Raw genomic sequence first — 121,350 nt, forward strand, 5'->3', positions numbered from 1 at the left:
TCTGCTTTCTGTCCCCAGAGTCAAAACTGGAGAAGCAGCGTTCGGTTTTTATGCACCATATATCTGGAACAAACTCCCAGAAAACTGCAGGTCTGCTGCAACTCTCAGTTCTTTTAAATCAAGGCTGAAGACTTTCCTGTTTGCCGCTGCCTTTTAATAAATCAAATAATGATTGATTTCTTACACTGCACTGTAACGTTTACTGTCCTGTTTTATCTTGTTTTCATTTTCTATTTACCTCTTTTCAGGTGTATTTAAATGTCTTTTTACATTTCCCTATGTTTTATGTAAAGCACTTTGAATTGCCTTGTTGTTGAAATGTGCTCTACAAATAAACTTGCCTTACCTTGCCAACTCCTTTGGCCTCATTGAAAAATGCAGAATCTATGAATATGCAAATTTGCTGGACACACAATGCTGGACACAAGATGTCTCCTACTTCACAGAAAAGTCCATTCTCAGTGTATGTGCCCTGGAGGTTTAAATTAGTTTCTACATTACACTTCGACACAAAATCATCTCCTACATACACGTGTTAAACTCAGATTTAAGGTCAGCACAGAGAAATGTTCCCTCTTCAGCACATGAATATGAAAACAGACTTCTAGTGTTATATTCTGTACATACATGATTCTGCACAGTGAACCTCAAACATCCAAGTGAAGGACACCTGATCTCCCCTTTAAGAATAAATAATACATGTGAGCAAGATTTAATTTAGTTCTTTGTGAGGAAATGTGTTGAGCAGCAGAGCTCTGCTGGCTAAATGTATGCGTATATGTCTCTGTTTAATGCTCCTCATGTGGCCAGCAGGGATCCTAATGGGCTGTTCAATCACTCTGCATGACTGCAAGGGAGGGAGGTGAGGAAAGAGAAGGACAGGGGTTTAACAGATAAGAAGGTTGGGGAGTGTGCAGAGAATAATAAACATGAGAATACAAAGAGATTTCATTTTCCATTTCAACCTGTGGATGAGAGAAACAGAGTGGGGAGGTACCGAGAGATAACGAGTTTTCAGTCCGCCTCTTCCTTTTTCTTCTGTGTACAGATTGAAGTATCCTTTCAGATGAATGGTGGGTTGAGCGCGAGAGAGGAATGTCATTTGATAGAGCACAACATTATGATCACAACATGCTAACTCATTGTAATCCACTGTGAACAGGAGCATCGGTTGAATGTTTAAAATGTCCAGAGCTTAGAAGCAGCTGTAGAAGAACAGCACAAGTTGTTTAGTTTCTCTTATGTACCACAATGAAGGCAGCAGACTGTATAACATCTTAATATACTGTCAATGAAATCAAAGGTGTCCTTCAAAAAACATGCATGTTCATATCCACACTACAAAAAGAAATGGCCCTACTGCTAAACTGTATTGCCATAGAGCGACGTAGCTCTATGGCAGTCGGTCAGTCGGTCTACCACTTTGGTCCTGACTGAAATTTCTATTTCTATATTTCTATTTGGTTTGTACAGCTTCAGCAATTCGATATTTATTGTTTTGCCAACAACCTCCTCTGTTCTTTCTACCTGCCTTTTGATTAAAAAATAATAACCACCAGGATTCATCTGAGTCTCCACATTTGAGTTCTTCTCCTCAAAGACTGACAGTAGCAAGCTATTTTGACAAGCTCCTTTGTTTGTCATTCTGGTTGGCAGGTAAATTAAAATCAATGGCTAAAAACTTCAGTGTGGACACAATAACATGAACACTGTTACAGTCCAATGCAAGCCAGTGTAACAGCCAGCCTGCAACAAATCATATCTTTGGGAATTTTTCACACTGGTTGAGATTTGTGGAGTTTTAACATTTGCACATAAAATATTACGGTAATGTTTGCGGTCATAGTAAGCACTGAATTGGATTTTTTTTTAGCCACACGATTGGCGTGGCTCTAGGGATGTCAGTGTCGATCTGTCCATCACTTCAGTGCAGACTGAAATATCTCAGCAACTATTGGATGGATTGCTATGAATTCCTGTACAGCTATCCATGGTGTCCAGAGGATAAATCCTAATAACTTTGGTGATCCTCTGGCTTTTCATCTAGCGCAATCATCAGGTCCAAAATTTGGATTTGTCCAATACTTTGGTCTATGACCAAATACCTGCAAAACATTTCCATCAGTCTCAGCTGTACTTTGTGTTTAGTGCCAATTTGCAAACAGCATGCTAACACGCTAACGAGATGGCAAACATGGTAAACATTCTACCGGCTAAACATCAGCCCGTTATCATTGTCAATGTGAGCATGTTAGCATGATGATGTTAGCATTTAGCTAAGCAAAGCGACATGAGTAGCTTCACAGAGATGCTAGCATGGATGTAGACTATTAGCCTTGTTCTAAACCTGTTTAGCTTTAGTTCTGCTTTTTGGAATTGTAGTTTGGTTATAGAGTAAGGTTGAATTATTTTGGTTACGTTAGCAGGAATTATTAAGGCACGGTATAAATGAAAGGGTTCAGCCACTGTACTGCTGTGTGGTTTCCTACATTTTGGCAGCGCTCAGAGCTCAATATCCACAGGTATTTCCTGGTGAGAGCACTTGGGATGCAGGACGTTGTAGTTGGGCTCTGCTGTCATCAGTATACAGACTACAGGGATGTTAGAGACTTGCTTATGATGGATTATGATGCTCAACATCCAGAACTGTCCAGTTCAAAGTCTCTTATTTTTTTATTTTTTAAGGAAATATTTGTTACCTTGATCTGTGTTGCACTGACCAAACTCTTTGGAGGCCACAGGTTGGGATGTAGCGATGTAGTAGGTGGTGGAAGTTTTGCGTGTGTCCATTATCTCTTGGACTAATTGTTTGCTCAGTAAACAGATGTCTTTTACTGGCTATCATCACTCATGCACTGCTATAAAGCTCTATGTGTGTGTGTGTGTGTGTGTGTGTGTGTGTGGGAGGTTTCTCCTTCATAAAGGTTGCTGTTGTAATGGTTCTGTTACCATGGCGACCCATGCCTTGTTGACCAGATTCAATGCATTATGATTAAAGGTGCACTGAGTCGCTATGGTAACGCTCTGCGTAGGAGTTGCATAAGCAGAGCGAGGGGACCCCAGTTACTGTGTGTGTGTGTGTGTGTGTGTGTATTGCAGATTGGCGCTCTTGACCTGAAACTAAAGGAGGTCATTTCTTTCTACTTTTTCTACCTTGAGAAACACTTGATAACTTGCTCTTTTAGCCTTTATTCATCTGGGGAAATTTAACAGAGCGAGTGTTCATTTCCGACAGTGCCCTGCTTCACATTCGGACAGTTACTCACACCTGGGAGCCGCCCAGTTTAACCACAGTCTGCTGCTGTCGGCTTTGAGCTGCTCACACGGAGCAGCTTTGTGTCTTGTTCAAGGAACATAAACCTTAAACAGCTTCACCTTCAAAGTTCGTTCTTGACCTTGGAAACGGCAGTTATCAAAACAGTCTCATCACAGGTCTGTTTAGAAGCTGTTCTGGAGCTTTCTATCATATTATGCAATCTTCTTCAGGAGAGACAGTTGTCATAGATTTCTCAGATTTCTGAGCACTTACAGGAAAGGACGTCCATGTTGGCTTCAGAAATTAGCTTTAAGTTCATTTTTGACCTTGGAAACAACAGTTGACAAAACTGTCACACCTCAAGGGCCGTTGTAAAGCTTGTTTTCTTTCTGGACTCCCAAGGCTACTTCTGTAACCGCAAGGACACCCCACTGTTAGGTGAACATATGAATGTCTTAATTAAAAAAAGAAATGCTATAGACTTTGTTTTTATATGAAAAATTAACCCATCCTCTAATTTTACATTATACATTACAAAGTGCTTTTGCAGCAGAGCCTCCTGTGTCATGTTATTGAGAAGCAAGCAGAAAGAGCATTCATTTTGCACATATCTACAAAATGTTCAGTGCCAGCATTTTACAGTTGGATGTACCTGCGTTTGCAAACTACAGCGTGGCTTAGGTCTGGTTAATGTTAGACAGCAAAACCATCTTTTGGAATAACCGTGATCATGGTTATACTATATAAAGTTCGATACTGACTTCTAGTATCAGGTGGGATATTTATTTAGGTAAACAGAATAAATTTGTTTGCTAAAAACCATCTTGTGTTGCTTTGCCCTGGGTCCTGTCTGTACAATGAAGCAGTTGAGTACACAGTATGTTATCAATAGCCAGGAGGAATGGTGACCCAAACTACTAAAATATGACTGGGATAGTGTTTATAAAAAAACATGAAATGATAATATATTATGCATTAAACTGTGTTATAAAGATGTTTGTGTAAACTTGTGCCCTGTCAAGCCACAGGCTTTGCTATCGTCCTTGTGTAAAAATGCTGTTTCATGTGCAGGCCTCAGGATTTAAATTATTAATTACTTGAATAGCTCATTACTCAGTTTTGTTTTTAAGTCACTCCTTCCACTTACAAGTTGAAGATATTTCCTCCAGAAATAACCTCTATCTCTCTGCAGCAGAGTTCATGTCTGTGCTCTGCAGAGTGTTCATGTCGAATGTGTGTACTCCCTCAGACAAAACTTAGTGTTACAGATAAGTCGAGTTTATGAGAGGGCTTGAAATTCGGGTCAGGCCAGGCCTGGCTGTGGTTATGTAATAACAACTGTAGCCTGACATTTCCCTGTGTTTGGAAATATCTTCTCCTCTGTTGTCAGCAGGGATTTGCCCCTGTTCTGCCTGCTGTAATAGATTTACTACCACAGCATCTCTACTGATGTAAAACAGAGACACACAAATTCACCAGTACCCACCGACAGGCCCATTTAATGATGTTTGTTTATTCATTACGCACAACTTTGTTGTTCTGTCGGTGATTAAATCCTGTTTTGATGCTGCATCATGCATAGAAAGGCTTTGCCATTACATAACAGAACTGATGTGGAAGTGAGAGACGATAAAGAGAGGACACAGTAGCCTACTGTAAGTTATTTAACTTTGCCTTTAGGTACAGTATACTGTACAAAGAATAAGTAGTTCTATATAGAACCTTTTCTATAGCTTGTTACGTATTTGGCACCCTCAAAAGGTTATATAGTTTATATAGAACCATTTCAGAGGGTCCATTTAGGTTCAATCGATATCCCAAACCTTTTATTGCCTTGGTTGGCCACATTTTTTAAATAATTCTGCAGAATTACCATGATACTACTAATTTAAATAAAATAACCAATCGCCTATAATATTTAAAACTTTAAAACAATAACATACAGTAAGCCCTTTGCCACTACCACCCTTTTTGTTGTATTTCATTATTATCTTGGCTACAGGCTACAGTCTTTCTACAATACTTGCCATACTTGCTACGTTTCTGCAGCTTGAGATGCACCGTGATATAAAGAAACATTAAACGTAAAAAGAACAAGATATGCAGATCAGTGTGTCAGGAACATGTCGGCATAACTCTCTGTAACCAGATGCGTTCAATCTTCTTGAAGCACAAGAAAATATAAGATATTTGTATTATATCTTAACATGATATGCACTAAATATAGGAGCCTAAACACTCTTAGAGGAGAATTTGACCTCTTTTTATCTCTTACCCTACATTAAGAACTGCCTTGGATAGACTAGTAAGACTTGGACTAGATGGACACTGTTGGATTTGTGGACACTTGTTCAAGTTTTCTATTTGTGAAAACAGAGAAGGGCTAATCAGAGGCTGTGAAGCAGAAGCCAACACATTTTTTCAGTGAAAATTAATATATATAGTTGTTTCTGTGCTAATATTACAAAATCCACACGAATCAGAAATGTAATTTCTATATAATTTTTAGATTATTTTTTTTTACTGTCTTTGTTGGGTAATTTGAATTTAATTGGGAGAGCCATGGGTGTGCGCTGTGGTGACGTAAGCAACAGGTTGGTTGGAGCCCCTCGCGGACGCCTCGTGCCTGCAGTCCTCTCCTCACCCAGCCGGGGCGCGTGCTGGCACTGTACGTCCCCGTGTCCTCGCACAGGCAGCAGCACAAGGAGCTCGAGAGGCTGCACTGCTGCACGAGACTACTGCAGCATACGGCTCGTGCTTCACAACGCATTTTATAAATTATCGGCCAAAAAATAACTAAAGATTTAAAAAAAAAAGACGGAGTAAACGGACAGTCGAGCAGCAAACAAACGTCTTTTAGGTAAGAAAATGTTAATTTCTTTCTTACATGATGATTCTTCAGTGTGTATGGTCAGTAGGCTACTTGAACGACCTTTATATGGCATATTTTAAGAACTGTAAGTATCAGTTAGTGTTGAATGGGCTGGATAAAATGTTGTCAGGGAAATTCAGTCATTGTAAGACAGTACGTCTCAGTATCATGGAGCTACTTCAGGTTATAGCCAGCTGAACGATATTGCGCTGATTAAGGACAATAACAGACTTTGTTTAATTCTTCATCCCGTAAACCCTTTTTAGTTTCCTTTTAAGACATTTCTTGTTCATTTGGCCTTTTAATTGAAATATTGTCAGCATCAGGTGTTATCAATGCCTCTTTAAACCTACGACCTGTGATTTTTATACTGGTGTTTATGTTTTACGTCTTTATTTAAGTTGCTGGCAGCTGACGTGTTTTTCCTCAAAGAACTGGGAAATGAGTTTGATATTACAAATTAGAGTGAAACGTTAAGTCATTTGAGCAAGAATAGCTTGTGGCTATGAGTTTCACGGTAATTAGTCTTCCTTGTTCGTTTATTTGCATTGTCTGCATTATTTGCCAGATTATAGTTACTGTCAATATTATTGCACTTTCTATTTCATGAGGACTGCAGTCACACAACATGTATTTCTTTATTAGGTTTTCAAGCATTTTTAGGTTTTTTTTTAATGACTGCTGGTCACTGAGTGCATGTTTAGTCTTTCTCTTCCTATGACAGAGGCTGCAGTAGTGTCTCAGCAGCTTATGTAGTCACATATTATTATTATTATTATTATTATTAGTTCTGCCAGTGTTGAGCTCAAATGTAATTTCTTCTGCAGATGGTTGATTTAGTGACATTGCTGTGATTGATTTTGTTTGCTGCTGTAACCTTTGACTGAAAGGTGAATCACGTTTCTGTCGGGCTGCCTTATTGTTATCCCATAGGTCAATACAAATCAATACACCACACACTGACAGAATCTCTAGGTTCAAGATTGCCAGTTATTCAATAAGGATGGTTAGTAGGCTGAGTCATGTGGCTGAACCAAATACACATTTATGCATTTATCACCCAGCCAAGGTCAGTTCATAGAGCTACAGCTGTGTGAGGAATAATGGATGAAAAAGGGGTATGCTCTTGTTTTCATCATCACCATGGGGAGCAGAGATCAAGGGAAACTTAGAAATCTCTGAAAGTCGCAGCATGACCTCAGGACAGATGCTCACAGTAATGCTGTATGTGACGTCCGTGCATGACAGTTTGTTTACCCCCAGTATAAGAGCCATTTAATCACACTGACAAACTGATAATACATCATCAGTTTCTTAGCTTGTCCTCTAAAATCCAGGATTTGCAAACAGACATTTCTCTTGCCCTGATGTTTGGTGAATTGACACCTCACTACAAAACTGACAAGTGTTAAAGTGGAAGTGAATATTAAAGCAGTGATAGCTGATCAGAAAGGTACTATGTTGAAAGCATTCGAGGCAGAAATGTGGAGAGGCTCAGACAACAATCTGTGGGCTTTATGTTGTATTTACTCAGGACACAAAAATACAAGGAGAAGTAAGGAAAGTGTCCACCTTACAGAGTCCTCTCCTATTCTCATGGACATGTAGTTGTATTGCTATACCGAACTATGACTGTCAAGTCATCTCAACTCTGGTTTAAGTATGAGCCTGGATGAGCCCTTGGATCTGCCTAGACTGATGGCAATATCAAAAAGTGGCTTGTGGTATATGCCACTCATTTGTCAAATTTTTTTTAGTGGTATGTCACTGTTGTCTACTGGTATACCGCTGCTGGCTTATGGCACCTAAAAACATGATGTCACTTATGTTTCACTGTCATTTACCACTCCCCCACCAGTATGTACCGGTTCTTACTGACATATGCCGCTGTAAGATAACATAACTGCTGTTTCAGTGACATATACTTTGCCTCTTCTTCCATGAAGAAAGTGACATTTTGACATTATAGCCTTGGCATATAGCTAGCGTTAATAGTCAAACTCGTCCATGGCCACGATCGCTATGCTAGTTGTGCAGGCCTAATGTGTAGCTATGGCTAGTATAACATTATGGCATAAGCTACCAGTTTTATAAGTTACCTGCCAGTGAAATTCACACCTGTCAGTGACATACTGTTATGTGTGATATGCCAGTTGAACAGCAACAACATACCACGCGTCAAAATGGCATACCACTCTCCATAAGACAAACACAAGATTGGCACAACATCGATATGCCGGTGGAGAGTAATATCTGCCAGTGGAAAATGAGTGGCATGCTGTTTATAAGTGGCACAGAGCAGTGACATACCATAATCATCAGTGGCATATGTCAGTTACAGTCTTCATATGTATGGGGTTTTGTCTGCCTAAGCAATCATTTATTACAAAATGAAATGACAGATGAGAAAAAAAAGATTTGGTAAACAAACGAGTCAAACCTAACATAGCTAGCCTGATTGTGAGGTTTATAAGCTCACAAGAGGCACGGAGATGATACTTAAACCACTACCAGGTAAAATCACAGGATTGAGGTGTCTGAAATTATTCGTCTTGGATTTGCTAGCTAGTCTGGCTCATGATCTTGTGAATATTTCCCCCCACCCGTTTTGTGTCAAGTCCCACCCAACTGTGCTGTGATTGGCTAGCTCGTTACTTTGATGCATCCTTGTGATTGGATGCTAGCTGTGCCCCTGGGATGATAGAGATCCTATAGGTGCTCCCTCGCCTGTGACTTATTGCATTCATTTTCTAGTTGGTCTTTATTACGAAATAGGAAAGATCTAATTTACCACACTGACACTAATACTTCTGAGGGGCATACGTTAAGATAATAAGCATAGCTTTTTCCCAAGATAAATAAATAATTTTGCCTATTTTATCTTATGCAGTTCTTAATCCTTTTTTTCTCAATGAGATTTTGTTTTGTAGTTCCCCTTATGCTACTCAAAGAAAAATAATATACAGTAGATCGGTGAATAAATAATAAGTCATAGAAATGAAAACTATTTCACATGGTGGAGTGCTGAGGATGAATCAAGGAGTCTCACAGCCCCAGGGAAGAAGCTGCTCTGTAGTCTGCTGGTACGACAGCCGATACTTCTGTATCTCTTGCCAGACGGCAGCAGGGCGAACAGGCTGTGGCTGCGGTGGGTGCTGTCCTTTAGTATGCTTCTGTGTACAATGATGCAGTGGGACAAAAAGGCAGATATGACTGACAGCATGGGGTTTGAATCGGGGGGGCTCCTCGGCTGATTATTCAAATCATCAAACATAGTCGAAAAAGAGAAAGATTAGCGTCAGTTGGGTTTCTGTCTCTTACGTGTGCTGCACAGCAGCTTGAGCTGAGTCTACCCTGTAGGCACCACATACTTCCCAGCATTTCTGGGGAATCAAATCGACCGCCTTCCAGGCCCAATCAACTCTCTGACCTTTCAGCTTCTGACATGTCTAAGTTTTAGTAGTATGTGTTGTTTTATGTGACTGTTGTTTTTCCCAGAAGACAGTAAGTAAAGCAGATTTTGAGTCATACAGTTGGAATCAAAAGTTCTCAGATTCAGAATTCCCATGCGCATTGTTTTTATAAGGTGCTTACTAAAACTTTTAATTTTAATTTTCTGTAGACTACAAGTTAATTAAATTGGTTTTATTTCTGTGAATGAATATTCCCACAGGCAGAGATCCCAGTCTAGCAGTAAAAAGCAATTAAATCATCCTCTGATATGGGTTATTTCCTTTGCACTGAGGCTGTGATGATGACAACATGTAACGAGCAGTTTAATGAATAAATCAATATGTTGGTTGGCTTTTCATTAATCTGCCATGACTCATGAACAGCATTGCTGATACATGCTTCATCATAATGTGTGTGTGCGTACAGGGAAAAACAGATGCCCAAAGAGGACAAGCTGTTCATTACTGAGAAGTTCTGACTGGACTGTGAAAAGAACAATATTATGAGAAATCTGTGTCAGTTCTGTTTTTAGTTGGGTTTCAAAGGCAAATATTGCCTCTGTTTCTTAGAGAGTAAATCAGTGCTATATCAAAATAGCATATGACAGGCTGTCATTAATGCTGTTTGGGTGTATGTATAGAGGCTAAGCAGCAGCCACCATGGCTCTGTGGTGAAGTCAGTGGGCAAGTTACTTAACCTGTAGTTCCTCTAATAACTGCTAGATACAATAAGAGAACTCAAGTGTTAATGTCTATGCAGACGGAAAGATCAATGCTCACGTTGCATTAATTATTCCTACTAATGTAGCACGAAATCATGGCAACTTACAGTGTGATTAATCATGGTTAGGTTGACATATGTGCTTTTTACTACTGCTTTCTAGTTAAAATAGAGTTTTCATATTGTCTTAAGAGTAATTAGCACCATTTTGTACACAAAGAATGACTGTAGTACAAAACCTTCACATCAGCACATGCCTGGCAGTTGTTGGTGGTGTTGACGTGTTGTTGTTGTCAGCTATGGTGTGATGTGTTTGGACAGTGAGTTAACAGCAAAGAGCTGATTGGTCCGGATACAGAGGGCTGCATTGTTTTATGCGTACTGTCTCCCCTGCTCTCTATCCCTCTCTCTCTATCCATCTCTCTCTCTATCTATATATCCATCTATCTATATGTCTATATATTCATCTATCAATCTATATCTCTGACAGATGAGCACTGACACACTGAAACACACTTGCACTGTACAGGTAGCCTCAAGTAGTGTGTATTCAGTATTCTGCTCTGTGATTACTTTTTTCGTCACCCCCGGCCCTCTCCTAGTTTCATCCAGGTACTCTGGGACACATTCAGCTCCAGGACCTGCTGCTGGGTATCTCTGGCAAAAAGAGCAGCATGTTGGGACCACACAGTAACTCATTGTTTTATTTACTTCTAGCTTGTGTCATTTCGCATGCAAAGCAATAAGCTGATGAACTGTCTCGTGTTTATTTATCCACTGCAAGATGCCAGAATTTCCCTGTTTATCTTTTATTAAACAACATGTTTTTGACATTCACTTATTTCTTTCTCAGCACTGACCTGCTTCACATTCATATATCAAATACTCTATTTCCCCAAGGGGATCATTAAAGTTTAATCCAATCTTCTGCATAATCACATCGTGAATCCACAGTCGTGCAGCTCCACAGGAGCAGCAGGGATTAAGTGCCTGGTTTAGAGGCCACTCCACAAAATCTCTGGGGTTTCAAACCTGTGTCCCTGCAGTTACAAGCTGCTGCTGTCACTGTTGGAAGAAAACCTGGTTTGCAGACCAAACAGAAGTTGTAAAAGTGTCAGTTAGCTGACGAACCATGTCGTGTTCTTTACATCAGACGTTTTTCTGTCCGTCTGCTGCCAAGTTAATCTTGTTTGCTCGATTTACCTTTTGTTGTTTCCAGATTGTTATTTTCCCTCCTTGTCCTGAGATGACTGCAGTGAGAGTTAGACTGAGATAAACACATTAGATATGGTTATTGTCATAACATTACTCGCATACAAACACACAGGCACATAAACACACATCTCACAAACACTCATCACTGAAGACACGTGCATTGTCAGTCAGTTGCTGGAATTTATTCCACATGGGCCAATTAAATTAAATACACAACTCGCTTTCTATTACACACATACACTCACTCATTGCACCTCAGCTGGTGTGTATTTGAATCTGGTAATTCACATTGTTCAAGTTATTTGCGCACATATAAATGTGTGTGCAGGTTTCTCATACTTATACAAATGTGTGCATCTTTACTGCAGATTGTAGTCTTGTTTTATGAGCCTGCATTGTATTGTAGGTGTTCATTTTGTGTCTATAATACCTGGATACTTCAGGGAATAATGGAGTCCTTATTTGATGAGCATCCAAATTGGTCTCCCAGAAATATATACACTCAGTGGCCACTGTCTTAGGTATACCCGTACAATATATTGCTATTCAATACAACAGCTCTGCCATAAATTCTACTTTTACGAGCTTTATAATGACATTGTCGAAAATGTGTAAATTCAATTATATGTTTAGCATTGAGGTCATAGTTGAAAGTGGTGTTATACTGGACTGCATTATATTGAGAGGTGTTTCTAATTTCTTTGTCCTCCCTATTTACACACACGAGGGGTGCAGAATATTAAACACCTCAATATAATGCAGTTCAGTATAACTCTATCACTAACCTTGACCTCAATGCTAAAACATATAATTTAATTAACTCCCATCTATGACAGTGTCAAAAGAAAAATACTGAACATTATAGGCATCATAAAAGTAGACTTTATGGCAGAACAGTTGTATTGGATTGAATTCAATTGTACAGGTTTACCTAATCATTTTTTTAGCTTATTATTTCTTTACATTTTGGCAAATCTGCACCAGGAACTGTCATGCTGAATTACCTGCTAACTGTTTGCACTATAACTGTGGATGTACGACTACAATCTCTGGATTACGTTTAATACTGAAGAAAACATCTAAACACGATGATTATGAGGCTAGTTTTAAAGTTATAAGGAGTGTCTTTTTTTCTATGATTTCTAAGCAGTGAAATATCTCTTCTCTTACTGGTTTCAACAGAAGAAGAACATGTCAGAGGCTCCCTGGATGCTGTAAAATAACGGTTCATGTGAATAGGTGCCATATTTCCAGTTGTACTCAGTCCTGTCGGGGTATAATTTAATGCTTGGCTTGGACACGAGGCAGTCTGTGATTCTATCAGATGTAATGGAGCCAAGCAGGCAAGTGAAACATGACAGATTGCTAACCTGTTCTCTACCCAGCTGCCTCAGTTCCCCACATCAGCCAGAGATGATGATGTAAGACTGCTCAGCTACAGCTCCTGTGACATTTTCATGGCACATCTATGGTGTTCAGACCCACAGTGCAGTGTTGTTTTAATGCGGCAGGGTTGCTACAGGTACCTTTCAGAAGATTAAATATGAACCAGGAAGCTCAGGTGGCAAGTTGAATGTTTGTTTGTTTTTTTTACTTTTTTGATAAAATCTAAAAAAACTGACTTATGGGTTTGTGGTAGTCCATTTGGTTAGTCTGCTCTTGGTGCATTGCAGTTTTTGAACTGCTGAGTTGGCTGTCTGAAGCCAGAAAGCTGCTTCAAATGTTAAAATATAAGTTGGCACTCAGGATCAAATTTCAACATTCAAAACAGACACTGATGGAAATTCCTTCCAGACTGACTTAAAGTAGTGATAAATCAGACCTCTTGAAAGGCTGAATGGTTCCTTACTTCATGATGAATTCTCCTTAACTGCTGCAGTCAAACGGTTTGTTAAGCTACTGTGTGTGTGTGTCATTAGATAATGAACCAGGAGTCTCAGACATCAGTGCTCTGTTTAACCTGAAGGAACCTTTTTAAGGGTGCTTTCACAGCTAACCTGTTTGATTCAGTTAAAACGGACCCTGGTGCGTTTGCCCAGTTAGTGTGGTTCATTTGGGCTGGTGTGAAAGTTGTCAGTCGAGCTCTGGTGCGGACCAAACAACTGGACCAAGAATACTTGAAAAGGGGGGTCTCGGTCCGCTTCGCTTCCAAGCAGACTCTTGTGCGGTTCGCTTGTGATGTGAAAGCAAACAAACCAACAACAGGATTTTATGATAGCAGATATGTGACTTGGCATTATTTCAAAAGCTAAACTACTAATAAATCCATCTGCTGATTGTGGAATGTGTTCAGGAAGTGATCTTATAATTGATTTGTATAAGCCATGTAGGCCTATATATTTATGCAAATCATTTGGTAACCACGTATGCATGTCAGCGCAGGTATTTTCCCTGATTAATAGGTTAAAAATGCTGTGTTTGCATCCTACTCCGTTTACTTTGTCAGTTCATTAAATCCATTAAAAAGTGTATGACAGTGATTCCACAGTAAAAAGAATCATTAAGCTAATGTACAAGCCGCCTCCTTTTTGTCCCGTCTCTAGGTCATTATTCATAACATGCAGTCGATTTGCAGTCTAATAATACTAATAATGCTTATAATGAGTTATTTCTTCATGAGCTCTTTGTGACACCAAAGAGCATAAATATACACATCAGAAGCATTAATGTGAAAACTTCTGTCAGTCACCAGAATTTGAGCAGCACATTTGATGGCTTCAATGGCCATTTCACACCTGGAGAGAAACTCTATTCTCCATACTGACTCCAGATATCACCAAGTACAGGTTTGAGTGTAGGATTCCTCAATGATGAATTCCTTTTTTGTATTTGACCTAAATGTTGTCAAGTCCTTGGTCTCAGCAGAGGAGAAAGGCAGACTTTGTTCACTGAAGACTTTCTCAACAATCAGTCCTTTTGGAAAAGTAGAACAAGGCTTGTGGAAACTGGAGCAGTCATAAAAAAACACCCTTTTCTTGTTTTCTTGGGTCAGTAGCAGAAAATTTAGACCTTCGTCGCACCCTGTAACTAAAATATGCAAACGTTATCAACCACTGATTATTTTGCATTCTGTCCATTGTTGTGGACGATGACATACTGTTGCTTCTGCTGGCCTTGCACACTGAGTCTTTCTCAGGAAGATAGTTTTGTCTTGTATTCATTTTCTTTTCTCCATAATTATTCTGTATAAAATTAAGGATAGAGTGTGGATAGATTCTACAGTGAGTAGATGGTAGTTCAATGGTATTCAAGCTTCTACCATAAAACCAGAAAAACACTTTAATGTTGTCCTTTCAGGGATGAAATAAAATGTCATGATTGAAAAAACTGTGTTGTTAATTAATTGGATTACCTAAATCATAGGTTAGTTTGGTTCAAGTTTAATTGGTTAATTCTGAAAGTGGATGTTTTTTAGGCCTGCTGAAATAATTTTCTCGATCAACTGGTTAATTCTTTGGTCTATAAAATGTCAATGGTGGAAAATGGCCTTCACAATTTCCTTCTCAAATGGGCTGTTTCAATCAATTGTTGCTGATTGATTTTCTGTTAACTGAGTAATTGATTCAGCTGTAAAATGTTTCAACAGTATTAAATAAATGAGGGTCTGCGCTTAATGCTTATTGTTTAAATTTACTTTGAATTGACTGGTGGTGTATGACAAAGACACATGTAGAGTAAAGCTTAAAGTGTTTGTATTGTGAAATAGTGTTTGGTCTGTTTGTGGGAGGGGATGCACAGTACAGGTGGTGGTCTGAATATCGACACTGATCCTTTAATCCCTCCACATTACAGATGAGATAAAGCCTGACAGCCACTGGAGATGTTGTCAAAGGCATCATGATAACAACTATATTTGTTGTTTGTGCATAACTGTGCCAATGATTTTCAGGTGTGTGTGTGTACCTGTGTTTGCGTATGTACATTAGGTTATTAAGTTCATGTACTTGGATGTGTGTACACTCTTGTTTAGAGAGATGACAGGGTCCCTCAGAAAAAGGCACATATGGCAGGGTTCCCACCTCTCCTCCTGTCTGTTTCCCTGTCGGTGTGATGTACCAGGCGACATCCCACGCTGGGATCAGAGCAGAGCTGTCTGTCTGAATCTGTGTCAAACAATGACTCTGACCTGCGTCATGTCTCCCCTGTGGTGCTGCAGTGGTTCAGGGGTTTTCTCCCACCGCTCAAACTGTAGTCATATGTAGGTGTGAATGTAATTGTCAGTCTGTCTGTCTATCTGTTTATTATTTTATGCAGGGTTTCCCACAGCATTTTATAGCAGAGGCAGGTCACCTCGTCTGAAATAAAGGCCACCACAAATTTGAAAACAGATGATTACACTTTTATGATATACCTTCAAAGCGATTTAAACAGTGAGGTGTCATCTAGTTACTAAAACGACCACAAGATGAGATGCGTCAGGATCTGTTAGACAGACAGATTACAGTGAATAATCGATCACATTGTAGGTTTAATTCACTGTTCGTCAGAGCAGCATGTTGCAATATTGAGGGGGAAAAAGAGAGAGTTTTTAGAAGTTCGGAGAAGCAGAAGCGAATGGCTCAGTCAGTCACAACCCTGTCATGATCTTTCCAGCACAGTGTTTGCGAGCTGGCATATAGTTTGCACTCTGTGCTCCTGTGAGAAAATTAAACTCTGCAGAGGCCTATTAGTTCAGAGGTAATGACATGTTAATGGTTACTACAACAGAACATGAATACTGCTCTGCTGCCTCATTATACCATGTAACACTGTCCTTCTGCAGACATGAACATTGTGGCCACATAGTCAGAAACCATACGTTTTCTATGGCACCTGTAATGGATGGTGATGTGTTGTTTTTTCGCAGTCTAGTCTGTGCATAATGGGTTAGGTTGCTGCTCCAATCAGTGTGACAAAGAAAATGTTGATAAAAATGAATGGTGCTTTGTTAATGCCTGTCAACAGGTATTAATAATTGTTGCCCTTTCCGTGGAGGTCAGAGGTCACAGTGTCGAGCAGCATTGTAGGAGCTGGTAGGGACTCACTGTCGTGATCAAGGGCATTTCAGCAGGCGGGAAGTTTGTCAAAATGAGGACTGAAATGTGGTTCCTCTAGTGTTTTCATTTCATCACAGTATGAAAATCAAACCTGATCAAATCTGAACCTTGAATCTAGGTTAGGTAATACATCACCATGTATGTCATTTTTAGAAGATTTGAATCAGCAGTTATATTAACCTAGGAACATTAACTACTGCAAGATATGTAGCAAATTCAGTAGGCTGCAAATGTTTTTTTCTTTCTTTTAAATGTAAATAATATTATATAAAATATATACATGTGTATGGATGGATGGATGTAAATCACTTGATACTTATTAACTACATAACATTTATTCAGGTGATTAATTACTGAATAGGTCATCAATAGGTATTTTCAGATTTGCTGACCAGTTGCAGACTTGTGTTTGACTTCTGGTATAAATTAATTATTTTAGCTGACCATGCAACATTTTCATGAACATTTCTGTAGTGTCATTGTTGCTTATTGTTCAGTGTCTTCTCTAAATACACACATATATAAATAGAAAAGTGTGTGGACAGCCGAACTTAGTTGAATTGCTCTCTTTGTAAGAGCTGGCTGAATAAAGTGCTGTCCAGTCATGTAGTTTGATGTCAAGCTGCCAAATTACTGGCCAGTGTCCAAAGTCTATTCAGATGGAAAGTAACTCTGACAGATGGACAAGGAGGAGAGAGGATGGAAGAAAAACTGAGGTTAACACAATTAGTTGTGAGAGACAATGTGAAATAGTGAAGTCTAGGGAAAATAGACAGATGGAGAGAGAGAATGAAGGGATGCAACGGTTGACAAAAAGACTGAGGGAAAAAAGATAGAAGAACTTCTGTAGCATCATAACACATTTTAAACTTCGGCATCCTGTCCACCTCTTTTTTTTTGCCGGTCTTCTCCTCTATTTCTCCTTTCCTGCCTTCCCTCCTTCCTCTCTGTGCTATCTTTGTCTGTGTCCTCCCGTCATGGACAGCAGGGGTTTTGAAACTTTCCCCTTTTACCTCAGGAGCTCAGAGAGTCCTTAAAGTGTGCCACTGCTCTCTTGATGTCACCACCTGTCATACATCTGACCCACTTAGGGCCCAGACCCATAGTTTATCAAGCAGAGAAAGTAAAAAGGTACACTAGTATTGACAGGAAAAAAACAAATGCTCTCATCAGCTGTCAGAAGTGGTCTGGCAGGTGGTTGAGAGATACTTGAGTCTGAAACGCATACTGGGTCTGTTGTATAAGCCGTTAGAAAGAAACTGAATGCATGGTGAAGGGAGACATTTACAATAGCTTCCACATAGCCTGGCATCGCCAGACTAATTTGCAAATTTGTATTAGTCTAGAACCTCTCAGTTAATTTTCGCTTTCCAAGGGCCATTATCAACGGGCGCAGACCAAACTGCCTCTGGACACAGTTGGATAGACGTACAAACAATCAGAGCAACGAAACGTGTGACATAACTCTGAGTGACACATGCAAGTTGGGGTGGTCCTTGGTCCGTTTTCAAGCAGGAAAAAATGGCAGCCTAGTCACAAACTTCCTCAAATAACAGCTAAACAGTACACTAAAATGTGTTTCTGAAAACTTTTGAGGTGGGAAACAGGCAATGCAGTAACAGAATCTTGACTCATATTTGTTCAGCGCTGCCTAGTTTGACAGTTTAATCTGAGTTTTGTGAGCCTGGTACGTTTTGCTCGACAGACCTGCAGACTCAGACAATCAGAGCAGCGAAACGCGCGACATGTGACTTTTCAAATCTGGACGGTAACGCTCCTCTGTCAGTCATCGCATTAAACCCGCCCTGTATTAGATAAACGGTTGTGACTGGCCCGACTGAATCCAGGATGGGTGGAAATCTGTCTGAATGAGAGGGGGGCCAGAGCAAATGAAACATGAGCTTGGCAGATTTGTCTGGTTCCCAGGCTAGCTACCACCATTATCACCATACAAAATGGAGACAAAGAACTTGGCTTATATCACTTTCAGAGCTGAAATACTTCAATCCATAATTCAGAAGCTCCTTTTGTCCAGTTGTCCATCAACCTGCTTGTCTTTTATAACATTAAATACAGTAAAAATTCAAAACAAACATGTAATTACTGCTTGGAATTTTGTAACTTGTCAATATAAAAAATGTCAATTTGAGCATCAATGAGGAAGTAAGCATTAAAACATGCCGGAAAACAGTAATTAGTGTCTCTGCTGTGATTTGAGTAACAGCCTGAGCTGAGCTCCAATGACCTTGTCTATATACCTTATGACACATGCACCTGCTCAGTGACCAAACAGCTGTCAAGGTAAACAACTTTTGCTAAGGTCACTTTTAATGTCGCATCATGATACGCTCTGCTTATTAAATGGTCAGAAGGAGCAGGTAGGAGATGTGAACTGTAAATAGACTTTGATGGAAGTTGGTACTGTGTTTTAACATACAAGTAAATAAAATGAAGACGGTCATTCCAAAATGATTTATCCATCATTTTTAATGGGTACCACCTTATTTTGCAAAATATTATTGATTAATAGTTTCACTAATTTTTCAAGCGAAAATGCCAAAGACTGTTTCCAGCTGTTTTTTTTAAATCTGAGGTCTTGATGCCTGTCTTTGTCATTCATCATAATAAATTGAATATCTTTTGGTTTTGGACTGTTGGTTGAATAATACTTTTTTTTTTTTTTTTTTTTTTACTATTTTCTGACCTTTTTTTGTGACAAAACAATTAATTAAGAAAATAATTGGTAGATTAATCAATGATCAAAAATAATAGCCCTAAAAAAAATTACATGTCATAAATAAGTTCAAAAGGTGATATTTTAAAAGGACAGTAGGAAATGTTAGACCATTATTACCACTTTTACAGATAACATATTATCTTTTTGAAATATCAGATTATTCAGTTAAGTCTCTATTTACTGTTTATAGCTTCTTTCATACAATACAATGAAGGAAGCTCATATTTCTTTGCATTTAAAACACAAACAATTACAGATGGAAACAAAAGTGAGAAACAGTTGACATTAAAGAGCAGCTTAACACCCCCTGTGTTGCAGTACTGGTGTATCAGCCCACTGACTTTGACTTTAATGTGATTCCTGTGCAGCATGACCTTTTTATAAATGAAAATAGCAAGCAGAGACATTTGGATGGACAGCGGTCAGACATCGGCGTCTGATTAATGGTCAACCAATCACTTCCTGTCAGGTCACAGTCACTTGTTTGGAGGTCATGAGTGAATAATGCGATGATCTAAATTGCACTGTCTTTACCTCCTTCAATTTGTTTCTTATTTTAGTTTCTTTTATCTCTCATTGTACCTGAAATTTTTACTTTATTACATAACCCTTCCACACCTCTTTCATATGTCTCTTAATCTGCTTTTATCAACATCTTACTCTCACCTGCTGTCTTTTCCTCTAGTCATTCCTCCCATTTTCATAAGTCCCATTCACAATCATAGGTTCAACCCGTCTGCAGGCTGACATTGTTTTTTCATCTCAAGAGACTTCAGCTAACTCGCTTTTAACTTGAATGTTGTTCACACTCTGCTGATCTCACTCAGCCCATATAATTTTCTTTTCTCTGTTTTTGTGTATTTCTCTCTTTCTGTATTTTATGTGTCTTCTCATATTACTTTATGCTGCTGTATGCTCACTCTAAGATGCATTTTTCACTGAGTGTGTGCGTGTGTGTGTGTGTGTGTGTGTGTGTGTGGGACAGTGTAAAGAGAGTACTGTGTCTTACCCTGCAGAATATGTGTGGTTTTGTGTCTAGTGCATAAAAGCGGTCGTTTCTTCAATCTCCCCCTTTTATTACTCCATCTGGTTCTTTCTTGTTTACCCCACCTCCCCTCCATCCTTTTCACAGCAGTAATAATAACAGATCTGATGTCACAGTTGCCATGGCAGCCGTGTGATGACTTGGCTGGTTGAACTGGCCTGGTCGTCTAGTGGCTGACTTCAGTCACAGAGACAAAAAATGAACTAAAACTGAACAAAAATTTATTGTACAGGATATGTTAAAATAAAATAGAATACAGCCAATATGAATTACATATACATTGTTGTTGATTTTCTCTGGATTAATCAGCTAATTGTTTCAGCTCTAGTGTGGACTCAGGATTTGGTTGCTGGTTGGATAACGGCTGGTTTGCTGGCTGATTTGCTTTGCGGTGTGTGAAGTTGCCTTACTGACTGGTCTAATTATAGTATTACTGGAGTCAGTCAAAGTCAGACAGCTGCAGATATGGAATGATAGATTAGTATAAACAAACAAACCATATAGGACAGGTGTGTGTGTGTGTGTGTGCACGCGCAGTCATAAATTACCTGAGTAGACACGCGTAGAATCATACAACTTGTGTACACAATATAGGTCAGTGTGTATTTCTGTGAGAGTATCTGTATCCTCTGGGTTAGTTTAAGGAGGCCACAGAAATAAAACCAGGACTTCACTGCCGCACGCACGCACGCACACTGAGTCTAGTTTTCCCATAAATACATTTTAAATTGATTGAAACTCTCTTCTCTCCCTCTAGGTGAAAGTAGTGTGGTGGCCAACAGTCCTGCCTTTTTTTCCTCCATCCTCTCTCTCTCCTGTCCCTTCTTCATCCTCCTCTCACTCACTCACTCACTCACTCTGTATCTCACTCACTCACTCTGTATCTCACTCACTCACTCTGTATCTCACTCTCGCTCTCACTCTCTCTGTCTCTGTGATGCCGGGCTGTGGGTGAGTGTATGCCCGTGACCAGACTGAAACTGGGGAAGCTAAAGGTGGTGCGGCGGCAGCTGCTGCAAAGGTACAGAACAACACACATCACCACCACCTCAATGTAAAGAAAAGTTTATTTTTTAACATAGTCTGATTTCTCTATAATACCTTTTAAAGGCATTCTGATAACTATCATAATGAATGACTTTGCTTGCATTGTTGGTTATTGTGGAAACTGTTGCTGTAACTATGGAGATATGTAGTCATCAGTTTTTGTATGCATTCACATTGCTTTGAAGACAGCATTTATGTTAGTGACTGTTGTTTAAAATGTTCTGCAATTTGTAGTAATGTGTGGAGTGACCATCCCTCACAAAATAAAACAAAAAGCATTTTATACTCCCTTCTAGTGGTGTCCAGCCTTGCAGATAGTTTTCATTTGGGTTGGTGAGGTTTAGACATCTTCTGCCACCACCCTAATACAATATAGCTGAATAAAATTCCATTTGTTTTAAAGCAGCAATATCTCTTTCCAAACAGTGTCCTGGTTATTCAGGATGATCCACAAACTTTGCTGTGTACTCTTTTCATGGAGAACTGTTGTGAAGTACGACAGCCTGTCTGTGCCTGCACAGAAGGATGAGTCGCAGTGCCTCTTTCTGTACAGAGATAGCCTGAAACCCTTTCGGATCCCTTGTCAAATCAACTTTAATTCACTCATTTGTGACTGAAGTTAAAAATGTCTAAAACTCAAAGATTCAGTTGAGATATGTATATGCATTTTGTTTACTGAGAAGACAGAAGCACAGTTTTGAGGGGCAGCCTAATTAATGTTGACAGCCTGTAGATGCTGCTGGTGTTGCTTCAAATACTGGAGGTCCTGATTCAGAACTATTAGTTTATAAGCTTTAATTATTGGCATGATAAGAAATATTAACTGGAAGATTCCAACTCCTGAAACTGACATGAGGCAGCCCAATTGGTTCACTAGAGAAGCATCTCCACTCTGTTGGCCTTGTCGAATGACAAAGCACATTTCAGATCAAACACAACCACCTCCATCAGTGATGTCTGACAGTCAGGACCTGCTAAAACTTAGAAGCTGCTACCTGAATGATAAAAGGTTTGATATGAGGTTTGTTAGCCTCAGAGCTTAGAGAATGTGGGTATTTTATCAACCGGCAACCAGATCAAACAGAAAATGTACACCGGGTTGCTCAATGTCATCACAATTTATTTAGTTTTCAGTGCTCCTCACCCAGCTCTAATAAAACAGGCTTCTCCAGAATAAGTCTAGACATTCGTTGTTTATGGAATACTATATTTTTAAAATGTCTAAAAATGTTCAGTTTTTAAAAGTAATGATTTTGTTAATCAGGTAATATGCTGCTCAATGGCTTTTAAAATATTCGAAATTTTATTATTTTTCTGTGTTTTCAATAATGCTGTTGGCATATGTTTCAATTTATTCAGTTGCTAAGTTGTCTAAATGCTCTACTCAGGGAACTGATGTTTACTTCATTGGTTAATTCCTAATTGACTGTACCAGGTATGAACACCAGCCATTTGTCTCCTGCCTGGCCGGCCTCTATGGTTGCCAATGGAGACGATATCAAAGAGCCCGGGCACAGCCAGGAGAGTGCTGCTGCAGCAAGGTAAAGACACACACACACACACACACACACACACACACACACACACACACACACACACACACAGAGCACCATCTATAAGCAGTGAGTTGAGTTTGGTTAGTTTGCTGATCGTGCAGAGAGTATTGATTCCCCAGCCAGTTTCCCTGCGTCCGGCTTGCTGACTCCAACAGTCAGTTATTGCTTTTCTATGAAAAAATATCAGCACATATATATACTCTGTCAGCTTGTATCAAAATATACTGCTTCGCTAATATGATTAACTTCCTCTGTATCTGCCAGATTGTGTAGCATCAGTTTTGCCTCCAATTATGACTACAAATCCTGTTAACAAAAGAAAATGTTATTTTAGCCCCAAAACATTAAAGGGTTAAAAACTAAAACATCTGATCGAAGTGCACTTGAAAGATTTAGTTGTTAACCATTCAAATAAGTGAGTTTGAATGACTCTCTTTTGGTTGAAGTGGGTAGTTTAAGACAAAAAATGACGTGTGTGTGTGTTACAGGTGGAGTGTGGCAGCTTCGGCCTCCTGATCCTCACCTTCTTCCTGAGTTTTTTATTCCTCTATTTCTGGAGTGAAGCTCAGAACGACTACATAGACTTTGACTGGTGGGTCACACACAGCACATACTGTACGTACATGTTTGCATGTGCACACACACTCATGTTGGGTGTGTTTTTTGATTTATAGGGCATTGTAGAGTTAGGGTTAGTTGTTTTGTATAAACAAATAACACAAAGCAGTGAGTGAATTGATCATCCTAATAATGAATAAATGAATGTATGAAGGGACCAACCCATCATTCAAACTTGATTTAAACATGAAGCACACTGTATGTCATAGCTGTTTATGGTTTTTCTTGTGCCTCTTCAGGTTTAACTTTGGGACTCTGGGTTTCTGGTTTCCCTGGTCTCTGGTCCTGCTGGTCGTTGCTGCTGCTCTCTTCACATACATTGCCCTACTACTGGTACACACACTGCTATGACTTCAACCTGTCTAGTTTAAAAGCACTTGCACAGAGATTAAATATAATATAGAATCAACAAAACAAAAAACATATCTCTAGCACTCAGAGATCAGATTATACACTCTTGCATCTTGGTTACAGAGATATGCAGTGTCGTTTTTAGATCGAAGGTTGCCAGTTCAAATCCCTGGATGTGCTAAGAAAACTTTTGTGTGGATGAAAAACACTTTGCCGTTCTTGAGCAAGGCACTTGACTTCACTGATTATGTTCTAACCACAGATTACCAGTAGTAGAACTTTCTCAGCCAGAACCTGTGTTACTTTATTTTATTTTTCTCACTAAACTACAGTGTTTCATTAGGCGCAAGTGCACATTAGCCCCTCGGCCCCTCAATATTTAGGAGCTTGTCTGCTTGCCTGAGGTGTCAAATATTATGTAAGGCTATTATATGATATAGAAATATGGACACATGAAGTGAAGGAGAAATCTGCATCCACAGCATTTACTTTCTCCTTGGAGAGAAAAGTCTGAGGAATATAACAACTCTTGTTTGACAATATAATTATTGACTAAACATTGTTCAGGTGCTGGCGGTGTGTCTGCTTTCTGAGGGTCAGAGGCTGTACCTTCACTGGAGCCACAAGGTATTACACACACTGAGAATAAATGACAGACAGTTCTTTGTATTTTTGTGGTTATAAGTTGTCATACGTTGCATTTTCTCGTCCTCCTGTGTTTTCTGTCAGACTGGCATCATGGTGTCATTGGCGTTCTCCGTCACAGCCACCGCCATCCTGTCTGACCTCTGGAGCAAAGAATGGAAGACTCTCCTTCTCTCCCTGCAGGTTAGTTAATCCTGACACACCAGCCAATCAGAGGAGAGAATTTCAGGATTTTTATTTGAATTGTAAACATTTTATTAATAACAGTTAAAACTATTGCTATTTATATTGTGTTTGTACAAACTGTAATTTGTGCTATATGTTTTTCATGAAATGTTTGAGACTGTGCTGACACTTTGGGCAATCCCTTGTCTTTCTCTGTCTTTCTCTGTCTTTCTCTTCCTCTTTTTCATCTTTAGGTGACAGCACCTTTCCTCCATGTGGCTGCAGTCTCACTAATGGCGATTCTCTCCTGGCCAATAGCGTTGCACTTCTTCCGCATGAACAAGAAAGGTAAGCAAGCTGATGAGTGTTTATCTTTAGTCAGCTTTGAAGCTAACATTGGACGTGAGGTGGGACTTTGGCTCTTTGTAAGAATGCAGCAGTATTAGATGTATGTTGTAGATGTATGCTTGTCTGTATTAGCACATACTGTTTAGAGAAAAACTAGGTGAGAAATGCACTCACCTTCCTCAAACGGTTTTTGCTGTGGTGTCCTTTAGCAAGCTGAATAATTGTTGTACTGGGCAGCAACTGTAAATATGTAGTTCTGTATGGAAACGAAACAGGACAACATGTAAGCAGTTGGTATGTGCTTAGTCTGTTGCTGGAAAGTTAATCAAAAAGAAAAAACTACTTACAGTATTTGTATCCTATTTTACATTTTTAGAGTAATTATTGTAACATAAAGTATATAATACAAAGTATTATTTAAAATCTGTTCTGTGCTGAATATTTTTAACTGATCGATTTAATTTCATCTTGGGAATGTCATAGAGATAGAGAGACAGAAGAATAGAAATCTAGAGACGAGCTCAACTAACCTCTCGTAACTGATGTAGTAGTAGTGAGCTGCCCCGCCCGCCGAGAATAAAGCTTTTCTGAAATCAAACATACCCCTCAGCAACGTGACGCACTTGTCTGGCAGGGATTATACAGCTGTAGACCTCCCTGCCATCCTTCGTTCTCTCTCTCTACTTCCTCTTAACAGAAAATCAATGTCTCATTTTCCAACTCAAATGCTCTCTTCTCCTTGTCTCTCTGATGATTTCTGTCTTCTTTCATTGACTCTGGGTTGTTGTTTTATTTTGGTCTCTTGATCATTCTGACCTCCTTTCTTACTTGCTCTGCTTTGTCAGTTTCTTTTTACTTCTCTTTGGGTCACTCTGTCTGTCTTGCATTGTGTCTGACTGCCTTTTCCTCTCCACTGAATGGCTTTGACCTCTATGTCTCTCTTTGGTCTCCATGGGTACTGTCTCTGGTTGCCATGGTGATCCAGCGGGTAGAGTGATGCTGAGTCATGTCGGGGGTCTCTCCTGGCAGGATATAAGGGAGAGAGAAACTTGCCAAAGCACAGGATGTAATATAGCTCTCCCCTGTTCTACTGTATTGAGATGAACACCCACCCAATCCTGGACGTGAAAGGGAGGAGTTGATGGGTTAGTTTTGTAGTTTTATTGAATTCAAGCACAAATGGGACTTTAGATGTGAGAAGAGAGGTCTCTTTAAGATTATTAAAACCTAAAAAAACTAGACATACCACATGTAATGACTTATTTCCACCAAGACAGATTTATTTATTTTCTAGTCCTGACAGTAGAAGGAAATGAAAACACACTGAATGACGGTGAGACATAAATACAGGCGTAAAAATGGACGGACTCACGAAGCAGGGCTTCTCTCTCTTTATTTTAATGCTCTGGTGACTTACAGTAGGGCGGGGAAGGTAATCAATATAACTATACAGTATGTTGATTAAAGAGTATTAATAGTTTTCACACACATTGATTTATTCTATTGCAGTAACTGTCTCAAACAATCAGCCATGAGCCCTTCTTATTCTCTCACCCTGTGTATTAGTGATATAAGCAGATAACCGTGTTAGCTATACAATTTAGCTAAATGGAACAGACCTTCTTACCTCAGTCAAAGTCCAGATTTAAAGACTTATTTATTTATATAATTCAAATATAATATATTTATTATGGATGAACTTTATGTTTCCAGTTGTATGTTTGAACAATTATCTAGATAATACCAATAATTTTGTTCAAGATACTTCTATAAAAGACCTAGTTTGGTCTGCGTTACCTGGCGGATTTGTTTCCTAACCAGACGGCCGTCATTGTGCCTGTTACCCATATGGCTGCTGTTCAGCACAAGACCACCATGTTGATCCTATCGGGAAAGATTTACTGTGTATAATCCTGATTAAATTCCAATTTCTACACCAGCACACTCCATATTTAGAAGCTCGAAGGTGTGTCTGTTGGGTTTTTGATTTGTTTGTGTGCGTATGGCACAGTGTACTGCAGATGAACTTGTCCGTGTGTTTGTTTTTGTGCAGAGTTAATTATCAACCGTGATGTAATGCACAGATTTCATATGAAGCCTTTGTGTAGCTATTGCAGTAAAATAAACCTATACACCCACCTATAAATAGACTCTCACTAATGTTGGCTGAAAACTGCGGGTCAGGACCTAAAATGCGTTGTTACCCTACTTCTAGAGCAGTGGTTCCCAAAGCGTCTTAGACCACAGCACCCCTTCAATGTAATTTCTAATTGCTAATCTGTTTAACAATTCTAGATTTAATATTATATTGTGGGCGCCCACTTTTTTGTGACACACACCGTCTCTTCCTGGTGCCTTCCTGATCTTCTGTCTCTGAAAGAGCCGACACACATCCTCTTCGCAGATCCTGTGCAGATGGGGGGTCAGTGGGGAGGGGGGAGGGGGTGGCATGGGGTGTAGGTGGTTGTTTGATGTCGGAGCGGGTAAGGGGTGTGAAGGTGGGCATGTCAAACCTACAGTAAAACACATTCAGGTCGTCAGCCAGTTGGTGATTCTCCACAGTGTGGGGGGGTGGTTTCCTGTAGCTGGTTATTTCCTTCAGGCCTCTCCACACTGACGCAGGGTTGTTGGATCAAAACCTATTTTCCAACTTCTCAGTGTAACTCCTCTTGGCTACCCTGATCTCCTTCATCAGCGTGTTTCTGGCCTGGTTGTACAGGATTCTGTCCCCACTTCTGTAGGCCTCCTCCTTGGCCTGACAAAGCTGCCTGAGTTTTGCTGTAAACCAGGGTTTATTGTGGTTGTATGTGCAGAAGGTTTTAGTCAGCGCACACACATGTCTTCACAAAAACTGATGTAAGATGTCACAGTGTCAGAGTTCATCCAGGTCTGTGGCTGCAGCCTCAAAAACACTCCGATCACTGCAGTCAAAGCAGGCCTGTAATTCCAGCTTGGCCTCGTTGGTCCATCTCCCCACAGGCTTAGCAGATTTTAGTCGCTGCCTGTATGTCGGAAGAAGATGAACTAGACAGTGATCAGAGAGTACCAAAGCTGCACGGGGGACAGAGCAATAGGTGTCCTTAACACAGTAAAACTATGGTCCAGAGTGTTAGTTTCCCTGGTGGGACACTTAATGTGATGTCTGTATTTTGGATGTTCATGGCTGAGGTTCCCCCAGAAACGATGAGCAGGGAGTCAGGATGTTTTTTTCCCCATGTTAGTTATCTGGCCAGCCAGTGTTGTAACGCCCCACTAACACAGGCCTGAGGTGGGATGTAAACACCAACCAGAATAAACGAGGAGGTGGTCAATAAAAGGGTTTACAGTTTATGAAAATAGTCTCTAAATGTAAAAGCAGCCGGAATGCCTCCCCTCGTTTTCCCCGATGGCTCCACTATGCGGTCTGCTTGGAGGAGTTGGAATCCCGGCAGATGTAGTGAAGTGTCCGGGATGTGCCAGGTTTCAGTAAAGCGCCGGGCGGCAGATCTGTAAAAGTCAAGAGTTTGCTCTGTTGAGGAGCAGCAGTTCGTCCATCTTGTTGTCAAAAATCAATGTACATCCCAGTGTCTTTATGTTGTTGTGTGTTCTGCAGTGCGTCAGGTGGCTGTCCTGGGTCTCTACCTGTCCATGCTCTTCTCTCTGTACCTGGTCCCGTTGGGAATGTACTCACCCTGCATTAAAGACGTAGGAACGCTGGGACCCGCCCCAACACTCATTGGACACAGAGGAGCTCCAATGGTGAGACTGAAGTGAACCGTGACAGCTGGATCTGTCTTAATTCTGTTTAAAGTCTGTATTTTACTGACTAATTTTGACCATCATTTCCATTGGTTATGATATTTATTTCTCAATGGGAATTCTTTGTCTCATTGTGTGTGTGTGTGTGTGTGTGTGTGTGTGTGTGTGTGTGTGTGTGTGTAGCTTGCTCCAGAGAATACTGTGATGTCGTTTGAGAAGGCAGTGGAAGCTGGAGGCGAAGGACTGGAGACCGACGTCACCATAAGGTATTAACTGCTCTCACCTGTGTGTATGTCTGTAGAACATTTATTCTTGTAATACTAAATAGTAATAAATAATAGTAAATAGATATATATTGTAGTGTTGTCAAAAATATCGATATTTTGATAAATTTGATAAACACGTTTGCGTTTAAATCTGTTCATCAAATAACGTTAATGTATTAACCAGCTTTTATGACCGATGAGCAATGCATTTGTTACAGTATATTTTAATCTTTGATAACAGTAGGTATTAGGTAATAAAAATATAACGGATCATGTTAGCTCTGGTCCAATGAAAAAATATTAACAAATAGAACTTTGGATTTTAATTAGTACATGTATTAGTGAATAAAGAGGTGAGTAAAGAAGTGGTTTGTCATCCATTTAAGTAAAAAGTACATCACTGAGTGGATCATCCCGCTTATACTGTACCATAGCCACGTGCCGTATGTCATGACACTGATAGCATCACGCTTTCATTTACTTTAATTATTTTTAATAATAACTTTTAATATCACTTTTTTGTTCTTTTTTTTTCTCTCATGAAATATATTTACTGTCCTTATTAAACAACATGTATCTTAAAAGCCAAACAGCTAAATAACAGGAAAAGGTTTTTTGGTATAGCCAAACTCAGATTTCATGTCCCTTGATTAGAGATTGCCTGATTATTTGAAGAAAAATTGTTAAAATGTACATTCACAATTGTTTCAAAGACCCAATTATCTTTTTCAGTGAAGTTATTAAATGATTAACACTGTTTAGAGATCACATGTTTTCTTGCTGCTAAACTTATCAGCGCAGTAGTCAGGCAACAGTGAACTGATGCTGAGTCTGTGCCTTCATACTAATTGTACAGATCAGATGCTAGCGTGCTACCCTCAGCGCTAAGGTGATTACTGCCATGCTAATCCAGTTAGCCGTTAGCCCTCCCATTAGCCCAAGGCTGGTGGGTTACACACTATTTTACAGCCTGAAAACAGGGAGATTAGCAACACTGCATGACTCAGCATTAGCGGGTTAGCTTAATCCCATGCTGCTGGTGACCCCGGTGAGTCTGGTAGTTCCTGGCAGTTACATTTCTGATATCACTCGTGTGATTAATTGAGATGATGAATTAATTTGATTACTGGTGATTTGAGCAGTGAACAGAGTTCATGAGATTAAAATGCTTATTTCTCTTCCTTTCACTCCTCCTGCCTGCTCACCTCTACTTTCATTCATATTCCTTTGTCACCACTTACCTCTAATTTTTGTGTCCTTTACTTTCCCTCGTGTACATCCTGATTCCTCATTTTGTCACTCTTTTAATATTTCTATCAATCTCTGTAGTTATGATGGTGTTCCCTTCCTGATGCATGACTCCACTCTGAGGAGAACCACTAACGTCGCTGAGGTTTTCCCAAATCGAACACACCTCGATGCCTCCATGTTTACCTGGGCTGAGCTACAGCAGCTGAATGCTGGCGACTGGTTCTTATCGGTAAGACTAACACACACACAAAATTTGTAGTTCAAATGCAATAATGTTTTTTCACTGAACTGTGAAATTCACGCATTGTTGCTGGATAAAAACACATCTCCAAATTTCATCTTCATGTAAAAACATGAACATTGACAAAATTGGAGTCCAGATTTATATAAAAATGGCAATGTAAATAGCATGGATGCTTTGTGCTGTTAAGATAATGTTAAAAAGTTCAGCGTGCAAAGAATGAATTTAGAAGTAGAGCACACCCTTTCTGGCACTGTAAATTAGGCTTATTCTTGGCATTTTTTTAAATTACTGATTTTTACTGGAAAATAGACATATTTTTATATGATAACAGATTGTCTTAACTGATTTTCACACAAATTTGAGGTCCCCCATGCACTCAAATGTTGTATTTCCTGCTGCAAGAGGTCACTGACCAGGTCCTAGTTTACTGGTTAACTAACTGGTCTACTCTTACAGCTCAACACTAAAATTATATCAGGTAATAGGTAGTTAAGAGACAAATGGGGTCCCTCCAAGTAAAAAAAAAAAACAGTTGAACCACAACACTGGCTACCACTGTACATCAACCCGATTTTTATATTACAGATATTTTTCTATGAATGATTTTCTTGATGATGATCTTTTCTCTGCTACACACACACTCTTACAGAGGGATCCCTTTGGTACTGTGTCGTCCCTGTCTGAGGCAGACTGCTCCCAGGCCCAGAACCAGTCTGTTCCCTCACTGGCCCAGTTCCTGGAGCTAGCGGCCCGTAGCAGCAGACTAGTGCTGTTGGACCTGCGCAGGCCACCGCACGGACATCCCTACAGTCAGTCATACATCAACACCACTCTGCAGGTGGTGCAGGCCCACATCAACTCCTCACAGGTAACTGTGTGGATGTATATAAAAAGTTTTTTAAATTCCACATTCAGTTGAAATCTGAAAAAGATTGGATTATACAATATATTTGTGGGTTTGTTCGTTGTATGACTTTGATATTCCGTGAAAAACTACCGTTGCTCTACAAACATATCCATAGCATGTATTTTAATTGGAGATGTCCTGATGAAGGTTTTTTTGTATTGGGTGTCGATACCGCGGCTGATGTGATACTTATATGTACATAACAGCAGAATATGAAATTTTGATTAAATATGCATCTGGTGCACTGAATTGACAGGTGTAATCTACTAAATTTGGCAACCCTCATTTTTCACAAGCTTCTTAATCCAAATACCGAAGGTCTTGGTTCGGAACTATTACGTTGATCATCTTAAATTATTGATATGATGTGAATGAAATTTTAATTTGGAGGTTCCGACTCCTGAAATTGACGTGACGCAATCCGCTTAAGAGAAGACGTCTCACTGTTGGAGTTGTTGGAACAACCAACTCTGATTGTACAGTGGTGTTAAAGAGTGGAGGTTCTTCCCTCACAAAGGATCTTTGGCTGAGTACAGACAAACCTGACTGTTTCATTCATTTTGGCCTGTCATCAAGTTACATGACGCTTCATGACCTGCCGCCGGAAGCGTGTGACGTTTTTAACCGGTGAAAGCAACTGTCAGCACTAGCTAAAAATAAGAAGATGCTATCTGAATCTGTCATTTGCACCGGTGCTCCCAAATAATTTTTCACATTCACACATTCTAATTATCACTCGTATAAACGAGCGAAATGTAGGCGAAATGTAGGCTGTTGCAGTGCTGCAACACTAGCAGGCTGAGGTGGACAATCACAGTAGAGTACATAAGGAGCAAATTTTGTTCAACTTTATTTTAGCCAATGCCGATCCAATAAAATATGCCCCGATTAGCCCCAATACCGGTCCTTAGGATTGTCTCAGGACGTTTCTGATTTTAATATCTTCAAGAGTAGTTTTTCCTCTTTCATTTACTGATTGTTGCAAGTGATGACAACATATTTTGTGCATTTGTGGATGTGTGTTTGTGTATGTTTATGTACATGTGTTCACTGTGCGTGCGTCTGTGTGTGTTTGTGTTTGTGTGTGTGTGTGTAGGTGCTGTGGCTGCCATCTGAGGACAGGGAGCTGGTCCAGGCTGTGGACCCAGAGCTGCAGCAGACCTCTGGAGAAAAGGCTTCTATTCAGGAACTGACAGACAGCCACATCACCAGACTGAACCTGCACTACAGCACCATGTCACAACAACAGATCAGGTACACACACACACATTTATTAATGGAGTAATAAATAACATGACATAAATAACATTTTAGGCAATTTTAAACAAAAGATTTGTGATTGCTGCATTCGTGTAACAATGATTGACAGAATGATGACAGATTTTAACCTACAAATACCCAGATTGGTTTGAAATGATTCCATGACCTCACACAAAAGTGACAATATGTTTTCCTGCTGCAAGAAAACACTGATCAGTACAGTGTACAGGAAAAGTCTTTTTGCAATGAACACCACTCAGAAACACTTCCACTAACACAAATTAAAAAAGACAATTAGGAGGTGTGCTCCTAATTATGCACCAGAGAAAAACAATATCAATTAAAATAAATAAAAACTACATTTATATAGCATGTTTGTACTACAAAAGGTATTTTCTACAATCAAATGTAAACGTGTATGTAGTAAGAGAAACGAGTGGGAGGTACATAACCAGAAGCTGTGGGAGAACAATCTGGAAAGAAAGAGGCTATAGAGATGGTTGAGTGACTCACACATCAATGTTTTTTACTGAAATAGTTTTCCCTTGTTGCTGTTGATTCATCTTCACTGTAATATCTCGTTTAAGGTGCCTGGTTGGATGAATCATGTTGTTACATTGCGTGGTAACAGTTGTCTCAGAGTTGTGCTCATAAGACATTGTAAGTCACACTGCATGTGTGATTATTATAATCAGAGTATTATGTTAACAGGATGCGGCCACATGGTGATTCTTTTATAGACTCAGAATCAGAAATACTTTATTGATCCCCGTAGGGAAACTCTTTGTTACAGTAGCTCGCCTTTACGTCAGTTCACACAGGAGAAAGTACTAGCAAACAATATGATACACTATAAAACACTATAAAAACAGGTCAGAAAATAAATTAGGTATCAGGTCGGTATAAGTATAAGATAAACTAAGTGTCGAGTACCAAGTGGGTTTACCGGTTGATGATGATAATACAGTATAATAATACAATGTAACCAAATAAGTAATAAGTGGAGGTGCATGTACTGTCGAGAGTAATAAGGTATATAATATCAATAACAATAAATAAGAAAAACTAACATGGGAAAACTAATATTGCACGGGAGTAGTACACAGAATATTGCACAATTATTCAATTATGGCGGAGATGTATGATCAATGTCCAGTTTAGTGACCTAGGGTCATACAGACTAACCCTTAGAGGGAGGAGTTAAATAGTTTGATGGCCACAGGCAGGAATGACTTCCTGTGGCGCTCTGTGGTGCTTTTTGGTGGGATAAGTCTTCCGCTGAAGGTGCTCCTTTGCTTGACCAGCACGTCATGGAGTGGGTGGGAGACACTGTCCACCCACTTATAGTGCAAATATACAGTGATTTACTGATGATTAGACGGGAAGAAAAGTTCTTCATCTCTACTGGACAAACTGTAGTATATCACTGCCAAGGTTGGGTATCATTCAAGGCATTTTCTAAGTATAAGTATCAATACTTTCACTTAGATACCAGTTCATCAACAATACTTAATCTTTTTGGTGTCTTTGTAATTCAGAATTCCTTATGTAATTCAAACCACTCTTAATTAAAATGAAATGTTTAAATTGAAATTATAGATGCACTGTCAATCTATATTAATCACGGTTTCTTTGTCATTATCATGATAAAAGTCAATGTTTCCACTATCAGTTATCAGGTGCCAACTCAGTTTTTAGTGCCACAGTAGGCCCAGGCCTCATATTATCTTACATAAAAAAAGATAAGTGAGGCATAGACTGTAGATTTTAAATATGGAAAAAATAAAGCACTGGTATTGAAGAGGTACTTGGTACCTGAGTTGAAGTATTAGTATCATAGAGAAAAAGTTGGATTGTTGCATCTGTAATTTAAATATTTGTTTTGGTTTTTTTTTGTTTAAAAAAAATCCAATTTTACAAACAGAAAAATAGATTACATTACAGTATATACAGTATTCACAATTTTCAACTCCCTCATGATGTTTCCCCCCATTGTGGAGTTGGCGCCCTAATTAAGACTAATTCTACTATTTTTGAAACTGCATTAAATGCAGAGAGACACCATATTTTTAAGGTTTCATTTGTATACTCTGCCGTACATTGTACCTGGATTATTTTTACGACAGGGCGCTTTTGAAAGTGACCACAATGACTGAAAAGAGCCTAATCTATTGATACATACTGTATGTTACAACAGACTAGCAGTCTGTGAAAGTGGATGGTAAAAGATTTAAGAAGTTCTACTTCAGTTTTTTCAGCATCATTAATTAAGAACAAAGTGGTCATTGATTTCAGTGCAAAACAGAGTTTGTTTGTTTCTGTTGCTCACTGCTGGGTGTGTAAAATAAGAGTTGTTTAGATTTGCTGTCAGAGAGGTTATTTAAGTCCTGATAAAGCATGAAGCTGGTACTCCACACTGTTTCAACAACTTTTTAATAAGATGAAATTGCACTATTTGAACAAACTGTTTTGACCTTCATTGTGATGTCACAACCAGAAATAATAACGAGATTATGCAACTCCTGGAGATTATATAAATCCAGGTTGTATAACCTGGAAACCTGGCAAAGAATAATTTCCTTTCAGCTCTGATCTTCCTCTTAATAGAAACTTAATATCTCTCTCTCTCACACACTAACAGTCAGGGATACAGAGAGATACCTTTTTGTGTGTGAGAGAGGTGAATTTAATACTGCCGTTGTGATAAATTAGACCACTCTCTTCCTCCTTCCCCCTATCCATATTTCATTTCTTCCTACTCCAAACTCTCCCTCCCTCTCTGTCTGTATTTCTTTCCCTCCTCTCATTAAACTCCCTTTGTTCTTTTCCCTCCATCTTGTAACCACCAACTCCATTTTTTATGTCTTCCTTCCTCCTCTCCTCTTACCTTACCTTCCCTTCACTTTCTACTTCTCTCTTCCTATATATTCATCCTTCCTGTGCTGCCTGTTTCCAAGGTCAGGCTGTGATCGCTGAGTCTGTACATCGTCAATGTTTTCTTCAGCTTTTTATCAGCTGTAGTGGTGAGATATGAGACTATTGTATTGATGCATTTTAGTTAGAGTTTTAGGTTCAGTTGTTTTGGTAATTTCCAGTCCAAGAGGTAAGGTGTTTTTTTTATTGTTTAGAATATGATTGGGTTGGATACTTTGTGCCAATATGATGTGTTGTTTTTGTAATTGTACAGGGTGTTGAGTCACTGAGTCAGGACCAGGTGACTAAGGAGATTCTTTAATTTGTTCCTCCCGGATTTTTAAAACAAGGTAGTGACGTAATTTTTATCTCCCTTCCCCGTCTCTGTACAGTAAGTACCAGTCCGTGAACATCAGTACTAACCTGTATGTGATCAGTCAGCCGTGGCTCTACACTCTAGCCTGGTGTGCTGGAGCTCACTCAGTAACCACCAACTCCGTCCACATCCTGTCCAACATCAACAAGCCGCTTTTCCTCATGGTGAGCAGATTCAACTCTTCAACTCTATTATCAGATGTTATGATCCCTGCTGTCCTGAATACTGTTCATGTCATATTTCTTAAAGGTTAGTTTAGTTTGGCTGCATGGAGCTCTATCTGTTATCTTAGCATTCAGTACATTACTGCATTGTTGCACCATTGTTTTGTTTTTCCTTAGACATGTCTGCTGTCCTAGCTGCCTGTGCAGTTATTGGATTATATATGTATAACAGGATTTTTAGCACAAGGTTTGTGCTGGTAACTCTTTGACTGAATTATGGAGTAATATATGGAGTGCTGAGGTCACTAGTGGGTCTTTATATACAGTCTTTGGTCTAGGCTGCTTGGTAAGAAAAACGCAAGCGAAGTAAAAGGCAAATAATAATTTAAAGGGGGTACTCCAGTGATTCAGTATTGCCCTTCCATGAAGTTTGGGGGCCCACAAGAGACAGATTAAAAAAGAATGGTCAAAATTGGAGCAGCAGAGGCTCAGATATCTTAACTATTAATGCCTAGTATGGGTCAAGTGCCAAAAACACTGGATCCTATATTTCCCATAATGCAACTCAATAATATCTTTCATAACCCTGACATCACCAGAGCCACAGAAGACATTATAACTAAGTAAACACTGCTACAGAGAGCTGAAGTCTCACTCCACTTGAGCGTTATTTTCTGTTGTACTTGCTGCCTGTACTCATTGCCCATAGTTTTCACAACACTTCTGTGGCTAAGACTCACAAGATACATTGTTGTTTAATGCTAACAAAGTTACAGTTTTATCTTTTTATTTCATAATATGAGAATATTAAAATTACTGAAACCACAGTATCATGTTGCAGCTTTTTAAAGGTGCTATTGATAACATTGATAACTTCCAGCCACTAGATGGTGCACTCCCCCTCCCCCCTTCCATTACATTCCAGTGGTTGCCAGTTTGCCACAACCTGCATATTTCATGGTCAAGTGGAGTGAGACTCAGACTTGACAAATTTAAAATGTCAAATGTTTTTTGGCCCGAGGTGGTTAAGTGATTTATAAACCAGCAGCAACACTTTCAAATCTATTGCTCTGCCTCTAACTTCTCTCAGACTTAAGTTAGGATTGACACGCCTCTTATTTTTAGGAGTTTCTCCTAACTCGGCCACTTAGGAGCTACTTTTAGCCTTAGGATGTTTTGTGAATACAGCTCCAGACTTGTACATTTATAATTTAGACATGTGGAATTTGCTCTTATGCACAGTGAATTTCAATGAGTGGGCAGGCAGGAGGTTCTGTATCAGTTTGAAAATCTCTTCAGTAGGTATCGTGGGTGTTTGATGATTCAGCCTGTGACGTTTTGGTTACATAAACCTTTTCTCTCACCACTTACATGTCTGTGTAGATTTGAATTAGTTTGATTATGTTTTTAGCATGTGTGTTCAAGTCCAAGTCCAATACTTTATGGTCAGGAAATGAAATAATGATATTCATGTTCACACTCCCAACAAATCTAAGGAGCATTTGTTTCAGCAAATGTAATCGACCCGTTCTCTCTCTGTCCCTCTCCAGACTCCAGAGGAATATACTTTAATGTGGATTCTGACTGATGCTGTGTCTGCCTTCCTCATCATTGCAGTTTTCATATTCCATTGGTGCGTAGACACACACACACACACACACACACACACACACACACTGCTCTCATAATCTCCCCTGCTAATTGTAATGTGGTGAAGCTATGCAGGGGTGAGTCATCCTGGCCGCTGATGAGGTTTATTATTAATATGTAATCTGAGATGTCACTGTGGCCATATGATGTGAAGAGAGTGAAGACAAATGTGTTTTTGATCAATGTAATGATACGAAGAATGTGTGTGTGAAAGATGACTACAGAGATGACGCAGAGAGACAACACAAAAATGCTATCTGGGACTGATTTATTTTTCAACCTGGTACTTATTTATGTAGTATTGGCCAATATTTATATCAGTTATATATTGCTTGTCTTGCTAGCTTAATTGCAGAGATACTGTGGCACCACTAGACAGCTTTGGGTTGGAGTCCATCACAACACAAGTGTTCACACCCACCCTGCCCATTATATCATTCAGATTAAAGTTTTTCTGCTGTTGGTTCACCCCACCTTCAAGAGTTCAAAACAACAATAAATATTTTTGCCTTCTGACGTGGTCAGATGAATCGTTGTATAAACTAGCACTACTAACTAACCCTAACCCGGCCCTCAGACTGAGAATATGAGAAGAGTGTGTGTGAATGTCAGTGGGATTCATCCCTTCCTGTCAGTCAGATGAGGCTATTCACTACAGAGGGCTGGATTTTTTTCCTGTGGTTTTATTTTCACTTTATTTGTTGTTTTCACATCATCTTTTCATCATCAGTCCCTCTCTTCTCCCTTTTATACCTGGGCTTTAGTCAACACTCACCTGGACCCCCTTACACACACACACACACACACACGTCCTCATGCATGCTCAGTGTACACATCAAAGCAGTTACAGTGGTACATTAGGCAGTCTCAAAGCACTTTGGTAAACACAAACACAGAAACACACCTGGTTATTCTCTGCTGCTCTGATCTCTCTCTTTGGTGTGTGTGTGTCACAGGTGGAGAGAGAGAGGCCTGCCCTTCTGGTCCGGCAGCCGTCAGACTCACGAGAATGGACCGTATAGCAAGTTCAGGACAGGTATGAGAACATTTTCCTTCTCTTCACTCTTTGTTGAGGCTTGTGTTTCAGCACTGTCATTGTGGATAAGGTTTTACAAATGAATTCCATTTCCGTTTTATCTAATGTTGTGTCTCCATCCTGCCTGATGATTCGGGGTCTTTACTGATGAGGCAGCGGATATCTCGTCTCATTGTTTGAATTAGAGAACAGCAAAAGGCATATAAACTATTAGAGAAAAAGCTGTTGTCACTAATTAGACAACCTACCAAAATGTTGAGGCCCTTTATCACAATCAAAAGATATCTTTTTTCACCAACATGAAGGAAAAAATTTAAATCTTAAAAGTGAATATTGATCTAAATGTATCTGTGAATTTGAAACATTTTGTTTAGAATCAACAACTGTACATTTTATTTATGGGTCTTGACCAGGTTGTTGTAGGAATACTCTGACATTTAGGGAAATACTCATTTGCTGTTTTCCTGGGAGTTAGATGAGAGCATCAGTATCAATTGTATCCCTGTTGATCAGTACAGAGTTAGGCTAACAGCTTCAATTGAGCAGCTAGTCTTCATTAAAAGAGGAAAAACACTTTTCAACAGGTTTAAAGTCTTGATTACATGTTCTATGTATCTCGTTATGTAGCAGGTTAACCACCAACACATCTAAGAATCACCAGTTTTATTCAGAGTCGCAAAAGTGTGCGAAGCTGGAAACTTCAATGTGAGGACGGTACTTCTTAAAATGCTGCCAGCGTTGATGGCCTAATACAAACACGTCCCCTAGCTAACCCTAACCCTCTGTACTGAACACACAGAGATATAGTTGATATTGATCTTAGCAAACAGTCATATTTTCCAAAATGTATTAATTTTAAATGTAGCTTGGCTCAAGCTGTTGCTCGACCAGAAGAGACGAGATATTCATTTATGATTACCGTCTTTGCATGCAGTGATCTCCTGCTGTGTGTGTCTGTGTGTTGTGTGTGTCAGACTCTTCAGAGGTCATCTGTGTTCGCTGGAGCCCCCTCCACTCTGACCCCCCTACTGGAACCCTCGTCTCCCTCCCCTTGGTCTTCAACCCATGACCCCCTGCATGTCAGCACTGCATGTCAGCCCTTCAGGAACCTTGTATGAAACCAGAACCCTGTTTGAACAGTACACACTTCTATGTTTCCTGTAGAAAAATAGCATGAACCCTCTATGAAGCCCACAGAAAGCATAGAAATTTCTCTAGGCAAGCAACAGCAAAACATGTCATGTACTCATGCATGACACATGCATCGTGGAGTCAGTGTGGATTAATACATTTGTACAAATGAATGCATAAGTCTTGAGGTGGACGAGGGATGGACGTCTCAAACGCTCCAGAAACACCTGAAAAAATGCTGTTGGTGTGGATTGCCCTTTACCTCAACACTGTAGCCATAATCAGGGAAAATAAGGCCTTCTCAGTTGTAGTTGACATAGTAACACCTTATCTGAGTGTGTTTCTGAGTGTACATAAAGAGCTGCAAGTGGTGTCATAAACTCCATAAAAACTCCATATACTGTATATGTATATACTCCATATACTTTGACAACCACAAATGACCTCCACTAGAGAAGTACAATATATGAAGCCTGAAATTAAGTCCTTACTACAGTATGTGTGTCCTTGCATCATGCACCAAACTCCAAGCTGTTTGCACGTTGCTTCTTTTTTTCTCATCTTTGCATTTATAGATGCATGGCTGTCTTACACCTGGTTATATTAATGTATACTTTCAATGCTCACATTACCTTTGCTTGGCTACATGTCTGTACGTACCCACCCCCACCCCCTCATATATGTTTCTCGTGCACCCTTTCCTCGAGCCCTCTCTCCTCCAGTATGGCCTCTGTATTACCCACAATGCTTCTTGACATGTGAAGGTATAAACTCTAAACTTTGCCCCCCTTTGCAGAGCTGAGTGACGTGTGGTCCATCTCCAGCATCAACGTCCGGCCTGACCTACGGAGCATGCCCAGTTCACCCAGTACCCCTCACCTGCCCACCATCACAGAGGAGTGACTGGGGGAGAGACAGAGAATGAGAGAGAGAGCCCCTGAAATCTTGGTTTCAAATTTTAAAAAGTATTTGTCAATAACGTTCAAATTTTAACAATCAAATTTGGATTAAAAAATATTCTTAATTATTGTTTATTAAAGAATTTAATAATCAAAAACTAGATGTGTAAACATATTTCGATTCAAATTTTTCTAAATTTGTGACGACACCTTTTTCCAACTAAGCCCTGCCCCACTTCAAACCAGTGAGAAAAACACACTGCAGAAATCATTCCTGTGAAACAACAAAAACGTATTTGTCTTTGGCAGGAAATTGTGTGTTCAAGTAGGACCTCATCACTCATAATAAGAAGCTGATTGAGAAAATGTGTTTTCAGGGCCTTTTAAATAAAAGAGAAAAGATAATGGAGAGAGACAGCAAACTCTCTTGTCTTTCTGCACTTCCTCTCTCATCCTCTCAGTCTGTGGGCTGACTGCCTGCAGGAACTGAACTGCTGAACCAAACCTCATTCACTGACCTGCCATCAGGGATGGAGCAGAGAGACTCTGGACACGAGCCCAGGAGCACCAGTGTTCATTTCCATACTGTAATCTCATAGATGCCATCCAAATGCCTGGGCAGTGAGGACAGTTAAACACTAGCCCAGAGGCTGACATGCTTGAGAACAGTTTCATCTCTGGTCATTCAACATCACCAGCTGATACCAACAACGCAAGACTTTAAAGAAACTAAACCTCACAAAAGAAAGAAGAAAACAATGAATATATACTGCTGTAGTAATACATGAGTCACTTTCACTCTTTCCACCTCGTGTTTCTAGAAAAACCAAATGTTTGTCAAAGGAAAAGCAGCAGAGCGGAGGTGAAGCTCTGAGTGAGTGAAAGCTGATGATGATGAAAATTGAAACTTCGGAGCAGGAGACATCTGGACGATGATAAAACGGAGTATCTTCTGTAGAAGCTTTGCTTTTTCATTTTCAGCTGTACAGATATCAGGTGCATTAGACCAAACCTTAAATCATGTCTTAAAATTGAATCTCTGTGTCTGAGTTGTTGGATGCAGTGTATGAACTGTACACTGTTGGACTGACAGAATGAATGTAAACCCGAAGATTGAGAAGGTATTGTTAGCTACTATTTATATTTTGTGCTAAAGTGAATGTATTATGAAGCAGGGCCATGTTTCTCAAAAACATATGAGGAATGTTTTGGCTGGGAGTCATTTCAGTTTGGCTACAGATTTGTGCCAAATGTGGTATCAGCTGCTCTAAATAACGATAAAGATGCTTTTGAGAAACCAGACCTTGTACTCTTTTTGCGAGGCAGTGAATACAGCATCTGCTTTTTCCTCAAATATACAAATATACGCACACAGTACCGTATGACTATATAGTCCGTCTTTGCTATGTTGTCATAACTCAAACTGAGATCTGAAATCTAGAGTGTCTTGTCTCAACTTTTCAGGTGTGAAATCCATGAGGTTAGGGGCCTTGAATTTACGGAGGGGTGTTGGAGATGAAGCAGGTCCTGCAGTAAGTGCCATTTTATAAAAAAGGCTAAGGCTTTGTTTTCAATGTTTAAAACAGAATCACTTTATTCATTCAGCACAGTAAATACGCAGGAATTTATTTAAATATTATATATTGAATAGTTTCTGACAAATCTCTTTGAATGCACATCCTTGCAGGTATCTATTGCAAGGAATCAGTGTAACACAGTTCAGTCTGAATCCATGTGCACATGATTTTATCCAACTAGCCTTTCATTTAGCATTTAATCTCCCATTCTTAGACTTTGATAAATATTGGACTTGGATTTGTTTGGATTATGGCCGTTGGTGTCAAGTAGACTTGAGGTTGCCATGTCTCTGTCTTTGTGTGTCCTGTACCACCCTTCAGTCTCAGGCCTGGTTGTGGTCTGTCTGACTGAAGTTTCTGGACTATTTATTTAGTCTTAAAGAACTTTAAGGCAACACGAGACCTCTGAATGAGTTTGTGGTCAATGCATTCCTCAGTCCTGAAGTCAGAAAAAAATTAAACTCTGCTAATACGACCTAGAACTAAAGTTAAGTCATTACAGTGCAGAATCACATGGCTGTCTAAGACTGCAAATGCAACCAAGCAACGTAATGTACTGTACTGTATTGTAATATGAATAAGTGGTCACACTTATGTTTAACTGTATTTGTGTTCCCGTTGAGAATGTAGTAGCTGATCTGTTGGGTAGGCTAAGCATTTTAGCTACAGTTATCAATCACGGCACAGCCATATTTATTCTATTGAATATGATGTTTCCCACCATAAGACCGTTCGTTTTAAGTGAGCGAGTCTGGTGAAAATGCAGCACTGCACTGGCTCTGCTTTGGAGAAGCATTGCATGTGTTGGATTTATCCAACTTTTGTTTTATAGATGCTTTCTTAATGTGATACTGCACCCAAAATGTATCTTGTTAGTAGCACAGCTCAGCTCATGTAGACTTAAATGGTGTCTGTAAAGAGATGTCTAATGGTGATTCAAGTGGTTTTCAGTTGCAAACAATATCCGTAGAAACTTCTGTATTTCCCAAAACACAGTCAGATAAAAGGGTAGCTCTCCAGAGGTCAAAAACTGCAGGCTCTGATGAAAGCTTCATAGCAGATGTGTCAGCATAATAATTGTAAATAAAATCCACCCAAATGATCAACACATAAGGTGTTTCTTTTGCTGTTTTTGACCTCTGTCGTGCTGCCTTTTTTCCTGACTTCAATTTGGGGAAATACAGACAATGCTGTTTTTTAAGGCAGAGCACCCAACTGAAGTTCAGTGTAGGAAAAGTGCACCTGCTTCCTCCTATGAATTCATAGAAATTTCTCAGCCCACTGCAGTATAATCCACTTCTCCACTATATTTAAGACAAACATCCAGTTCAGTTATGGCTGTATTACATTATTTTCACATGCAGGTGACCCTTGCATGCTGCTCTGCACGTTATTTCAGTAAAGATAATACAAGCAAACTGAAATTAGTGCGATCAAACCACAAAGAAGATCTAGAAGAAAAAAACACAAGGACAATTGGTGATACTCAGAGGAAACAGATGCTAAGGACACCAGATACATTGTCAGGCCCACAGGCTGTTATATAAACTCTGGAGGCAAACAGCTTTTCATTGTTTAATCTCAGCCACCTTCACTCCAGACTGGTGAACAAAATGACTTGAAACTATTTTCTTGGTTGCAAAGGCTTTGATGATCTCTTTCTCATTTTCTGACCCAGTCATCTGTACAATATACCTGCTTTGCTGTCTTGATGTCTGCAGGAGTCCGGTGTAGATCAAAATGTATGTTCAAGGTCAGTATCATGTAATGGATTTATTACACGGAGCTATGAATTTCGCTCCACTAGTAGAAGTTCTCCATATCAAAGCTTTGTTTTAGATTTGGCTCCATCAGTGGTGTGATTTAGAATCCATCTGTTTGATACTGGAAGGGGGACTTGCCCTGACTGGAACCTTTTCAACACTTACGTTTCATGTGATTGGCTTATACACTGAGACATATTGTCACACTTTGTCCTTAAATGTGACTTGCATTATGATCCTGATTATGGATAAACAAAAAAAGTGTGAAGAGATGCCCAATGTAAGAGACATTTTCAGGCAGTGTGGACATAAAACATTGGATCTCTTAAAATCAGATCTTCTGAATTAGAAAATCACTGAAAAGATGAGTGCGAGCATCAACTGTCAACATCTCTAAAAGTGTATAAACGCTCAACATTGTCTTTGAATAATGAACTGCAGTACTTGGTGCTGAGGAAAAGTAACCTAAGGTATAGAATAACATTATAATATGGGTATAATAGTCCAGATGCCATTCCTTCAAATGGTTAAATCTACGTAGCATTTTACATCTCGTACTGTACTGAACAGCAATTTTTATTTTATAGAAGCGTTCCCAATTTTTGGTTTCTTTTTTTTTTTTTTTTTACTGTAACTTTTCTGATTGTAAATGCTACTGTCATCTGGTATTAAAACATTAGGAAAAAGATTTGGTTGTTGGTAGCACTGTCTGTGGTGGTTCTCCATCAAATTTAAAGTTTTTTTTTTGTGTACAGACATTCTGAAAGCTTATAGTGTGTTCTTTAAAAAAAAAAAACCCACATGATTTTAATTTTTAAGTTAGTTTTGTGAAATCTATCTCTACTAGCAATTTTAAAATGTGAAATTAACAATAATAAAAAATATTTTCAGAACATGAAAATAGGGATTAATAAATAGGGATGAAAAAACAGGAAATTGAGTGAAATTAAAAAACCAAACAGGACTTAGTACCACGCTGACATCTGCAGACAGTAAATACCTCTGTAAAGTGATTGCAAACAAAATATAAAATATAAACTTTATTCTTGTTTGCACCCCTAATAAATGCAAAGAAAGCAAGCGTGATGTAATAACCTATACAGAAACTCAAAATCATGAATTTGTAGGTTAATAGGTGTTTATGTATGTTGTCTTCCCATCAGCTCTTAGAAATGTCAAAAATGACTGTAAATTGCTTATGTTGTTTCTTTATCTGTAATTATCTTTATATCCTGGTTCAGACGCTGGGGTTTTAAGCCCGTTTAGCTTTGTTTGGTAACAGAGAGAGAAACAGGTCCAGATGGGAAACCCTGCTCCACCTGGGCATCTCCTCTGATGTGTGATTGAGTCATTAGTCTAATTAGTGTTGACAGGACCTCTACAAGACTTCTGTGAAGTGTTGTACAGTTCAGGACTATTACAGGTGGAACATGTACCATAAAACTTCCACAGTGTTTAAAACAAGTGAAAAAGAAAAAGGAGATTTGTGTGCAGCGCACATTAACGTTTGTTGTGACGCATCCCTCTTTCTATCTAGTGCACTATGGAGCCTGTTTTGCCATTTTTGGGGTTGTTGAGTGGATCAGTGTATTGATATTTGGGTTATTGATACTCTATCAGTGTTCAGCACAAACAAACTTTTCATTTGGTTTCATGTTGTGTTGAACTCGGTGAAGCTGCTGTGTAGTGTTGTTAGTTCTGGTTGTCCCAGTCTAATATACAGTTTACGGCTTTGAGATTCCTCCGATACCTCTTACACTGTGTGCCATGTTTGTGTGTTGCCATAGCAACCTACAACACAAGGCGTTGTTGTTTCCGCTATCGCCATTGATTTTATTTACATCTAATTGAAGTGCCCATACTGACCTGGAAAATTCCTAAAAATCACTGGTGATGTTTACTTATTTGATGTTTTCTGAAACTTGAAATGCTTTGCACCATAAATAACATGTATTACTACATATAGATATTATTCTTAGGTTTGCAAATAGGAATAAAAGTGAAACAGCCCAAAAGTTCACTACCAGCAGAGTTTGGTAAAAAGGGCCCCTTAGGGCCGAGCAGTCGCACCACCAAAGACAATGTTAGATGTGTTATCAGTCAAGTCAGGTGATGATGTATCAGGATAACCATGCTACTACCCAATATTATATTACTGTAAATAGCATAACACAGACAAAGCTAACAAGTCAGCATGTAAATATACTAGTAGGCCTATACTAGCGAACAAACATGTAGCAGTATCCTAATAAACATGATACCAGCGTCAGCCTCCATAATACAAATAACACAAAAGCCATTAAAATACATTGTGAACAACACGAGTTATTCATTTATCAGTCAAGTCAAAACATTTAATATTTTATGCAAAAATGAGAGAACACATTACACAGACCATGAAAAGATGATTGAGTTAACAGTCATAGACAAAACAAACTTCCATCTAAAAAGCAACACAACAGGAAAAAACAAGTTTGCATTAGTTCACAAAGAAAAACAAACTGAACAACAAAGGTATCAAATGGAATGATTGGCACTGTTAAAATACCAGTGTATTTGTTCATCATACAAATAAAAGAAAACCAGTGCAGGTTAATGGATAAAGGGTTTGTCACATCGACAAATAGATGTACAAGTGACACATTTTTTAAAAACCTTCTAAACACAAACAAGGCAGATTTCAGAGTGACAGGCTGAGTTTCACCAAAACAATGAGGGAAACAAAATAAGACAGAATTACTTAAGATTTTTGATGTGAATGAATCAACACGTTATTTCGTTATTTCTGTCTTTTTTTAAAAACATGCAAAGTTCTGGGTCTTTGTTCTAGATTCTTAACACCGTATTTGAAGAATGACATCAAAAATTAATAATCTTTTTACTACTAAACTTACGAGTTTACGAACAAAATGTTATACTTTGATGATTCAATAGTCATGTTTTGATCGGTAAAATTCTTGCTAATCTGTGCTACAAAGGGTTAAAGTGAAGAACTAAACCCACAGATGACCACCTTCTTCCACAAGTCAAAGCTACTGGCTTAGGAAAAATCAGATCTGTGCCACTATGGAACAAAACAGCTTTAGAAGAGGGGTGAGGGTGTGTTTCAAATATTCAAAATGTTTATCTGGTTTTACATATATTACATATACTTCTGGGAAAAACAATGTACTTGCCCATGTGTCTTACTTGTTCTATTTAACTAAAGGTTAGTTATTTTGTGTGAAATCTCAGAAACTTTCAACAAAATTACAGACCAGGGCCGTGTGTATAGAAGCTGTCAGAAATGGTCTTAGGAATGAGCCTGAACTTTGACTTATGAGTAAAAACTAGGACGTGGAGGGTTTGTATAAAGAAGCTAAAAGTAACTTAACTTTTTTTTAGCAAAAGTGTGGCGACTCCAAAGTGTTAAATGTAAAATAAGGACTACAATCATGTCTACCCAAAAGCCGCTCCCTCAAGCACTGAATCAGCCAATGGCAGGCCTCCAAAGGTGAAGTGTCAGAAGTTTGCATGAAGCTGTGATGATTCATTGTAATAGTAAAATTAAGTCATGCTAAGAATTCTGACTCACTTAAAGCAAACATTTTACTCTGAGCAGCTTTTCACACACCGGCCCAGGAGCCCAACCAGGATTTCTTAACATTCCTCATGAATTACTGCACTTTTTGATTTGAATGTCATGCTTGTTCATCATTGTGTGTATTTTGATGCAGGTCCAGATTCAGATGAAAAATGTCTTTACATTTTATATCACAGCTCAGCCTTGGTGTGGAGGTATGTGCTCGCTTTGTATTTACATACTTTTAAAGTTATTTAGAGGTTTTTTTTAATGCACTAGAATGCCAGTCTGTGAAGTCATTTTTATTTGTACTGATTTGCTAACACTTCAGCATGTAAGTTTCTTAGTAAACAGGACAATTTTAGGTAGCTGTGCTGAACAAAGTGTAATGTAGAAATTTCCCTTTTAACAGTTCTTTATCTCAGAGTACTAAATGCAGTTTGCATCTGCAAACTTCTGCATGTATTAAGACAAAACTGTTGAGCGTGATAGTAGTTTGACAAAATAGTCTTAACCAGAAGTCCACTTACTAGCCTTTTCCAGTGCTTTTTGACTGCATCTCATGGTTTTCATCACTGGATAGAGTATTTGTGTTGGATGTGAATGGCTTCCTTGATCTACGACAACAGATTATCACGTGACCGAAGTTCCATATTTCTGTCACTGAGACATCTCTGTGACAAATGAGCAAACTCCTTCCACTGAAGTGAGATGCAACTAAAGCCCCAAGAAAAGCTAGTAAGTAGACCTTGAGTTAAGATTGTCAAACACTACAGGAATGTTACAAAAACCCCATAAAAAACAGCTGCTGCACTCCACAGGAATGCTGGGTAATACAGTCTCAACAGAAATAGAGAAACAATTACGGCATTAAATGAAAGAAGACTACAAACAGCTGATAATAATCTACAACATTAAACAAAAGAGGTGAAACATAAACCATGAATTAAGTATTAAAAAACAAAAGCCCCATATTAAACTGTTACAGTATAGGCCATAAATAGCAAACCTATGGGCTGGGACCCAAAACACATTAGTTTCCAGTGTATCACACATCACAGTAGTAAAGTTTTAAATAAATGAGCTCAGGTCCCTTGAGGCCACTTCAGCGACATTGTTTGGATTTAAGACCAGAGAAATAGATAAATGTTTTTCTAAACTCAAGAAAGAAGGAATCTTGGTAAATATTATTCAAAGTGATAAAAAAAAAAGAACACTTAAAGGTGGGGTATGTGATTCTAATCCAATCCAATTTTTTGTCAAATTCCGTAAATATCTCCTCACAGTCCGCTAGCTGTCTGTTCAGTGTGTGTGCTGGAAAAATAAAAAAAAGTGTTTCCCATTTACAGAGCCAGGGCTGTGTACAAACCACCAAAGTGGCTCAGACCGAGCAACACAACGCTATTCCAGCCTTGATTTGTGTGTCAGGTAACGTTAAATGACTTGCCCGCGGACATTCAGCTTACTTCTAGTTTGCCAAGATATGATTATTGTGATGTTTGCTATAGCAGCAGGTGAGTTGTGAGTATCGCTGTCTGGAGTTACTTTGGTGGCTCTGGGAAACCGCCTTGTCCTCTCTGGCTGTTAGCTTTGCAGCAGCAACTGTAGCAACAGTTTGCTAACCCACAACCTAGCTAACGTTAGTTATATTACTTGTTGTGTTGTTGTTCAATCTATATCATGATATTTGTCATGGTATTGCATACCCCACTTTTAAAACCGCAGCAGGTTCCTGTCAAGAAGTAAGAACAGAAAACACAAAACGTAACTGTTTCAAAGACTGTAAACTTGAGGGTTTTTTTCTTTCGTTTTTTTTTTTTTTTTTTACAGTATTTCAAGATGCGCTGGGCAAGAAAGGAACAAGACTAAATGTCTATAGCTTCACTAAAGCTCCAATGCATACACACAAAAAAAAAACTAAATTGTTGGATGGATGAAAACTTTGATATTTTTAGACCCTAATCACAGAGAGACAAAACATCTAGCCTGAGACTGGTGCCACAGGGACGGTCATGTTGTTACCTAAATCAAACATGTTTACCCTCAGAGTTAGGCTCTTTTTGTCAGACTACGTTCAAATTAATGTCTAACGTTTGTACTGGTAATCTATGACCATTCGCATGTCAACTTATATATTAACTTTTGGAGGTTTAACCACAGTTTTCTGCAGTGTTCACCAAATTAAATGCAAGACCTTTTTAATACCACATGGAATGAAATTTAATATCCTTTTCACAATTATACCGGTCAAAGAAAGATGGGAAACCAGTAGGAACAATATGCCTGTGCATGTATGTGTAAGTGCATGTATTTATAGACATTTATATCACATTTATGTCAGTACTTCCCAATAATTCCTAGTAATATAATTAATCCATTAACGTGACCTGGAGATGGATGGATGGATGGATTAACCTATTAACTCAACACTTGCCCATTATGAGTCAATGAGATTCCTAGCTACTGTAGTCCACTGTGTACCAGTCTCACTAGTAGTTTATAGATGTATAATGTCCCATGACAGCCCACAAGAAAGTAACTGTTAAGGTTTACTAATGTCAAAAGAACATTACACTATTTTTAGGTAGCAACATCCTTAAAATGTTCAAACATTCAGGCAGTAAACACCTGCTGCCACTTGGGGTCACTGCAACATTCACTAAAGCCGAGTGTCCTCAGGTCGATCTGAATCAGCCAAATAAGGTTAACATGACATCAGTACTGACTGAACACTGTAAATCTGTACAAGCAGGTCTGACTGTTGAGTCCTGAACCGAACCAGGGAGACCGACCTGTTGGACGGAGTTTGGAGGTTTTAGAGGTAGTCGTCTTCACTGGACGGCTCATCTTCATCGTAGTTGTAATAGTTGCTGGGGCCTTCGCCGGGGTCGTCGCTGCTAGCAGCCGAACTCTCTCCGGTGAGCTTCGACCCTTCTGAGCTAACAGAAGGACTGCGGCTCATCCTCCACAGCTGGTGGGCAAAGGTCCGCCCCCAGCTGCAGTGCTGTCCAATAGGGCGCAAGTGGCGGATGAGCTCAGCAGCCTCCTGCCAGTAAGAAGTTCACTTGCTGTGGCCCCGCCCAGAGCGCTGCTTGTTCATGGTGGTCAGCATCTGACTGATGTAAGAGGTCAGCAGGTCGTCCATCTTGTAGCCCTGCAGGTAATTGAAACATACACAAGACACATGTTGGAAAGACACAGCTGATATCTTCATCTAGGATGTGATTGTTTATTTTAGCTAATTTCTTGATGATAGTTGCATAATTTATGTCAACAACAGGACTGTGTTTCACATTTTAACTAATGTTCATTTTAATGATCAATTAATCTGCAGATTGTTTTATCAATAAAACAATCAGATTGTTTTATTGATAAAAAGTTGTTAGAAAATAGAGAAAAATGGCCATCATAATTTTTCAAATCTTGAAAGACCAGCTGTCCAGTAACAATGTTTGATAAATCAAAATATACAAAATGATGACGTCCTGATAAATTGAATGTACATTGCAACAGCACAGTCATGTCTCATACTCACCACTCTGCTGCTCAGAGTTTCTCTTCTCTAACAAAAATACTGTTTTTCTTGATCGATGTTAAGCCACCACAAATAATATCTAGACACTTCCTGGAGATCTTTGGTAGGCTTTTAATGTGAAAAATCTATGGGAAGTATTGAGTTTCATTGGTGGTAACTTAAAATCAAGAAAAACTGCAAAGTAGAAGCAACTGGAATTAAATGGTGAATGAAACTGTATTTCTGTAAAAAAAAAAAAAAAAAAAAATTTAACCCGGCCTTTATTTATTCACTTGAGACTCAGTCATTATTTGAATACCTGCCGTTATTTGAGAGTTTAAAGTATCTCCTTTAGTGATGAGTCGTTCTGCTTTTTGAGTTACGTGTTTTATGTGTGTATGTTGCTATCACCCACCAGCGAGGTCTCACACAGCAGTTTGCTTCCTCTGACCAGGTTGCCGATGGTGATGTGGAAGTAGGTGTTCCCACTACTCCAGTTGGAGATCTTGGTGAAGGGGTGGGTGGTCAGGATGTCCTGCATAAATACAGAGGGGTAAGTCTCGATTACCTTAAGGGCCTCTGACTGACAGGCTGCAATGTCTACTCATTGGTTAATGCATGTAGCATCAAAGGGAAATGAAAGAACCACAATACAGGTAAGGAAACATTTTGATTTCACCCCAACCGCCTGCAGATGATGGGTCATGTGTTTACCATGTGCACGTTAATCAGCAAAGTCCAAACTGAGCATTAAAATAAATCCTTTAACATCAGACAGGTGGAGCAATAATTATTTCTATACAAAAACAAACCTTTGTCTTCGGGTCAATGAGACTGACTCCGTGCTTGTTGATGGCGATCAGCAGGATCTCTGGGAAGTTGGGCTCTGTGGTTTGCTAAACACAAGACAGAGATTTATGTTATGACGTCTAAATATCCATTGATCATCTATCATATCTTATAATTTTTACATGTAAAGCAGGAATGTTACTCATATTTTATGTTAAATATTTCTGCTTGAAGATGACACTCCAGAAGCAAGGACATCTTGTTTGACTAATCAGGTGTTTCCCTGCATTTAACCCTGAAATGTAGCTTTTTAAATTTTATTCTTGAATCCCCTTCTGGTCCTGTTTCTGTGTGAGTTTATTTTTTTGGGCTTTATGATGTGTTTCTTTTACTAATTGTTGTAGACATCTTTATAATACTGGCTCAGTTTATAAGGGTTGAAGTAATGCTGCTTATGTCAGTACCATTTACATTATTGGTTATCACTTTATGTTCTTTACTGCAGGTATGTATGTTAAATATAAAAGTATGAATGAGTATATGTACATCTTTTGTTTGTAAGTATTTTTTATTATTAATTTAAAGTGTAGGTTGTGGGTGAGCTTTGTGTGGGTGTATGTCTTTATATAGCCTGGCATGTATATTATTTGCATCTAGTATAGTGACTTAGTGTGACTATTTGTTAATGTGTGCTTTTTGTGGGTCTGTCATATTATTGTTAGGCTACACTTTACTGACCAGTCCATATACAAATAGTGTTTTATTACTTTTATTCACTGCTGTATTGCTGATTGTATGTCTACACTTCTTCGGTTCAAATAATAGTAAGAATTTGATCACAAAAGTTCACAACAGGAAGGTGAGGGAAACAAGAAGACATAGAGCCTCCCCACTCCCACTTCGTCACGGAGTGTACTCTGTTTGTAGTCACGCTCACAGCTTCATGAAGGTGTAGGGCAGCGACAAGCTTCAGGACGAACTTCCCTCTCTCCAGTGGAAACAGGAACTGTCATAATTTTTTGTAACCATGGTTTTGTATCAGCATCTTTTTATTATTTTTTTTTAAAGTAGAAATTGTACAACAGACTATATGGCAAGTAATTTTGCAGTACATTGCTAGATGTCTTATTATGTTTACATTTGTGGATAAAAAAAATGTACCTAAAATAAATAGTGTTAAACAGAAATTCAGTTTTTTGAAAGCGGCAACTGTTGTCATGATCCACCAGCTGTTGGAAGATGAGGAGGCTTTATTTTTTTTAAACATCTCGTTTTTTAAGAAAATAAAAGGCTCTTAGTTTGAGCAGTTTGTTTATATGGGTATTTGTACGCAGCGTCTTGCGTGATGGACACAATATGGCGTTGCACATGTTAATTAAGTCAGCGCTGGTGCAGACTCGCCGTTGGAGGGTTTTATAACCCACTTCCACTGCATGCTAATTGGTTTGGGATGGGATGTGGACGCGCAAACGGAGTGGAAGTGGGTAGAAAGAGGATGTAGTGGGTGGTTTGAGAAAAGACCAAAGTCAACCCTAGTGAGAGCTACAGACAGGAAGTGACAGGCTCAGGTGTGTTTACCTTGACCTCAAAGAAGGCGGAGCCAAAGGTTGCCCATTTGTAAATGATCTTCAGGAACATCAGTTTGGCCTCTTCCCTTGATTTACCGGCCTGCTTGTTGAAGTATGCAACCACCGACTGTAATCATCACACACACAGCAAATGGCTTCAGTATCTTACAGGTAAAAATAACTTTCTAGCGTAAAGATCTAGTTGGACAAAAACATTTCTCTTTAGATGATCTAAACATTGACAAATCACTTTACTTTTTAGTTATTAGTAAATATCAGATATTGAATAGCTGACACCCCCCAAAAAGGCCAATAATATTAAATTTATCAAATTTAATTTATCGCCTGTTCAACAAGCACAAACTTGCTGTGTCTGTACTCAAAGATTGTTTGTGGTAAAAGAAGCATCACTCTGTCACACCACTGTACAATCGTGTATTTTTGGAGTTCCAATAACTCCAGAGTGATACGTCTTCTCTACTAAAACCCATTAGCTGAAGACAAATTATACATAGAATTTGACTCTAGAGAATCTTGGGAATCATAGGAAAGCAAGGTAAAGGAAAAAATAAAAAAAGTTAATATTCAATATCAATATAACTACAGAAAAGACTTTTTGCAGATTTACCCTTTTCCAGTCATCCGGTGACATCTGACGAATGAGATCCTGGGGAACCAGCTCCCGAAGCATCTTGGGAATCGTAGGAAAGTGAGATTTGTCGTCCTCAAACTTGACACGGTAAATGAGCGCTGCAAGTTGGAAAACCTCATCTCGTGAACACTTATGGTAGCCACGCAAGTATTTAGGCAGCTCCTAATTAAAAGATGAAAACGAGGGGGAAGTGTTGCAATTATTTTAGCAGACGATAATCGTGTTAAATTTCCAATAAAATAAAAACCTTGGATGAGTCTGTGTCAGGTGAAACAGATTAATTGAATGTAGGAGAGTGTTGCTGCCTGAAACTTAATAAATAAAAATATTTTGTCCTGTTTCTCAGTATAAATGCCATGAGACCAACCTGGTAGTAGTGAAAGATGGAGTCGGCGAAGGAGTCCTTCCCTGGAACTGTGTTGGTCCACAACTTCTTCATGAAGAACACCTGATAGGTCAGAGAGGGAACGATTCCTGCAAGATGGGAGGGAAGACAGTGTCTCTCCACTCTGTTTCATGTTCCATATTTACAGGGAACCATCACCCCATGGTCATTTATAAGTATGATTACTTTAAGACACACCACACTGCTGACTTGCTGTTGAATTGTATTACGTTATACTGACAGGTGTTATTTTTCTTTTGTCCACCCCCATTTATATCGATGAGGGTAGGCTAAATAACGGTTTTAGTTAGGTGTGCCTAATAAACTGGCAACTAAGTAAGGGGAGATGGGAAAAACACTTGTCATTAAAGATGTGCTGTTCCTGTTTTAACATAGTTGATTGCTTCTTCAATGCAGCTTTAGTAAGAGGTAATATCTGACATGGGTTATGTTCCATAACTGTAATAGATGACACACAAACACCGAAACGCCAAGCAGAGGAAGTCCAGATTCTCACAATTATCAAAAGGTTTCAAAGTCAATTTTTGTTTCTTTAGTTAGCCGTCCTTATTTACAGTTTAATCCCGATGGATTCATTTAGAACAGCAAAGACCTGCAGTCAGCCGAGAAGAGCATTTCTCATTCGTATTGACACTTTGATTTTCACAAATGGTCCAAACTTCAAACGTCAACTTTCTGGTCACAGGCCAGATTAGTTTTAATGCGCTAAAAACAAAACTGACCCCAAATACTGATATTGAACTCCACCCGACAATATCTTTACTTCCACAGAGGTAAAACAGATGCAGGTACCAACCGTCTTTAGCTGGTCGAGATTTCTTGATCCAGTCTGTCAAATGTCTGACAAAGTCAAAGAAGAAATCTCCCTCTGGCACACTGATCACCTGCAGAATACACACACACACACGCATATATATCAGTTTGGTGCAAGCTAATCAAGAAAGAAAATCAAACAGAGTTCACTTTTTAGATGTTGTAAATAAATTGTGTATTTCATTATTTGTAGCTTGAGAAAAACGTATTGGGCCTCTTGAAACCATGATAACGTCATATACAGTATATTTTAATTCTACAGAAATTGCAGTAAATATTCCTGTTGACATTGAAGTTTCCTAACTAAACATAATTTCACTGGGTCAAGAATATCCTTTATAAAAGGAGGACAAACGACATTAATGACATAAAATGAAGACACAAAAACACCTGAAACTTATAAAAAAACATAATGCCAACATTTTTACGGAGGAATAAAACAAGTGGATTGATTAATTATTATTTGTTGAGTGGATTGAAAAGATGATACTGGTTTGACGAACACCTCCCAGACGAAGGTAAAACCCCACCTAACATCTCCTCCTCCTGTCATTCGCATATCCTGACCTGGACGAGCCTGCTTTAAAAGCGGCGACAGATTTTGCAATCGTTGACCTCTGACCTTGTCTGAGATCTTGACGAAGAGGCTGAAGCCTTCAGGAGATTTGAGCAGCAGTCTGGTTGAGATGTTCTGGCAGAAATCCTTCGCTTTGGTGCTGGACTCCACCTCAAACGCCTGCAGGTTTGAGACACAAACAATCTCAATTTTTAAACGACACTTTCTTGTTGACAAGTGGAAATCTAGATGCTTGCATCATACCTCGTCTGTATCGTCAGGGAAGTAGACTTTGTGAAAGATCTGGGTTGTCTTATGTTGGATGGCCTCTACTTCCACCAAATGAGGGGGATACTTCCTGGATCCGTTACTGTTACCATGACAACAATGACAAAAAGGTAGCAAAATGAAAGGTTTTGATGTGATGAAAAGGGACATTATGAAATAAAAAAAAGACTTTGGAAAAGGGACATGAAATACAAACTGCAGGAATTAATTTTTTACTTGCAATAAAATTAATTGAATGCTGTTGCCTGCCTTCAGTAAACAGTAACAAAGGTGACAGGAAATTAGGGATGATGTGCAACAAAGATCCCTGACCAGACTCAGACCTGGGATGCTGCATTTATATGGTCAGAATCTTAAAACTCCTGCGACACCAGCATGTCTCTTTGTAAACTAGAATTAGCAGTGCATTTTGTTTACATTGTGTCTCCATGCCACTGCTGGCTCAACTGTTCATCAAATACCTTCACCAGCCCACTCAGAGGCTTCCACGTCACACACACATATATACTGGACCACGACTGGCTTTCATACTTGTTGTGAAGTCCCAATTTCTGCTTGTATTTACATGTGTTAAAGTTGGATTTAAGGTGAGCGCAGAGAAACTTTCCTCCTTCAGCAGGTAAATGTGAAAACAGCCCTCTAGTGTCAAACTCTGCACATACATCATTCTGCACAGTGAAGCTCAAACATCCAAGTGACAGGACAATAAGCAAAACACATTTTTGAGTGGAGGGGGAATTTAACAAAATAAATGCGAAAATCACTTTGACAATGATTTTTTACTTTTGTGATGTTTTTAGTTGGACTTTAAATTAACTAAGACAAAAGGGGCATATTTTAAAAGTTCTTTTTTGTGTTACCGTAGAGCTTTGTGCAGCCTCTGCATGCAGTCTCCAGAGAGCGGGTGGTGTTTCTTGGACTGAAGGAAGCGCTGGATGTGCGGCAGCAGCACATTACTGGGAGGAAACAGACCAATACACAACCACAGCAGCTCCCAGCCTTTCTCCTCACTGTACCTGCAGCGGCACAAAACTCAAGTTCAGCTTCTGCTTATAAATATCTGCTGGAGTAAGTTCTGCCTGCGGTACTACTGCAGCCACAGGGATGACTGAAGGATTAAATGTACACTGAACGCAACAGACACTCTGAACATCTTCATCATTCTGTGCTTTAGTATCTTTCCATAATATTTTGTATATTCACTATTCACTGTAAATACTGGCAAAGATTTAAAATTCTGTGGAAACATTTGGAAAAATGGTTACTATGGTAATATCTTTCCAATGAGTCAAAAGCTGCACAGTTTTACACAAAGTTTATACATTTGTAATTAAATTCAAAAGAGTAACTTAAAAAAAAAAACTTGGGTTGCGTTCAATTATACCTCAGTAGTAGATTCATGAAAATGTGGTGTAACTTTATGGAAATGTTTTGAGATGCAACTCTAAATGAGAAGTGTGAACCTTGAATTAGCACCAATATATTATGATTCATACTGAAGTGCACTGATTAGACTGATTATGGTGTCAGTTTACATACTTGACGTGGTTGTCAGTTAGCTGTTTGATGATCTGACAGTAGATCTCGTCTTTCAGAGGTTCGGCCTTCAGCGCTCCTTCAAAGATCTGGTCTGTCAACTCGTTGACTGAGCGCGTCCGTTTGGACGGGTAGTCGCCCATGTACTTCATCATAGGTGAGACAAACGTCAAGGAATAAAACAACCTGATTAGCTTGAATACAAATGTGGAATGTACATGAATATCTGAATGTTTGTGTCTTTAATTTAACTTATTTATCAACCTTGAGAGTCCAGAATAGAAAGAATTATTAAAAAGCTATTTCTGATACTTCCTTCCTGCATTCTGGTGCTTTTTATAAACTATATGAAATAATAATAATTTAAAATAAAAATTATATATCAGTGGTCATGTCCAACACAGAAGTCAACATGCCAAACTTTGCAAAAGGCAAAACCATTTCTCTTGACTCATGACTTAGACTTATAGATGTATATAAAAGTATTTGTCTTGATCAAAGTTTTAATTTCTTTTTTTGTGCTTGTTTGCAGATACAGTGGATGGCTCCATTCATCACTGATGAATAACAAAACCTTTCTGATGTGAAGCTGTGAAAATTTGTGATTCTATACTGTATGTATGTGCAATTAGACAATAATGGGGCCTGTTTAAAGTTCAGGCTGAGATTTGTTTTGGTTGAAAATCATAATTTCAGGGTAAAGGGTTGCACCAGTGCTTCTCAACGTCGGGTTGCATGGTAAGTAGATGGGATCACCAGAGATTTTTAAGACTTTACAAGAGGTTTTTTTAGACGGAGAAAACGTTTGAGCTATGGCTTCATTTACGTGACTAAAAGTATGTTACTGTTACTTTCGAATTTCTGTGGTCATGAAAACATAAAAATGGGGCATGTTCACATGTGTTGCCATGGTAACCAACGCTGCAAGTCAAACCTGTAAGGAGCAGGTTTTGAGATTACAGATATTAAAAAATGTGTATTATATCCCATTAAATATAGTATATTCACTTAAGTGTTCAACTTGCTTCAACATGCTAGTATTCGGTTTCTGTATTATTTTCAGCTACTTATGTTAAAGCAAAAATATGTAAGATATTGTAAAATATAATATAGCAATATCAAATAATGCAACTTAAACAATCATAAATGTTAAGGTCTCTTGCAATAAAGTGTATTTAAAGAAAATCTGTGTATGTTGCATATTTGCTGTTTGTTACAAACCTGCCTCTTTCACATGCACAAGCTCATAGCTGAATTGGTAAACGCAGAGTTAGTCAGACTTAAACCACGTCACATCATCTGTTTAAAGGATATCTATGAAGGACATGCAGGCATCCTGAGCCAGCTCCTCGTGGTTGACGACCTTCTTCAGCAGCGGCAGCTTGAGCGGCTCTCTGGTGCAGCTCCACATCTTGTCCTTCCCACGGTTCTTAGTGACCATCACCCTGCTCAGGGTGTGTTTGGGAGGAGGCCTGGAAGAAGCAGGTTACATGAGACATGTTGACATGACTGCATATCGACCAAAATGTAATTTATTGTATTAAATGTAATTTTTTTAAGTACACACACACAGTAAAAACATACACATAAAACAAACATATGGTTGTACAGGAGGGAGCAAATATATGCATGTGAAATGTTATGTTGGAGATTGTTGAGCCGAAATGCGACGACATTAGACTGAGTGAAGAGTCCGGACCTGTGATAATAACTTCTGAATTGAACTGAAGGAAGTTTCCAACTCACTACACCTGCAGGTCACTTAATTCTGTGCTATTGCTAAAATCAATAAATCTGTGAGCCAACTGATATCACACCTGTGAATGATTGAACTTAAAAGGTAAATGAAGAACACTAAAGGGCTGAGGACTGATCCCTGAGCTGCTCCATAACTGAAATGACTTGAGGAGGGTTTACACTCACTTGTGTCCACACAGAAGATAAGAATAAACCCAATATAAATCAGTAAGAAAGAAACTGAATTGCAACATTTCTGTGCTTTTGTGCATGTAAGCGTGGGTGTACCTGTATGTTATGCACTTATGCACATGTGTTTGTAAGCATGTGTACATACCTGTGTATAGTGTATGTTTTCATTTGTTTTTAATCCTAGTGTGTGTGTGTGTGTGTGTGTACCTAAAGTAATCGTAGGAGAACTCCTCCAGCGTGTACGGTTTAATCCTGTCGTTGCTCTCCGGCAGGACGAGCTGCGAAACACGAACCGACTCCTGTCGCTGGTCCGGTGTCATGGTTACCAGTGCCTGATTGGTTAGATTACATCACATTCATTTGGCTTTTGCTCAAAGCAATTTACATTAAGTGTCTTCAAAACAAAAGGAAGAGCCAGGTGTCAGATTAAATCTGATCAAATTAAACTGTTACAGCAACATGTTTTCAATATTGATGTATCAAGTGTGCAAAACGCAGGCAAAACCCCCCCAAAAAAACACTGTAATTGTGATTGCTGCTGGCCAAGGACTCACAACATTTATGTATAAAATAAAAATTCTAAATGTTTCGAGCTGTTGGCTCTTCAGACCTTAAAAAGAAGAGGAAATACACTTCCAGATGGAAATTTGAGTCACATTCCCTTCTGTTAATGTAAGAAAAGTCTCCTTTTGTAATGAAGTCAAATTCTTATGGTCAAGTGACTATAATGTGTCATTTTAAAGTCTACTGCGTTGGGTAATTTAAGTATTCAAAATATGTCAATTTGCCTTAAAATTAGGTGTACAAATTCTATAAAGATGCAGCAAATAGGTTATTCAGCTTTCTGCTGCTTCGTGTACAGTGTCAGCTGACCTCTATTTTTGTTCCTGTTGTCTGCCATGAACTTAAAACTAATATCAAATCTCTAAATTGTTTATTTTGAGCCTTTACTTTTTTATGTTTCCTTTGATTCAGTTGGCTTTTGTTATTTGTTGTTACTGATATCTGTCCTTATATCTTTTAAGAAGATAATGAAAAACAATTCTCATTAATGATCAGATATTTTTGTCTTTTTGCTGCTTGTTAGGAGTTTGGAGGAAGTGGTTCTGAAACCACTGAATTTCTGGTTAAAGTGTGGCACATTTTACTTAAACTAAAAATACTTTTAAAAATGCTGAAATTAAGTTTCAGCACCCTGCAGACTGAGCTGTGACACAGGCGCTGCTGCCAATAACATGAAAGAGCTTCCTCTCCATTAAAAATACGAAGAGGAGGAAGTCAGTGCTATAAAGGCGAGTGTCCTTCTGAAAACAAAGTTCAGCAGAATTTTTGTTGAGAAATAGAAATGTTAATGACATAAAAGCTCTTGTATGTGTGTTTTTTTTTTTTTAAAACTCTCACCACTATGTCTTGTTGAGGTCGAGTCACGGTGGGCAGGACATAGACGCAGTCAGCTGGGAAATCTCCTCTCTGATTGGTTCGTTCGTTGACACCGTGTGCCCAACCAGAGTTGAGGACCTGCTCGCCGGTGTCCTGGTCCAACAGGATCATGTCTCCCTTCAGGAAGCTCAGGAACGTTGACTCCTCCCCAGCTGTGGAATGAGGAGATGTACTGAGGTGAGATGATTAACTGGCATTTCTACTTTATTCTTCTGTCTTCTGTTCGGTAGGTATAAGTACTTCAAGGACAGAATATTATTGTTAACATAAAATGCACTCAAACAGGGGTTTTACTGTCTCAGGCGAACTACTTGAATGTAAACATTGTGTTAGTGTTTCTGCACACTTTGAATACATTTAGAGACAAAACCACTAAAATATTTCAGTCCTCAAGTTAAAAAACAAACACTTTTTCTGAGTTAAAAAGAGGAGGAAACATCAAACATCACAAAATAAAATAAAAATAAAATGGTACCATCCTCGTTCAGGACTTACTGGGGTTTGGGTTGTCCTGCAGCGCAACCACAAACTTCGACCTGTTCCTCAGCCCTTCCAGGAAGGTAACCACCAGTTCGCGGATGTCCTCTGCGTTGTTGGAGGTGAAGGTGTACTCGTCTCCTTTGATGGTCGCCAACGTGAAACTCTGACTCTGCAGCTTTCCTCCCCTGAAAGAACGAAGTCCTCCAAATTAAACAACATATTCACTGATTGTCATTGCCCTCCAGAACGACATTTTCTTATCAGCAGGATGACTTCATTTGTGAGTGCCTTCCAAAACTGTTACAAAAATAAAATAGTTTCCTGATTTGACACAGCAACAATAAATGTTTGGTTAGGTTCAGGCACACAGACGACTTGGTCAAGGTTAGGAAAAGATTAATGCGGTAGTTAAATAACTAATGGTTAAGGTTAAAGGGCCTTGACATTATGGTTAAAAGAAACCAATGTTGACTTTCAGTAGGAAATGGACTTTGTGGCTCTATAACAACGTCCCCTCACTTCCTACTTTGCTCCAAACGGACAGAGTTGTAATTCACATAGCTGTAAAGGACTTTGACACTTGAATGAAAACAAATGTTGTTATTGGGCATTTGCTGAAATGACTAATGCTGTTGTTTTCCTTGGGAGAACACTTTCGAAAGAAAGAGGAGAGAGAAAGGGGAGGATGTGCTAAGAGAGGCAGTGTTGAAAAGGAAAAGGAAAATAATAAAATAAATGCAGGAATGGAAACAGGCAACTAACAGAGAGATGGAAATGTAAAAGGAAACAGGAAGTGGATGAAGGAGGAATGAAATAAAAGGACAGGGAGAGATACCAAACTGTTAAGTGACTACAGCTCCCAGCATGCCTCACCTGCTGCTGGAAACTGCAGTGATTTCTGGGAAGGAGAGCTCTAAGAGGACCTGCTCCTGCTCGTCCACAAAATAAACCCCAGTCCAGTTGACAGCGACGATCAGGTCGTTTTTAGGCAGACTGGGACCTGAGAAACAGAGAGGAACAGAAGAAAGATTTCACACCTGAAGGATTCACTGTCACAGAACCAAGAGGGCAAAATTTATGACAGTATCTTCAGTAATTCTGTATTTTACAGGTCTCATAGTTTCTTATATATATTATATATAATATTTTTTAGGAAGGTTTCTGGAAAGGATTGTGTAATTTAAGTGGCACTTTCAATGAAATCCCACTTATAGATAGTAGAAGCTTCTTTTACCAATGTAACCGTCTTTAAATCAGTACACAGCCGGTCAACTGAATATACAAAACTGTAAAATTTGTCTTAAGCAAGCATAAAGTCACAAAAAAAAAGAGAAGAAGGTTTCTGACAAATAAATGAATATTCACTTGAGTCTAAATTATACAATACAAGGGTCATCATTTTGGATTATCACATGAACATAGTCATTATTTAAGAGGAAGAATTCTGATTAATTACTTTCCCCCTAATTTCATGTCACAATGTATTTACATTAGAAGTTGTGTTTTCTGCTGCAGGAAGTCAGCTGCAGTTATATAAAGTGAAGACGCAAATGAGCTGCTGATTATGTTGCAAATTGTAATGTAAAAAAACAACAAGAAATAGTTGAATAGTCAAAGTTTGTGCTGCAAATAGTATTTTGAGGATTTGATTTTGATCACTGCACTCTAAAGGTGAAGGAAGGCCAAAGGCACTCTTGAGAAGGAAAGCATGATAAGTAAAATGTACTTTGAAATTACAAACACCTTATCTTAATGTTCCCAGAATCCTAAAATCTGTCTTTGACCTGTAAATGTAGTATCTGAGCAGCTTGTTGCTCTGTTGAAACTGTAAAATTACGTTTATATTTTTGTTCTAATGTTGTTATGTGCTTATCAGAGACTGATGCTAGTTTTACCAGCCCCATCATGCACTTATCTTGGACCTGCCCATCTTTAACACAACTCTGGTCTGAAGTAGTTGACACAACGTTTGCCATATTCAATACAAATACACCAAAGAGTTTGTCTGATGGGCCAAAGGATTGAAAACATCTCAGCAGGGATGTGAGGAAGAGGCACGAGGACGGAGGAAATGTATTTACCAAACGGGACATATTTGCTCACTCCAGAGAAACAGATAAATACTCTACATAAAAACTACAGCCAAATTAGTTTGTGAAAGACTACAAGAACATAAAGTCTGACGTCCTTTTCAGGCTCAGCATGATTATTACAGGACTGATAACCACGACTTTATAGCGGTATACTTTTCCTGAATCAGCCAAGATTCACTTGGAACATAAGAAGAGAGGAAAATCAGGAAAGCCTTTTGGCGCATGAAGAAAAAATAAACAAAGTTTATTCATGATTCAGATTCTACACACTATATTTTTATTTTATGATTAAACATGAATAATGTTAAAGCTGCTGTTGGTGCATTCCTAATTTACAGTACTACAAATCAGGCAACACTATTAATATTACAGTAAAGCTGTTTCCACAGCAGCCTGGCCACTCTGTTTACACTCGCATCAGATTAGCTGACCCATCAATAAACAGATTCATGTTGAAAGGGTGTTGCTATCTGGTAAAAAACTTCTGCATTGGACACACGTGTGGTTCATCACCCCAAGCTTTTCCGGGAGCCTCCTTGCTCCTCCGAGACGCATTTAAGTGATTGGAACATCCTTGATGATGGCCAACCTCAATCAATTTCCAAGTCACTGGAGGGATCATGGACTTAAAAAGGTCTTTAATAAATGGGATCGCCCTGTCTGATCCTGTTTAGCTTAAACCATTTTGTTTTTGCTGGTTTGTTTTTTCTTCCTTTGTTTTTCTTGCCTTTATGGCTGAGGCAGCTGAGTCCCACACGTATCCATGGTATATTGATTGTTTTTGGTTGCTGTAATTTGTAGGCTTAATGACCTTAATGCTTTGTATAAATGTGTGAGGTTGGTTGACCTCAACGTATTAACCCCCATCCCACCCTATCCATTACTTGGAATGGATTTGGTATCCTCGGTGCCTCTGGTCACATATTCAGGTGTAAAAGAGGTCGTAAATGCTCACCTGAGAACTTGAAGGCTTCATAGAAACGAGAGAAGAGCAGAGGCCACTTGTGACGAGCAAAGTCCACCACTTCCTCCTTCACCTTCTGAGGGTCAAACCTCTTCTGGGTGTAGATGCCCTGAGCAGACCAAGAGAGAGATGTTTTATTATGTTTATGTGTAAAAAGAAAGAAATAACTACGAGGTGTCTTGGTGGCAGATGGTGTTACATGCAGTCAATGTATATGCAAATACAGTATATGAAAATTGTTTTCTTTTTCCTAATTATGGCACTCCAATATGAATGCAAACAAACCAAGCATAACATCCCCTGTAGACTGTAAAACTGTTCAATATTAAAATACTGTCAGGGTTCTGGGCAAGATTGTTTTATTAGTTTAGATGGCAAGTTGAATTGATTGTATTAGTGTTAATATTGGATTTTATTTAGATCTAACTGCCACCGTGCCACTAGTTTGTGGACACTTATTTTGTTTTTTTGCTAGGATACATTGCAGCTGTCAGAAATTCTCTTTATCTTGGACTGAATTAAAACTAAGAGGTTGATGTGAATGGCTTCTCCCACTCGGCTGCTGTTAATGAACTAGATTACTCAGTATTACTGAATTAATTTTCAGTTAACATACCTTTCTTGCCTTTTCATATGACTTAATCTAATCAAAATCAAGGTCAGAGCCAAAAAAAAAAAAAGCATGACTCTGGATCTGAACCAACTGAGGGTTAACTAACAGTTAGATAATTTGTTCCTCCTTTTTTTTTTCCATAATGCAAAGTCCAACCTGAAAAACAATGTACTTGAGAATGTTTATAGAGACATTTTGAAATATACAAAAATGCATTTCTACATTTAAACTACATTCATCTACATGCATGCAAAAAAATAAAATGCTTTGCCAAAAACTCTAAATATAAGTACAAATACATTTTTGTATATTTTTAAACATACCTCCAGACATATTCTCTAGTGCCCATGAATTTTTAAAAAATTTCCTTTCTAATAAGACTGAAGCTAACCATACTGCTGGCAGCTCTGTAAGGTTTAGCAGCAGATATAATGTTTACCACGTTCACTGTCTTAGTTTGGCGTGTTAGCATGCTAACATTTGATAATTCGCAGAAAACACAAAGTACAGCTGATCTGATGGGAATGTCATGAATGTTTGTACAACATTTCATGGCAATCCATCAAATAATATTTGAGTTATTTCTGTCTGGACCAAAGCAGTGGACCGAATGACGATCCTTAGAAGCCTGGCTAAAAACTGCAAGTTCCCTTGTTGATAAATTCACTGGGAGGACGTTGACGAGCACCTTTTTGTGTGCAGCCATGATGAAATGAGCCCATTTCTCCACCGTCCTGGAGGTGCTGATCTCTCTGTCCGGGATGTAGGAGGGGATGAGGCTCAGCAGGCGCTCCAGAAGGATCTCTGAACCGTAGTCGACATAATACTGCTGAGATGCCAGTTCTGCCAAGTCATCCTGGGGACATAGAGACACAGATAGACTTGTGTTCTTACAATGAGGGTGCAACAAACAAAAACAAACGTAGAGAAATGTAAGTAAAGAGAAGCAGCCAAGGCAGAGAAGGATTTTTTAAGATCTGAGACGACTGATAATTTCTGAAAAACATTAAGATTTGTTTTGTCTCGTCTGTCTTGATCAGTTCTCTGCGATCCCCTTCTTTTTATGTTTTTTCCTACTTGTCATTACTATTATTAGTATGGATTGTACCTAAACACCATGTGTTACACTGTGGCATTACTTATTGATGAATGTGTACTATACTATCTTGTGCATGATATTTAGTATCTTGTGTATATTAATTATATGAGATACGTTGTTTTATCGCAAGTGTGCGCTAAGTGTGAACGTTCAGACAGAGCCAGACTAGCTGTTTCCCCCTGTTTCTAGTCTTTGTGCTAACTGGCTGCTGACTCCAGCTTCATACTTAGCATGCAGACATGAAGAAGAAGAACTACTTCATTATTCCCCTGAGGGGAATTACATTTTTTTCACTCTGTTGTCATTTTTCTTTTTCATTTACATGCACGCACGCACACACACACATAAGTCCACACTCCGTAATGGAACTTGAACCGGTAACTAACTCTCTGCAAGAAAACAAACAAGCGTATTTCTCAAAATGTCAAACTATTCCTTTAAAATAAAGAACAAAACAAAGAAAAACTCAGTCACCCTGTCGCAACGGTATTCTCCGAACTTGACGCCCCTGACGGTTTGTTGGTAGATGAGGTTGGTGGCGACCTGGTCGTCAGCGGGGCAGTGCCAGGGCGTGAAGATCTCCTTCCTGAAAAATAGCCTCCAGGGGGCGTTCCTCTCCTGGGCTCCCTGCTCCTTCGCGTACTGCTCGCACTGCGACACGGCGTCCATCACATGGTCGTTCCCGCTGCCTAAAGAGGAGACCTACAGGAGGAGAAGATATATTTACTACTTGTGCTACTACAAACACTGATCATTTGTATTGTTTCCTTCAGCAGTGGTTAATATTTTAACTGCCAATTTGTATACTCTTCACTTCTTAATGCAGGGTTTGAAAATATCATATGGATTTATTACTATTATTATTCAAAAGGTATTAGAATTATTCATATTATTTTCAAGGACCAATTTCAGTTTTACAGCTTGAAAGTGAGGACACCTTGGGAAAAAGAGGACATTTCTTAGGGGCTAGTGAGTGCCAATGATGGTCCTCACGTGTGTGTGGTACAAACGTGTGTGTGTGTGTGTGTGTGCCCACCTTGTCAAACAGTGCGATGTAGAGTGAGAACCCGAATCGGTCCCGCAGGTTGATTTTGTCGGACAGGGCGCTGCAGAGCTCCTTGGCTGTGGTGGCAGAGTCCGTCAGCAGTGTTTTGGTCGTGCCGTCCATGAATGTCACCGGCAGCATGATGGGCTTTTTAGACTTGGTGGCCTGGATATACATTTCAGAACTTTAGTCGAGTCAGACTGTCATGCCCACTGCTCATCAATTCCACTCAATTTTCTCAAGACAGACAAAAAATATCCATAAATTCCACCTGAATGCACTGAATAGCTGGATGTTGGAGTTTTCCAATGACTCTTAAATACAACGTGAATCTATCTTTGTTAGAAGAGAGTTGACAGTCTGTAAATACAGTATAACATGGGTTTGGTTGCTGCTGTAATCAGCCAAAATGTTTATTTATTTATTTCTATACATAGTAGTTTGCCCCCTTCCTGATTTTTTTTTTTTTTTGCATGTTTGTCACACTTAAATGTTTCAGACTTTTGGGAAGATACTCTGCGGACTGACGAGACAAAAATGTAACTTGTAGATGTGTGTCCCATTACATCCGGCATAAAAGTAACACCGCATTTCAGAAAAAGAACATCAGACCAACAGTAAAATATGGTGGTGGTAGTGTGATGGTCTGGGGCTGTTTTGCTGCTTCAGGACCTGGAAGACTTGCTGTGATAAATGGAACCATAAATTCTGCTGTCTACCAAAAACTCCTGAAGGAGAATGTCCGGCCATCTGTTCGTGACCTCAAGCTGAAGTGAACTGTGTGTGTGTGTGTGTGTGTGTGTGTGTGTGTGTGTGTGTGAGAGAGAGAGAGAGACAGGCATTTCAAGTTTTATAACACTGAAGCATTCACAGAAAAAGACTAATTTTAAACATTTTTTTAATCATTATTTTTCTCAAATCAATCAGATCTGTGTGTGTATTTGTACCTGCAGCTCCAGCCAGGACGGAGGTTGTGTTCTCGTCCCGTTGACAAATGTTCGCCTCAGTCTCTCTTCACAGTACGGAGCGTAACCCGGCGGCCCGCTGCTGATGAAGTTCCTCAGGTACTATAGGTAAACAAAGACAAAACAGGTGTAAGTTCCACATTAACAAACAGCAAACGATAAAACAAAAAAAATAGGTATAAATTCCTGAGGTAGTATGAAGAGGGCATGATCACAAAAAAACAGATTTACTAACAAGTGACAGATAATTGACACATCAATACATACGTACATACATACATAACCATCTAGCTTTGTCACAGAAAAACAAAAACACTCCTTGAATTCATCCTGCTGTAAATGTAGAGGATCACTTCAGGGAACAAACTAAACTTCAGACTGGAACTTCGTCAATCTGTGTATTTAAATTGAAAAGATCATAAAAATCAAAGAAGTTTGGATGTCCTGACCTTGACAAACTTGTCTGAAGGGGCGAAGCAGCCAACACATAGAGAGATGAGGATCCAGCCGCGAGCGTGAGAACTCTTAGACGGGTTCTGACTCAGCTGCTTACAGATCTGACAGTAGATCTCATCCCTAACACACACACACACACACACACACACACACACACACACACACACACACACACACACAGAGGTTAGATAGCTTATACTAAACACAGCCTGTATTGATATTTTTGACAGATACACAGAAAAGTACAGCATTTATTTTTACATCATCTTGGAGCATCAGTATTACTGGATACCTGCAGTTTAACAATAAACTATGGTTACAACATGTCTGAGGTGTGAATGATTTCTTAAATGTATTTATTTAAACTTTATTTAACCCTGAAGTCTCTTGAGATACATTGGGTCTGTTCAAGTACCCACACAGCACTACACGTTCATGCCCCATCCTGTAAGTATCCCACATTGGAAAAATACCAGCATGCAATGCATGTAACTCATACTTGATGCACACTTTTCCTAAAACCACTTCGGAGCAACAGTAAGTCTATGACATGTTGCATTCAACCTAAATATTATTATTAATCTTCAAACACTCAGTTATGGCAGAACCTGCACAGATGGTTATCAAGAGATCACATATCTGATATTGTAAAAATATATTAAGTATCATTCTTTTATAATGATTTTTGAAAAATATATTGTTATTAGACAGAAACCATTTAAACTAATAGGGCTGCAACTAACAATTATTTTCATTATCGATTAATCTAATATATTTTCATAATTAATCGATTAATAGTCTAATTTTTGTGGTCTATTAAGTGTCAGAAAATATTGGGAAAAAAAATAAAATCACAATTTCCTAAAGCCCAACGTGACGTCTTAAATGTTTTGTTTGACAGTCCTAAACCCAAAGATATAAAGTAATAAGTGACATTTTCAATCTCCAGTAGCGATTAATGCATTAAAAGGTTCTATATGTAACTTTCAGAAAACCCTTGTTAATAAAGACACCTTTGGCCGTTAAGTGAACTGCAGTCAGCATCCTGTTGCTCGTGCTCGCACTCCGTAGGCGCAAGTGAGCATTATCCTGGGCATCGGCCAAAAGTAACATACACTAGACTAAACGCTGAAATGAACAGTGAATGCTGGAAAATAAATTAGTCATATTTAGAATAACGTTCTGTAACGTTTCTATATTTTTTTTGGATCACTGCCTCCATGACACTAACTAGCTTGCCGTTTGCAAATCACCCCATCAGCCAACACCACGAAGCAACCAACGCCAGACCCACACCGCACAGCCAAAAGTCTGCTGATGGTAGAGGAGGCACATCAGAGAAAATAGAACGTAAACTGAATCTAATGACTCACTGACAAGTTCAGAAAAAGAAGATGCACAGAAAGTGCTCAGAAGGTGTGTGCTCTCCTTTGCTGCAGCCATTTAAGACCCAAACCGGCCAATCTTAGCAAACTTCAGGCCTCCTGAGCTGTTTCTTAAATTTAAGAGCAAAAGGAAATATGATAGAGCTTTTTATTTTTAAGTCCACAGGTAGGATTTTTACTTGTCTCTTTCATGCAAAATTTCCGATAAAGTCTGATAAATATGGGCCCTGATTTTCACACACAGATCACAAATCCTTTAAAGGCACATTTTCATAGAAATGATGAAATTTTCTTTGCTGCTGTGATAATTTAGGAGACTGTTTTCTTTTACAATAACAGCAAAGATATGATTTTTTTCATTTATGTTTCATAAACTGATGTAATGATGCATATAACGAATTCATGTCATTGATATTGATGTAAGTTTAGGAAGCTACATTTTGTCAGTGAAGCTTCATCATGACCCTTTGTGTGTGTGTGTGTGTGTGTGTGTGTGTGTGTGTGTGTCTGTGTGTACCTCAGTGCTGGTCTCAGGATCCCGTTGCCGATGATGAAGTGAAGTTTCTCCAAGTTGGATGTCGGTCGGTCCTCCAGCATGCTGTTGCCGTGGAGACTGTACTCGCCATCGTTCAGGCGCTTGGTGACCTGAAATGCATCACACTGTAACTTTTCTAGTTCTGCAACGTGCAACTCAGCTTTTATAATCCCCCTTTCTCTGTTTCTGTCTCTCACCTCCTCAGTAATCTTGGATTTCTTCTTCAGGGTGAGGGACACCAGCTTGTGTCGGACGCTGTTCTTCTTGTGGCTGTCAGATTGAGGCGTCTGGAGGCAGAAAAAGGCAGGAAACAGCTCATAGGTTAATCAGAGATGCTCCTGCTAACAGCACACATAATACATAACATCAAACATAAAATCAAGTTCACAATGCTTTCGAAAAATGGTCTCAAAATAATTTAAACATATTTGAGCAGTTAATCAATAAAAAAATTAATAATTTAATAATTAATAATTTTTTAGATATCTCCAGTTTAGAAGCTGTTTATACAATCATGAATTTAGAGGAAAGCTGATAAATGACCTGCATCCTCTTATTCAATATCTTTGGAAAAACTATGAACTAATGGTAAAAATTAAATTAAGTGTAAATAAAATTTTAGAACAGGGACAAGATGAAGGATTTACTGTTGATGAAAGTAAATCACATGTCAGTCTTACTCCATTTATTATAGGCTGATGAACTAACAGCAGTACATGACAGTGCTGCTCGAGTTAATCATTTATAAACTCAAACTACATAAATCTTATTCCCCACATCCCTGCTCTTGCTCCCCTCCCACCTCTCCTCTTCCTTCTCTTCCTTACCTCCCCCTCCCCCTGCAGCGCCTGCAGCTCTCTCTTGTAGGTCTTCTTTCCCAGCGTCTCGTAGATTTTGGTCATGACGGGGATCTTCTCGCTTCCGTCACTGATAGCCGTGTGGTACTTGGGCTCCGGCAGATCTCCCATGAACCTCAGCACTGTGATCCACACCGCCAGAGCAGCCTGGGCCGGGACATGGAAGATAAATGAATTTATCTAGTTTATCGGGTGAAAAGTTATGTTAAGGCATGTTTTGCTTGTTCCATCTTTACTATTGGTGGAGAGGATGGACAAAATAGTATAATAATAATTCCCATAAACCTCTCTGGGAACATTAGGAACATGTTGGGGCTGCGTCACTTAGCATCTGACTAGCTTGGCTGTAGTTTAGAACAGGTTCAGGGTTTAAAACGCAGCTGTGTGCTACCTGATTGCTCTGCCACAACGAGCGCAGATTAAACTGGACTGCAGCTTAACCAGATGTGTGATACGTTTGTCATTGCTGAAGATTTCAGTGCAGAAAAGGACATGTTTAAACTCTCACATATTTAATTATGCACAAAACATTTTCAAAGCTGACTTGCCAGCCAGACATGAGCATCTTTCAGAGAAACAGCAAAAATCTGCACAGCTGTCTAAAGCTGTTTAGAGTGTTGTGGGGTCAGAGGTCAAAGGTGACCTACCAGCTGGTCTCCCTCGTCATCGTGGAACAGCAGAGGCTGTTTGAGAGGCCGTCGGACGTAGGTGTGTGTGGTGGTGCCCTGGAAGTATGTAGCGGCAAACTTGGCAAACTTGTACTCTGATAAATCCTCCTCTTCGTCATCCTCAGGCAGAGGAAGAGCCTCGTCCAGATCCTCCACCTCCAGGACCTGATGGGTCCGCTCCAGGTCCTGCAGAAGAGACAGGGCTTCAGTCACTGCTATCAGGTGAAAACCTCCAGACTAAAACTTTGGTGTTTTTTAATGTCAGCCAATGTCAAAATTGTGCACTGTAATGGCCCTGTTAATGGGATAAGGTTATTCAATCCATTTCATACTTTCTCTATTTACATGCCATTCATTCATACACTATCCCACTTTCTAATAACTGACATTTCTTTTCCCTCCTCCTTATCAGACACCAACATCATGCATACATAACCCTCTGTGTTTCTGTGTTACTGTGTTACTCAAGGTATCTGGTTACTTTGATTTGTTTTGTTTTTTAAGTGTACATATGTCATTTTAACGCACTTATAGCGGGATAAATATCAACTGGCAGCTGGAAATTGGATAAAGAAAAACTGACATGTTAAAATGTGAGATTGTATCATAATTGCACTGCACTGTAAGATATGCTGAAATTAAAATAAGTGAAAAAACAAAACAATGCCCTGTCATCAAGCTGAAGACATGTTTGCCACCTAAATCTTCAATATGTGGACATACAGAAACAATATGGAGTCCTTGGGTTGCACAATGTGATCATTAAGAAAAAGAGAACACCCTGCTGCTCCAAATATAAGGAAAAATGACAACATCTGTAGTAATCGCCTAACGTTTTCATACTAAATCATTTGTGCCTTCAGTTCTCTTTGAAACACTTGCATCTTCAGTGTCTGCAACTGATTTCTGATGTTTTAAAGGTACTGTATATGTTTCTATGACTACAATACTACACTGGTTATACATAAATAAACTATGGTTTTGCATCAGTAAAGCTCTGTTCAGAAAGCATTAGTGCCACCTGTGGGGGGTTTGGAGATCATTTTGATGTCAGGTGTAATCAGGAATCACAGCAGTGATTTTCTCCGTCTACACTGGTGAGACAAAATTACTCTCTGTAACTGAAGTTAACTCTGTTACCCTGAGGCCATTTTCATCCTGTCCAGAATGAAAATGGTCTCAAGGAAAGATTTTGTATATGAATGTCGCCACTTGGTGTATTTAAACCCAACATGGTTCAAACATTGAACAGTAAAAGTACCTGCAAGTTTCAGAAAGCTACACTTAAGACTTTTTGTTATACTATATATAAAATACACAATAAAATATAAATCACATAAACTTAAAGAACATAAAATAAAGAAATAAAATAAACAAAAAACAAAATAAACAAACTAAATAAACTGAAAATATTTAAACATGTGATAAATGAAAAGTGACTTGGCTTCTGCAACTGCACCAATAAATGCATGCATGTAATCTGTCATCACAATGTATTTTCATCATAAAAAACCTGCTAGGTCTCTAAATTTGTAAAGTTTTTAGATCATTGAAGACTTTTTTAGATTTTTTTTAAGGACCTGCAGTGAAAGTAAATCCTTAGCATACAGTACGTATCACTAATTGTAAGATTTTTTTTAAATTCAGTAAGTGTATAATTGTGCTGACTACATGATTTGTGGGTTTAGTGTATTTTGTGGCTCCAACAACAAAGAGAAAATAGTTAATTTTATCTCATTCTGTGAAGAGGAAAACTTTTGTCGGCTCACCTCAAATCCGGCGGGGGCTTGTCCCTCCTGGCCTGGGAAAGAGCCCGTTGTCCCCAGGAAGCCAAACATCTTGTCCACCATGTCGGAGTCGTTGACAGGCTCCATACGGGCTTTCTCCATCTGCTCCAACATCTCCTTCTTCCTCCGAGCCTCCTCCTTCTCCTTCTTCTCTCGCTCGGCGTCCTCTTTGGCCAGCTGAGCCAGACGCTCCTAGAAAATAAAAATATTACATTTGTTTTAAAACAAGAGTGTAATATTAATATGTGTAACCAAACCAGGTTTCTACACTCTTTTACATTTCGAGCCACCTGGTTCCATCTGCTGGAACAATTTACAGCACAAAACAGGAGGAGAGTGCTCAAGTTTTATAAAAGCTAACAATCAGTGTGGTCACCTGGCACTAAAGTAACAGGTTCTGATTTCTCAAACATCATGTAAACAAGAAAAACTGTTTCCATAATAACCTGGGTTAGGTTTAGGGTTAGATAAGAGAAAACTGATTTTCCCACCTAGATTTCTCTGCCAGTCACATGCGTAACCAGCTGTTTGTTTACATGCACTCAAGAAACCAGCTTACTCAGAGAAATCAGGTTACATAGGTACAGTAATCACACATTTACATACACTGTAGTAACCTGGTTACAGTAAAAATAAATGCAGCAGATCAGTTATGAGCCTTCAGTCTGCTCCGACACACACACATGCACTAGGGCTGTCATCAGTCGAGAAGCCCCCCGAGTCGAATCTCATTTTGTCGGAGTCACTGCACTTTTTCTTTTTAAAGCTACGTCATTGTACACAGAGCAACCCAGGACAACAGCATGGCAGACTGTAAACTTTTACAAACCGAGTCTTAAAATGACCTAACTACAAAACTCTTCAGCTGAAATCACAGTCAGAGGCCCAACCGGAGAGACGCTTTGTGGTGCATTAAGATTTTATAAGTGATCTATGATGTACACTTTTTATTTCTCTGATTGTGTGGGAATCTGATGTTTTCACATCACAGACGATGGACAAAGGCATTAAAACGTGAATCTTGTAGGGAAAACATGAGCCCTGACATGATGGCTGTTATAGGAGGTGAGTGTGGTGCAGCTGCTCTGCAGGTCCACTGAACTGTACTGAAACTGGGTGGAGGAGTGAATACTATATTTCTCTTATAATCGTAGGTAAGGTGTATAAAAGACAAAACATCAGTAATAATGTTACTATCCTGAACCTGATTAAGGCATTACAGTCATTTTAAGGTGATACAGGAACCAAGGTTTTGAAAATGTCTTTAAATGTCAGAAGTCTTTGTTGAACTCCCACCTGGTGTTTGCGTTCAGCCTCGGCCTTCGCTCTCTTCGCAGACATCTGATTCCTCAGTTTGGTCTCTTCAGCCAGACGCATCTTCTCTGCCTCCAGCCTCCTGCGGTACTGAAGGGGGAGAGAAAGGAGTCGACTGTTAAAGACCAAAAGAACACAGGCTCAAACCCAGTGGGCTGTTTGTCTTGTTAACATCTCAGTTCAAATCAGAATTAACCTGTATTGAATCCACGTTAACAGCAGCGAGAGTGTTGAGGGGACAGGGACAAATGGTGATAACATTAATTTGAGGAAAACAAGTAAATAAGTACTTAAATTGCACAAATTAGTAATAACAGGGAATGGTTTATAATGTGAGGGCACAAATTCCTAATTCAGTGAAAGAGTTCTCATGATTCTCACCCACTGTCAGCTTTGAGCATATTCACAAACAGACTGTTAGTGGGTTAGGATTGGCAGACTTAGAAAAAGAAAAACAGCTGGTGAAATTTAGTTGTAACATGTATCCTGGCTGTAGAGCAGGCAGTGTTTTCAGTGTCAAAGAATGTATAAAACCTTGGTGAGTATTTGAATCCTGTATACTTGTAATGTAATTGATGGATTCAAATAAAGCATTTTGTGTGCAGTGGCGGAAGAAGTATTCAGATCATTTACCTAAGTAAAAGTACCAATACAACAATGTAAAAATACTCCATTAGAAGTTAAAGTCCTGCATTCTTTTTTCAATATATATATATATATATTTTTTTATTTATTTATTTATATTTATATATATTAGAGGATTATATTGGTGCTGTGTAAAAATGTAAAAGAAGCATTTTAATGTTGTCGTTTTAACTTTATATACTGTTTGCAGTTCAATCTGTCACAATACAGTATATTCTATAAACTGATCAAATATTTTTGTATGTAAAATCTTAATCTGCCTAGTAACTATAGCTGTCAAATAAATGTGGTGGAGTAAAAAGTACAATATTTCCCTCTGACATGTAGTGGAGTAGAAGTAGAAAGTAGCAGAAAATGAAAATACAAGTACCTCAAAACTGTACATTAGTCCAGTGCTTGGGTAAATGTACTTAGTTACATTCCACTACAGATTGTGTGTGTGTGTCTACCTCTCCCTTCAGCCTCTTGTACAGCCGGCGAGCGATCATGCCTCTGGTGTAGGCCTGGATGGTGATGACAGCCCACAGCCGGTGTCTGAATGCCCGGCGCACCAAAAAGCCCCGACAGCGACCCTGGAAACACGTGATTCGCTGACGGGCCACGTGATACGACGCACACAACTTCCTGGAACGAACCAGAGCCTGGAGGCGAGAGAAGCCCGCTCGCATCTGAAGGGACACAGAGGGAAAAAAAAAAGAGGCAAGAGAAGAAGAATGAAGATTTATTTTCAACCTTTTCTGATAATAATGAATTACTTAAACTGAGCTGCACTCAGCTGCATCATGAATCACAATCATGCTGATATAATCAAGAGCAAATGGTTGACTTTGATCTAAATGTTCAACTGCACTTTTGTTTACACTTTCTATAATTTAATTTGTTGTGTATGTGTGCAATGTGACTCCTCACAGCTCCATAGTTCTTCCTACAGTGATACCCTCTCCACGTCTTCTGGATCAACACAGCTGACTTCCTCATCTTCAGGAAGTTAGATCTGATGGCAGGACATGAAAAATCTGAAATTACTTTTGTTTGTGTGAACATTTCAGTTTCCCTGAATCTTTACATGGCAAACATTTTATCACCAATAAAGAAAACTGCATTGTTTGATTTATCAAATCTGATCAATGGTTTGAGAGCGACAGGTGAGACCGGATCAACCTCTTTTCCAGTTTCTTCACACGATACAGACTGAAATCAGGTTTTTAAGGTCTACCTGTCTTTGAAACCTCGAACCACCTTCTGGATGAGGATGACCTTGTCCGTGATGGCCTTGTCTCTCTCTATCTCCAGCAGCATGTCATGGTGATCCTACACAGCAGGAGTGAGATCTAATAAGTAACAAACACAAACACAAAATGCACTTTCTGCTGCTCAGTTTCTCTGCTCTGGTTCATTAGTTTGAGATTCTAATAACTAAGAGTCTACAGCCATGCTAGCAGCTCTGTGAGGCTGTAATTTGGCACAGCAGTGGTTTGAAATGCTAACATCAGCATGCTAACATGTTCACAACGACAATGCTAACATTCTGATGTTAAGCAGGTATAAGGTTTATGATCACCATCCTACTTCAGCATGTTACCATGCTAACATTTGCTAATTTGCACTAAACATAAAGAACAGCTGAAGCTGATGGGAATGTGATTAGTTAGTATTTGGTGATAAACCAAAGTATTGGACAAATTAAAATGTTGACCTGATGATGGCGCTAGACAAATAAAAAATGATGATCACCAAAGTTATTCATGCTGAGGGGAACATAAATGTCTGAACCAAATTTCATGGCAATCCATCCAATAGTTGTTATGTCTTGATCCTTATGTCATCCTTATTCACATGTTCAGTCCGCAATAAGGAAGCAGGTCAAATCAAGCAGTAAAACAGAATGGCTTCACCCAAGTCATTTTATAAAAGGTTTATCTCCTTTTTGATTGAGTTTATCTTCAACTGAAATACAAATGTTAAGTTTGTTTCCAAATACATTGAACATATAGATCATATAGTACTGAGAGGAATCAAATCAGATTGTATCATAGTGACATTTTAATTGCCTTAAAAATCATATTGTATCTACACAAAATGTTTTTAACACTATTGTACATAATGTTCAAACTATTTAAAAAAAAAAAATACGCTTCTGTTTCACATTACAATTAGACAGATAATTGAAAATGACAGACAGCTGCCTAATTAGATACAACAAATGGAAGTGGCTAACATTATTCCCTGAAGGAAAAAAACATTTAGAGAGCTGTGGGTAAAACTATGTTCTGCTGTGGTGCAAATTGACAACTAACTAAGAGTCTACAGCCATGCCAGCAGCTCTGTGAGGTTGTACTTATGCATAGTAGTAGTTTGAGCTAAATGCTAATGTCAACATGCTAACATGCTCACAGTGATAATGCTAACAAACTGATGTTTATAAGGTATAATGTTTACAATGTTCACAATCTTAGCTTTAGCATTTTAGCATGACAACATTAGCACTAAACACAAAGTACAGTTGAGGCTGATGGGAATTTCATTAGTTTTGCAAACTGAAATTTTTATCTAATGATGGCACTAGAGGAAAAGTGAGGGGATCACCAAAGTCATTAGGCTTCACCCTCTGGGTACTTTTAATGTCTGTACAAAATGTCACAGCAATCCATCCGATAGTTGCTGAGGTATTTCAGTCTAGACTGACTGACGGCGCTGCGGGCATTGCCACCTCTACACGCAGCTAACATTGGCTAAAAATGTGAACATCTGTCTTCCCAAAATGTTGAAAGTGAACTTTAAACTTGGTCATTTTTATGTCATTGTGACGTCAGGACACGGTAAACACAAAGCTAAAGCTCCAGCACTTTTCCCCTACAAGCTTTAATCTGGCAGGTTTCCAGTTTGCTAACATGACACCTAAAAGAACATAAACGCCTTAAACTTCTTCTCTTCCTCCTGTGATCTGTCCATCCGTCCTGTCGGGGAAGTGTGGGTACTGCCCTGCCTTCACCCCCCTGCACTTTCTACTTCCTGTTATGCTTCCTGTCCAGCCGAGCAGTAAGGCCCGATAGAGATTAGCCTTAAAGGTCCAGTGTGTAACATTTAGAAGAATCTATTGGCAGAAATGGAATAAAATATTTAAATAAATAAGTATGTTTTCATTAGTGTATAATCACCTGAAAATAAGAATCGTTGTGTTTTCATTACTTTAGAATAAGCTGTTTTTATCTATAGAGGGTGCGGGTCCCCTTCCACGGAGGTCGCAGTGTTGCACCGCCATGTTTCTACAGTAGCTCAGAACGGACAAATCAAACAGACAGGGCCTTTTGTGTCTTTGCGGCCACCGTAGTTTTTCCTACACGCTTGGAAGGGGAGGGTGAGGCGAGTGGTATTCAAATTGTTGCAATCTGCAATTTCACCACTAGATGCCACTAAATCCCACACACTGGACCTTTAAATCCAAAAGAGCCAAGAGATTTGTGTGAAAATAACCTGATTAATCAATTTTAATCAACACTGCGTTTTTAACAGTTTTTGACCTATTAACCAGGGAAAATACCTGTGCTGACGTGCATACGTGGTTACCAAATGATTTGCCTAAATATATAGGTTTACATTGCTTATCCAGATCAATTATAAGATCACTTCCTGAACACATTTCACGATCAACAGATGGATTTATTAGTAGTTCAGCTTTTGAAATTATGCTAAATCACATATCTGCTATCATAAAATCCTGTTGGTTCGTTTGCTTTCCCATCACAAGCGAACCGCACCAGAGTCCGCTTGGGAGCGAAGCGGACCGAGATCCCCCTTTTTAAGTGGTCTCAGTCGGGTTGTTTGGTCCGCACCAGAGTTCGATTGACTGCTTTCACACCAGCCCAAATGAACCCCACTAATCGGGCAAACGCACCAGGGACTGTTTTAACCAAACCAAACCGGTTAGCTGTGAAAGCACCCTTAGACTAAAGCACAGGTGCAGTTTAAATCACACCTTGTGGACACAGCTTTTGAGTTTGAGACCACCTGATTTTGTTCCAGACAACACTTTTTGCCTTTACTTAAAGGCTGGCAGTGTAGAGACAGACAGGAAACAAGAGAAGATAGAGAGAGGGGTAACTGTGACAAGCCACCCCCAAAAACCTTGAACTTTAAACTAATGACAGAACAACAGCCACAGAGAGTGAGATATCAAACTACATGTTATCAGCCAACTGGAGGCCAAAATAAAAGCATTTTTCCATCCAAGGTAAAGAAAAAAAACTGCTTACAGCTTCAGAGTCTATGTACAACATGTAAACAATGTTTGGTGTAAAATACTGCCAAAACACTGTCTGTCCATGCACCTAAAACTCATCCTCTCTGGTGTGTAAACATGTCATCGTTTCAACAGGAGACAAACACGAGGGCTATGACAGGAAGTGAGAGCTTTAGGTTAAAGTGCTGAAATTTACTGACCTTCTGATTACATCCTTCAAAATCAGATGATACCTCAGGTGTTGTGGATGATGGATTTTGGTCATGCGTTGAAACTATTTTTAAAAAGCTTTGCCTAGTGAAGGTGCGAAGGTTAAAGATCATTATCTCGAACTCCTTGTTAGAGGTATTTAAATTAAAAGTCAGAACTTTAAAGAGCCATAATTCTGAACCACTCGGGGAAACTGCCTTTATTTTTATTTTTTTAGTATGTTTTATTTTTCATGCATCTTGGTACTGATTGGCCCTCCATCACTTGAAACATCTTCACTTGTTTTCAGGAGTCACACACTGTGAAAACAAACTGCTGAGCCTAAATCATCATCAGCTGCTATTTTCATTTAACCTCTGGGGACAGAAGTGACAGTGTAACCGTGGCAACGGATGTGCCTTACCAGTGACTTTTGACCTTTGGACAACATGTGTCCTCACTGGGCAGGAAACCAAAACACACACATAACCACATATATGCAGTACATACTCATATTGAGTTTTAAAAATTACGAAAACAAAAACACAGAAATATATACACACCTGATGGAAACTAAAACACCTAATTTTCTCACCGTCTGATTCTCTCTTGTACACACACACGCACACTCACACACAGAGCAGGAAACCAAAACACACAGCCTTTCCTGTCAGCAGACATGTGAACTGGAAACAATTACAGCAGAGCCTCACTACTGGGATGAACTGGTTCATTCCCAGTCAGCTACAACTGAGCAGGTTAAACAAGGTCTTCCTCTGTATAATGTGTTGCTGCAAATCGGCAGCAACTGTGTGATGCTTTCATGTCAACATGGAGCCTAATCTCTGAGGAATATTTCCAACACCGTGTTGAATCCATGACACCAAGAATCCAGGCTGTTCTGGGGCCAGTGGGGGTTCCTACAGTATCTATTTGATGGTGTTTGTATCATGAACGGTAGTTTTTAGGGGTTAATGAGCGTCACAGAGGCTGCATGAAGGATTTATTAATTCTTCTGTATGATACTGGCCATACTGATTTCGTAACGTTTCTTTTTTAAATTAAAGGTCAGATCTGATCCAATTTTGATCCTCCAAAATGTAATAAATCTCTTATCTCTTATATCATCTACGCAATATACAAAGCGGAATTGAGGGTGAATAAATAATTAAAAACACAAATAGATGACTGATATTTATAAAAAGATAAACTGTTTGACAAAATCTGTAAACATTTTCCCCAGGCTGTATCCAAATATCTTATTGTTTCATCTTATCGTTCATGACATCTCTAGCAATTGAGTAGAACTGCCCTTTAATGCAGGAGTACCTTGAGGAAGATCTTGGACTTTCCCATCTGCCAGTCATCGTCCCTGCCGAGCACCGCCTCAGCGATCCTCTGACAGGTTCCCCTCAGGTCCTCCTGATGGCCGAGAGACACAACAGAACGAGAGAGAGAATAACATGTCGTAACTTTGTCTCACGAACAGTGTGTTGTCGCCACATTCACTTCAAACCAGACGAAGAGTCTACAACCAGCTAGCAGCTCTGTAAGGCTTTGAGCTAAATGTTAATGCTCACAATGACAATGTTAAAAAATACATTTGGTGATACTTTTTAGTTTTCTATTGTCAACAAATCCTATTAAAAAGACCAAAACCAGCACTGAATGTATCTACTAACAAGTGTTGTGTGCGTATCACAGCCTGATGCATCTTCTTCCTCTGAGCCACAGAGCTCCACTGTCGTCCAGAAACTATTAAAAACACATCAGGGAGCCGCACTGTTGCACTGGGTGACATGTTCCTTCATCACCATGAACACACACACTGTAACATCATTTAACATGTTCATCAAAATGTTACCACTGAACACAGAGTACAGCTGATGGGAATGTCATTGGTTTTGCAGAAATTTGTTAATAAAGCAAATTATTGGACAAGTTGAAATTTTGACCAGAAGATGGTGCTACAGGAAAAGTCAGAGGATCACCAAACTTATTACAATTTATCCAGAGGGGAACATGAATATCTGAATAAAAATATGAGAATTTGCTTTTGTTCATTTAGTTTCTTTATGAACTGTGACAATTTTTCCCCTCCAAAAAAATCAATAAATAATTAATTCTGAGCTCAATTTGAGCGAAATAATCATGATTATCAATTTAATCACAGTCACGCAGGCCGAACCACCACACACCTCAACAATGTCCCAAACTTTAACTTGATCATAAGTCTAATCTTACAAATACGAATGCTAATTTTAAAACAGTTGACACACACACACACACACACACACACACACACACACAGACACACAGACACACACAGGACCTCCAAAGCAGCAGAGGGAGGGAGGAAACCATAACATGTAGGGGTCCAAGGAAAACAGACTGTTGGATTGTAGGAAAAACTGCATGGTGACCAAACACAGTGTCGCACATGTGGTGTCATGTGATTGATCACAGGCATCAGAAAACACATCATGAATCATAACAAGCACACACACACACACACACACACCCTAAATCCTACTTCTGTATTGACCCAAATATAAGATGACTGATTAAAAGATTAAAAGATGACCCCCCCCCCCTTCCAACACTGTCTTTTTGAGCTCCTCCTCATCTGTGACAGGTGACAGAGGTCATTCTTCGCTGCTTGACAGATGATTCAGTCCACAGTTTCTGCAGTCGGCGTCTGGAGACGCTTTGGACCTTTGGACCCGTTTTCACTCATCATGAATTTATTTCCTCTTTGGCAGCAAAACACGTTACACAAGCCCCCAGAAGCTCCTGCAGGTTTAACTGGGCTGCCGAAGCACTTCTAGGGCTGACTAGCTCTAAAAGACTCACTTTAAACTGACCTGATGAAACTTGCTAGCCTAGCAACACCAAGGCTAAAAACAGCCCATAATGCAACACTCTCTGTAGAAGCCGGTGTTACTCTCTCCCAGTGATGGACAAAGTACATTTACATTGAAAACCATGTATCTCCAAAATCTGGTGATTTTGAATGTTTGTGATAAACTGAAGGATGAAGTGTTTCCTTTATGGGTTGAGAAAACGCTCCTCCTTCTTAAGCTAAATAAACTCTTTTTCTTGGATCAGCTGTAAAACGCATCGTCACAGAGCTGAAAACAGGGCTGTTTTTCTGAGCTCATGAAAAGTTTTAAACTTTTTAGAGATACGTGGTTCTCACAGGACAGCGACGCTACAAACATATGATGATCTTATAGACCATGATGCATTGCTGTGGATTAAACTACCCAATAGTATATAAAGCAGTTAAAATGAGCTCAACCTTAAACATCTACAGCAGTAAAATGAAACACACACATTAATGCAGCAGGAATTAATCCAGAAACATCAGATATAATAAAACACTGACAGGGAGCATTTTACTGCACTATGAGTACTTCTTACATACTTTTACTTGAGGTTTTGAATGCAGGACTTTTACTTGGAGTATTTTCACAGTGTGGAATTAGTAGTTTTACTTAAGTAAAGGATCTGAATACTTCTTCCATCACTGCTCTCTCCATTCAAACAATATCTGATGTTGTGAACACGTAATTCTTTTAAACATAATTTCCAGAATACAAAAAAATGTCTTATATTCGGGGCAAATAAACAACGGTTCACACACACACCTATAGTTACACTCTACCTGTTTGTACGCCGGTTTGACTCCAGGCATGAGCACCCGGTAGCGGTCGACAAACTCCACGAAGGTGTAGCGGATGGGATATCCTGCGCGGCGGATACGAATGGTCTCCATCATACCCGAGTACCTCAGCTGACGCACACACAGCTCCCTGTCAAACAACTACAGAGACAAACACGAGGGCTGTGACAGGAAGTGAGAGGTTCAGGTTAGTGCTGAAATGTGCCGTTTACTGACCCTCTGATTACATCCTCCAAAATCAGGCGTTAGTTCAAAATGGATTTTGGTCATGTGTTGAAACTATTTTTAAATAGCTTTGCCTGGTGAAGGTGCGAAGGTTAAAGGTCATCATCTCGAAATCCTTGTTAGAGGTATTTAAATTAAAAGTCAGAACTTTAAAGAGCTATAATTCTGAACCACTCGGTGAAACTGCCTTTATTTTTCATTCATCTTGGTACCGATTGGCCCTCCATCACTTGAAACTTCTTCACTTGTTTTAATTAAGTTAAAGAACATGATCAACAGACTGCAAGTAGTGTTTTTATCCCTGTTCATTCTGAATTTGTAGTTTGCGTTATTAGTAATGAACAATGTTCACAGAAGTTATTGGTGAGAAGACACTGTTGGTGGCACGTTTGTGTTCATTTAACACCACCTGATTAATCAAATGTATCGAAACCGGCCAGTATTTATTGTAACAGTGCTTTTACTCCTCATGGAGGAATATATTCATGTCAAAATATATAAAACATTCAACTTAATATGGATTTGATTTATTCTGCAACCTCATATTAGTGATCTGACACAATTATAATTACTGATGACCTGTCGAGTTAACAATCACTTCATTTCCCCCGGTATATGATAACACGTTTGACTCATTTTCATCTTGTGCCTGTAAATTCATATTCATTTCAATATTAGTTTCATTTTGTGACACTGTAGCCTGAATTTAAAACAGATTAGCATTTTGCCATGTCTCTGCAGGGTTGGGCAAAATAACAAAGATGTACAACGTGTAGTGGAAATAATTTTAACACCTAATGAAACAAAACTTTAACACAAACGTGGGTCAGATTAAGTTTAACATTTTTCAACCCCTTAAATATCGTTAAAGTCCCTGTTAGTTTGGTACACAGTGTGTTGCCGTGACATATGAACTGATAACTGACATTGAACCTAATATAACGCTCCTCTGTAGCGTAGTTGTCACTGTGCATGAAGTTTCTTAAGAATTAGACTCTGTTTTTAGATGTGCTTACATTTTTTTTACCCCACACAACTCATAATTCCTTTTTAACGCAATTATCAGCCAAACTTGCTGAGAAATGTTTTGCTTGTTGCAGAGTCAGTCTACTAGTTATGTGGTTTAAGTGGTTTTACCCTCTATTGCGTCGCTTGTCAACTAAATCCCTAAAAAGTAAACGTATTCTATTTTGTTATATTCTGTTTAAATGCAGAGAGCAGATACTCACCATGGGTTTCTTGTATTCGTTGGGTTTGATGCAGCGAACGAAGAAAGGCTGACAGACGCTTAGAGTTCTCATCAGCAGCTCCAGAGATCTCTTAAACTGACTGCTGAGAGTGGGCGAACGCTTCCTGGTCTCTGCCCCCTAAACACACACACACAGAGTCACATGCATGCACACACACACACACACACAAACAAAGAGAGAGACCGTAGAAAGTGTCAGGGTCAGAAACAATGCAGACTCCTTTTTCTCTTCCTGAGCTCTGACACTAACCTTTTTCTGTCTCTAAATATAAAAGTCTTTGTCTGGCTGACATCAGCAGGTTCAGAGTTAAATGCCAATCAAAAGTAAAGGCAGAGCAGCAGCTATGTCAAGAGGATGGAGCTGCTGTTATTAGTCGATTAATCTATTAGTCAATCGACACAAAATTCACCAGCAACTATTTTTAAAGCAAAAATAACAAACGTTTGCTGGTTTCAGCTTCTCAAATGTGAGGATTTGATGCTTTTCTTTATCATTTATGATAGTAAACTGAATATCTTTGGGCTTTGATCAAATAAAACAAACAATATGAATACATCTCTTAGGTTGTGCGAAATTATTATGAGCATTTTTCACAATTTTCTGACATTTTATAGACAAAACGATTGATAGAAAATAATGGGCCGATAAATCGATAATGAAAATAATTGTTAGCTGTAGCTCTGTCTTAAAAACTGCTAATTTAACATAATTTACCAAAGGAGCCATCTTTATCTAAAATATCTGCTTTTGTCAGTCCAAATACCTTCACAGCAGCAAGATTTTAGGATTTATATAACATTAAAAAAGTTTTTTAGAAAAATACAGTGAATATTTGAGAACTGTGTTCATCTTACCAGGAGTTAGATGAGAAGATGAGCCTGTTTCATGCTGTTAGCTTAGTGATGTGTTTAGCTTAGCTTAGCACAAACACGGGAAACAGCTAGCCTAGCTCCATCAAAGCTAATTCATTTACGCCATGAAGGCCTATGTGTGTATTTAACACATGAAGAAATACGAAATAAGACATTTGGTACTGTTAACTTGAGTACTGGAGCTCTTTACCGACCAACTACAGTTGTATCAGAAGACGCTAGCTTCAGCTCAGAAAGCTTTTGGAAGGTGTTACACCGGTTTCTGCTACCGTTATATTCTGTGACCTGTGTTTCCCCTCACCTGAGCCTAACCAGTCATCTCTGCGATGCCCAAACTTAATCTAACCCCAAGGGGATTTTGTCAAGATTGGAATTTATAATCAGGGACTGAATCTCAAAGTGTAACTTCGGCCATGAGGATGCAACCAGCTAGCTAACTAACATTATTATTAACACTAGCAAAGTTAGCAAACATATTTCACAGTATGAACCATTGATTGTATATAAAGATGGACGACATCGATCGCCCCCTGGTGGCTGGCTGCAGTATAGGTCATAAACCCCGCCCCCTCAATGTTAGCGGATGGGACATGAGCCAAAAACTCAAAGTACACGTCAAATAAATGTTTCCCAAAAATGGTTTCTGTCATTTTAGGTAGTTCTTATCACCCTGACGACGTCACCGTATCCGGGATATTTTGGCTTCATTTTTGTACAGTAGGAAGAAGTGGAGACACGCCGTCCATCTTTATATACTGTCTATGGTATGACCCGCTGCACCTTTTAATGCATTTGAACAAAAAGCCCCTCTGTCGTTGTCGGTTGTTTTATTTTGAAAGTTTTTGCCGGAAACGTTTGTATGGTGTTGTGTCTGTCTTTACACGAGTGGCGCTTACTCAATAATTTAGAAACGTGGTGTTATTAATATCAACGTGTACAAGTCACTATTAGTGTAATTATTACAAATAACATAACATCACTATGAGTGAAATATTTGTTATTAAAGAGTTGTTTTAAATATCGTTTTCTGGTGTGGATTATTCCTTTTATAATCATGAATGTTTACTGCCATCTAGTGGTCACAGCTAGGAACTACATCAAAGTGAGTGACGTAAAGTAAGACATGATAACATAACAACAATGCTACTACTTCCGGTCAATGCTTTCAAAATATACTTGTGGCCAAACTGAAGCAATCAGAAATTATCAGTTCAATTGTTCTCTAGTAGCGAACGATGGATCATTTTTACATCGTATTCGCAATTTGAAAGAGTGCACAAATCACAAGAGCCACGATTTTAAGTACACCAAGTGTCTTAACAATCTGTAGCAGTCTTAGTTTCTTTAGAAAACTGACCAATTTAGCTAACCTTTCAAGATATTACATTAGTGGCACGTTACTATATTACTCAATTATATTCAGACAATCAAAAATGATACAGAGTGGTGTATCTTCCTCCACCAAGCCATCTTTGGAAAAAAAATCCATAAAACGATCAATCATTTAGCCCCACGAGCGAACAATAAACACAATAATTTCTGTTAATTCAGTACTGATTCCCCTAAAAGAATCCTAAAACCAGCTGGGTCACGGATTTATTTTTAAAAACCGAAAGTGTTATTATTGTTATCATGTCTAACTTGACGTACCACCTAGATGTAGTTCCTCACCGTAACCACTGGGGGGCAGTAAATATTCATGATTCTGCATGGAGTCACGTCAGCCGTCAGCTACGCCAAGACACGATAACAAAGAAACACTTCCGGTTAATACTTTCTAAATAAATCCATCCAATAAATAAAGTGTCCAAATTTAAGCAATGAGAAATCACCAGAAATTTATTCATATGTATTTTCATATAAAGCTGGACTGAGTTTTGTTTAATATAGCAATCATTATAGTAATAAACTTTATTTATACAGCACTTTTGAAAACAAAGTGCTTTAAATGTTTGAACCAGGATTAAAACATATCAGGACTGCAATGAGGCAAATAAAATCAAACAATTAAAAATAATACCAAAATAAAATGGAATAAAACACCAATAACAATAATATAAGATAAAATTAAAACTCTGTAATGAAACAGATAAAACAGTGTGCTTTATCAAAACACCATTAGAAGTAAGAATGATGTGACATTTATTTTGGGAAAAAGGCATTAATATACAATATATATATGTCTGCTTTGAAAGGTCAATACAGTGTTGAGTAGTCTGCTTCATCCAAAGTGATCTACTGGCCCCAGACCAGTACAGATTCAGGACAACATGGACTTTTATTCAATTGACACTAAATCTTATTTAACTTTAATCTGATCCAGATATGACAGCTGATATGAGCTTGAACACATGCCGTTGTAACGCCAACAGAAACTCAAGATGAGAAAGATGAAGAGATGAATAGATGGAGAGTATTTGGAGGGACCAGGATGTAATTCTTTAGTTTTTTACCTTGGGAAGAGTTCTGGCAGGGAGACCTATTGATCTACCAGGAGAATAACCACACAGAAACTGGCAAGAAGCAGCACACAGACATGAAAGTGCACACACACACACACACACACACACACACACACACACACACACAGAGGGAAGACAAAGAAGACAGTAATGTTAGCTTTGAGCTGGACATTACTGAGAAACATGCAGAAGAAGAAAAGCTTGAACAGGTGGGGTCTATAACCTGGAGCCTCCTGTGGCTCCACTTTGATCCACAACCATCTTTGTTTGTTCGATTTGTTCTCAGTTTATCCTCAGATTAACTCTGTGATCTCTTTTTGTTATAATTTAACATTTTGTTTAAATGTTAACCGTTAAATATTGATTTTTAACGATAACTCTGCTGTATTTATGTTTCAATCATCTCGTGATATTGCAATGAAAAAGTTAATTTGCTTTGTGCACGGCTGGAAAAGGTATTACAAGCATCAAATTTCATTTGTGTCAGTGTCACTGAATTTATCATATCAGCCAAACTATTACTTAAACACTTGTGTGTGTGTGTGTGTGTGTGTGTGTCCATTACCATAGCGACATCAGCCTGGAAGATTTGTTTGATGAACTTGTTCTTGGAGGAGTGAACCAGCTGGATGATGTCACCGTATAAAGTGTCTCTGTTCTTCTCGAGGAAGCCTGCAGGAAACACACACACACACACACACACATACACACACATACAAACACATAGACAGTGTGTTACAGCGTGCACACAATAAGCAAACACATCAACACACAGTGCAGAGGCATGCAGTTATTGATAACAAATGTCCTGCATCTTCAACTATTTTAGCAAATATGCAACAAAACAGTCACAGTAGAATTTTCTTCTCTGAACTGTGAACCAAAAACAATCGCAGTAATACCAGAAGGAAACACATGAAACTGGCTTCATTAAATATCTTTGACCTTTTAAGTTCACACAGTAATAGAGGAACATTTAACTTGATGAAGTGACTCTGACCCCTTGTTTCGTAATACACCACTCCAGCAAAGTGTTGGATGCCAAACTGCGTCTCATGGCTGTTCTTCGGAGGGATGTAGTACGTGTTGAGTTTGTGCTGAAAGTTCAGCTTGTTCAGCATGGTGGTGTCTGTGCCCTGCAGGATGCACAAAGGTCGACAGAAACAACTAGTCAAATGTATTTGTTTGTTTATTTAAAGCCTCTGAAAACTTGGTTTCAAATCTTAAACCTGCTGTTGCTGATTTTATTTTTTTTATTGTCAGCAGAAACAAGTTATGAAGGTAACACTGACATATCATCATCTATTAAGTTGCAGTGAACTTGTTAGAAACAGTTGTTTATTTACACATCCAGAAGTTACGGAGCAACATGATCATCCATTAGGAGTCATGTTTGTGTCACCTGATGAGTCCAATATGAAGTCCATATTGGCCTTCATATTGGAGCTGCAGATTCAGCTGATAATTGTTCGGTTGCTAACCAGGTGATGGTGGATGAATGATGATAGTTGACCAGTTGCAAACTACATTATGTTGACAGTGTTGACCTCTGAGGGAAGTTATCATATTAGCTGCGTCTCACCATCCACCATCTGAGTGTTTATACCTTGGGGAACTTGCTCTCCTCGTCAATGAGCGAGATGATGTTCATGGGTTTGATGGCGATCATGTCCAGAGCGTCCTGGTTGTCCGTGAACTCGATGTGCTGCCAGTTGATATGCTCCAGGTTGTACTCCTCCTGCTCCAGCTTGAAGACGTGACGGACGAAGAACTGCTGCAGGTTCTCGTTGGCGAAGTTGATGCACAGCTGCTCAAAGCTGCAGGAAGGAGGGCGAGAAGTGACGACAAGAGAGTTTCACTCTCAGTTGATGCTCTTCAAGAAGTTTCAGTTTAAGATGACATATATTAAATTGTATACTGTATATAATATGCTGGCTACAGTGTACACAGTGTGTGTGTGTGTTGTACCTGTTGACAGTGAAGTTCTCAAAGCCGAAGATGTCCAGCAGTCCGATGGAGCGTCTGAGACCTTTGGGTAGTGAGGACGCAGGCTTGTAAATGGCTGCATTGATCTTCTCCACGATCCACACAAACAAACGGCCGTAAATTCCCTGCACACACACAAGTCAAGTCACCATTCAGCACTTCAGTTTTGACCTCTAGTAGCATTACAGAGCAGTTTTTAATGAGTGGGTCCCTGTTTTGTTTGCCTTGTGCATGGTAAATGGTAAATGGGAAGTGGACTGCATTTCTATGGAGATTTTATCCAAAGCACTTTTACAATTTGCCACTCATTCGCCCATTCACACACTGTCACACACCGATGGCAGCGAGCTACCATGCAAGGCGCTGGTCTGACCATCGGGAGCAATTTGGGGTTCATTGTCTTGCTCAAGGATACTTCGACATGTGGAGAGGAGGAGCCGGGGATCGGTTTCACATTATTCCACTGATCCAACGGGTAGCGATAATGTGTTTAGAAACGCAGCAGTGTGCCAGCAAAGACAGGGAAGAAGAAGACTGCTAGCTAGTAAACATGGATGTATTAAAAATACTCACAATATCGACTTTGCAAGTGTTTTATGAGGAAGGAAATGCATTAAACACATTTGTTAATGCAATGAGTGTGATGATACACACCATATGTTTTGGTAAGTAACACTGGATGTAAACACAACTTTAGTTTGTTTACAAGAAAACTCCACAGGGCACCTTTAACTTCCTGCTATGGATCTTAGTTTTTGGCTGATATTTTAGGCCATACATGATAATGTTTTGAATAACAAAGATTAATAAAAGACAGCTTTGATGATTAATTGTTGCACCTTAACAAAAGCGTCCCGTACATCCAGAGCTTGTTCCATGCTGAGTGGGGTGGAAACGGTCTCTCCTCTGGTGATCAGAGTCCGGCTGGTCAGACAGTTCATCAGATCCTTACCATCCACCTCAACACACAAACACACAAACACTGGAGCTCAGTTTCATCTCCTCCAACCTCAACTCACCTTCTAGATGTCACACTAAAATGAAAAATACAATTTCCAGTTAATTAATTATTGTAAAGGTACACACATCAGCTTTTATCAGAAGGTTACCTGAATGCTTTCTAAAGTTTTGATGTGCATGGTACTGAACGGTGGTCCCAGGCCCTGAATCAGAGCCTCAGTTTGCAGAGACTGTTATTAATGTTTCTCATTGGAAAGTTAAAAAGTAGGGATGTCCTGTTTTTATTTTATTTGGCTTGTTTTTTTTTTGCTCCTGATCTTGACCCAAGTGCTTTTGAGAGTCTGACACGTTATTTATTTTAGTTTATTTGGCCCTTCATAATACAGCTGCACAGTGCATATTTAAACCTGCACCACAGGTTCCCTTCGATGGTTTCCTAAAATATTTTGTATTACCTTTTATGCGTCTGTGCCCATTGGGGCCCATTGTGTCATAACCCATCCATTATATACTGTAGCTCATATGGATGAACCGGCCGTTACTGAAACAGATTAACAGCTGTTGTGTGTGTGTGTGTGTGTGTATCACCTCCAGCAGCGTAGCAGCAGTTGTGAGGTGAGGGCTGCGGACAACCTCGCAGGCATCCAGGTTGTCGTAGGTACGAGCTGCAGGGTCAAAGGTCAAGAGAGTAAATATATATATTTATTTAAAAAGGAACTAAATGTTGGAATGTGCAAAAAGAGGTAAACAGAACTAACTACAAAGCTTGTCAAGTGTTTCTCTCAATGTCAGACACACAACTCTGGAGAAACATTATGTCAAACAACAACAACAAAACATTTAAATCAATCGGGCAAATAACAAATGACGCTAAAATTGGTTATTGTGTTTTCCATAATAATATAATACAATAATACAGTATAATAATTGTTGTATTTGGATCTTTACTACAAAGAGAACTGTGCTTTACTATGTTATTTTTGACTGATTTTCAGTGTCGTTTTAGGACATAGAACGTATTAACTGTAAATTAAAATACAGATTCAATTGTTTTTTTTAATCTATCATTAAACCTTTTTTCAGTCCTCAATAGTGTCTGCAAGTATTCATTTCAGGCTGCATACAACCTCCAGCAATAAGGTAGGGCAGTCTGTATGCAGCCTGAGCAGCAAACATTGTGCTGAACTAAATTGTGTTGTAAAATGTCTGAATTACTTCACCAAGATTTTTTTTTTTAACTTTACCTTCATATCTGAGGTTTCCCATGTGTAATATAGCAGCCAGCAGTTTAGAAATCTCCCAGTTCTCTTTGTCTGTGAACATTAGTACCTGCAGAACGGAGCAAAGTAAAACTGTAAAACCTGTTTGGAAAATAAAAATGCATTTATTTAAGAGGATCCACTTTTTCCATATCCACATTATTTAATCAGTTAAGACTTTAAGTAGCTACTAGGTGATAAAGTTACACACAACTCAAGCCAATGTCTCTTTTCTGTACTATAATCAGGGTGTGGTTTTAATCAGTACCTTCATTGCAGAGTGGATGTTGGAGTATTCTTTCATGTCGTCTCGGCCATCACACACTGTACAGTTACCCTGCAGAGAAACAGAGAGATGGACGGGAAATGGTCCCAGTTTTAAAAGAAAAAAACACCTTAATCAGATATTAAATATCATCAATTTGTCAAGGCTAATACATTCTAGGAGTATTTTGTCCTTTTATATTTCAGTGAAAAGAGCCTTTGCTGTTTGACTGTAAAGGCCAAAACATGACAAGTGACAGTAACAGCTGATGTTTTACATCTCTGAAACCTTTTCTGTAATCAAACTTGTATTATAGCTGGTGGAAGTATCTTCTTATCACATCATCTCTGTTTTGTCAGTTTCTTAGGGTGAAGTTTCCCTTTAAAGCAGTTATAAAGTTTGTTATTGTGCACTACCTGAGTGGCAGGATGTCCCAACAATTGTCCTGACTTAAGCGACGCTTCACCAACTGCAAAGGTGCAACAGCGAACAGGTTGATAAAGCTTACAAACATTACTCACCATGGTCAGGTAGGTGTAGTCGGTGGCCTTGCTCAGCCCCAGTTTCTTTTTCTCCTCTGCAGTCATGCCCTTCAGCATGCAATAGAAGATGTGGTAGTTCCTCTCATCGTAGGCCTGCAGAGAGCGAGGAGAGAAGAAAAAAAATAAATGTTGCATCATTACATCAAATAAAACATTAAATTCACGTTACAGCAGCACATAGATGTGAGAGGTAAGAAAACAGATAAATAACTATTTGAATAAAATGAATAACAAATAAAATAAAAGATCACAAAAAAGGAAATATACAATTTTGCTGTTTTGAGGAATTCCGTGGTTATTTAAATGCCGTTTTGTGCCGTACCTGTCGACAGACTCTGGATTTCTCCAGCAGGTATTGCTCTATCTTGGCTCCCTCTATGGCTCCTCTCTTGTTGAAATGGATGTCGATGTATTTCCCAAAACGAGACGAGTTGTCATTGCGGATTGTTTTAGCGTTGCCAAAGGCTGTAAGAGAAACAATAGAAACCAGTGTTAATGATTTCATATAGATGCATGGATACGTGTATATGAACCCAGCTGTATGTGTGTACTTTTGTGTATATTTGCGTGTTTTCATGTAAGAACATTTTCAAGAAAACCTAAATATTAATACCAGATCAAGCATTTTGTGTTTCAGACACAGCTGAGGTTCGATACCCTGTCTGGGATTTTATTGATGACTTTTTGGGGAGCTGTCCTCTATCCTTTCTTACTTGTGTGTAAATGTGTATGTTGCGTGCTTGCATTAGGTTCCATGATGGAGACGAAGGGTATGAGAGGAGACTGAGACAGTAGATGCATGTAGCGTGGTGTGATGTTGCAGTATTGTTTTTCTTTTAGGTGAGGCATTCACTGCTGGATTAGAGTGTAAATGATGCCTCCATCTCTCATTCCCCATGCAGAGTGGGACAGTTAGGTAACATACTTTTATCACCTGCTCAGACAAAAAGTGTACCTGTAAATATACTGTATGCACAAAAGATCACTGGATTACATTTTATCATCTGGTCCCAGCCTAAATGGAGTCTTTTTAAAGGGCTATTTTCACACTGAAGTCGAATCCCTTTGAATGCACAGGGCAGAGCCACAAAACATGGCATCAAAATACAAACCATGAAAAATTAATAAATGTCATTTTCATGGCAGTGGCAGGGTTAGAGTAAGGTGATATATAAATTAAATATATGAATTAAATGTCAATATAGTAACATGAGACTAAATATATTACCTGAGATTGTGGTAACATCTGTAACATGTAACAGTTGTCCTACAGTAAAGTAAAATCTCTCAGTATACATACTGTAAGTATGTCACTTTTAACACGTTAGCATGCAACTATGCTTTTTTAGACTTTGTAGACTTTTCGTTATTCAATGATGCCTCAAGGAGGTACAGTATATGGGCATAGTAACGTATAAAAAACAAAATAAACAGAAATAAATTAAAGGGATAGCCACACTTGTAAATACAATATAATAAAGAAGAAAATGAAAAGTAAATAAACATATAAACAAATATACAAAGGAGCAAACAAGCGCACTCTGGTTAATATACAGTAGCTACTTAAAAGCAGCCATTATAATTTTAACAAAATGAGCAAGATTTGTTAACTCTTTTATGTTCTTAGTGTTTAAATCATTTTTTAAATGTAACTTGTGCTTGGATTAATCCTAAAGTTTTGTTTGTCTCATAGTCAAAACCAATATATAATGATAATCATCATCTGTCACACATAAAGTACACTGTCTGATATGGTGGCCCTGAGATGCAAAAAACACAACAACATTAGACAAAACACATCAACAAAACAAAAAAATTGTATTGTTGTTGAGTTTGTGAAATGTTGTGTTTTGTCCAATGCTGTTTTGCACCTCAAGGCCACCGTAGCCTTGTACATAGTCACATAAATATCTCTTCTTTGAAGTTGGAAGATTATGAGTAGCACAGCTACATTTAAACAGATTAGTTCCGTACTGACAGATAATTACGGCTGAGTAATTATATATATAATTTTTTCCAAAAACAAAATCAGTCTAATCATTTTAACAGACTGTTTTAGTCTGTTAAACAATCTACACTGAGGGTAATCACAGACAACAGCCAATCCTGAAGATCCAAATCCTAAAATCTAAATTCATATTTATTTGTGTGTATATTCAAGCATATATACTGTGTGTTTGTGTGTGTGTGTGTGTGTGTGTGTGTGTGTGTGTGTTTGTGTGTGTGTTCCTACCTTCTAATATAGGGTTGGCCTCCAGGACCTGCTGTTCTATCCAGGAGTGTTGACCGCTGATGGCTGCCAGGAACTGAAGGATCAGTTTGGTGCTTTCTGTCTTCCCTGCTCCGGACTCACCACTATTAAGTCACACACACACACACAGACACACACACACACACACACACACACACACACACACACACACACACACACACACTGTATATATAATATGCAGTAGCAAATTTGTGATGAAACACAGCAAAGGTTTTACAAGGGCTGAGTGACATGTGAACATTTTTGATACCACTGTCAGATACCTTACTTAATTAACATATTTTCCCCAACAAACCCGTTTTTCATACAACAAATTATCCTAACTTTTTAAATGCACCAGTGTTCAAAACAAATCGCTGTACTATTTAACAACTTTGTCTTATAAATCAGCAATCAGGAAATATCTACATGTGGTGAATATAGATATTAAAAAGGAATTATCTATTTCAGACACATTTTGGTTGGTACATAAAGAAAATTTGATGTTCAATACTCAGCCCTAGGTTTAATTAAATCCTTTCTCCTTCCTGACTCATGTGTAAATGTGTGCACTACACTGTGATTTCCAATGTGACTATTCAGACTGAGGTCACACTGCTGCAAATTAGATTCAGAGTGATTTGTGTGATCAGTGTTTTTCAGTCTGGGGGTCTGGCTCCTTTGTAGGAGGACTGGGGGCCTATTATGTGCCTGTGCCCAGGGGCCCATTGTGTCATAATCAGTCCATGACTTTTGCAGGTACTTGATCATAAACCAAAGCATTTGACAAATTAACGGTTTGACCTGATGATGCTGCTAGATGAAAAGTTAAAGGCAGAATGAGTAGGATTTGTCGGTTGCTGTTTGTACACACGATTCAAAGTTGGCCCCACCACCTAAGTGGTGATTGAGAGGGATTATTGTTGTACGAGCCTAAACATAGTTTTTTAGTAAAATCCTACTTTAATCACAACAGCTCACAAAGACAGCGAATGTCTGCACTAAATTGCTCGAATCTCACGTATTGGAGATTTGGGTTTGAGCCACTTTTACTTGCAGTCTGAGCTCTTTCCTACCTGATGATACAGCACTGGTCGCGGTTGTTCCTCTGCATATTGAAGTAACAGTTGTCAGCAATGGCAAAGATGTGAGGCGGCATTTCACCAATCTTCTTGTTGGTGTAGAGACGGATCTGGTCAGCCGTGTAGATGGGCAGCAGCTGGTAAGGGTTGACGGCAACCAGGATGGAGCCAGTGTATGTCTGCAACAAAGAGGAAAAGGATAAACTGATTTAAGGCTGATGTGATGCGGATTATTTTGGACTGAAATCTACAATTTTGAGCCGGTTTGAGCAATTTCATGCAAATGATCTGTAAGACATACTGAACAGCAGGGGCGGTGGAAGTATTCAGATCCTTTAAGCTTAGGACAAACCTGAAGACTAGCTGAAGACTGGACACACAACACAAAAGATTGTTTCCACCAACTTGCAGATTTTTTAGTCTTTGACCGTCAGGAAGGAGCATAAACCTTACATAAATATTATCACTGATTATTATCACTAATGCATTATTGTGTGAGCAGCATTTTCGTTGTATTTGGCCGAGGTGGAACTTTTCAACTACTAGTGTTGGGCAGTTTATTCTGTAAAAAACTTAAAATAAAAAAATAGTTTTATAAATAATTTAAACCTCATTTTTCAGTGCAGTGTAGTGTTTCAGCCTGTTTGTTGAAACATCCTGATTTGCATCGAAAACAGGATGAAATATTTCCACTACACTGGCACAATCTACGAGAAATAAAACTCAATTCCTCCCCAGAGGGAGATTGTTTTCACTGGAGAATGCATCATGTTTTAGAAGACGATCATATGTTTCGTTTGAAAAATACTCAGCAAAATATGCAAAGTATCTAGCAACTACAGCTGTCAGATAAATATAGTAAAAAGTACACTAACCTGTAAAATGTAGTGCAGTAGAAGTATAAAGTAGCATAAAATGGAAACACTCAAGTAAAGTACAAGTACCTTAAAACTCTATTTAAGAACAGTAATTGAGCAAATTTACTTAGTTACTTCACACTGCCAGACAGTCAGTGGTTTGTGGATGATGAATATTTTGATCCCTGTAGCTGATCTCCCACAACAAGCCAGTTTAAGTATGATAGATCAGTATTGGTCAAACACTTGAATAAAAATTGGTCAGTTTGAGTAAAAAATGGCAGTAACACACACTCTAGCACATACATGTCAATGCATACACGGGAATGTACAATTCATACACAAATAGGCACATGCATATACACATGCACACAATCTGTTTTGTTGCTTTTAGCCTGAATCTGTTTCATTCATTTGTTTGTTTAGTTGTTTTGACCTGAATGTGAAAGCCTACTCAGGGACTGGGGCTGCAAATTAGCTTCAGCTAGATGCCCAGTACACATAACACCTGGTGCATTACTTCTCCCTATGTAACAATGTTTATTTGTATTGTCCCTGTGATTAAATAAAGTAACAAATAAATAAACAAAAATAATTTGGGAAATTCTAGATGTACTGTTGATCAAACTCTTTTCAGGTGATTCCTGGGCCAAGGGGTGATCTGTCTGCCACCTTCGAGTAGTGTGTACAGTTATGTGCAGTTTTTAAATTATTTTTGGAATGAAAATCAAGTAAAATATAAAATCAAATGTGTGCTAAACCCATCGGATTCGGTGCTGTCTGCTCACAGGGCAGTGTCAGGGGAGAGAGCAGCGAGCTGGGGCTGGTGGAGGGAAGATGAGGTGACGCAGGTCTCGTAGCTCAGATGGTGAATGATGACAATGAGAAAGTATCAGTGTTCACCACGGGAGAACAGACGGCCATGTTGGAAACAAATCAACATGCACCCAGGCTGCAGCGCTGAGCTTGGTTACCGCTAAGCCTGAGCGAATCAGTCCCATAAAGCATTCTGACTTGTCCTGCAGAAACATGACACCTCCAAAGCTTCAACCTTTAAGAAAAGCTTTTCCCCCCAATGCCCATTTAGTTTTGGCTGTGAGTCATGACACCGTGTTTTCTACAATGTGCGTCACACTCAGTGATAGCAAATCAATTATCACAAAAAAGTAGATTCAGTGTTTGTGCAGAGCAAAATAAAATGAAAGATGAGTTTCATTCCATAGTGAGATGTCTGGGAGGTCGGACGTCTCTCCAGCCATGCTTGATGCACAGGATCTGACTTACCCTGCCACCACAGTTTGTCTTCAGAGGAAACAGGAAGGGGGAAGGAGGATAGCGAGTTGGGCAAGAGAGAGAATGAGGAAAGCACGAAATTGAGATGAGAGCAGAAAAACAACCAACATCAAACGTCTGAGGTTGGATTTGTGATATAATACTGAGGGAGTGTTAGTAAAGACCATTCAAGTCCTGGATAGAGGCATAAAAGACTCTAGTAGTCCTTAAAGAAAAATAAAAAAAATAGCAGCAGTGTTGGTGTGATGGTAATTATGAATGGACTAAGATAAGTCCTTACTGTTCCAGTTTTAGAAACCAATCAATAGTTTGCAATCTGGCAGTATTTTTACCATCTTTGTTGACATTATATCAATGAAAAGATTGTCCTCATCTTGTATTGCCTTCAAGTTGATAGAAATAGCAGAATTAGTAGCAGAGTGCACATAAATAAGCCAACAAAGTGAGAAATAAAACTCATAATGTGTGAATTTAATACTGTATGCTCAGTTAAAATCCTTGAATGAAAGATTTTTTCACATTTGAGGTACTTCTTCTAGTGATAGGAGCTGCATGACTCCCATTTACACCTGGTATTAACTTACGATCTGTATCTGGATGAGAAAAACATGTTAATGCAGATGTAAATGCATACAGACCACATTGTGGTCGCATATCATATGCAATCTGTACAATTTAGACACATTTTTAAGAAAAGAATCCACCCAAAATGTTGAGAGGTCACCTAATTCTATGGGCTCTACTAATAAGTAGTAGTCTGCCAGAATGTGGGTTGTACTGAAATACATTATTAATGAAACACTGGTGATCAGATGTCATTACTGAGATAACGTTTGTTGATTGCATGATAATACCTGGTGGAAATGGTGTTGTGGTTCATATATATGTGGTTCATATATATCATATATATATATATATATTTCCCTGTATTTGATGAGCAGTTTATAGTTGTGCAGTACAGTATATCAGTATCAGTGTGCAGCAGTAGTATAAGAAAAGTACTACAAATAGTAATATTAAACTAGTAATACTCACATATATGAGTTTTTCTCTGTATCTGATCAGCAGGTTGCGGAGGATGCCAGCTTCGTTGAGGTCTCCCAGGCGGATCATGTCCTCCACACCGTGGATGGAGGTCGGATGCATTGGCTTGATGTTGGTGGCATTCTGGGGGGAGATCCAGTGCTCCTGGAGGGGGAGGGGACATTATGGTGGGTTGTAGAGGAAAACAGAATCACACTCCAACTACTTGAGTTTTAGGACAAAATAACAGTTTTATTATTTCAACATTCACTCTGCATGTATGTTGGATTACAGTTACAAGCCACAACAGCTCAAGAGAGCTTTTCAGCTGATCTACATAACATCAGCAGCCTTAAAAATCACGATTTAAAAAATTGCACTGAATAGTGTCTGAAATCACTTGTTCCCTCATTTACTTTGTCCTGCATAATTGTAAACAGTAGCTTATGCTATAGTGAGCAGTAAATTGAGATTTTGGACACTTAAAATCATGGTAATTCTGCGTCGTCACTGACAGCTGTAGAGTCGCGCAACAGTGATTTTTCGCATCTTTAATGGTAATGTAAACACACACACCGATGGCAAGAAGCTACCATGCAAAGTTCTGGTCTGACCATTGGGGTCGTCTACTAATTGCAGGGTTGGCGGTTCGATCCCTGGCTACCCTTGTGCACATGTCAAAGTGTCCTTGGACAAGACACTGAACACCAAAACTCTCCAGATGGTCAGGCCAAGGAGCAATCCCGAGACCACCAAGTCTTAACTCACGTTGCAAACTATTGGTCCATAGGGGCTCAGAGAAAATGCGATGCATCACATTGTGGGATCATTAGCAGAAAGTAGTGTTGATGCCATAGACACCACTTCTTTGTTCCATTATGGAATTTTTAGTATCGTGTGTAAATTTCACACTCAGAATTTGGACAATCCAAAAAAAATGGCGGAGGTTAACCATAGTGCATTATATAGTAAATACTGCAGGGGTGATTTCAGACACAGTCTAGACAGAAACAGACCTTTTTGTGTGTTTCAGCACTTACATTTCCTTCATCATCCACCACCTGGATCTGTCCTGAGTCACAGAGTTTGACCACTGCGCCGATCGGCACCTCAAACTCCCGACCGGTCTTCAAGTCCAACCAGACATAGTCGCCCTGGTAAGAAATCAAGAATTAAAACCAAAACCAGGATTAGGATTGGGATCATAAAATCATAATAAATCAAATCGCCGTCAGAGAAAGAATCAAAATTCTAAATCAGGGGCAGAATAACAGCAATAAGGACGAGAATCAGAACCAGAAAGAAACCATGCCTTTATTACAGCATCTCCAAAAATGTGATTGATACATTTAACAAGTTTACCATTTGGAGTTTATATTTGTAAGTTGATCAGAGCCATGATTAGAATCCATGTTTCTTTGTTTAAATAACTGAATCAACCATTTTCACACTGCACCTAGACCAGGCTTACTGCAGTCTGGAGACGTGAACCTTTTTAACCCAAGTCAGACTGTGGGTTAAATAAGGCCTCATATCATCTTACTCTACAGTGGGCTGACCTTTACTTCTTTTACTTCGTTTATTGAAGCTGTTACATTAAGACTCAAGCAGGGTTAGTAAATTAATTCTAGTATTTAAATATATGGTGCAGTCTGAAAAGGGTGAAATGAACCCTGGACGATCTCCTGGTCCAGGCAGAGAGTCCAGCCTGGACTGGAAGCTTCAGGAAAAGAAAAAAACACAAAATGTGTACCAGGAATTTGTCGAGGTGGACAGGGAGGACATCTAACCAGCAGACAGTCGTTATGTAGGAGAGGAAAGAAGGATTAGTACAGAGGGGTGAATGACTATCTGCCATGAGCAGATATTTACAAATCAGAGGCATTTAAAGGAATACTTTCCTGTCAACCTTATGAGTGTCACACCTTCAACCCTGCAGGCCTGAAAGGTGTCTCTGAAAGGTTTCTGGATGCAGATAGTTGGTTACAATGGATTCCAACAGTCACCACTAACCCCAGTTTGAGCCTCTCATGTATTACCATTACATTCAAGTCACAGATTGGCAATCTTTGAAAAACCCAGATGGTTTAACAAAACACATTGCTGTTCTGAAGGTTTTTCCAACCATCTGGAGAAAAAAATATTCTGTTTGCTGCACAACCTTGTTTTTTTTAACCATTTCCCAAGTTTCCTTATCCTAATAAAAGATCAGAACGGAAATGACACACGTGAAACAAAATTCTAAAGAAAAATCTGTTATATTTGTCAATATTGATGTTAAATTGCACTATTTTATATTTTCATACAAAATATATGTTAAGATTTTTCTTGTGTACAAAAACAGCAAGAACTTATGTCATGACAGGAAATAAAATAAAAAAGATTTGAGAAACAGGTTAAAATCCTTTTTTTGTGCAGTGGATGCAATATATTTTTCACTTAGATGGTTGGAGGTGGTTACAGTCTTTGAGGATACTAGAAACACCTTCAAAACAGCAATTTGTTTTGTTAAGCGACCTTCTGGCTTTTCTAAAGATCGCCAGAAAAATATTTTTCAGAATATTGGATGCTTAGCTCTGTGACTGTCTGTGACTTATATGTAATACTGTAGGAATGCAGAGCCAGGGGCCACAAGGTATCAAAATACCTCTCAAGTTACTCCTGCAGCATAATCCACTTCTCATATGTCCATCTGTATGCTCAGAATGACCCAAGCTCATATTTTCTCTAAAATTTGCCAAAATAATGGTTGAATACAGCTTCTGTTTCTGCTGTGGTTAGCTGTTTACTTTTGTTGAACATGCCTATGAATGTTTACGTTGCTCACAAACAACAAACAAAAACACCTCCTTACAATATTTCACCCAAACCTGACAAAGTTAGGCTAAATACACATCTTCTGTTTATCAGTCGCATAGTTAGCTGTTTGTGTTTGTCGTTCACAACCAACGCTAACAAAGGTAAACAGCTAACCACACTAGTACCAAACAGAAACAGTGTTTTTTCCATATGTTTGCAGATGATTTTTGGGAAACTATGAGTGTTTAGAACAGATTGAGCATATCAGAGGAGAAGTTTAGGACGCTGCAGTATTTGTTTTAGACATTTCTATGAATGTTTCGATTCACTTTTTCGCTGTAACTCTGGGTCACTATTGGAATACAAAGTATAGTATAAACATATAGTTTGTGAATTCAAGATAAAAACTTTTCAGATTCACCTTTTAAGTGTACAGGTGGTGAATTTTTGGTGGAGTATTAAAGTCAGCATTAAGCTGTTTTTGTGGAACGTGACATTGCATCAAGTTTTTAAAAATCTTTTTATCTGTTACTTACTACTGAAGATACGAACACAAGTTGGGTTTTTTTTGCAGGGCCCCATGCAGTTTCTTAAAGGAATAGTTTGACATTTTGGGAAATGTGCTTGTTTGTTTTCTTCAGGAAAACTCCAGGAAGATACTGCTTCTAGCCAAGAAATAGTCCAGCATATAACCCCCTGTAAAGTGGTTAATTTTTATACTTTGGTTTTTTTTTACAGATTAAACAAATGAGATAAAACATGTCAATTGGTGAGCTTTGGTAGGAATTCAGTTAAAACAACGCAAGAGGCTGCATTAGAAGTATAAAGTAGTAGAAAATAGAAATACTCAAGTCAAGTACAACAAACACGATCCAGGAAGTCCAGTTTGAATAACAGATCCATGAATGTGAAGGCTTATTAGAAGCCAGAACACTGCACAGTAGGATTTTACTACTCTGGAAAGTTATCATAAAGGCAATTTTATATTTCAGTGCGACGATTGCAAAGTAAACAGCAGAAATACGCCATTCATGTTACAAAATAATCTACCAGGAATGTGCACTTGCACATATTTGATTAGCAAAAGTTCAGCCATGTTCAAATGAATGAGAGGCCTATTTTTTTCACACAGCGCTAAAGTCAGTTTGAACACAGCCTTGGAGGTGATGGTAGGTGGATTTTGTTACCTTTGCAGAGGACCAGTCTAGCTAGTCCCTGCTAGCTGCTGGCTATAGCCTTAAATTTATTGGACAGAAATGAGAATGATATTGATCATCTCAATAAACTCTTGGTAAGAAAGCGAATAGGCATATTTCCCAAAATGCTTGTAACTACTGTACTCTATATACTATGTCTTTGTTTGCTCACAAACATGGCCACAAATTGTTGCCTCAGTTTTTAATAACATGCAACAAGGCAGACACACACACACGCGCACACACACACACACACACACACACACACACACACACACACACACACACACAAAGGTACGTTAAAAACTTAAACATAGTTTTCAGATATACAATTATGATTCATGACTCAAAACAGAAAACAACATTCTTGTGATTCATGCATAATTATTTTTAACACACAGCATCTCTCTCTACACACACACACACACACACACACACACACACACAGAGGTATCACAACAAGGCCACTCAGAAATATAATTAATATTTGATGCATGAAACAAGGGAACACACGCATATATCTTATGCAACACAAATTGCACAGAATAAAAACATACAATTATGACTCATGAAACTTAAAACACACTCTCTCTCTCTCTCTCACACACACACACACACGTATGCGTACCGGCATCAGTGTGCTGTGTTTCATCACAGTGTTGACATTGCGTAGCAGCGCCCATTTGGCCAGATCCTTCTCATAAAGTTCCACATAGTCCCGACGCTTGTACATCTTCACGTGCACAGCACAAACTCACATACACACACTCTGACAATGATATCTGATGGTAGCAGTCTTCTATTCCACACAGACATGAAAAAAAATATCCATAAGTACAGGTGGAAAGGTGTTTAAATCGATCTGATGTTTGTGTAATTTCAGTTTCCTCTGTATCTTCCTTACACACACGGGTGGACAATTTTCAAATATCCATGTAAAATATCAAACTAAGACTCAGGTTAGGTCCACAGTACAACGCATATACAGTAGCTGTCATGAAAACACTGAAATGTTCAAAATCTTCATGGTTCAACAGGTTCAATTCCAGCAGATCACAGTCACGTCACCTCACTTCCTTGGGTTCATCTAAAAAAGCTAAAATGCCCTTTAAGTGATGTTAAAAAATTATGTCAAGAAAAACAGGTCCAATATTAGACATCCTATAGTCTAACAGGGTCAAACATCCTGGTTTGTGACCTCCAGTCCTGTCTCACTTTATATTTCTTGTCCTCTCTAAACTGTCTATAAAGGAGGAAATCGAGTTTAAAATATCTAATAAAATCCAGCCTTCATCTAAAATTCAGATCACTTTGAAGTTTTCACTGCAGTAACATTTTGGGACAATCCTCCTGCTCTCTTTCCCTCTCTCTCTGTCACACTCACACTTTGTTAACCCAGCCCCCCACAACCTCCCCTGTTGCCCATGGCAACAAGATGTCACTTCCTCCTCAGGTGTGTCCTATGGTGTTGGATTTCTGTATAGATAAATACACTACAGGCTCTTACTGCTATGTAAATTCTGCAGGTTATGCAGGATAAAGTGTGTGTTTCCTGACTGAGAAACATTAAGGACAATATTAGTATACTACTAATACTAATAATTATGGTAACACTTTACAGTAAGGTACACAAAAATGTGAGTAGTTACTAAGGATCAAGTGAGGAACGAATCAGGAACGACCTGAGGACTATGTAGTAGAGAATAATGAGTTACTAGAGAACAGACTGGGAAATACTATATTAATGGATCATTAGGTAATGATTAGTTCATAAGTATCTGTGAATCGGATTAACTCTGAATCAGCGGCACAAACTAGTAACGAGTCATTCATTGCTCATTACTTAATCATTAGTTGCTATTTCTGTGCACCCCAAGTGATACATCATACGGAGCAGTTACTAAGCAGTCCTTCATTACTTCATGTTTATCTGACCATTACTTACCCTAAGGAGCAATTAAAAACAAAACAATCTAATAAGACTAAAAGTCTAGAACCTTGTGTTCCCTTCAGAGTTAAATGTTGGAAATGGAAAGGGCTCATCCCCTGAGGGCCTTGCACATGCAATAAGTCCTCCAAACTAAATTAAAAAATATGTTTTTCTATCATTGCCTTCCAACACGACCCATATGAGGGTTTTCTTGTCTGATGTCCCTATTGGCAGGACGATATTACGGTGCTTTCAGACAGCGAGTGAAGCATCGAGGTCGGCGGCAGCGGCAAGGAGAGGGAGGGCAGCTGCTGCTCTCGTGACCGTGCAAAGAAAACGATGCAGGAGCTGATTTTACAAGTATCTGAGTTGTCTGTGTCTAGTGTCTGTGTCATCCAAAACTGTTGGAAATGAATGAACATTGTCATCCCTAGAGCCATACCGCTAGTGTGGCTTTGCCCAGTAATTTTAGATGCAGACTTAATTATTTTCTGTGATGAATTTGTTTCAGCAGTAGTCAGAATACCAAACCAAACTGAAATAGAGAAAGTTAGCACACTTTCCACAACTGATGTTTAAATCTTGACCATAGACTCCAAATTTCATGCCATCTTGACATAAGAATATTGTTAGAGATGAATCTCATCCGGCATCTCCCCTCTTTAAGGAAATGCCTTCTGGGTGGAGGTTTAGACACCTTTGTTTTAAATTGGAGTGGTTCAAAAGAAGTACATTCGCTGAGGCTATTCAACTACTGAATTGTAAACCTTTGGCACTGTAAGGAACATCTTTTATATTTTTGGTATTTAGCATGTTTTTATTTGTTTAACTTCTATGATGGTTTTATTAGTATGCTGTGTTGATTGCTGTCCTGTCTGTCCTGCACTATAGCTCACCAAGGCAAGTTCCTTACAACGTTTGTTTGAACACAAATAGAGTTAACTCAACCTTATTGGTAGAAAAGAGGACATTAAAAATGATCTCCCATGTCTAAGTCATAAGCTTTGTTGATCTATTCATTCACCCTGACTGTCACTGTACTTCTGGTTTCCTCCTGTCAGAAGGATAGCAGAATTTCCTATTCCTTTGTCTACTCACATATATGCTACTGTGATTCTACTCCTCCTCCACTCACACATTTTTAGCCACACTAGCGGCTCTAGGGATAACAATATCGGTCTGTCTGTCGGTCGGTTGGTCCACAACTTTTGTCCAGACTGAAATCTCACAACAACTATTGGATAGATTATCATGAAATTTTGTACAGACGTTCGGTTCTCAGAGGATGAATCCTACTTGATTTTGATGATCCTCCAACTTTTCCTCTAGCGCCACCAGCAGATTGACATTTGTGTTTTTAGTTGTTTGCTGTGTTGAATGGATTGCTGTTAAATTTGGTACACACATTCATGGTCAAACTTTCATTTTGTCCCTTTTTTTTTTTGACAAAATACCTGCAAAACTCATGACATGACAACACACTAAACTAACAGGGAGAAAATGGTAAATATTATACCTGCTTAACATTAACACGCTAGCTTTGTAATTGTGAGGATGTTAGCATGCTGCTCTTAGTATTTAGCTTAAGTTCTGTCTTTTTCTTCGTTTCTTTTCTTCCTACTCTGTAAGAAGACGGAAAGATGACGAAGAACGCTGTGTGTAGCACGAGATGTGAGTTGGTGAGTCTGGGTTCTGTGTGTGTGTGTGAGTGTGATGAATGGTTGTTTGAGTGTATGTTACATATATGTCAGTTTAATTAAGTAAATTCTCCGTCTGGCAAACTAAGGCACCTGAACATTACACCACCAAGCACCTGTCACACACACACACACACACACACACAAACACACACACACACACACACACACACAGCCTGTGACATAAACAGGAGCGAGCAGGGCCAACGGCAAACTATCAGAAACCACATGTTGAATTATTTAACACAGAGGATCTGTTTGGTGTCTGTCTTTTTGTCTCCTCTTTTATATTTCTTCTTATGTGCACCTGTCTTTCTTTTCCTTCACCTCTTTCTCTCTTCCATCAACTATACATCTCTTCTTTTTTTGTCTCTCACTTCTTATCAGAGAGGTGATATAATTCAGATGAGCTTAGTAAACTGATCAGCTTATGCAGACAGCACTGAAGTCAAAGTTCTTTTCCATTGATGATTTTGTTTGTTACTTAACGTCAAAGTCAAATTACAGAACCACAAACAAAACTAAATATATATCTGCTATAGGATGAATGAAAGTAAGTGACACGTCTGGATTAGTCTAATGCCATACAGTTATGACATTGTTAGTTTTGATCTGACACATGACCTTTGACCTATTCCTACTCTAATTAGTGGGATAAATCACAAACACGCCAGTTTTCCCCCCACCCGTTTTGTGTCAAGTCCCGCCCAACTGCACTGTCATTGGCTAGCTTATTACTTCACCTTGTGATTGGATGCTAGCTCCAACGGTTTTTCTGTCAAATTTTCGGCAAGTCCCGCTAGCAACACTAGCAGAAATCTACTTGCCAGAAGTCAGTTTTTACTTGCCTCTATACAAATTGCTGTATTAATTTGTGGTTATCAAATAACAACAAAAACTAAAGTTAATTGTTATGTTGAATCTTTATAAATAAAGTAAATGAATCAGAACAAGGATACAGTCTGTCATAGATGCAAAGCAACATTATTGAATATCGAAAATGGTATGACAATCTCCCGTCCTCCTCCCTAGAGATGGACTCCTTAACTGTGAGTGAATGATAAATTATCAATTGTCTTATCGGTTCAGTTCTTTATCGATACTCTTATTGGTTCTTTTTCATTACTAAATAATTTCTTTTAAAAAAATATATTATTTTAAAAAAGTAAAAATTCAGAACAGGATTAGAATTGAATATTTTAAATATAACTACAGTAACAACAACAGTGTTTACAACAGCAAAGTCACTATACTCAATAATATCTCACTGGAAACAAATCTAAAATGTCAGTAAAATAAATCATATTCCTGACGTCAAAATCCCCTCCTCCTGCCCTCTGTCCTCCTCCCTCTGCTGCTGCTGTGATTCACTGCAGGTAAGTTACCTGGTAGAGGGAGGAGGGGCTGGTTTGTCTCAGCCAACAGTAAGTTTACAAGAATTTGCCAAATTTTAAGATTTGTGGCAAACTAAGTTAAACAGTTAGACGACATACAGACAGCTTTTGTTTTAGCTTGTTTGTAACAATTCACTATTAGCCGAGCTAGCTTGCTGCGGTTGTGTAAAACATATGAGAGACTGCAGACAGAGCAGATGAAAATATATCTTTCTGCATGTTCACGTTTATGCTTGTTGAACAGGTGTATTGATAAAGTATTGCTTTTTACTCGTGGAGGTTTTATTGCACTTACTTTCAGTAACGAGCGTAGTTGTTGTCAACTGTGTGTGTGGAGGAGCTCAGCCCGACACAGACAGCAGGAGAGGCTGCAGCGGGTGTGATAATACTATGGTCTTTAATGATTTATACTTTAATATATTTTAATACTGGGTTTCAGTACCCATCCCTACTCGCGAATGACCGATCGGTATGTGCAACTCTCAACAGAGATAGCTACTTTCATCATCAGCTCCGGAAAAATACATGTGTTTAATTATTTTTTACCACTTGCCTAATCGGACAAGTGAGTTGCTAGATTTACTTGCCCAACATCGCATTTTACTTGTCACTAATCCTTATTGTTGAGCCCTGTTAGAGAACTGTATAAGATAACAAAATATGCAAAATTATTTAAAATTAAAGGGAAAAGGCTATGCTTATTATCTTAACATATGGGATAATGCATCACGAACACTCTAAACAATGAGTGGAAAAATGCAGGGGGAAAAGACAAATGGATAGATGAATTCCTATAAAAATAAACTTAACAAAGACCTGATACTGTACAAGTTTAAATGACTCTTTCATCGCTGACTGAATTTGCACATTTAGCTGTGAGTGTCTTTCATGGCAGCATTCTCCCATCACAACCATCAGTGTCACATTGACATAGTTGTTTAACTCACAGGCCTTTAGAGGCTTTTTACAGAAGTCATTTAAAGATCGATGAAGCCCCCAGGTCAACTAACCAGACACCGCAGCAAATAGAGATGGCCATGGTAATTCATGAGCCACTGATTGTCAGAGAGCCCAGTAGAGTGGTTCATTTTCAGCACCCAGGCTTAATAGTGTGTGTTAGAAATACACAAAATCTTCTTCTTCTCTTCTTACACTTCTGATAATGCAAGACCAGCCAGGTAATCCAGATCAGCTCTGTGTTTGTGTTTGTTTGTTTGTTTTTTTCCTTTAAAAACACAGTTTTTATGAAATGATAAGCCTTCCAAGTGCCACCAGGGACAGGTAGTTTTCAGCTACAGATGATTAAGAAGCACACGGGTCTGCAGGTTTTGGGGAGGCTATCATGCATGAAATGTTATATGCTTTCCATGCATTGTTGCAAGTTGCAGCAAAATATGTATTTTTCCATTATTACTCCTTCAAAAAATTTGTTCTGAAAACAAAATGATGTCTTTTAATGATGGCTGGTAGCTTAAGAGTATTGCTGACATAAATACTTTAAAATTGAAAGTAAGAAACTCCGAGGGCTGTTTCAAGGAAGAAAAAAGTTCAGTGTCTTAAAATGTGACAAAGTAGAACATAGTAGTAACATTTGAGGTTTTACACAACACTGCAAAAACATCTATTGCATTTTTGTTAGATGCACCTTTATTCTTCAAATACAGCAAAGTAATAATTTGGGTTCCTACTCTAAGTCTGCACTGTCTTGTATATATTGAGTATAGCAAAAGTTATTTCTAACAAAATCAGATCATGTAGTTTTTGAATGCAAGTCTCTAATAGTGAATCAACCTAAGCCTGTTCAATAAACTACCTGACCTATATTGTAACTCTTAGAACTCTAATTTCATACTGCTAAACATGTGAACATAAAGGTTTTCCCCAGCATTTTGCAGTATATCTGATACGACAGATTCAGATGAAAGGACTTCCACCATGGCTACGGCTATAATCTCACACACACCATGTTGTGGACGAACATGACTGAGACAAGTCACAGTGCTGATGTGGTGTTAGCAGGACAGCAGTGATGTAATGTCCATGCTGCCTGCAGTGGATGGGTGTATGTTCTCATCATCTCTTTCTTCAGGTAAATAATTCAGGCCATGACATGACATGAGCCGGGTATTCACTTACACCTGCTAATGTCACTCCTGTGTGGAAAGGTAACAAGACGACAGATAGAAAAAGACCCTGCGTGGCGCTCCTGTGGTTTAGGGTTAAGGCACTGACCATGAATCACAAGGTCACTGGTTCGAATCCAGCTGGGAACATTTGTTGCATGTCTTCCACATCGCTCTCCCTAATTTCCAGTCATGTTGTAAAACATGCCCACCCCAAATTTTTTTTTTTTAAAGAAGAAAAAGAGCCTTCAAAGATGAGAGTTGTTGCCTCCACAAAACCAATTATTTATATTTAAAATGAAAATCTGTGTAAATATATATGTGAAAATAAAGTGGTTTTAGTTTCTGTGGCTATCACTGCTCTTGCTAAATACCCAGTTTTTCTTCTGTTTCTTTCAAATAAACTGGAAATGTGAAATCACTGCCTGTATATGGAGATTTTATTTCCTAAAAAGAGCCTGTGTTTAAAACAGCACGGAGTCTCCAGATAAATGAATGTTGGCAGGCCTCTAAAATGTCACCAGTATGACAACATAATGTAATGAATGTAAGTCCAATATTCACTCTTATTTTAGCTCTGTTTTAGGTCTCTACCATCTTGCTAGTCACTAACTGTGTTTGTCTGCTGTTTGTTGCTGAGCGGGTAGTGTACAGTGGGTTTTTAGAGCTTTTTTGTTAAAAAAAAAACAGCTGCTTGCTGCAGCCAAAAACAACACAGTGAGAGTGAACAAAAACAGTGTTGTGTGCCAGAAAAACAAAACAAAAAGCTGAAGGTTGCTATAAAGCTTGCTATAAAGAGCCATAGTCATGTGATCCTTTGTTAATGTAAAAATATTGATTATAGTCAAAGATACATTTTGCAAGCACAAAATCATCATTCAGGATATTGCTAAGTAAGTTATTATTAACAAATGTTCCACCAGACATTTAACAAACATGCAAAAGGATATTCATTATTTCAAAATGTGTGTGATCATAGACTGGTTTGATTTAACTTCAACAAAGGCTCATGTTGTTTCTAAGATTCGGTCATTTCAACTCAGTCTAAAGGCTCTCTCCAAGTCATAGCTGCAGCTTTGTAGTATCTTGTTACCCTCAATGTGTACTAGGTTTACCACAGGTTATACAAGCTCTCAGAGTCTGCCCTCTGTTGGTGTTTCCAAAAAATGTGTTCCTATGAGAATGAAACAGCCTCTGAAGGAACATTTAGACCCTTACAGGACGCTGAAACTAATCCAATTACTTTAAGAGTTAGGAGCGTTTTAAGGCAGGGTGGCACAACGGCTATTAAGAGGCCATATGATTGATAAAGGCACTTCCAGCTCACCTCATTTGCATTTAGATAGATCATTTAGATAAGTCAAAGGTCACAGGGTGAGATATAGTGACATATATTGTGCTGGCATTTGTCACTGAATAAACTCGTCCTTAAAAACACAGACAGACCGGCTCTCCTTTCTACTTCAGTGGACGATTAACATTAACATTTTGTCTCTATTCTGCATCCACAAAGACGGCATTTACAAGATTAAGTTAATTATTCTAAGCAAATTTTAATTATAAGCTTCCAAAATTACTTGATTTTTATGTCTGATGTAATGCAGAGCTGTGGAACACAATGCATTACACTGAAAATCAATTTGGTTATTTCTTATGTGATTTTGCCTACATTTGCTATATCATGACAAATATTATTATTGTAAAAAACTCAAGTAATGTACAAGTACAAAGGCTTGTGTTGTTACTAAGATTCAGTCATTTCAGCTCAGTCTAAAGGCTTGGTCCTAGTCATAACTGCAGCTTTGTAGTATCTTGTTACCCTCAATGTGTACTAGGTTTACTACTAGTTATACAAGCTCTCTCCAGGGTCTGTAAGTGTACACTGCAGACTGCACAATATCTGTCTGCAGGTGAGAGGTTTTCTTCAGGAATGGGCCTGCCCTCTGCTGGTGTTTATGAAACTTTTTATCACCACTTAGGAAAACAGTGCTCCGCAGTCACTCAAGTAGGCATACTCAAGTACGAGTGCCTAAGAATTGTACTTAAGAACAGTACTTGAGTGAATCTTCTTGGTTACTTTCCTTCACTGGAATTAGCCAACAGAGCAGTCAAATGACAGAAGCAACTGTTTGTCCTTGGGCCCTATATAGGCTACTATTGCTGATTTTTCACACACACACACACACACACACACACACACACACACACACACACACACACACACACACACCCCTGTCCTGTTCCCATTGTAAATGAGAGAGAGCTGCTGAATGAATGAATGAATACCAGCTCTCCAACGCAGTGGAATTTAACGCGGCACTGAACACAGCAGAGACAGAAAACAGCCACTGAACAAAACAGATAAACAACAAACAAACAGGCTTTCAGTAACTTTGGGGATGGGACACTTATGTGGGAATATAAAAATGGTTTCTAAACTAAGTGAAATTACAGTCAGTATCATCACTTGGCTCAACATCTGCAGTAAAAAACAATTAAAGTATCATGCAGTCTCCTGACGGGGTCATGTGGCTGGTCAAGAACTCATTGATATTTATGATATTACATTTTTTTAAACTTTTTTTTAACGTAACTTTAAGGATGGATGCATAGTTGTTGATATAAAACTAAAAGTTGAAGTGTTAACCTGTTGTTGTGTTAAATAATCAATAGACTGATTTATTTTAAAAAGCTATTGTGAACTGATCAATTAAATTAGCACTAAAATCCTGCATAATATTAACAAAACAAAAAATTTAAAAATGTTTAAGGTATTATAATTATTAACTTGCAAATTGAATGATCTTTTTAATGCATCATTTAAACTCCATTAATTTATCTTTAATAGCTTTTTGAAATTAGTAAATGTATTAGGATTAAACACTGTAAAAGTGTCTAATTATTCTGGTGGCACACTCCAGGCTCCATAGCAGAGTGGATAAATGGGCTGAAACCTGTGTAAGTGCTACAAAGCGAGCATGTGTATGTGACAATATCTTTGGTATGGTAGCACCGTCAGTTCCACAAGCTGAAACAAACCACAGTGCAGGTCTTCTGAAAGAAAACTGCACCGTCTCAGTAGCGTTGTTTGGTGCAGTTTAAGCTGTATTGTTTTCAACTCAACAAAGCAAACTAAAGCTTCAGAGTCTGATTTTAACTTCCAAATGTGCCTGCTGTAAACCCATCGTGAACCCTGGGCCCTGTTCTCCTCAGGGATGAAATCTTTCTGAGACCAGAACTTCCCAGGCCACTTTGTTTTCCTTCTCCAACAAACCAAACCAGACCAACAACACAACAAGTGACTGAACAAAAGCAGCACAATAGCCACCAAACAAATCACTGACAGCCATCACTTGCCAGTACATAATATAGTTAAAAACTATTCCTGATGCAACAGAAAGTCAAGCAGGAACTCTCGGGAGGAAATTCACACTATTAAGGAGCAACCTTTCAAACTTGTGCCCTAAGAACTTGACACGACACACGCACTGCAAATATAGACACCGGAACATCCATTTAGTACAGGTGGATTCATTAGGTGTTTGTGTTATCAAACTTTAATCGAAGCCCAGACTTCTTCTCCTACTCACAACCCATAAATTACAGTATAACGTTTAAGCTTATTTCATTAAAAGCCTGGAGACTGTGGTGTAAGATAAGTATGACCTGATCCCAAACAAATCAAAAACGTGTTTATGGCATGAGGAACTGTGGTGACTTTAGAGTCACAATCTGCATTAGTATGGGGTCAACTCAGAGCCTAAATCTACCTGAGCGCCCCGAAACTTTGTGTTTATAAACCAAGTTTTTAAAATTGTAATCAGTTAAATTCTTTGACTAAACTGTAAAAGTCATCGGTGTTCAGAAGCACCCTGTCCTCTGACTGAAGCCTGAGTTTACCTGGATGAGGGTGGTGTATCTGTGGCTGAGACGGTGTACATTCGCATCCCAGCCCTCCAGCAGCCAACCAGATTCCTTCCTGTTCGTTTTCATTGTCATGGTTACCACGTCTCATTAAGATCTGCACACCATTCTGAGCGTGAACAGGATTGCAAAAACTAAAACGTGAAAGCTTCCTTCTTGTTCTGATGTGTCGATTGGTCGATATTAATTTGTAATCTGGTGACAACAGGTCTCCTGAGCATAGTTGTTATTTATTAAAAAAACAGATCTACAGAGAGATCCCAAAATATATGAGACTTCCAATGCAAAACATCCTTGGCTTGGTGGTAAAAAATCACAATGAAAAGTTCAAACAGTTACAAACAGAGCAAGAGCATCTTCAGAAAATCTGTCATGTTGTAAAAAATGCTTCACTTTTTCAAACCAAATTCACAACATGGGCCACAGATGTTTAGTCATCACACAATAATTTCCTCTTCTTCCAAATTCACCAGTTACATCCAAAAATTCCTTCAAACTGGAAAAAATGTTCTGCTGTTGATCAAATATCATCCACAATCTTTCTTCCTCTCCCGTATAAAAACAATTAAAAGTTGTGTGTGTGATCCAGTGGGAGCAGAGTTTTAACTCACACACACTTCCTGTCCAGCACAGTTTGATTACACCTGTACAGTTTGGATGGAGGTCAGAGTGTGTGTGATAAACATCCACAGAGAGGGGTGAGGGATAGTCTGTGTGTGTGTGTTTGGGGGGAGCCTTGTTTTATTGGCTCGTCCCATTTGGGCCTCCACAGCGGGGGAGCTGTCAGAGCTGATTAGTCGATCAGAAAGGCTGACAAGTTCAGCAACGCATTAACTGAGTATCAAAAACACCGACACTAAGGCCAGTGCATGCGTGCACACACACACACACACAAATGCATCCAGCATCTTGCCTGATTTGTGTGTGTGTTTGACTACAAAGAGGATTCAGTGGAATTAATGCAGTGTAATGAGTAGCTGATCCTTAATGAGTGCAGACACACGCGCGCGCACAGTAGGCAAACTTTATAAAACTGCATAAGTTCAGCTATCTGTCATGCTGGTGTGTGTGTGTGTGTGTGTGTGTGTGTGTGTGTGTGTTTACCTGCTGTAGAATGACCATGGTTCTGGTTTCTGTCCTTATGACTGGACATCGGCAGTCACCTGTAGACCCTGAGAAAGACAGAGAGAACGATAAGGGCATCTTTTCATCAAGATAATTATTTATTATCTGTTCCTACAGTAGGTAAAGCTATTATATAGAGCACATTTCATTAAAAGTAAAGTTGAGGTGCTTCATATTAAAATACATACAGGAACAAGTAACATGGACAGAAAATATATATAAAAAAATAAAATAAAATGCAACAACAACAGGAAAATAAAAACGTAGAAGCGACCAGTCTTCAGTGTGCAGAGCAGCTCCAGTGGTGCATAATGGGAGCAAAACACGCGCACACACACAAACTCAGGTGTTGTTTTACCAATAAACACGATCAAAGGAGCAGCAGACACATGAAAACTGAGCTTGTTAAAAATCAGTTGGGTTTTTACTCTGTTAGAGTAAATGAAATAGGATAATATGGATAATAGGATCTATATAAAACACTGTAGGTAACACACACACAACACAACACACACACAAGTACATACACAAAGAAGACGTGCGCAACAGTGAGAGACTGAGTGAATGAAATGCAGAAAAAGTCCAAGAAAGAACAACCATTCCAATGAGATACATGGAGACAGGAAAAAGTACTTAGTACACAATCATTTTACCCTATGTATGTGCATGGTGGGAATATGATACAACACAGCCCTAACTATGTACTGCAGTAAAAGCATGTAGTATCAATGTTAAGTGAATTTTATTTAGGTAATGAAAATTAAATTTTTTAATGAAATGTGCAAAGAAAAGTTTGCTGCTCCTCCATCGACCAGACTGAAGCACATAAATTCAGTTTCCTGTTAAAATATGAACGTTATAAATTAATCCTTGACAAAAGGGGGCCAACGAGGGGCAGTGGAAACAAGTTGTAAGCACAACACTGATGGCAATCTTGTTAGCAAACAGTTGCCTATTTACACATCCAGCAGTAAAAAAGGAACATTAGCAGTGAAGTCGTGTTTGTGTCCACCTGATAAATATTTATTTAAAGATGAATATTAACTCTACTTTCAATCTAGGGAACCGATCCGCTAATGTCTGATGACGATTTAGCCTCTGGGGGCAACGGCCAAATACGGCCAATAAAAAGCTAATGTCTAGGGATCAGAGAATGATAAAAAGCTAATCATTGTCAGACGATAGCTGATGGGTTATTGCATTTTGGCCAATGCGTTCCACCTCTTTTCTCTCCACACGGACTGTTTACCTGCATGCAACCAAAGCCCGCTCAAACATAATTGGTCAATACTACTCGGACTACAAACGGAAACCAGAACGCTTCAAAATCTCTGACTCCGCCTCGCTGACTGTGTCACATGACTCTTAACAAACCTAATTACCTCTTTTTGTTGTTGTAGTTTACTGGGGTGTGTGTGTGTGTGTGTGGGGGGGGTCTAGTAAATTATTCAGCCTCCTTTAATGAAGCTTTAGTTTGATCCTTTGACATTTTGACACATGGCACCCGTGACACCTCAACTTCATTAGCTGTTTTGTTCGGGCTTCTCTTTGAAAAGTGAGTCAGAGTTACACCTGAGGTACAAAATAGAGTCTGGGTTTAAGGTTAAAATCCCCCCTTAGATCCCGTCCCTAAACTATCACATTTCATCTGTGATGTTCTGCAATGTATCAGGAGTTGAGTGCATGTCAGAAGTAAGATACAACTACTATTATTTGACATTGTAGTTGCATTAATCAATATTTGTATATGCGTGAATCTAATGGCTCATACTATATTATCAAACTACTTCACAGCTGCGCAGGTTGTGGAAAAAGTGTGTTATATAAAATTTCGACACTTTCCCACAACAGGGAATGTTTTATATTTTAGCAGGAAGTTTAGCAGCTGGTTTAAAAGGACTTTGTTGTGAGCAATTTCATGTAGGAACTGTTGGTAGAAAGAAAATCCTACATGAAACTGCTCACAACAAGATCTGTGGATTATCTTGAGTAACCAGGTCATGATTTCTGGAAAGATACATGGCTTTTGAGTTTTGCAAATGTATTTTTTTGGTGCTTTGAGCACCACAAGCCGAGTGCCATATAGTCCCATTATATTCAAACAATGCAGACGTCTCTACGGCCGATATCTCCAAAACTCTGCAACTCACACCAAAACAATCTAGATGGATAAACAGCACTACAGGTAAGAGGAAAAATATGTAGTTTTGATTTTGGGGTGAACTGTCCCTTTAACCATTGTCACACCATTGTAAAGATTCATTTTTCAACAGTGATATTTGATGGTTTTGGAAGGCACAGACAAATTATGTCGTCCTGCTGAGAGGGGCATCAGATCAGAAAACGCTTCTCTATGTCGTTCTAGAGCATGAACAAAAATGTGAACATTTTTCATTTAATTTGGAGGCAGGGACTTATGCTGTTGCCATGTCTAGTGTCTTGACGTACATCCCTGGGAAGTGTGGTCCTTGTCCATTTTACAATGTAACCCAGAGTTGGACCCATTACACAAACTCTTTACATATAACTCATATAGAAAAAAGGTAACCTTTGTTGAAAACGACTTGAACTACTATAAAAAGGGGGCTCTAGAAAGAAGCCATTGGGTTTTTATTCTTAGGGACTGACACCAAAACCTTCTCTTGATGTTTAGATAGATTAAAATTCTTAGTCTTTGTCCTGAAAAATCACAAAAGTGAACAATGATTAGTTTGGAATCATTAATAATTGCAGTCAACTGAGTCCTCAGCAATATGGCAAACCTGTGTGAGAATTAACCACAGTAAATTATTCACTCTCTCATTATCCAGCTTTATTTGGATCATTTGACCTTTGACACCTGGCAGCAGTGACAGCTGTCTTTCAGAGGGAGAACTGACTCTTTGAAAGCAAAACTCTGAATAACTAAAGAGGGCGGGGGGGAGAGCCTTTCAAAAGGTATCTTATTAAGTAAGATGCTGGAACGTTTCCCTCACTACACAACCACCACACCAATAGCAGTGCTAATGTTTAAATGTCAGGCGGCATCCAAATAACACTCAAAGTTAAAAAAACAAAAAAAAACTATCTCCTATCTTTAAATTTGGTGCTCTGTCACAAACCATTCACCATAAAAACTTAATGTCTTAATGTCACAAAACACAAAAACAAAAAAAAATAAAGCAATAAAAGAGATAACTTCCGTAAATTACGAACCATATATCTGACATACTCTTAGAGACAAACATATAATAACAGTTTTTTTTTACAAACTGTCTCTGAATATAGCACAGTTATCAGCAGGCCCGTGTGTTGTGTTTACTGCTGCTGAAAATGAATGAATCTCATTCATGTAAGATGTTGTTTGTCCACCAGCGTTTGTGAAGGCTTGCTAATGCTAACACAACCAACAGCTACAGACGGGGGACAAATCAAAGGAAAAACCTTAAAATAAAAGAGTGGAGAAACATATCAAAAGCAGATGCTTCCGTGCTCCAGGGCTCACTGAACGGTTTTCAGTTTGAAAATGATGTAAATAAAATGCTTCGGCCTTTCCAATCACCAGATCTCAACCCAGTTTCACACCTGTGGAAGATTTTGTACCAACGTGTAAGACAAAGCTCTCCACCATCATCTCCATAAGACCACATGATATGATATAAACTTATCTTCAAATCTATTCAGTGATGTCTGTGTCTGATGCAATATGTCCCTTTGTCATGTCTGGCTGTGTTTGTTTTCTTTCTGTCTGCTGCACTCAGGTCTCTCTTGATCTCAATGAGATGACCTGATTAAGTAAAGGTTGTATATATAACTGCGGGACTATCTTGTGGAGGAATGGTGTTCATCCCTCCAACAGAGCTCCACAGACTTGGCATCGAGCACTGAAGCTGTTCTGGAGGCTCGTGGTGGCCTGACTCCACACTGAGACACTTTCTGTTGGTTTCTCTTTTCATTTGTCACCCATCTGTATTTGTGAGAGGCACAAACTGGGGCTACGGTCAGCTTGTGTTCTGCTATTTATACTTGGCGCTGCAGCTGAAATACAAAATAGACCTCGGAGTGGTGCCTATTTCGTCACGGTTAGAGAGGAGCAAGAGAATTCGGCTGAATTGAAGTTTCAAATCCAAGCAGACACATACAAGCTAATTTTGATATGTGCCTTGTTGGAAAAATCACCTGTATTAACATCCTATGCCAACAAATATCTATGAAATTATGTTTACAGCACAAATGTTTTTTTGTTTGGAGATCCTCTTTAATTTACTGTTAGTCAGAGGCAGACATTCCTCTCTCTCTCTCTAACACACACACACACCCTATCAATATTTCAGCATCTAATTACGGCTGAGGTCTAGGACAAAGGTTGTGTGCAGCCATGGCCTGTGTGTGTGTGTGTGTGTGTGTGTGTGTCTGTGTGTGTGTGTGTGTGTGTACATATCAGATTTTATACCTGTAGATGAAGACGCATTAGCAAAACTTGTGCAAGACAGCAAAAGTAAAACATATTGCAACACAGACAGAATATTTAGAGTGAAAGCAAT

The 121,350-nt window shown here is 38.9% G+C and overlaps 2 protein-coding genes across 5 annotated transcripts; one reads left to right on the forward strand and one right to left on the reverse strand.

The window, feature by feature from the left end:
* Nucleotides 1-5,840: 5,840 nt before the first annotated feature.
* gdpd4a (glycerophosphodiester phosphodiesterase domain containing 4a) lies at nucleotides 5,841-44,927 on the forward strand. Of its 2 annotated transcripts, XM_044202939.1 has the most exons (18): nucleotides 5,841-6,116; nucleotides 21,092-21,355; nucleotides 22,817-22,922; nucleotides 23,426-23,529; nucleotides 23,795-23,888; nucleotides 24,474-24,533; nucleotides 24,636-24,734; nucleotides 24,971-25,064; nucleotides 28,657-28,802; nucleotides 28,986-29,068; nucleotides 30,398-30,548; nucleotides 31,213-31,431; nucleotides 32,567-32,724; nucleotides 36,036-36,183; nucleotides 37,734-37,816; nucleotides 38,790-38,869; nucleotides 39,844-39,981; nucleotides 40,797-44,927. In XM_044202939.1, exons 2-17 carry the CDS (start codon nucleotides 21,294-21,296, stop codon nucleotides 39,936-39,938), a joined length of 1,782 nt encoding a protein of 593 aa, XP_044058874.1. In that variant the 5' UTR covers nucleotides 5,841-6,116; nucleotides 21,092-21,293; the 3' UTR covers nucleotides 39,939-39,981; nucleotides 40,797-44,927. The 2 variants fall into 2 exon arrangements, with proteins under 2 accessions (XP_044058874.1, XP_044058873.1); XM_044202938.1 differs by lacking the exon at nucleotides 39,844-39,981.
* A 4,448-nt stretch (nucleotides 44,928-49,375) lies between these two features.
* Nucleotides 49,376-105,835, reverse strand: myo7aa (myosin VIIAa). Of its 3 annotated transcripts, XM_044203058.1 has the most exons (51): nucleotides 105,263-105,835; nucleotides 101,680-101,793; nucleotides 100,652-100,804; nucleotides 99,608-99,625; nucleotides 97,461-97,645; nucleotides 96,367-96,488; nucleotides 94,456-94,598; nucleotides 94,113-94,226; nucleotides 93,595-93,663; nucleotides 93,312-93,396; nucleotides 92,656-92,732; nucleotides 91,947-92,066; nucleotides 91,090-91,232; nucleotides 90,728-90,938; nucleotides 90,122-90,257; nucleotides 89,687-89,793; nucleotides 89,113-89,172; nucleotides 85,767-85,904; nucleotides 84,295-84,453; nucleotides 81,957-82,049; nucleotides 77,415-77,509; nucleotides 77,108-77,192; nucleotides 76,648-76,866; nucleotides 75,536-75,643; nucleotides 74,222-74,431; nucleotides 72,432-72,638; nucleotides 71,755-71,931; nucleotides 71,125-71,214; nucleotides 70,910-71,037; nucleotides 69,001-69,127; nucleotides 68,534-68,653; nucleotides 67,578-67,751; nucleotides 67,016-67,243; nucleotides 66,131-66,298; nucleotides 64,821-64,938; nucleotides 62,646-62,772; nucleotides 61,788-61,957; nucleotides 61,254-61,444; nucleotides 60,060-60,184; nucleotides 59,238-59,395; nucleotides 57,927-58,080; nucleotides 57,248-57,403; nucleotides 56,364-56,469; nucleotides 56,166-56,279; nucleotides 55,527-55,614; nucleotides 54,692-54,798; nucleotides 54,301-54,486; nucleotides 53,683-53,799; nucleotides 52,128-52,211; nucleotides 51,731-51,850; nucleotides 49,376-50,955 (listed from the first exon to the last, which is right to left on the reverse strand). In XM_044203058.1, exons 1-51 carry the CDS (start codon nucleotides 105,365-105,367, stop codon nucleotides 50,863-50,865), a joined length of 6,702 nt encoding a protein of 2,233 aa, XP_044058993.1. In that variant the 5' UTR covers nucleotides 105,368-105,835; the 3' UTR covers nucleotides 49,376-50,862. The 3 variants fall into 3 exon arrangements, with proteins under 3 accessions (XP_044058993.1, XP_044058995.1, XP_044058994.1); XM_044203060.1 differs by lacking the exons at nucleotides 89,113-89,172; nucleotides 99,608-99,625 and having other exon boundaries at nucleotides 105,263-105,834; XM_044203059.1 differs by lacking the exons at nucleotides 89,113-89,172; nucleotides 99,608-99,625; nucleotides 105,263-105,835 and adding an exon at nucleotides 102,393-102,687.
* Nucleotides 105,836-121,350: the final 15,515 nt, after the last annotated feature.

Source organism: Siniperca chuatsi, linkage group LG7, assembly GCF_020085105.1.
Source record: "Siniperca chuatsi isolate FFG_IHB_CAS linkage group LG7, ASM2008510v1, whole genome shotgun sequence".
Taxonomy (NCBI): domain Eukaryota; kingdom Metazoa; phylum Chordata; class Actinopteri; order Centrarchiformes; family Sinipercidae; genus Siniperca; species Siniperca chuatsi.

Bases quoted from the DNA above. Each gene is read 5' to 3' on its own strand.
- gdpd4a (XM_044202938.1), top strand. From the start codon at position 21,294: ATGCCCGTGACCAGACTGAAACTGGGGAAGCTAAAGGTGGTGCGGCGG. The intron at 29,069-30,397 runs GTATTAACTGCT...CAATCTCTGTAG, and splicing joins GAGACCGACGTCACCATAAG to TTATGATGGTGTTCCCTTCC. The intron at 37,817-38,789 runs GTGCGTAGACAC...TGTGTGTCACAG, and splicing joins GCAGTTTTCATATTCCATTG to GTGGAGAGAGAGAGGCCTGC.
- myo7aa (XM_044203058.1), bottom strand. From the start codon at position 105,367: ATGTACAAGCGTCGGGACTATGTGGAACTTTATGAGAAGGATCTGGCC. The intron at 90,939-91,089 runs GTACAACACACA...TCCTTCCTGCAG, and splicing joins GAGAACTTCACTGTCAACAG to CTTTGAGCAGCTGTGCATCA. The intron at 62,773-64,820 runs GTGAGCATTTAC...TCTGTTTCTCAG, and splicing joins TGAAGCCTTCAAGTTCTCAG to GTCCCAGTCTGCCTAAAAAC.